The sequence below is a fragment of the Rhinoderma darwinii genome, chromosome 8, assembly GCF_050947455.1.
Source record: "Rhinoderma darwinii isolate aRhiDar2 chromosome 8, aRhiDar2.hap1, whole genome shotgun sequence".
Lineage (NCBI taxonomy): Eukaryota > Metazoa > Chordata > Amphibia > Anura > Rhinodermatidae > Rhinoderma > Rhinoderma darwinii.
Genome location: NC_134694.1, coordinates 91,754,944 through 91,899,122, shown reverse-complemented (window position 1 = coordinate 91,899,122; position 144,179 = coordinate 91,754,944). Strand labels below are relative to the sequence as shown.

At 40.3% G+C, this 144,179-nt stretch overlaps 1 long non-coding RNA gene across 2 annotated transcripts; it reads left to right on the top strand.

The window, feature by feature from the left end:
- Nucleotides 1-42,430: 42,430 nt before the first annotated feature.
- On the top strand, nt 42,431-90,470 carry LOC142658761 (uncharacterized). 2 transcript variants are annotated; one of them, XR_012850175.1, is made up of 5 exons: nt 42,431-42,494; nt 42,821-42,900; nt 45,186-45,275; nt 88,703-88,910; nt 89,613-90,470. It is a non-coding gene; the product is annotated as an uncharacterized LOC142658761 (long non-coding RNA). The 2 variants fall into 2 exon arrangements; XR_012850174.1 differs by lacking the exons at nt 42,431-42,494; nt 42,821-42,900; nt 45,186-45,275 and adding an exon at nt 64,538-64,649.
- The last annotated feature ends 53,709 nt before the right edge of the window (nt 90,471-144,179 follow it).

Below are 144,179 nucleotides of genomic sequence, written 5' to 3'. Positions count from 1 at the left end.
TAGAGACATTCCTGAAATAGTTGTTGTTCATTTACTCGTAGGGATTTATTCTAAACTGGATAACTGTATTTGTTATTAAAGGGGTTTTCCCATGAAGGACATTTATAACACATCCACAGGATATCCTCAGAAAAAGCATGGTTGAACAGCAGCACACATCTCCCAAATTTCAATCAATATGTTCTTTTATTGGTCAAACATCCAGTAAAAAATGGCAACGTTTCGACCCGTGACAAGTGGAGGGTCTTTCTCAATTGTCACGGGTCGAAACGTTGCCATTTTTTACTGGATGTTTGACCAATAAAAAAACATATTGAATGAAATTTGGGAGACGTGTGCTGCTGTTCAACCATGCTTTTCCTGAGGATTACATTACGTCAGGCTGGGTTTGTCTGATTTTACAGAGTGACACCGCTCCTGATATTGGGATTTGTGCTTATTCAAATACCTTATTTTTTGGACATCCACAGGATATGTCATAAATGTCAAATAGATGTGGGTCCCACATCTGGGATGCGCACCCCTCAATCCCCGTTCTAACTTTCTGTGCTCTGACGCCCGCCACTTCCTGATTACATGGTCGGGTCATGGTCGGGAGTTATGGAAACAGTGTAACTTGCTGAGCTACGCTGTTTCCGTAACTACCATAGTAGTGAATGGCAGTAAAGGAAGCAGCGTAGCATGCGAGCTGCGCTGTTTCCGTAACTACTATTCAGTTCTATGGGAGTTACCTAAACAGCGTAGATAAAGGCAATTATGCTGTTTCCGTAACTTCTGACCATGTAATAAGTAAGTGGCCGGGAGGCAGCGTGAGCACAAAAAGCTAGGACAGGGTTTAGGGGGCACCATTGTAGCGATAGGTGCTGCTTCCAGAGGTGGGACCCACATATATCTGACATTTATGACATATCCAGTGGATATGGATTAAATGTCCTTCATGGGAAAATCCTTTAATGTAAAATATGTATTTGGAGACATATACATTTTTCGTCTCTTGTGTGCTAAGGAGGACTTTTCATAGCAACTGGCCAAAATTGTGTAGTCGTCTGATTCCTATGATACCCAGAGAAAGAACCAACTGGATGGCACCCTTTCCGTTATAGCACCCCATGACTTTGTTTAGGATGAAGCCCCAGAACTTAAGTGCCTTTAACCCCTTCAGGACACAGCCTGTTTTGGCCTTGTGGACGCAGGCGATTTTTTAAAATCTGACATGTGTCACTTTATGTGGTAATAACTCCGGATTGCTTTTACTTATCCAAGCAATTCTGAGATTGTTTTCTTGTGACATATTGTACTTTACGTCTGTAAAAAAATTTGGTCGATAAATTCAATATTTATTTGTGAAAAACACCAAAATTTATAGAAAATTTGCAAAAAATTGCATTTTTCTCAATTTGAATGTATCTGCTTGCAAAACAGATATTAATACCACACACAATATTTACGAGTTAACATTCCCCATATGTCTACTTTATGTTGGCATCGTTTTTTGAACATCCTTTTATGTTTATAGGACGTTACAAGGCTTAGAACTTTAGCAGCAATTTCTCACATTTTCAATAAATTTCCAAAACCTATTTTTTCAGGGACCAGTTCACTTCTGAAGTGGCTTTGAGGGCCTTATATATTAGAAACTCCCCATAATTCACCCCATTTTAAAAACTTCACCCCTCAAAGTATTCAAAACAGCATTCAGGAAGTTTCTTAACCCTTTAGACATTTCACAGGAACTAAAGCAAAGTAGAGGTGAAATTTACAAATGTAATTTTTTTGGCAGAAATTCATTTGTAATAGAAAAAATTCTGTAACACAGAAGGTTTTACCAGAGAAACGCAACTCAATACTTATTGCCCAGATTCTGCAGTTTTTAGAAATATCCCACATGTGGCCCTAGTGTCCCAATGGACTGAAACACCGGCCTCAGAAGCAAAGGAGCACCTAGAGGATTTTGAGGCCTCCTTTTTATTACAATATATTTTAGGCTCCATGTCTGGTTTGAAGAGGTCTTGTGGTGCCTAAACAGTGGAAACCCCCAAAAAGTGACCCCATTTTGGAAACTAGACCCCTCAAGGAATTTATCTAGTTGTATAGTGGGCATTTTAACCCCACAGGTTTTTTGCTGAATTTATTGGCGTTAGTCTGTGAAAATGAAAATCTACATTTCTTCTGAAGAAACATAGACATTTTTTAATTTTTTCAAGGAATAAAGGAGAAAAAGCACCCCAACATTTCTAAAGAAATTTATCCTGATTACGGCAATACCCCATATGTGGTCATAAACTTATATTTGAACACATTACAGCCCTCAGAAGGGAAGGAGCGCCATTTGGGTTTTGGAGCTCAAATTTTGCTATAATGGTTTTCGGTGCCATGTCCCATTTGCAATGCCCTCGAGGGACCAAAACAGCAGAAACCCCCCAAAAGTGACCCCATTCACTATCAGCATCCAAGAGAGCAAATGCCTCTTAAGTGGTATATAACTTGCGTGCCATTTTTTACGTATTTTTTTTTTAACTTATTTTTTGTAACGGTTTTAATAAAAGTAACAAAGAAAAAGTCCACTAATCCATTGATCAATAAATTTATGAACAACCCTAAGGCCCTGTTCACACAGAGTTTTTTTTACAAGTTTTTCGGCGCGGAAACCGCACCGCAAAACTCGTCAAAAACCGCACGAAAATGTCTCCCATTGATTTCAATGGGAGTTGGATGAGCTTTTTTACCGTGAGCAAAAAAAACGCATCGCGGTAAAAAGAAGCGTCATGACCTATCTTGAGGCGGTTTCCGCCTCCAAAACCCCATTTCAATCAGTCAGAAGGGTAAAAAAAACACCTCGACGAGTGTTTTGACGAGTTTTTGGCAAACCACTGTGCAAAAAACGTCCGGAGCAGTTTTTGCAGGAGGAATTTTCCTCCTGCAAAAAATTCCGTGTGAACACAGCCAAACAGTGAATCAATGTATTTAGAATTTACAGACGTGTAAAATATATGAAGAGATTTATATAAGTATATGTGTGTATACGTATATATTACATGTACGTATATATCTATATGATGTTATAGATATATAACATCCCTAATTATTAATTTTTAGTATTAACAAATTTCAAATATATGTCTATATATAATATATATTATGTGTGTGTCTGTATATATATATATATATATATATATAATATAGATGTGTATATATATATATATATATATATATATATACACACATACACACACAGTATATAAATATATATCTATATAATTTTATAGATGTAAATATATAGAGAGACAGATATATATCTGTCTCTCTCTCTCTCTCTATATAAAATCATATAGCTATATATATATATATATATATAATGTGTGTATATATACACACACACACACACACACACACACACACACACACACACACACACACACACACACACACACACACACACACACACACACACACACACACACACACACACACACACACACACACACACACACACACACACACACACACTATAAGCCCTAATTGATTAATTGTCCTAGTCTGAGTACTATCTACCTGAACTATAGTTAGCTGCCTACACTAAACTATGTGGAGGTGTTATTTGTGTGTGTTTTTCACAGTCGGTGTGTCTTTATATGAGACACACAGCAGCTGCTCGGCACAGCTTCTTCTCCCCCACTGTCTCAGAACGATCTGACAGGGAGGGAGGAGAAACAGTTTAACAAACAGCACGAAAGTTTGTTGCTGCAACAAACTTTGCTGCTGCAACAAACTTTGCTGTGAACACCATGATAGCTTTATCATGGTGATCACGTCATAAGGACCGACACCAATCCGGTCCTGATGTCTTCTCTCAGCACTTAGGCTGCTAGTAGCAGCGTGTGCTGAGAGATTCAGAGCACAGGGAGAGCGCTGTGCACTCTGTTCTAGCACCACGTGAATTAACGGGCTGCAGGAGAAAAGCCCAGCACGGCAGCCCGTTAATCTACGTGGGCTGGTCGTGAAGGGGTTAATTAGTCAGGTGGTTAATTCACTGGACGATAATATTAACTGGTGGGAAACTAGACCAATCTAGGAGTGATAGCAGCCAAAATTCCTATGGACAACAGCAAAGGAAGGCTATATAAACATACTGGAAAGGGTAGTGCAGAGAATGGAACAGAGAGTCAGGCAGTACAGGAGTTGGCAATAAAAAATATGTGTCCTTTTGCACACTACTCAAATGTCCAAACCGGAGCAGATAAAAAAAAGTTGAAATCCACAACTCCAAAATTAGTACAAAAAACACAGATATTATTTGCAATCACATTTGTGATGATGTGAGGCTTATTTTTTAAGTACTATAAAACATGTTCTGTATAAATTATTAAATGCATGGCATAAACTGGGCCTTTTTTTATTGTACATTCTTTGCATAATATTTGTTTTCATATATAATATTGTTTGAGCTCAACATCATTTTAACCCCTTCCCGCTGCGGCCAGTTTTGACCTTCCTGACAGAGCCTAATTTTTCAAATCTGCCATGTCACTTTATGTGGTAATAACTTTGGAATGCTGCTACCTATCCAAGCAATTCTGAGAATGTTTTCTCGTGACACATTGGACTTCATGTTAGTTGTAAAATATGGTTTTCACACTCCGTATTTAATTGTGAAAAACACCAAAATGTAGCAAAAAAATTGCAAATATTTTCATTTTTATCTTTTTTAATGCATCTGCTAGTAAAACAGTAATACCACACAAAGTAGTTACTATGTGTACTTTATGTTTGCATAATTTTTTTGAACATCCTTTTATTATTCTAGAATGTTACAAGGCTTATAACTTTAGCAGTAATTCTCACACTTCCAAGAACATTTCAAAAGGAGATTTTGTAGGGAACAGTTCAGTGGCTTTGAGGGGCTCATAGTTTACAAAACCCCATAAATCTCCCCATTTTAAAAACTGCACCCTTCAAAGTATTTAAAACAGCATTTGAAAAGTTTCTTAACCCTTTAAGCATTTCACAGGATTTAAAGAAAGTGGAGGTGAAATTTTGGCAGAAATTAATTTTTAATCCATTTTTTTCTGTAACACAGAAGGTTTTTACCAGAGAAATACAACTAAAAATGTATTACCCAGATTCTGACGTTTTTATAAATATCCCACATGTTGCCCTAGTGTGGTAATGGACTAAAGCACAGCACCTTTTTTTGGGGGCCTTTTTTTATTGGATTATATTTTAGGCACCATGTCAGGTTTCAGAAGGAAAAGGTACAACACTCCTTGTGGAATATGAAAAAATCTTCTTTATTGGTTAAAATAGATAGCCAGCGGAAGACTGAACAGCAAACAGTGGACAAGAAACATAAAACATACGTTCCCTCTGACGCGTTTCTAGCTCTCAAGAGCCATTACTCATAGATAGTAAAACCATGTCAGGTTTGAAGAGGGCTTTTGGTACCTAAACAAAGTAAACACTCCAAAACTACACCCCAAAAGGAATTTATCTAGCTGTGTAGTGAGCATTTTGACCCCACAGGTGTTTCATAGATTTTATTAGAATTGGGCTGTGAAAATGAAAAATATTTTTTCCCCAATAAAATGTATATATTTTTTTTCATTTCCACAAGAACTAAAGGAGAAAAAGCACCCCAACATTTGAACAACAATTTCTCCTGAGTAAAGTTTTTTTGCGAGACAAGAGACAACTGTAGATTTTATTGGTACCATTTTGGGACACATATTACTTTTTGATCACTTTTTATTTAATTTTTTTTCGAAGAGGAAATGACCAAAAACAGGCAATTCTGGAATTGTTTTTTATTGCTTTTTTTCGGCAGTCACCACGCTCCATAAATTACATGTTAACTTTATTCTTCGGGTCAATACAATTATGGCGATACCAAATTGATATCTTTTTTTAATGTATTGCAGCTTTTGCACAATAAAATAATTAAAAAAATATATATATATATTTGTTTTCTGTCACTATGTTCTAAGACCTATAACTTTTTTATTTGTCCGTAGACAAGGCTGTGTCAGGGATTTTTTTGTGAGACAGTTTGTCGTTTTTATTGGTATTATTTTGGGGTAAATGTGACTTTTTGATCACTTTTTATTAAATTTTTGGGAGGAGATGTGAGCTAAAAACAGCCATTCTGGCATTGTTTTTCATATTTTTCTTACGGTGTTCACCGCGTGGGATAAATTACGTAATAGTTCTAAAGTTTGGGACTTTACAGATGCGGTGATACCAGTTACGTATAGTTTGCAGTTTTTTTTTACGGTTTTCCCCATAATAAAAAAGTTATTATGGGAAAAAAGGCAATTTAGTTTTTTTTAAACTTGAAACTTTAATTTTTTTACTTTTTCCATTTTTATTATTTTTTTTACTTTTTTTTGTCCTACTAGGTGACTTGAAGACCTGAAGCCCCAATCGCTATTCTAATACACTGCATTACATATGTAGTGCAGTGTATTATAGCTGACAGTTGTTCACTGACAGCAAACCTATGACGACCCGCTGGAGGCCCACCATGTCTGCCTTCTGTACAAGGCAGACCCGGAGACCATTATTAGGCCTCTGGTTGCCATACCAACCATCGGCAGGTGGCGGTCGGGTAAAAACCCCTCAGATGCTGTGCTCTCTATTGGGCGCAGCATATGAGGGGTAAATTGGCCGGATCGGAGACTAGCTCTGGTCCTGGCTGTAACAGGAGGGTGTCAGCTGTAACATACAGTCGACACCTGGAGGTGATGGTTCAGGCTCCTCTTCGGAGCCCGCACCATCACCCCAACATAACTGTACTGTGGTTTGCGGAAACCCCTTCGAAGCATCCTAAGCCTTCTCAATACCCGCCCCGTTCTTTTTTAGATTACGTCTCAATGAGAGAACTATTTTATTTTCATTCATGTTATCCCTCTGTGCCCGCGTTCCCCGCAAAGATGGAATCTACAGTGATAATGGCACTGACGAATAACATGAACATTACTCATCAGTGCCATTATCACTGTATATAACATTGTTGCGGGGCGTGCGGGTACTGAGAGATAACATAAATGAAAATAAAATGGTGCTTGTATTTAGATATAATCTAAGAAAGAACAAGGCAGATATTGAGAAGGCTTACGATGCCTCAAACACAGGTGCAATGAACTTACAGTTAATGCGCATGCGTAATGAAATTGCTTTCAATTCGCATGCGCAAAATATTGTAGGTTACTGCGCATACGTCGGCTCAAGGGGAAGAAGACGTCATTAAGAATAGAAGAAGCAAGAAGATCGGAAGAGGAGCTCGTCCGGAAGTCAGGATTAAAGAAGACCGAACGAGACGTCAGCGGAAGAGAAAAGTTCCGATGGTGGCACTAGACGGAATTAGAAGGCATCTGCAACTTTGAGATGGTAAGTATATTTAAAAATACTTTAATAAATATTTAATAGGTGTTGCTGTATTGTTTTTCAAAAGTGGATAACCCCTTTAAACCTCTAATTGGCACTGAGGCCAGTCTTCACTTTGCCAAGCAACTGCACATGCGCCACAAACAGCCTTTTCAGCCCCACTCATTTTGGTGGCAAGACTCATTGTGGCAGCTAGAGGGAAGAAAAAACAGTGCTGGGGGGCAGAAGTACATGACAAATTCTGATTTAAAGTTATGCATTTTAAGGCATTGAAATAAATTAATAAACTGGAAGAAATCAATATACTGTATATTAATTACTGGAGCATGCAATGTATCTGAGCCTGTGTTATGTTGTGATTGGGCAGTCAGTAGGAATGTTATGTTATAGGATTGAACACCTGTAGGTTAAGCATAGAAGTGAGCAATTCGTTGGGCAGGGTTTAACATCTTAAGCTAGTCTGCAGGGTTAGTTTTTTCCTGGGACCTAATGGGACAAAACCCTTTAACTCAAGTGCTGAAAAACAGAGCAAGGCCTACTAAGGGTATGTGCACACACACTAATTACGTCCGGAATTGACGGACGTATTTCGGCCGCAAGTCCCGGACCGAACTCAGTGCAGGGAGCCGGGCTCCTAGCATCATACATATGTACGATGCTAGGAGCCCCTGCCTCTCCGTGGAACTACTGTCCCGTACTGAAAACATGATTACAGTACGGGACAGTTGTCCTGCAGAGAGGCAGGGACTCCTAGCATCGTATATAACTATGATGCTAGGAGCCCGGCTCCCTGCACTGTGTTCGGTCCGGTACTTGCGGCCGAAATACGTCCGTAAATTACGGACGTAATTAGTGTGTGTGCACATACCCTAAAAGTGGACATCTAAGAGTATGTTCCCATAGAAAATCTGTAGCGGAATCTCAAAACAGCGCAGATAAATCAGTCGCAGAAATCTGCAAATGTCTTTTTGCTGCCTATATGGCTGTAGAAACGCAATGTAGCTGTGGAAATCATTGCGGCTTTTCCACAGCGGTTTTACCTGCGGATTTAAAATAAAGCATTGACTGTTGCAAACTGTATACACACCTGTGGAGTTCCTGTGGTTTTTACAACATTTCCGCTGCGTAAATGCTGTACGAACCACAACAAAACTCAACTCGAATTTATGCTCCTCATTCAAGTTTAAGGCCTGAACACGCATCATGTCTGCTTAGAATACACAGCACAAATTGACATGCTGCAGATTTGATTGCTGCACCGCAGAACACTTTCCGCACAACTTTTCTGTGCTTTATTTTTCCGCCTCGCGTCGCTGAGCCATAGAATGAAATGATAAAATGTAAGAAAAATTGTAATCGTTTGCTGAAAGGGAATAATCAATGGTACTTTTGTATCCTCTACCCATTTGTATTCAGACCCAGTGATTCAAATCTAACCTGGTATCGTTTTTAACCTTCGCCACATTCATCATGGTTCTCCACTCAATGCTTTCTATTGCCAGACCGGAAAAAGAGTTGGTTGGATCATCTACTGCCAAAACATCTTAAAAGGTAACTAAATATTTAAAAAACTTTTGACGTCATAGTGACATGTCATTTGATCGGAGGTGGTCTGAGCACTGAGATCCCCTTGACGGCTACAACGAAGTGGCAGAAGTGCCCGGATGAGCAGGTTTCTGATCGGATTTCCTTGGAAAGCTGAACGAGTGAAGTATGGACTCAGAGACTTTATATTAAGCCCGTACATCGCTCGCTCGGCTTTCTGAGGAAAGTCAATGGTTATTTACTAAAGAGGACTTTTGAGCTAAGTTATATGATACCATTTATCTTATCTTAAAGGGTAACTAAATTTGAAATGTCTCCTGGATCCATTTTTGGTTTTGCCTGAAAAATGCATAAAAAATCTGTAGCAAATGTGTGCTGTTTGAACAAGGCCTTAATAATAATAATAATAATAATAATAATAATAATAATAATAACTATAATAATAAATCTTTATCTAGCACCAACATATTCTGCAGGACTTTACAATTCAGAGGGAAGATATACAGACAATACCAGACATTACATAGTGACAAAACAAATTAACAATTAAAACAAGAGGAGTGAGGACCCTGCTCACAAGAGCTTACAATCTATGAGGAAATAGCCGTGACAGCAAATGTAAAAAGTGCTTGTTCAGTGCAAAATTACAGCCATCTTTTATAAACATAGAGTACACATAAAGCTGCAAGAGCCGGTCACCAGCCAGTATCTGTATATGACAGACATGAAGTGTATTATGGTGCAAGGAGTGTGGGGGATACTGCTGAATAAAGTGGTCAGGTTCTAATGACTAATATAAAAGGAAAGGTGTCAGATTAGGGAATGTTATAGGCCTGTCTAAAAAGATGTTTTCAAGTCACGCTTAAAACTTTGATTAAAACGTAAAACTAATTTGATTGTCTGGGGCAGTGCATTCCAGAGGACTGGTGCAGCAGTCGGGAGTGGGAGGTTCAGATTATGAAGGATGTTAATCTAAGGTCGTAGAGCATGGGTAGGGTGGTAGACAGAGATGAGGGATGAGATGTAAGGAGTTGCAGCACTGTGGAGAGCCTTGTGGGTGAGAGTAAAAAGTACAAATTTTATTCAAAAGTGTATGGGTAACCAGTGCAGTGACTGGCACAGGGTAGGGGCATTGGTGTAGCGGTTGGTCAGAAAGATAAGCCTGGCTGCTGCATGCAAGATAGATTGGAGAGGGGAGAGTTCAGTGAAGGAAAGACCGATTAGCAATGAGTTACAGTAGTCAAGATGACAGTGAATTTAGAGCAGCAATAAACATTTTCGCTGTTTCCACAGTAAGAAAAGGGTGGATTCTGGAGATATTTTTGAGGTGGCAGGAGTGTTTGAATAGGAGTAAAAGAAACATCTGAGTTAAAAGTAACCCCAAGACAGCGGGTATGCTGCCTAGGAGTTATGATAGTAGATGGTGGAAAAACCTGAATCTCAGTTTTAGAAAGATTTAGTTTTAAAAAGATTCAGTTTCAAATAGAGAGAGGACATGATTTTAGAGACAGCGGACAGACAGAAGTATATAATTGGGAGTCATCAGCGTAGAGATGGTACTAGAAGCCAAATCTGCTTATAGATTTTCCAATAGGGGCTGTGTAGAGAGAAAAGAGGAGCGGACCTAGGACTGAACCCTGAGGGACTCCAACATCAAGGGGAAGAGGAAAATAAGAAGTAAGAACCAGCAAATGACACACTGAACAAACGGTCAGAGAAATAGAATGAAAACCAAGAGAGAGTAGTGTCCAGAGGCTCTGTCACCAGATTATAAGTGCTCTATCTCCTACATAATCTGATCGGCGCTGTAATGTAGATAACAGCAGTGGTTTTTATTTTTAAAAACGATCATTTTTGAGCAAGTTATGAGCAATTTTAGATTTCGTTTCTTAATGCCCAACTGGGCGTGTTTTTACTTTTGACCAAGTGGGTGTTGTAAAGAAGTGTATGAGGCTGACCAATCAGTGACCAATCAGTGTCATACACTTCTCATTGTTCCAGCCCAGCATGATCCACTGCACAGTGTGGTTATGCAGTGAAAGAAGCTGGGCTGGAACAAGTGTAGGACGCTGATTGGTCACTGGTGACAGAGCCTCTTTAAGGCCGATAGAGTGGAGCATATCAAGTAGGAGACAGTGGTCTAGAGTGTCAAACACTGCAGAGTGATCCAGAAGAATCTGTAGAGAGTAATTATCGTTAGATTTAGGCCCCATGCACACAACCGTGCCCGTAATTACGGTCCGTGATTATGAGCACAGCCGGCTGCGGACAGTCATCCGCATTTGCGGATTGTGCTCCCATTAAAAGGATGGGAGCATGGTCCGTAAAATACCAAAATAGGGCATGTCCTATTTTTTACGGAAGGTTTCTACGGACATTTTGTCCGTCAGCCATAGAAATGAATAAATGAATGAAAAATTTACAGTCCAGTGCATAGGGCCTTAGCCATCAGGAGATCATTTGAGACTTTAGTAAGGGAAGTTTATGTAGAGTGTTGAGTGTGGAAGCCAGATTGTCAGGGAGATAAAAAGGGCGATAGGCTGTAGGCCTCACATTGCAGTATTTTGGTCAGTATTTTGCTTTAGTATTTGTAAGTAAAAACCAGGAGTGGAACCTTCAAAGAAAAACTGTAATGGAGACATTTGCCCCTCTTGGATGTTTTGCTGCGTCATGGTTTTGGCTTACACTACTGATACAAAATACGGACTGAGCAATGTCGTGTAAAAGTGACCTTAGGATAAATTCACACACGGCAGATGTATTGCATACATTTCTGCCGCATACAAATATTGGAGATCTGTGTGTATATTATTTCCTTTCATTTAGAAGAAGCATCAAAGGTTAATACAGAGCTCATCATTTGTACACTAATGTAAAAGGTACAGAAAATGACAGAACGGATCAGTTTCCATAGATATTATTTGTTACTGGCTTGTTTAAGAAATGATTCATATGTATAATATAATACAGATTTTAATTATACTTACTAAAAGCATGTTTCAATAGATGATATTAAGCGAGTTGGAATGAGCTGTCCTCATTTTTCGTTTTTTCAATAGTTTTTTTTATGATGTACAATACACCAAATTATCTTCGAACAGTAGACATGATAATTTACTCTCTGTGTTGGAACACAATAAGGAATCGTCACAGGTTGTCATTTATGTTTTGCTTCACAAAAAAATATAAATTACTGCATTAAATCTACTTTACACTAGGGAACAATTTAATTTATTGTGCTCAAGATTAGATTTGGCAATGGCAATCTGAGTCAACATACTACACAAATAGGGAGACCACTGTGACCAAGGGCAGAGCCCCACCGTCCATGAGGCAAGATGAGCTTCTCGCCTCAGGCGGCGGCCTGCTGCCTCTCTGAGGGGGCGGTGGCACCATTGAAAGCAGCCACCACCCCCTCCTGCACTAATTGTATCTGTGTCTATAGGACACAGATACAATTACGTGCATAAGCGCTGAATGGCCGGGCATTCAGCTCCTTACAATGACGCTGATTGGGAGGGCAGAATGACTTGCCCTGCCAATCAGTGCCTTTCAACAAAGCTAGCAGCGCGATGACGTCATCACGCCGCTTCCATTGTTGAAAGGCGCTGATTGGCTGGGCAAGTCATTCTGCCCTGCCAATCAGCGCCTTTCAACGACGCAAGTGGCACGATGAAGTCATTGCCCTGTTTAGCCAAAGCAGACCTGCTCAGAAAAGAGCATCCCTGCATTGACACAGGACAGCGCGGGAACGGGATCAAGGTGAGTATGTAAAGTTTTGTTTTTTTCACTTTAAATTGTGAGTGGCATTATCTACGAGGGGACCTATATGTGGGCATAATCTACAGGGGAGGCTATATGTAGGGCACTATATACAGGGGGGCTATATGTGGTGCACTATTTACAGGGGGGTTATATTTTGGGTACTATATAAAGGGGAGGCTATATGTGGGTCACAATCTACAGGGGGGCTATATGTAGAGTGCTATCTATAGGCGAGCTATATGAAGAGTGCTATCTACAGGGGGCACTAGATACAGGGGCCCTATATGTGTGGCACTATCTACAGGGTTTGTATGTGGGCCACTATCTACAGGGGGATCTATGTAGGGCACTATCTACAGGGGGCTCTATGGTGGGCACTATATACAGGGGACTCTGTGGGGGCACTAGCTACAGGGAGCTCTGTGTGTGTGGGACACAGTGTATGGTGCTATTATAATCAGGGACAGTGTATACCGCTATTAGAATTAGAGGTGCAGTGCATGGTGCTATTATATTTAGGGGCGTAGTGTGTGGCACCATGAGAATTTTATCTTCGTTTATAGGTACAACAATGTTTAAAAAGTGAGAAGCTGAAGATATCTGAGCGGCAAACTGCAGAAAAGGGCTGTGGCCGGGAGAATTCATCATGGAGGTCTTGACCAGATGGAGAAGAAAAGAGAAAAAGAACAACGAGAATATGAAAATACGTCACCGGTGAGTAACTTAATGTAAATGTCTATTCTGCCTCTAATCAGTACTGTAGTCACTGTATGATCTGCAGCGAGATGATGGGTGGTATGATTTTTTTTTTTTTAAACATCAAATCTCAGCGTAGCCTTACCATTGTTCGGGCCATGCACTGAGCTTTGTTCTGGTGTTGTATATATGTACTGAGCTTTGTTCTGGTGTTGTATATATGTACTGAGCTTTGTTCTGATGCTGTATTTATGTTATGAGCTTTGTTCTGGTGCTGTATTTATGTACTGAGCTTGGTTCTGGTAATGTATTTATGTACTGAGCTTTGTTCTGGTGCTGTATTTATGTACTGAGCTTAGCTCTGTTGATGTACTGTATATATTTACTGAGCTTTGTTCTGGTGCTGTATAGATGTACGAGCTTGGTTCTGGTGCTGTAATTGTGTACTGAGCTTTGTTCTGGTGATATATTTATGTACTGAGCTTGGTTCTGGTGATGTTTTTATGTACTGAGCTTTGTTATGGTGCTGTATAAATGTACTGAGCTTGGTTCTGGTGCTGTATATATGTGTTGAGCTTTGAGCTGATGCTGTATATATGTATTGAGCTTGGTTCTGGAGCCGTATATGTCATAGCTAGGTTCTGATGCTGTAATTATATAGGATTTATTTGTAATAACAAAATGGGGCTGATGGAGTTGTTCTTTAATTCATTGTCTATTTAATGGGAACCTGTCTGGTAGTTTTAACCCCTTGAACCGCCACCATGCAGTAATACATGACCTGGCAATATTTCCAAACATTCCCCAGTATGTTTTTTTCACATGCAGTAAAATCTATCAAATCTACTTTTAAAACGGCGCACATTATATGCAAAATTACTTCATAAAGGTTCATGGGGAGGTGCCGCTATCCTGAAGAGTCACATAGTCCTGCCTCCAAACTCACCTTTCCATGTTTGATTGACATCCCCCTGGCTGATATACATCACTACCAGGCTCCTCCCACACTCTTGGATCTGCCATTGCCTTGTACTACTTGGGCACGCAACGTAGAGTGAGGTGTACTCTGCCCGGCTACATCGCGCATGCCAGTACAAGGCAACGGCGCATCCGCAAGAGTTGGAGGAGGCTGCCAGTGATGTAGAACAGCCAGGGGGATGTCAATCAAAATCTGGGGGGCGCCATTTCAATTTTTGCCTCGGACAGCAGAAAAGCTAGAATCGGCCCTGACCAAGGGGGCCCACTTACACCTGGCGCTAAGCCCTGATTGTACTACAAATTAAAGGTTTGTGCATTCTGTTGTCCATGGATGTAATTCCTTTTAAAGTACGATTGTCATATATATTATGAGAAATATTATCATTACTTGTAACAATAACGATCTAGACGGAACACAATGAGTCAATGCCTTATTGTTTAAGAACAAGTTCAAGCATGTTATAGAAGTCTACTTTATTTAGTATATAATTAAAGGGTTTTTCCAATAATCATTATTTATCACCTGTTCACAGGAATTGAGCGGTAAAGTGCATGCTCAGCCACCACTCCATTCATTTTTATAGGGCTGCTGGAGATAGTGCACGGCAGCCCCATAGAAATTAATGGAGCGGTGGTCGAGCATGCGCAATACTGTTCCATTCCTATGGTGCTCCCAGGAATGGCAAGGTAAGCTAGTTTTTGTGATCGGTGGGGGTCCCAGCAGTCGGACCCCCACTAATCTGATATTTATCACTTATCCTGTGGATAGGTGATAAATAATGATTATGGGAAACCCTCTTTAAGTCATTATATATTATGTGTTAGATAGGCATTATTACAGTAAAACAATCAAATTATTAACACAATAATGCTGGTTGGAAAGTAGCTACTTCTTTGCTGAGCCCTTGAATTTTTTTCAGTATTTATCTGGGTCTTCACAGGTGTTGGGTATAGATGTACATGTCACATTGCAAGAAATAGCATTGTCATATTGTTTGACTGCTCAGTCCTGATGAAGAGGTTCACAGCTATACGGTATTGTCATTTTGTAGCATTATGCATTTAAGGAGATACTTATTATCTTTGCTTCAGTGTTTCAAATGATATATTTGTATTTCTAGTTCCATATTAATTTTTATTTTTCAGAAGTAATCTATCCATGTCTTATCTGCTTCAATATGCTTTATGACATCGTTTCTAATATATGATTTCATTTTTCAAATATTATCTATTTAAAAAAAAAAATTACTATTAATATGGGACATTGGTCAACATAGGCAATATTAAATGCATCAATCAAGGTAATTCTGGGAAAGTCCGGTAATAATTGGCTTCATCTGTTTTAGCATTAATACCCAGGGTTCCTTAGCATATTTATGTATACGGTATTTCCCATCACACATGCAGTTTTTGGTTCAGTTTTTTTAACCAAACACAGGAATGGATAGCAAAGAAAGAAGTATCAGTCTTTGCTTTATATTTTTTTTTTAATCGGCTACAAAAACTGAACGTGTATATTCAGCCTAAAAGGCATGTAAAGACATTAACAGTTTGAAGCATTTTTTTAGAGCGTTTTTGCATGCATTTATAGTGCCATTTTTTAATTTGTGTCATTTTGTTCAAGTGTTTTTCCTGGCGTTTTTGAAGTTCTTAGAGAAAGGCCATGTAGCAAAAGGTCTAAAAAAAATGACATACCTAACGTACATATGCTGCATTTTGATAAAACCACTGACCTCAGAGAAAGGACAAACACACCAAATTATACACTATATTTGTAAACATTTTCATATTTTACTATAGACTTTTAACTAATATTTTGCTACAGCATATTCCCAATAAGAAAAAAATAAACAACACGGAAAGCACTGTGTGATAATTTGTCCTAAAGGTAAATTCAACCTTCTGGGAGATTTCTCTTATGGCAGCTTCAAAATCTCACTGTACCCATGAATGACCAGCAATAGAGAGCAATGACACCCAAATCTGCAGATTTAACAAAGTGCGTTCAAATACAATATGCACATAAACGTCAGTGTAAACCACAGTACCCAATTGGCATGGGGCTCACTGGGTCTTATATTTGGTTCCTGACAAGCAACGATAACTAAATTGCAGCAAAAAAAAAAAGTGTCCCTAAGGGCTCTTGCTCATGCATTGTCATGTACACGGAACCCATACAGCAGCATATGTATTACAGACCCATCAGAACTTTTTTGCATGCTGCTGTATGGGGCACTGTAATATCCCTTAGATGTCATGCTTCGATGGTAAAATATCTCCATAATACATAATGCAATGCTACATTACACTACTTCTTCTCAGGGATTTGTATGGAGTTTGCGAGAGAAAAAACTTAGTGTACCTTGGTAAAATATCAGAAGCACACAGAGGTTCAGCTTGAGTGCATCATTTTCTTTGAGCACCATATGTGAATAATGCTTAAAGGTGATTATTTTTTTTTTGTCATCTAGAATAATTTTTACAAAAAATAAATGATCAAATAACATGTTTCAAGGGGGATTTTACCTTTTAACTCTTATGCCCACGCTGCTGAATGTAAATTGCCTGGTCCTTCAAGGTCTTTATGCACTTGCAGTATGTCCGTACCTGCCTAATGTAAAAGTGTTTTAATCTACATCACTATATTCAGCTATGTGGTGGAGGCAGGTGGATGAACCCTTTAAGGCTGATCTCATATGGTGCAATTTTTGTTGCCTTTTTAGCATGCTTTTAGTTTGGGTAGATAAATTACCATGTCTCAATGGGATTTCATAAACCAAAACTAAAATAAAACTCATTCTAAAAATGTAACAAAAATGCACCATGTGAACCCGGCCTTAGACCCTGAAATGTTTATGTACTATTGCATCTCTACCTATGATATTTCTCTGACTTCAATACTCTACAATAGAAAGGAGAATTTATTTTTCACCTTTAAAACATGATATCTATTTAAGGCATTATCAAATGTAATTATCTGTTGGAGGTACACAGAACGTTTAATCTTAGAGCTTTCCACTTTTGACAAATATAACTTTTAAATATAGTTTTTGGAATAAAGTAAAATAAAAGGTAGCTCAATATATTTAAATTCAGCTCCTGTGTATCATTACTAATGTATTCCCTACTGTACGTAATAAGGATCTCTCAAGTCACTGTGGAGTACATTATTGAATTCCTAATATACAGCAGCTTTTAAAAAGAACTTCAAAATGTCACTTGAGTTCTATAAATATGCAGCAACTAAGCGAAGAGACATGGGAAGTATGTAATCATCATTAAAAATTTAGAAAAGCGTATTTACTTCACAGCTGTTCATCAAATATGATCATCCTCTTTTTCCTTATCACAAAGTTCAACATTTTTTCAGTTACCAGACTGTCCTGATACTGGAAAACCACAATAATAGTCTATAAAGATGCGCATCAAGGCTTCGGTTGTCCTTGCTTAAGGGCATGTTCAGACGTGGCACAATTTTTCCGCAGCAAATGTTGGTGCAGATTTGGGGCAATTACGCAACGAATCTGCACCAACATTTGCATATTTGACAGGTAATTCAGACGTTGCAGAACAAATAGCGGACTTGCCACAGATTTCAGTTTTGCCATTGCAAAGGCTGAAATCCGCAGTGAAATTCCGCTTCTTCTCCGCACCGCAGCCTATTGTCCGCAGCGGAGTTTTCCGCAACATCTGAATTAACTTGCCTAAAAATGTATAGAAACAAATGTAAAAAACGTCCCTGGAGAATTCCACTGCGGACTGTCTGCAGCAAAATTTCACTGCAATTCCGCCACGTGTGAATATGCCCTAACTCTCCCCGTTTCCATACACCTGTTTTGCTTGAATGGGAGTAGGCTGTAATAATGTGCTCCATCACACTCGACACTGCGGCCCCTTCAAACAACTGATTGGCGGTAGTGCAGAGAGTTTGACCACCACTGATCAGATATTGATGACCTAGCCTGAAGTTAGCATATCAATTTTATCTGACCAGAAACTCCTTTTTATGATAACATTTTGCCTACCATTAGTGTAAGAATATACTAGTCGTCAACACTACAAATTTTCCGCAACAAATTTCATTGCGGAAAATCTGCAGCGCAGTACAGTGAAAAAATCTCATCTACACACAGAGAAAAAAATCCCCCAAAAAAAGGTTCATAAATTTAACTGCGGTGCGTTTTTTTTTAAGCCGAAGCATGTCAACTTGTGCTGCGGAATTGCTGCTATTCTGTTGTGGGTTTCTCCGATTGAATTCAAAGGGGAGGTAAAACCCGCAACAAAGATGTGTTGCAGCTTTTTGAGATGGAAACGCTGCGATTCCACAGGAAAAATCGCAAATAAAAGGACAAAAATATCTTTTTTATTTTAATTTAGTTAAAAAAAGCTTATACTTACCCCAGCAATTAATAATTGATCCTCTATTCTGAGATCAGTGACACCTGCAGCCAATCAAACGCTGCAGTAGTCACATGGACTACAGTGTCATCCCAGGTAAGGCTACGCTCAGAAGAGAGGGACGCATCGCCATGACTACAGCCGGGGTAAGTATAAACTTTTACATTTTTTCCTGCAGGATTTTGGCAGCGAATATGCCACCCGAAAAACTTCACCACAATTTGGTGTGGTTTTTCAGATGGAATTCCCTGCAGGTTCCAGGACGGATATGCTGTGTACTATTAGGGTATGTTCACATGCAGAGTCGAAAACATCTCAAAATACGGACCTGTTTTCTAGAGAAAACAGCTCCTGATTTTCAGACGTTTTTTTGTGCCACTCACGATTTTCGCTGCGTTTTTCGTGGCGTTTTTTACGACCGTTTTTGGAGCTTTTTCCAATAGAGTCTGTGGAAAACGGCTCCAAAAACAACCCAAGAAGTGTCCTGCACTTTTTTTTCGCGGCCGTTTTTTTACGCGTCCGAAAATAGGCCGTGTGAACATACCCTTACTTATCCACCTAGTGTGTTCCTAATGGTATCACTTAGTGGTAGCTTCTACTACATACATTTCACATATTGACAAACAAATAATAATAATAATAATAATAAAAACAATAATAATAATATAAATTACCTTTCGTTTTTATACTGAAACATATTTGTTTTCACCTCTATAGCCAAGATAGAAAAAAATGCAACAATGGTCTTTTGGTTTTTATTTCTTTCTAGAAGTAAACATTTCCTGTATTTAATTATGCATTTGATTATTAAAGAAAAATGCTAGCGTGTTCATTGAATGGTTTTGCATCTGTTCATCCACTGTAAAGAGACACGGGATGGAAAAACACTGCACACATGATTGATCAACTAGCTGCAGAAGCTCACTTATTTTCAATGTGTTTTGTTCCTATGCTAATTCCGCAAGTTCTGCGCTGACTGCTGATTTGGTAATATGAACTTATCCTGCCTTTGCTAGAGGAGCAGTTGCATATTACTAGCTAGCAGTAATGTACACCACTTGGGCTGAATAGATTTAGCATAAACAATGGATTTAATTATTAGCACCTATAAATTATTTATTATTATGCACTTCTTCAAATAATTTTGCCATGAAATCATTTATTTATATTTGTTGTTACTCGTCCTATTGTCATTCCATATATTTAAGTTATTACAAGTATTCATTTAGGTGTTGACTGCTGTAAGTATGGTTTGGAAATGACTGATTATTATTTTTATATTATATCATTTAATTCATAGTTGTACTTTACGCAGCAAAATTAAAAGGAAGTCAAAGTCATCAGCGTAAGGGCGTAGCTTACTTTACCCATACCCTTCACACAGAGTTTTGTGAAGGCAGATTTTGCCCTGCCTGCACTGTATTTGCCGTGTTTTTGCTGTGTTTTTCAGCTGCGGCCATTGAGTGCAGCATGAAAAAAGCGCCGTTAAAAACGCTTTCTCTGCCTCCCATTGATTTCAATGGGAGGTTAGAAACAGAACCGGGGGAAGAAAGAGCATGTCGCAAAGAGAATGAAATCAATAGGAGGCAATTTCAATCGTTTTTTGGTACGGTTTCCGTGTCAAAAACCTCCTAAAAACTCTGTGTGAACTAGCCCTAAGCATTTTGCTATCCCTAATTTCAAAGTTATGTATGAGTTGATTATTTTAATTAAAAAAAATTGTTAATAATAATTGTTTATATTATTTAATCCGTTAGTGACCACCAATACGCCTTTTCACGGCGGCCAATAAAGGACTTTATTCCGATGCATACGCCTTTTCACGGCACTCCATCGGAATAAATAAATAGAGCAGGGAGCCGTTTAATTTCCCTGCTCTGGGAGCAGCCCTGCTCGAACGGGCGAGATCGATATCAATAGCGAGCGCCGCATTTCAGTGGTTTTGGAGAGAGGGAGGGAGCTCCTTCTCTCAACCCACCGGCATCCTGCGATAAGATCGCAGGATGCCGGTGGTTTCTATGGCAGCCGGGAGGCCTAATAAAATCTCCCAGGTCTGCCACTAGGTATGACTGCTAGGCCATGCCAGACACTAATACATGCAGGAAAGTATTGCAGTGTATTATAAATGCGATCGGAGGATTGCATAGTGAAGTCCCCTGGTGGGACTAGTAAAAAATTTTAAAAAAAGTTGAATGAAGTTAATTTAAAAAAAAAGTGAAAAAAAATAATTAAAAACACATTTTCCCCCCTACAAAATGCTTTATTATTATTAAAAAAAAAGTTAACGAGTTAAACTAGCGGGATCGCGCTCGAGCGTGATGCCACTAGTTACTCTGAGGTGTCGGCTGTAACAAACAGCTGACAACGGCATCGTATGAAGCGGGTTCCCTCATGTCGGGAATGGGCTAATTAAAGAGTCTCTGTCACCAGATTATAAGTGCCCTCTCTCCTACATAATCTAATCGGCGAAACGTAATTCGGCTGTAATGTAGATAACAACAGTGGTTTTTATTTTGAAAAAGATAAATTTTGAGCAAGTTATGAACAATTTTAGATTTATGCTACTTAGTTTCTTAATAGACAACTGGGCATATTTTACCTTTTTATCAACTGGGCATTGTAAAGAGAAGTGTATGACGCTGACCAATCAGCGTCATACACTTATCTTCATTAATTTTTACCAGTACTCGCAGCACAGCGTGATCTCGCGAGATCACGCTGTGCTGTCACATACACCCACATTACCTTTACTGAAGTGTCTTGAGAGTGAATAGACATCACCTCCAGCCAGGACGTGATGTCTATTCACACTCCCGACACTTTGATAAAGTTTCTGTGGGACTTAATCACAGTGGGAATAATGAATATTAATTGAGAGAGCTGGAACATTTTCACTGGCTTAACCCCTTAACAACCCGGCCTTTTTTGGCCTTAATGACCAAGGATTGTTTTTGTTTTTTTCACTGTTGCATTTTTAGGGTATGTGTACTCGTAGTGTTTTCAGGCGTTTACGCCTCGAAAAATGCCTGAAAAAACTGAAGCAGAACGCCTACATACATCTGCCCATTGATTTGAATGGGAAATACAGCGTTTTGTTCCGACGGGGCGTTTCTTTACACCTCATTTTCGGAGCTTAAAAAACGTCTGAAAATCAAGAGCTGTTTTCCCTTGAAAACAGCTCCGTATTTTCAGACGTTTTTGAGTTTGCGTGTGCACATACCCTAAGAGCATGACCAGACGTGGCGGAATTGCTCTGGAATTCCGCTGCGGACAGTCCGCTGCGGATATCCGCAGCATACACATTTCTCCATAGCTTTCCACACCTTTTCGTTAGGTTCGTTTACACGTTGCGGACAATTCCGCTGCGGAGCATAGGCTGCGGTGAGGAATATGGTGTCCGCAGCATACACTGGTTGTTGCTGACGTGTAGCGGACTTGTTGCGGACTCATTGCGGAATTTCTCCATTGACTTCAATGGAGAGTCAAAATTCCGCAATGAAGTCCGCAGATGTTATGTGTGCCGGGTAAGTATGAATTTTTTTTACTTTTACTAGGGAAAGGACTGTCCCTTCTCTCTATCCTGCACTGATAGAGAGAAGGGAAAGTACTTTCACCTCAATACTCAACGGCTAGTCCGCATCAATTTAATGCCCATTTTAGGCAGAGCCGCAACAGAATCTGCAACACAGATTATGTGCGGCATTGATGCGGACAGTGACGGAAAAAATACGCCACGTCTGGTCATGCCCTAAGAGTCGTAACTTTTTTTTGTTCCGTTTACATAGCCGTATAAGGGCCTCTTTTTTTTTTGCAGGACGAATTGTATTTTTTAACTGCATTTTTGAATGCATATAATATATTGATTAACTTTTATTAACTTTATTTTAGGAGTGAATTGAAAATAAACAGCTTTTCCAGCATTATTTTTTTTCGTTATAAATTTGCGGCGTTCACTATGTGGCATAAATAACATGTTAGCTTTATTCTATGGGTTGACTCTATTACGGGGATAGCAAATATGTGGAGGTTTTATATGTTTTCCTACATTTGCACAATGAAAGCCCTTTTAAAAAAAATTACTTGTTTTTGCATCAACGCATTTCAAGAGCCGTAATTGTTTTATTTTTCCCGTCCATGTAGCCATATGTGGGCTTGTTTTTTGCAGGACAAGACATCATTTTCATTGGTTCTATTTTGGGTTACATTGGACTTATTTGTTAACTTTTGTTTTATTTTTTATGGGGGAAATGGAAAAAAAAGGAATTTTGCTGTTGTTTTTTGTGCTTTTTTTTGGTTAACTTTATTGTTTAAGTTGTTACGATCGCAGAGATACCATATATGTGTATGTGTTATTATTTTTTTACACCGTTACAAAATAAAACCACATTTTTTTTTATATTAGTGGTTTTATTTTATTTTTACTGCAATCTTTTTTTTTCCTCATAAACTTTATTGAACTGTTTTACTTTAATTTTTTTTGTCTCACTAGGGGACTTCACTTTGCGATTTTCTAATCACGGATATAATGCTTTGTTATACTTAGTATACCAAAGAATTATTGCCTGTCAGTGTAAACCTGACAGGACAGGCAGAACTGGGGGCCTTTGATCTTGTCGCGGGTGTGCGGATGGGGTGACAGAGGGAGCTCCCTCCCTCTGTCAAAACATTAGATGCAGCGGTCGCTATTGACAGTGGTATCTAAGGGGGTAAACTGACAGGCTCCAGCTCTTCGATTACGGGAGTTGCGGCAGGAGCCTCGCTGTGTATAACAGCTGTGCTCCTGACGCTGATCTCGTGGGTACAAGGCAGTACCCACAAGATCAGAGTGATGGATATATCCGTCTCTATGCGGGAACTAGCACCCGCTTGTGACGTATATATCTGTCACTAGTCATTAATTTTTGGGAATTTTGCTTCAGCAATTAAATGTTGTTGTTTTTTTGCATAATGAAAACGAATACAATTTTCCAATATACTTTTTGCATCAATTTGTCACAGTTTTCAAGATCTCTGTTTGCGGTCATTCAATAGGAACATTCATTGCTTAATTCCAGTGAATAAAAATCCGTCCTGGTCATGTGATAGTCACACGGGTACACAACTTTTTAGAAGACAAAGCTCTGATATCCATACTGTAAGGCTATGTTCACATGGCATGTGTTACAAACTGAAAAATCGGAGGCTGATTTCAAGAGAATACAGACTGAAATCCAAATGTCTGAATTTCGTAACCATATTTTGAGATGTATTTTCACAGTATTTTTTTAAGCAAATGGGAAACAAATTTACAATTGAAATCAAAAGGAAGCTGCTTGCAGGCATATTTCAAGTATTTTTCGGCATGAATATGCCTGAAAATATGCCGTGTGAACATGGCCTAAGGCAGCGCTTGCTCGGCTGTTTAAGTAACTCCCATAGAATGGAGAGAGCTGCGCGCATGTGCGGCCCCTCTCCACTAGTCAGATCCTGTAATCGGCAGTCAGCGGCCGCCTCACCAGGCATAATCGAAGGTCGGATCACCTCCGACCTCTATATAGTTGCGGGTCCCAGAGCTGGGAGCCACATCTATCAGACATTTATGGCATATCCTGTAGATATGCCATAAATGTCTAAGTTTGAATACCTCTTTAAATTAAGTGTATTGTTCTTTGGGCCATAAAGTGCTTTAGACTAGTTACAATAAAATGTGATGCTCACCAAATGAAATATAGTCTTTATCTAGAGTACTGCATCTAGATTGTGATTGTTTTATAGGATACAGTGGAGTGACAAACTACATATTGGTCTATTTTTTACTAATATCTTCCTTCAATATTGTAAATTTAATTTTTTCAATTAAACTCGGCATCCATTAAGTATTGCAAGACATTCAGAGAAGGCAGATTATTTCTGCAGACTACAAATGCTCATATTGATCTGTGAACTATTTTATTAACTCAATATTTTTACAAAATACCTTTGCTTTTATCGTTTAAGAAATATTGAAAAATATTCTACGTATCCTGGGACAAGTATAAGTAACACTGCTACGTGGAAAAAAAAATACAAGACTTTATCAACACTATGTAAGAAAAATGACTGTATGTCATGTGCCGATAAATACTGCAGAATTAATATTGTCTTTACTCTGTATAAACTCACACTAAACATTTATCAAGCTGACACATATTCTGTAGGTGTAGATTCTGTTTTGGAAAATGTGGCATTGTTGGGTGCAGATACTTTATCTAAAGCTTTTGTGCCCCAGGGAAATATCTGTAACACCCCCCTACCATGTTCAGTTTTTTTAATGGTGACCTTCCGATGTTAAAGAGAGGCTTTTGCAGCGATTCAGGTTCCAGATTCTGGGTGCGACTTCTACATCTCAACCTCCTATAGCTATGCCACTGTGTGGAGCAAATTTTCTCCATGCGTATGGATATTTTGTGTACTGAATATATAGTGAAATATATTTATTGATATATTTGCTATATGGTGGTGTGTTTTACAGTAATAAAGTGAATACAGCTGACAGATAAAGAAAAGTATGTGGGCTCCTTAATTTGCTATGGACGAGGGGCACATCATAGAATTCCTCTCTCTTTGTTCTCTAGCAATTCCATCACCGGTGGGCTAATTTTTCTGGTGAATCACAGTCCACCACTAGTTAGTAGCCATGAGAATCCTTAACACCCATTTCATGCAGTCTACTAGAAAGTAGGAAGAGCTGTAAGTTTCCTCGTCAGGTGTAGCTGGCCGGGCATTCATGCTTATCGGACCCCTGTGTAGCAGCACATATGGTTTGTCCACCCCTGGAATAACATTTACAAAGCTGTCATTATAATGTGACCCTTGTTACAATCACAATTTCGGTGTATGTTTCTGGATGTCCCTTGTGACCACTTGTGTTCAAAGTATCCCCTTTATGTGACTGTAAAAAAGATGGGGTCCTCGTCAGTTATATGCCCTTATGACAACTAAACATTTGCATCTGTTCTACTAAAGCCAGTATAAACTGGCAGCCTAATGCCTCCAAAGTCATTCTTATCTACATTTGCTTATAAGTTTGCATTAGATAACAAAATCTCTAATACTGCTGTAATTGGGTGGCAATTAAAGGTTACTGCTGACTTGACCTTTAGGGGTTTACCATAAATGTCTAATAGATGCGGATCCCAGTTATAGTACCCACACCTATCTCTCGTACGCGGGTCCCCTGACCCCATTTCCCCCTGGTAAGGGGGCTGCTGGCCTCAGCATAGAGGCGCAGACTCTGTGGATAGGTGGCTGGCCTTACACAAATAGCGAAGATTGCTGTGCTATGCTGCTTTCATAACTCCCGTAGAAGTACAGTATTACACATTTATCGCATATCCTGTGTATATGCCTTGAATGTATAAGATGGGCATACCACTTTAAAATTCCATAAAATGTTGGTAGGCTGGAAGCTTGTGGGCATGATACAGTCACCTTCAATCGGCATTAGGTTCCCATACTACAGAGCCATAGGCACCTAATGAGTCTTGGTATGGCGTGTCTGTACAGCAATACTTTCAGAGGAGAGTACTCCTTAATACGACATCAGATAAAACATTATACCGCATTTTTTTTTCTGTTCGATTTTTGCAGAATCCAACAGAAAAAAATAACTGTATAAAATTGGAGGCATACTGTGATATAGTAAGGCCCCATATACTTCTATGGGTGCTGTATTACTACTCATAGGTTGTACTGAGCCATAACATGGCCATGTGCATGAGTCCTACATCTTGCGTATATTTATTATGCCATCTATAGGACAGCAACCCAACTCAAGTCACAGAAAAGTTGCACTGAGTAACCTGACACACATGACCCTCTTACTCCAGCTATCTAACTGCAGATGCAGGGGCATAATATTAGCTCCTGGGCCCAAATGTAAAATCTGTAACAGGGTCCCCTAACTACCCAGTGCCATTTATAACATCGGTGTCTTCTTATGTGGCAGACGGACCTTTGGATTCTACTGCTACCCATACACCACCTACAGAGATCCCCCTGTACAGATACCGAACCTTGAATTGTGCAATGTCCCTTAACCATAATTAATTTTTTCTTCTTTTTCTCAGGAAAACTGGCTTGCGTAAGTACATTTCTATAACTCATTGCTTCTCAGCATATGTTATTATTAATAAATAGCCGTTATTCAAGTTATGGAAAAGCCAATCATTTCATCTTTTGGCAATATATTGGAAGAACACAGAGCTGAAAATAAATTTGCTTTGTTTTATGAATTGTTTTACTTTTTTTTTTCTTATAGAAAGTATTGAAAACACTACAGACATTATACAAGGACATAAAGCATTTTTACTATTACTAGAGGGTAAAATAGATTGGCATTCACACAAGTTGCATGGAGAAATTAACTGGCACATTGCTTAATGCTATAAGAAAATATTTTTTTTCTCAATTAATCTAAAACACAATATGGAAATCCGGCACTGAATCGTTACTCACAACATAGCAGTTCTATTTTCCTGGCTCGAATATTCATGGTTGAAATAAATTAAGAAATTATTCATAGCATGTGGGATTGAAGGAAGAATGAACATCAGGTTTAACTTGCAGTTGTACATAACGTGTCTGCTTGACGCTTGCGGCCTGTTTTTTTTTTTTTTCAAAAAAGCATTTTTGATTATACAGTGGTATATTATGTTTGCATGACCTTCAAAGATATACTCGGCTTCTCCATAGAGCAATTATTAATTTATGTTTTTCTCAGAGGGATTAAGTGCAATTGAACATTTTTTTAAAGCTTCTCGGTTTTCATTTGCTTTCGTCCTACAAAGTGATGTTTAATAAATGATTCAGACTGCAGATGATATTATCTAAACAAGCTTATGTCTGTATATTACTAGTAAAAAAAATTGTTTTAATGCATACAGCGACATAGACATTGAACACAATCAAATATATGCATAGGCTAGTTGAAAAAAAACAGTGAAAATGATTATTCTTAAAGATTGCAAACTGAAGCCATCAAAAAGAATAATGTATTCATACTATTACGCTATCGGAACTAAGCAGTTCCTGAAAATTAACATAATAGTTGGTCATAGTGATAGAGTGGGCACGGAAGCTGTGCCTGTGTCACCAGATGCAGGTGTCGGCTATATTATATAACTGTCATCCCACTCTGACAGTCGGGACCGGAGAGAACTCTGATGCTGGTCACTAACTCCGGAATCTAACTGGTTAGACAGATGGAGGGGCTCCTTCCATCAACCCACAGGATTGTGTGTTGCTGGTGGGTTGCCATGGCCTAACAATGACTCAAAGGTTTGCCATTTTAGTACACTTATTAGAGCCTATCAGCAGGGATTTCAGGGCTCCATACAGCCAAATTGTCTGCCCCCCCGCGGCACCGAGTATTAATGGTTCCTTGTCCAGCACCATATCACGCTCTTTGTGTGATACATAACTAATAACTGATAAATTATTTGATTACACCCTCATGCACATGGCCGTGCCCGTAATCACGGCCCGCGCTTGAGGGCACGGCCGGCCGTGGACTGCCGCCTGCATTTTTGGCCTCTGCTCCCATACAAAGTAAAAGCAATACATAGGGACATGTCCTATCTTTTGCGGTACACTCGGACTATAGAAGTAAATGGATCCGTAATTGCAGAGCACAATTGCGGTACACAAATACGGATGATTTTTACGTTCGTGTGCATGGGGCCTGAAAGATTTTGACGTCGTGAGCATGAGATAAAGATCAGAAGTCTGCTATAGGTGAGTATAATTTTTTTAAATTTTTCATATTATTAACTTTTATTTTTTTTGTTTTTCAGGTTCCGCTGGACCATTTGGACTATGTTGTAGATTCGTTGGACAACCTCGATGATCTTCATTTTTTAAATAAAATGGATAACGAGGGTTGTGTGGGGGAGTTTTTATTTCAATAAAAAATATATTTTATTATGTGTTTATGACTTTATTAGCGCCTTAGTAATCACAATTGTCTGTATGACGACTTCCATTACTAAGGCGGAGCATAGTGTTAGCCAGTAAAAACGATAGCACTAACCCCCCCCCCCCCGTTATCACCCCAATACCCACCGCCACCAGGGGTATCGGGAAGAGCCAGTGTACGATCCAGTACCCGACCATCTGTAGTGACAGTTGGGCACTGGGGTGGCTAGTTCTGAAAATGGGGGGAACCCCACATCATATTTGTCATTTATTTATTCATTTTTATTTTTTTTAAAACGACGTGAGCCCCCCCCTCCCCATTTTCAGAGCCAGCCAGATACAACATAGCAGCAGCAGCCTAGCATTACCAGTGTGGGCAGGCCCACGGTTTTTAGCCCTTCCTAGCCTAATAATACCAACCTGCGGCCGCCCCAGTGCCCGACCATCACAATAGATGGTCGGGTACTTTATCGTACCCTTCTCTTCCCGATACCCCTGGTGGCGGTAAGTATCAGGGTAATAACGGGGGGTTACTGCTAGCCTTTTTACTGGCTAACACTAAGCTCCGCCTTAGTAATGGACGTGGACGTCGTCATACAGACAATTGACATTAATAAGGCTCTAATAAAGTATTAAAAAATGCATAAGAAAATATTTTTTTATTGAAATAATAACTCCCCCACACAACCCACTTTCACCATTTTATAAAAAAAACGAAAACATAGATCATCACAGTAGTACACCGAATCTACGGCGTAGTCCAAACAGTCCAGTAACCGCTGGTAACCTGGTCACATTGAACTCTCCATTCAAAAGAAATTGATGGCCTATGCTCAGGATAGGCCATCAATACCTGATTGGTGGGGTCCGACTCCCGGCACCCCCACCGATAAGCTGCTTTGAAGGATCAGCGGCGCCCATCAGCTGCTCCTTTATTCCTTGCTCCTACTGTGAATCACAGTTATGCTTGTAACAGGGGTTGACAGCATTACAGCCTTTTCCCATTCACTTGAATGTGAGAAGGCTGTAATACTGTCAACCCCTGTTACAAGCATAACGGTGAATCACAGGTAGAAGCGGGGAATGTAGGGGAAGCAGCGGCGTACGAGCGTTGCTGTTCCTTCAAAGCAGCTGATCGGCGGGGGTTCTGGGAGTCGGACCCCACCAATCAGGTATTGATGGCCTATCCTAGGTATAGGCCATCAATTTCTTATGAATGGAGTGTTTATTGTGACCGGGTTACCAGCGGTCACACTGAAAGTAGGTCACTGAAATCTCATTGACTCCGCTGCTACTGTATTGCGCTGCAAATATTTTACGAAATGAAATCCGTTGCGTAAAATCAGCAGTATTTATGCTACGTGTGAAGATATCCTAATAGTGACACTTAAGCTAAGTTCACATGGGGCTGATGCGCTGCATACAGTTACACAGTGGCCGCAGGGAATTCCGGGCGAAAAACTGCACCAAATTGTATTGCAGTTTTTCACCTGAAATGTCCACTGTGGAAAACGGTAGAATTGACTTTTCATCCCATGTGACCACCGCTACAGCCTGTGATTGGCTGCAGCGGTCACATGGGATGAAATGTTATCCCAGGGGGCCGGCCTGCAGAACATCAGAGATAAGTATAAGGTGTTTGCTTTTTCTCTAAGTTGTCATTTTGCGCTGTAATCGCTGCGATCCTGCTGCAAAAGTCGCAAAACTTGAATGTTTGTTGCGGGTCTTAGATTCCCATTGAATTCAATGGGGAAAACCTGCAACAAGATAGTGTTGATTGCCCAAACCCAATTGACATGCTGCGGCTTAAAAAAATGCAGGTCAATTTGTGTGTGAAAACTCTGCATATCACGTAAGCATCGTGTGGATGAGCACTCCTCTGCTACTGTATTATGCTGTGGATTTTCCGCAACAAAATACGTTGCGGAAAATCAGCAGTATTTATGCCACATGTGGACTAGCCCTTATTCAGCACTTTTGGACACATTACTTACTGTGTCAGAAGTGCTGCTGGCTCCCAATCTAATCCTTGTCCCGGCTCCCAGCGATGATGAAGACCTCCGGCTCCAGCACACAGGTCCAGGATCCAGAAAATAGCAGGGAGCTCAGAGAATGCTCGCCACCGCGTTATGAATAGGGAAGTTTACGAGCAGAGGGGGGTGGGGTGGGCATCGGCCAGGCCCCAATGACGGGGGCGGGTGACCAGCCACTGAACGCCGCCCCCCGCTCGGAAACTTCTGCTATCTGCAGACCAGAGGCAGAGAGACTGGCGGGCCTCCTCCTTAGTTTGATTTGGTCTGGGCTCCTGACAGCAGTACCCCTGGTACTGCCCTGATAGAGGCCCTGCCTGTCAGCATTCAAGAGATTGTAGAGTCTAGTCCCCTAGCGGGACCACACAAAAAGAGCCCTCATATGGCTACATTGACAAAAAAAATATAAAAGTTATGACTTTCTGAATGCAGAGATAAAAAAAAAAAATAATAATTGCCCTGCCCATAAGGCTTTGAGAGGTTTTCTGGTTTTATGTAAATAAAGCTTGATCACTGTATAAATTAAAAGTTCTGCTACTTTCTAATATACTTTGTGTTTCAATTCCTCACCATTTTCAAACTATGTGTTTGCTTTCAGTGAATGAGAACACTCTAGCTTATATTCACAGGCTGCACACCTATACATTGCTAGTCCCGTTCCCAGCTGAGAAGTGGATACAGTTGTATCCAGTCCAGGTGATGCTCCGTAAGTTTAATACATCCGTAGAAGCTGTACAAATCTCTCTGCTACGTTGCTACAATCTTACATTTTGCAGTCCAGAATATTTAGATTTATTTACATAAAAACGGAAAACCCTTTTACATGAAGGGTAAATGTTGATTATTAAAGGGAACCTGTCACCAGCATTTTAGCTATAAAGCCAGTAATACCTGGTGAAAGTGGGTGAAAAATCATTGTCATCTAAGCTATAAATATGTTCTAAGTAAGCTCTGTAGCTTTAGTATTCCGTTTTTCAGTGGTCCCACGTCGTATGCAAATGAGCAGAAAAGAGTCAAATCTTAATCTGAAAAGAGTCAGATTTTCATTCCTCCAGCATCTCAGAGTGGACTCCACCTCCTTCTTTTTGATTGATAGCTCCTTAGCCAGTCAGGGCCGGACAGGCGGTGGCAGTGGGCGTGGTTAAGAAGCTGCATCCCAGAGGGAAAAATAATTACCATAAAAGGCGGGAAAAGTTTAAACGACTATATTTACTGACAGAGGAGGACTTCAGGAAAGAAGAGAACAGGAACGAACTCTGGACAGCTGCGGCCATTAAGGGGTCAGGTGAGTTTAACAGGTAAGATGTTGATGACAGGATCCCTTTAAGGCAACTCCGTAAATTGATAAAATTGAAACCTTTGTCCAGGATTAGAAAAAAAGTCACCTTTGTTTTCTTCTTAAATAGTGCCACTCTTGCCCATTGGCTATGTCTGGTATTGCAACTCATCCCCCCTCAAGTAGATAATGTCAGACACAGCTCATGAACAAGAAGACATTACTAGATAATCCTTTTAATATAAAACTCTCCTTTCTGTGACAGGTGCATATTGTACAGAAAGAAGAGTGTGTCCCACAAAAAAAAACGAAATTTCATTCCCATACCCCCACATCCCAAGTTATAGGGTTCCAGCATTTATTCAACCCCCATATTCTCATCCCTTGAGGTATTGAATAAATAAGAAAAAAACAATGTCTCAAACTTTAACCTTGGCACCCTTTTATCTGTAAATCTTACTGACCTAATACCTGTTGATTTTGTTTTGACCAGATAAAGGACTTGGTTCAAATCGGAAACACGTTGTTTTTGATGAACACAAATAAAAAATGTTTTCAACTAAAAGGGCACGTTCAGACGTGGCGGAATTTTTCCGCTGCAAATGTTGGTGCAGATTTGGGGCAATTACGCAACGAATCTACACCAACATTTGCATATTTGACAGATAATTCAGATGTTGCAGATATCACAGCGGACTTGCCACAGATTTCAGATTTTGCATTAGGGCATGACCAGACGTGGTGGAATTGTTCTGGAATTCCGCTGCGGACTGTCCGCAGCGGAAATCCGCAGCGTACACGTTTCTCCATTGCCTTCCACAGCTTTGTGGTTGGGTTTGTTTACATGTTGCGGACAATTCCGTTGCGTGGCATAGGCTGCGGTGCGGAATTTGGTGTCCGCAGCATACACTGACTGTTGCGGACGTGTCGCGGACTTGTTGCGGACTCATTGCAGAATTTCTCCATTGACTTCAATGGAGAGTCAAAATTCCGCAATGAAGTCCGCAGATGTTATGTGTGCTGTGGAGCGTATTGGTTTTACTAACATGACATTTCTTCATTCTGGCTGGACCTATGTATTTCTAGGTCTACAGCCAGACTGAGGAAGTCAATGGGGCTCCCGTAATTACGGGTGACTACGTGTGTGCACCCATAATTACGGGTGACTACGTGTGTGCACCCGTAATTACGGGAGCGTTGCTAGGCGACGTCAGTAAATAGTCACTGTCCAGGGTGCTGAAAGAGTTAAGCGATCGGCAGTAACTGTTTCAGCACCCTGGACAGTGACTTCCGATCACAATATACATCAACCTGTAAAAAAAATAGAAGTTCATACTTACCGAGAACTCCCTGCTTCTTCCTCCAGTCCGGCCTCCCAGGATGACGTTTCAGTCCAAGTGACGGCTGCAGCCAATCACAGGCTGCAGCGGTCACATGGACTGTCACGTCCTCCAGGGAGGTCGGGCTGGATGGCGAAAGAGGGACGTGTCACCAAGACAACGGCCTGGTAAGTATGAATTTCTTTTTACTTTCACTAGGGAAAGGGCTGTCCCTTCTCTCTATCTCCTGCACTGATAGAGAGAAGGGAAGTACTTTCACCTCAATACGCAACGGCTAGTCCGCATCAATTTAATGCCCATTTTAGGCAAAGCCGCAACAGAATCTGCAACGCAGATTCTGTGCGGCATTGATGCGGACAGTGGCGGAAGTACACCGCCACGTCTGGGCATACACTTACAAAGGCTGAAATCTGCAGTGAAATTCCGCTTCTTCTCCGCAACGTCATGAGCATACTGCGGATGGAAAATTCTGCACCACAGCCTGATTTCTGCACAGTTATTTTCTGCAACGTCTGAACTAACTTTCGTAAAAATTTATAGAAATAAATGTAAAAAAAGGCTGATGCAGAATTCCACTGCGGACTGTCCGCAGTGGAATTCAACAGCAATTCCTCCACGTGTGAATGTGCCCTAAGAGGTCGTCCATAAAAACGTTTGCAGGACAGCGCCAAATAAAAGATCCTCTTTATTTATTTTCCTAAAGCTTATGATTGTACACCCACTCGCTGCCAAGATTATCAGAAAATATCAATGGTTGCAGTCTCCTAGGGTTCATCCAACAAAGCCTAAGGGCACGTTCAGATGTAACAGAAAATATCCGTTGTAATTTTTGCCGCAAATTTGCAGCAATTATGCAATGAATGAGCAGCAACATTTGCATATGTGACAGTTAGTTCAGAAGTGGCAGATTTCACAGCTGACTTGCTGCTGCCTTTCCGCAACAGACTGTGCATGCTGCGGAATGTAAATTCTGCACCGAAAGCCAGTTTCACACTGTGAATTTCCGCAATGTCTGCACTAAGTTACCTAAGAAGCTATATAAAACGAAAGGAAAAAAAAGTCTGCTACGGATTTCAGTAAATCCGTCACATCTGAACGTGCCCTAATAGGGCATTGTGTTTCACTGCATGACTCCACCAGGTAAGTGCATTGGCACAAAGACCATTGCGCATACTTTAATCATCGTGGCAATCCTTCCTATGGAGCTCTCTCTTTCCCTTCTCTCTTTACTTGGCATAGTACCATGTAGTATTAGGGTATGTGCACACACACTAATTACGTCCGTAAGTGACGGACGTATTTCGGCCGCAAGTCCCGGACCGAACACAGTGCAGGGAGCCGGGCTCCTAGCATCATACTTATGTACGATGCTAGAAGTCCCTGCCTCACTGCAGGACAACTGTCCCATACTGAAAACATTATTACAGTACGGGACAGTTGTCCTGCAGCGAGGCAGGGACTCCTAGCGTCGTACATAAGTATGATGCTAGGAGCCCGGCTCCCTGCACTGTGTTCGGTCCGGGACTTGCGGCCGAAATACGTCCGTCAATTACGGACGTAAATAGTGTGTGTGCACATACCCTTAAAGGGCAGAGTGACCTTAGGCCTTCTTCCTTGTTTTATAACATTGCAGTTTCTATGAAGAGGGTAAGCCCTATAAATGGACAGTTTAGCCAGGATTCACACATGCTTTTGATACAGTTTTTGTTGCAGTTTTTTAAGCCAAAATGGGAAAGGTAACAGAGGAGTGAAGTATCAGTTTTTCATTTATACTTTCCATTCTTTTGAAATCTACCCTTGGCTTTGGCTAAAAAAAACACAAAAACAAAACTGGTCCATGCTGCATTGGATGAGCCTGCTTCCATTGAGTTCTGTTCAAGCCAGATTTCATTTTTTAAACTGCTGTGGAAAAATTAAAGTCGCACTGTACGTTAAAACCTGGTGTACTGACACTTTGTATGATACATTTCCATAAGTATGGAACCCTTTTAATTATTGTTCATGATTGTAGGAGAACGCATATAATTATCACCGGGAGAAAAATATTATCTAGAGAAAACAAGATTCTGTTGTTTTTGTTGTTGTTATTATTACTATTATTAATAATATTGTTTATTTTATAATGTTTGTCTTAGTTTCCTGTGTTTATAGATTTGAAAGATTAAGTATTCCTTCTATCAAGAGTGGATGGATATGTAGGAAAATAGACAGTTAAGCCTGTTCATTTGCATATTTCATTTTTTTCAGTTCGCTCTTGATCCAATGAAATCTCCTCTATACTATAAATCAACTAAATTAATTTTGAATCTCTTTATCTTCAGCTTTCAAGATTTGAAATTCAGAGAATGACATGACTTGAAGGCCTCGTCTGACTGACAACTAACACCTGGCTCAGCCTTCTTTATTATAAAAAGTAGATGTACTAAATGGCTTTATGGAAGAAGTAAAGGTATTAGACATATTAGGCAAAGAACATGAAATTCTACAAAATATGCTCCTAGTAATATAATGATGTAATTAGGTTCAATCCCCTCAAAAAATAATAAAAATGAATGCAGAGCATGGAACATATCCTGTACATCAATGCATACAATTATAATGTAACTAAAGTCCTATCTTATAGCCATGTGGACCTCAGGTAGTACAGCCATATTAGATACACTCCACTTAAGGGCATGTTCAATATTTCAATTTATTCAGGTGACTCCTTGAATCACCTTGATAAGAACACAAACTCTTCTATCAGTGCCCTTTACAGGCTCAGAGCACACAGTTTTTCAATGGCCATGAGGCCCTAAACTGATAATGTCGAAGAACTCTAGCAGCTGTGTGAGCAGGACTAGTGTCACAAACCTGGCTGGACAAATTGGATTCCTTTTTGACACTTTAGGTTAGAGCCGGCAGTTTTGAGGCACATCTAACAGGGCTTGGGACTTCACCAGGTACCACCACAAGGCAATATGGACTTAGCGGCAAGGGACCTGCAGGTCGTGCACAACTAGCTCCTTTAACGTAGCTTATTAAACAGTGGCAAATAACTGTATGAGGATGCTGCGCCAGTTTAAGATCCAAGAGGTTTGTCAAATGAAACCGAGGTCAGGGTTACAAGGATTACAACAATCGTCTAGAAACAGAGTCACTAGCCAAAGTCAGGTACCCAAATAGTCAATCACAGGTAATGGAACAAGAACAAGGGGGCTGGAGTTAGAATGAGACTTAATACTCTGGAACCTGTTGGTGCTCAGAAAGAGGCTTATAAAGGAAGTCTAATTGGATCATGTGACACCACAGGGAGGTCTTCTTGTTTGAAAGTAGCTCCTCATGCTTTAGAGATGAGCGAACCGGGACAACCGAACCCGGTTTCGGTCCGAACTTCCGGTAAAGTTCGGTTCGCAGCGAATCCGAACTTCACCGGGTTCGGCCGAACCCGTTTTGACCGAACCCGGTCAAAAACATTATACAAATCGGGAGCCACTTATCTCTATCAATCACTGATAGAGAAAAGAGGCTGCTGATTAAAAATAAAATAAAAAGCATTTCATACGTACCCGGTCGTTGTCTTGTTGACGAGTCCCTCTTCTTCCTCCAGTCCGACCTTTTCTGACGCAGCAGCCTGTGATTGGCTGCAGAGGCCTCTGCAGCCTGTGATTGGCTGCAGAGGCCGCGGCAGCCTGTGATTGGCTGCAGCGCTCACAAGGCTGCATCGTCATCAAGGAATGTCGGGCCGGATGTCGAGAGGGACGCGTCACCAAGGCAACGGCCAGGAGACCGGACTGGAGGAAGCAGAAAGTTCTCGGTAAGTATGAACGTCTTTTTTTTTACAGGTACTGTGATCGGTAGTCACTGTCCAGGGTACTGAAACAGTTACTGCCGATCAGTTAACTCTTTCAGCACCCTGAACAGTGACTATTTAGTGTATGTGCACACACACTAATTACGTCCGTAAATGACGGACGTATTTCGGCCGCAAGTACCGGACCGAACACAGTGCAGGGAGCCGGGCTCCTAGCATCATACTTATGTACGATGCTAGGAGTCCCTGCCTCTCTGCAGGACAACTGTCCCGTACTGTAATCATGTTTTCAGTACGGGACAGTAGTTCCACGGAGAGGCAGGGACTCCTAGCATCGTACATAAATATGATGCTAGGAGCCCGGCTCCCTGCAGGGTGTTCGGTCCGGTACTTGCGGCCGAAATACGTCCGTCAATTACGGACGTAATTAGTGTGTGTGCACATACCCTTACTGACGTCGCCTAGCAACGCTGCCGTAATGACGGGTGCACACATGTAGCCACCCATCATTACGGGGCCTCATGCACACGACCATAAAAACACCCGTTATCACGGGTCGTAATTACGACCCGAAATAGCGGGCCCATAGACTTCTGTTAGCCACGGGTACCTTCCCGTTTTCTCACGGGAAGGTGCCCGTGCCGTTAAAAAGATAGAACATGTTCTATTTTTTTATTTTACGGGCCGTGCTCGTAATTACGACTCGTAAGTACGAGCACGGCCGGCCGGCCACGGGCAGCTGGCCGCTTTTGCGAACCGTGCTGTCATTATAATTATAGCAGCACGGCCCGTAAAATAGAAAAATAGAACATGTTCTATTTTTTTAACGGCACGGGCACCTTCCCGTGAGAATACGGAAAGGTACCCGTGGGTAACAGAAGTCTATGAGCCCGTTATTGCGGGTCGTAATTACGACCCGCAATAACGGGTGTTTTTACGGTCGTGTGCATGATGGGAGCACGGCTCGGAAAAACGAACGGCTGCCCGTGCTCATCTCCTGAAATAATCTGTGCTGCCTTAAACTCTGTGGACAGGTCAGGATCCTGTTTCTTTTAAATGCTGCTAGGGAACCCGCTCGATCCACTATATAAGGCTACGCTACAGTGCAGCATTTAAAAGAAACAGGATCCTGACCTGTCCACAGAGTTTAAGGCAGCACAGAGTATTTCAGGAGATGAGCGTGCAGATTCAGTGCTGTTGTGAACTCTGCTCTTACCATTACGTAGCTCTCAGTCTGTTATCTCTCCTCCACTCCTGTCCTCAAGAACACCTTCACATGATTGGCAAGTCACCACGTAATGGTAAGAGCAGAGTTCACAGCAGCACAGAGTATTTCAGGAGATGAGCGTGCGGATCTTGTGCGGGGTGGTGACTTGCCAATCACGTGAAGGTGTTATTGAGGACAGGAGTGGAGGAGATGTAACAGACTGAGCTACGTAATGGTAAGAACAGAGTTCACAGCAGCACAGAGTATTTCAGGAGAGGAGCGTGCAGATTCAGTGCTGCTGTGAACTCTGCTCTTACCATTACGTAGCTCAGTCTGTTACCTCTCCTCCACTCCTGTCCTCAATAACACCTTCACGTGATTGGCAAGTCACCACCCCGCACAAGATCCGCACGCTCATCTCCTGAAATACTCTGTGCTGCTGTGAACTCTGCTCTTACCATTACGTGGTGACTTGCCAATCATGTGAAGGTGTTCTGGAGGACAGGAGTGGAGGAGAGGTAACAGACTGAGAGCTACGTAATGGTAAGAGCAGAGTTCGCAGCAGCACTGAATCTGCACGCTCATCTCCTGAAATACTCTGTGCTGCCTTAAACTCTATGGACAGGTCAGGATCCTGTTTCTTTTAAATGCTGCACTGTAGCGCAGCCGTATATAGTGGATCGAGCGGGTTCCCCAGCAGCATTTAAAAGAAACCGTGTTTGTGTATGTGTGTGTTTGTGTATATATGTGTGTTTGGGTATGTGACTTTGTCTGTTTTTGTTTTTATATGTGTGTGTGTATATATGGGTGTGTTTGTGTATATGTGTTTTGTGTATATGTTTGTGTATATATGGGTGTATTTGTGTATATGTTTGTGTGTAGATGTTTGTGTGTGTTTTTGTATATGTGTATATGTGTGTATATGGGTGTGTGTTTGTGTGTATATATGGGTGTGTTTGTGTATATGTGTTTGTGTATATGTGTGTTTGGGTATGTGTGTTTTTGTTTGTATATGTGTTTGTGTATATGTGTTCGTGTATGTGTGTATAACTGTGTGTGTGTGTGTTTGGATATGTGTGTTTTTGTTTGTATATGTGTGAGTTCGTGTATATGTGTGTGTTTGTCTGTTTATGTGTGTGTGTATATCTTGTTGTGTTTGTGTATATATGTGTGTGTCTGTGTATGGTTGTTTGTTTGTGTGTGCGTGTATATATGTGTGTAGGTGAGTAGAAGTATTGGTATTGTTCACATTGATAACTGTTTTTTTATGTTGTTGCAGATTTTGATGTACCGATTGGACTACGTCTTCGATTCGTTGGACTACTGCGTAGATCTGCGTTTTTTCAAATTTTAATAAAATGGTTAACGAGGGTTTTGTTGGGGATTTCTTATTTCAATAAAAAAGAATTGTCTTTGTGTTTTTTTTTTCAAACTTTATTAGTGCCTAGATAATGGCAGTTGGCTGATTGACAGCGTCCATTATTAAGGCGGTACTTAGTGTTAGCCGGTGCAGAGGCTAGCACTAACCACCCATTATTACCCCGGTACCCACCACCACCAGGGGTGCCGGGAAGAGCTTGGTACGATCCAGTACCCGACCATCTGTTGTGATGGTCGGGTACTGGGGCGGCCGTAGGCTGGTATTATGAGGCTGGGAAGGGCCAAAATCAGTGGACCTTCCCACCCTTGTAATGCTAGGCTGCTGCTGCTGTGTTGTATCGGGCTGGTTATAAAAATGGGGGGGACCCCCACGTCGTTTTTTTTTTGGAATTTAACAAATTTAGCAATAGACGGGTCCCCCACATTTTTAATAACCAGCCATATACAAGGCCGCAGCAGTCTGGCATTACATGGGTGGGAAGGGCCACTGGTTTTGTCCATTCCCAGGCTAATAACACTGTGTTGTATGTGGCTGGTTATGATAAATTGGGTGGAACCCCATGTCTTTTTTAAAAAAAAAATGTAAATAAATAAATAATTTAAAAAAATGACGTGGGGTCCCCCCCACTTTTATAACCAGCCAGATACAACACAGCAGCAGCAGCCTAGCATTACAAGGGTGGGAAGGTCCACTGTTTTTGGCCCTTCCCAGCCTCGTAATACCAGCCTGCGGCCGCCCCAGGACCCGACCATCACAACAGATGGTCGGGTACTGGATCGTACCTGGCTCTTCCCGGCACCCCTGGTGGTTTTGGGTACCGGGGTAATAATGGTGGTTAGTGTTAGCCTCTGCACCGGCTAACACTAAGGGTATGTTCACACGGCCTATTTACGGACGTAATTCGGGCGTTTTTGCCCCGAATTACGTCTGAAAATAGCGCTGACAAACATCTGCCCATTGAAAGCAATGGGCAGACGTTTGTCTGTTCACACGAGGCGTATATTTACGCGCCGCTGTCAAATGACGGCGCGTAAATAGACGCCCGCGTAGAAGAAGTGACCTGTCACTTCTTTGGCCGTATTTGGAGCCGCTATTCATTGACTCCAATGAATAGCAGCGCTAATTACGGCCGTAATTGACGCGGCGTTCAAGCGCCTGCACATGCCGGTACGGCTGAATTTACGGGGATGTTTTCAGGCTGAAACATCCCCGTATTTCAGCCGTTACGGACCCCCGCCGTGTGAACATACCCTAAGCCTCGCATTAGTAATGGATGTTGTCACTCAGACAGCGGCCATTACTAAAGTGGTAATAATAAAATTTGAAAAGAAAAAGACAAAGATATAGATAAAATATTTTATTGAAATAAAGCACCCCCAACACAACCCTCATTAACCATTTTATTGTAGAAAAAAAACCGTCATCGAAGTAGTCCTCGAAACCGACGTAGTCCAAACACCAAACCTGTAAAAAAATAAAATAATGAAATAAAACATGTTGTAGGCTTAGATTCAGTTTAATGTGTGATACTGACTGTTATACCATGTATAGAAGCCTGCCGCGAAGTTGACTTAGATACAGGGCGCCAGCAGACAGTATCATACATGGCCATACATACATATATACAAATATACATACATATATACAAACATACATACATATATACAAGCATGCACATATATACATGCAAATATACATACATGCAAACATACACACATATATACATGCAAACTATCATACATACATGCATACACACACACATGAAAACATACATACATACAAACAAACATGCAAAGATACATACATACATATATACAAGCATGCACAAATATACATGCAAACATAAATACATGCAAACATAATTACATACATGCACATATATAAACATACATGCAAACATACATGCAAAAATAAAAACATGCAAACACATACATGCACATATATACATACATACATGACAACATACATACAAACATACATGACAACATACATACATGCAAACATACATACATGCAAACATACATACACACATGCAAACATATATACATGCAAATATACATACAAACATGCACATGTATACATACATGCCAACATACATGCAAACATACATGCACATATATACATACATACATGACAACATACATACATGCAAATATACATACATACACACATGCACATATATACATACATGCCAACATACATGCACATATATACATACATGACAACATACATACATACATGACAACATACATACATATATATATATATACACACATGCAAATATACATACATTCATGCAAACATACATGCAAACATACATACATACATACAAATATACATACACACATGCACATATATACATACATGACAACATACATACATACATACATGACAACATACATGCAAAAATACATACATGCAAACATACATACATGCAAATATATACATGCAAATATACATACAAACATGCACATATATACATACATGCCAACATACATGCAAACATACATGCACAGATATACATACATACATACATGCCAACATACATACATGCCAAAAAATAATAATAATACGTTCATACTTACTTTCCTCCTGTCCGGCCTCCAGCGATGACGTTTCATTCATGTCGCCGCTGCAGCCTGTGATTGGCTGCAGAGGCGGTCACGTGGGATGAAGCGTCATCCTGACGTGCGTGACCGCCACTACAGCCTGTGATTGGCTGCAGCGGCGAAAGGGATGAAACGTCATCGCTGGAGGCCGGACAGGAGGAAAGTAAGTACGAACGTATAATTTTTATTTTTTTATTACATTTAAATGGTATTTTCCGCGCGCCGAGCATGTACTGTGAAGGTTGCTGAAAGAGTTAGCGCAGCCCATTAACTCTATCAGCGCCCTGGACAGTAGCATGCTCGGCGCACGGAAGTGACAGGTTCGGTCAGAACTAGTTCGGTCCGAACCGAACTTTTTTGTGAAATTCGGCGAACTAGCCGAACCGAACTTTTGATAAGTTCGCTCATCTCTACGACTGTAGCATGTAGTACTGCACTTTGACTATTTAAAGAGTTCCAACGTGTATTATCACATTCCACCCACTTAAGGGAACCCCAGTGCTAAAAATGGCCAAAAGACGATGTTGGGGAGTGGAGAGTTTTCCCAGGAGCTGGGATAATTTGGCACGGTGAGTAGGCGCTTGGCACCATATTGTTAGAAGTATATAAGAACCAGTTTTGCAATCTGTGAATTTTAATAATATATGTTTCTATTCAGCAAGCAGAGGTCTTGATAATGGTTAGATATTGATATATAAAGTATAATAGAAAATTGCATATATTTTTATTTCAAAAGTTGTTCACAAGAACTGTTAGGAAGGAACTTTAATCCCTATGTGGCAGTCACAAAGAAATGTTAGGGGACATTGGTCACTGGCTAATGTAGCCTGCTTTATTTTTTTTTTAATTAAATGCTTTTATTGAACGTTTTTCATATATCAAAAGATATTTAACATACAAAAAACCCAACAACCCCACACCCATTTCTCACGCTCCTCCCAGCCCAATAACATTATGCACTATAATAATAAATTATCACAGTATAGCCATCCTATACAGACATATTGCCAGCAAAGGACAATATTGCCTAAGAAACAACACAGGAGTATATCGTACAGAACCTACCAATGTACCATAATAGAGCAAAGGTGTACAAGAATAAATCCCCACAGATATTTAGTAAGGACAAATGTCACACATAAACCAAGCCTGCTTTATTTGTATTTCAGGCTTATCTACGGAGGAACATTATCCCTTAACCTGGATTACAGCAAATATGGGACTTTTTTGTATTTAGCTTTACAATCCTTTTTTTTCTACTCGTTATTTAAAATTAAAATCAAAGTATTCATGAATTTTCATCTAGTGCTTGGTAGGTTCAACATACTTTATTATATGAAAAGTTAATAAGTAATTAATTCATTTTGTACTTTTAAAGCCTCCGGATAAAATAAAGAGAAGATGATTACCATGTACTGCATTAAAAATGTGAATTTATTTAATTGAAAATTTGAAAGTAGAGCAGTACATATATTTTCAGTGCAAAAATAATTAAAAAAATACCTTATTCTATCATATCCTGTAGATATGTACAACTTTATTCATAGTTATGAAGGTATATGTTTAAATCTAGGACTTTGCTCATTCACTTATTAATAAAACAGACAAAATACTATTTTTATCCATATAGGATTTATCAAATAAATTGTAAGCATAAATAATTTCAGATTAAGCTGTCTGCGCTATTACTAAATGTAATTGTAATTTATCATTACCAATTAATTGTCTCTATGGTCCTAATTTAGAAGGTCATTAATATATATAATTCCCCAGGAGCTTGAAATAATGTGCTGATAAACCCAGTATCATCTACATTAAGGTTATCTTTACTAATGTTTAGTGGTAAGTGACGTTAAAAAAAACTGTGGAGTTGTATTTAATTAGAAATTCTAAAATCAATAAATAAAGAAAATCATTTGTTACACATACAAAAGACATTTTATAAATAGACATGTCCAACAATAAGCAGATCAGAGAATTTTCCTGCTCCCAGCAATCTTCTGTGGTCTGTGGAGAAATCTGCCAACAAGTGTTAAATTTCACTCTAGTGCCCCCCACAGTGGAAAAAAAACCATTACAATTGAAATCAGTGGACCATTCCTGTAATACATGGACATAGTGGATTCTCCAAAGTATAAGCAGCTATTTATAGTCGCCATAGCTGTCCTTCGGGTGGGGCAAGAGCCCATGCATCCATAAGTTGGATTTGAATGCAACGACCTCTTAAACATCATGTTTTGTTTGCATTGTACTCAGACTTTGTCATCAGGCCACCAAATGCGATGTCCACTTAACTTTTGTAATAGTTTTGTGCTTACTGATTTTACCAAGTAAGACTTTTGTACTATTGTACTTTCCTTTATTTGTTCATTTAATAAAAAAAAGATTTGATAAAAAAAAATTAGGCACATTTAAGATTATTCCACTTTGATACATTTAAACAGTAAGATCTAATGCACATGGCCATATTACAGCTCTGCTATGTATGGAGCTGTAATAGAACACCCATAGAGGAGCATGTGGCTCTGTTGTACCTCTATATACCTCCAATTTCATACAGAGGCATATGGAGGTTTTTTTCTGTCAGATTTCGTATGAATCCAACAGAGATAAATTGTGACATGTTCCATTGTATGGAACTGTTCTCCCCTAGAAGCATTGGCTCTAGGACAAATTTGCTCTGTGCATATGGCACCAGATGGAGCATGGTATTTGGAAAAAAAATTGGCACTTGGAGACAGATTGAAGTATATCGGCACTGTATAAATGATTGACATGCAACAATGCAACAATTTTTTGTGGCAGTATTAGATAAAAACAATGAGTGAAGTCGCATTTGTGACGTCTGTTTCAGAAGGCAGCGTCACGCTATCAGCACCAGGATTAATATTATTGAAGAAGATTTGTGAATGATGTGATGGAGATTGGTGAATCACAAATTAATGTAAGAATTGTCTAGCTGCTGTAGCACTCACTAACAGCAATGCATAACTAACACACTGACTCCTATCTCTCTCTAAAATCTTTCTCTCTATCAAATTATTGTAAATCTTACTATCTATTCTCTTGTCCTCACTATGAAACATGCTCACTGACACTAATCTAATTATCTATCTGTGTTTTATTATCTCTCACTCTCTGTCACAAAGCACCAGCATTTCCCAGTAAGGCTGTTTATAGTGGTTATGACACAAATGACTGTCATCAACTATCAGTGACTCACACCCTATAACACTCATGATTGGCTGTGCTAGAGGGAGGAATGCCTTCAAGGTAAAATGGGGAAAGCTGTTGGACCGCCGCCTGAGGTCATGTGATACTTCCCTGTCTTCTTCTGATCTGTAAAATAGTGGCCTTCATTTTGAGCAATATGTGTGGGATGATGCCCAAAAGTTTCAGATTTGATAAAATCCAAAACTTTTGGGAAATTTATAATAAGTTATATTCATGTAGAATCGATTCACTCATCTCTTGCAGTAACAATACAGCTATGTTCATATTATTTAATAAATCTGGGTAAATATGGTTTGCTAAGTAGTTGCATTAGAAAAAAGAAAAACTAAACATCATTTTACTAGGTTTGGCAGTTAGCTCTGCATGGATCAGTGAAGGGCTTTGACCGCATATGAATTCAACTGTAGTACACAGTAATTTAGGCGTCTTGTTTCATAGTCATACAATATACAGTATACTCTTTATATGAGCAGTGAAATTGACAATTCTATGCCTTTTTAACTTTCAATCAAAATATGGGATCACACCAGCACCACTCAGTGTAATCCATGCTTTGATTGGATGCATGCTACACCATAATCCCCAGCAATAATTCCAGAAGAAAAGATACCAAGGCAATGTATTTTCCAAAATTCTCTTTATTTATTGCATACAACCTGAGCAGTGCAAATGCAATGGTGTGTAAGTGATATTTGACCACACTAGTTTGCATCAAGACTAGAGATGAGCGAATCGATTCTACACAAATCAAATTTGTTATGAAATTCCCCAAAATTTGGGATTTTAGCGAATCCGAAACTGGTGTAATTTGTCCAGCACTAATCGCTCAAAATGGTGGCTGTCATTTTACAGATCAGAAGAAGACAGAGAAAAATAATTACGTGACCTCAGGCGGGGGCCCACCCAGCTTCCCCATAATGCCTTCCAAGCAAACCTTCCGCTTGCTGAGCCAATCAGGAGGTGTATAGGTGTGTCACTGATCACTTATAATAATTTTGCACTTTATATGCTTTTTTAAACTCGCTGCTATTTTTATGTACACTACTGTATATACACAAGGTCAAATCACATTATTATGACCACTAGCTAATATCCAGAGTAACCACCGTGTGCAGCACGGACAGCAGCTAGATGGGCTGGGAGTGACTCAATAAGGTGCTGGCAGGGTTTTCAGGTATCTGGGGCCATGCTGACTGCAGTGCTTCCTACATTTGCTCGAGGCTACGTGGGGGAGGATCCATAGAGTAAACAAGATGATCGTTCTGGTCCCATAGATGTTCAATTGGGTTCAAGTCTGGTGAATTAGGGGGCCAGGAAAATACTTAGAAGTCTTCGTTGTGATCTTCCAACCACTGTTGGAAATTTCTAGCCGTGTGACAATCTACATTGTCTTGCTGTAAGATTCCATCTGCCCCAGGGAAGACAAACAGCATGTATGGGTGGACGTGATCTGCAACGATGGATTCATTCCCAAATCGGTTCAGAGTGCCTTGCACATTGATGAGTGGTCACAGAGAGTGCCATGAAAAACTTCCATCGACCATAACGCTGCCGCCAGCAGCTTGCATTCTTCCAGCATTGGTTACAGGGCGTTTGCTCTCTGTTGTTTCTCGCCTGACACGCCAACGTCCATCCGTACGATGAAGCAGAAAATGTGACTTATCGGAGAAGGAAACACTTTGTTAATCATCAGTGGTCCAATTCCGATACTGCCGTGCAAATTGAAGCCTTTTTTTTCTATGCACCTTTGTTAGCACAGGAGCTGTGACTATACATCTGCTTCGGAGTCTCCTACGCAGTAGGGTCAGCGGAACTGTTGTTTTAGACAAACGTCTGGTAGCCCCTGGTTTATTTTCACGGTGAGCTGCTCCACTGTAGAGTGTTGTTCGGCTCTCGTGCAGGTTCGTAGCCGGCGTTCACCTCTTAGATCAATAGCATATGGTGCTCTGCAGTTTCCACATTGCTTGTTCCCAATGGTGCCATTTGTACACTCATGATACACTTTCACCACAGCTGCACGCAAACAGTTCACAAATTGAGCTGTTTAAGAAATACTGCCACCCTTGGCCCAAAAGCCAATAATCATCCCATTTTGCAACCCTTTTACCCATTGCAACAACGAGTGATATGTGTTCAGACAGCCTATTGCGCAACTTATATATCCACCATGCCAGCAAACGACATATCGCTTCCTTCATGGCCTACGGGCTACCGACGTCGAAAGTAGGAGGTGGTCATAATAATGTGACACAACTGTCATAAAAGTATACACATGTACAGAGACATATATGCACACACAGAAACATATATAGACACACATACACATAGGCACACAAATACTGGAACAAATATACACACATAGACACACATGGGAACTGACCTCCTCCCTTGCTGCACAGGGTCATAGGCTTCTTGCAGAGGCGGTCTATGGGCGGAGCTTCCTTCTCTCCTCTTGATGCCTCTGCTCCTGTTATCTCCTTGTGTGTAACCAGGAGCAGATAATATAGAGCTCAAACCTACCCCGTGGTCCCCCTACCTGTATGAAGGCTGCAACACCCTGTGCACTTGCACACCACTAAGGCCGGCTCTGTTTGTGTTAGCGGCCTCTGTGGGGGCCTAATAAAGGTTCCCTGGTTTGTCATCTTTGTCCTCCTAATTAGCCCTTCCAGAGTCAGGGCTTAATAGGAGCAGGCGAAGAGCACAAAACGCTGCAATACATTAGTATATAAAAAAAAACCTTTTCCAATTTTTCCCTGAAGTAATGTAAACAATAAAAAAAGAAACTTAATTTATTTTCAGTGTCCGTTAAAGTCCAAACTATTACAATATAATGTTATCTATCTAAAATGCTATTTTTTCTGGTCACCTTGCCCCCCAAAATAAGTAAAAATAAAAAGTGATCAAAAAGTTGCACGTACTACAAAATGGCATTAATCAAAACTACAGCCCGTCTAGCAAAAATCAATCACTCGCAAAGATCCATTGATGGAAAAATAAAAATATTATAGGTCTCAGAATATGGACACACACAACAATTTTTTTTTAACAATATATTATATTATATATGCAGCAAAACATTTTAAAAAACTATATAAATTTATTATTACCGTAATTTTAATCAATTTAACTTGTAATTTTTTTTACCATAGAATGAACGATATGATTGATTTAAAAACGAAACCCAAAAAAGAGGAATTGCTAGGGTTTTTTTCATTACACCCCACAAAATTATTTTTTAAGTTCCCCACTACATTATATGATACATTAAATTGTGCCAATAAAAACTACAACTCGTCCCACAAAAATAAAAAATCCCTCATACGGCTTTGTCGACAGAAAAAAATAATTGTGACTTTTGAAAGGAAAATGGGACAGGAAGGGGTTAATGAATGGAGACCAAAGTAGAAGAAATTTTAATAGACAGTTGCACAATTTTTAATGTGCAGAAAAGAAAAACAAATAGAAACAAGGATTAGATTAATACACTGTTATTTTATCTTGCACCCCAAAGCAGGTACCAATGCTAAAATTTTTGAATAGCCAGTAACTGGCTAAATAACATATTTTAAGTGTGCAACCTAAGAACTAGAAGAACGCGAAGGGCTTATATGCATGAAGTGCACACTGCACACAGTATGCAGTAAATGATTTAGGGAAGAAGCGTAGTGTTTGTCTCATAGCTAGACAACAAGATGCTATAGTTCATTACTCGTCTCTAAGAATATATGATATATTACTGCTCATTGCTATTTCACAACTTGTAACTTGTAACTTGTTACTGCATACCAGAATCAAAAGATAAAATTACATAGATATTCTTGGTGCTATGGTTTTGGTTAATTTTACATCATAGTGTTTTGGTTTTAATATTGATTATTGAGTTGAGGATCTAATTGAATGTTTAGCTCTAATTTCATAAAAATATATTTAATAAAAAAGACAAAATTAATACATTGTGACGCGTGCTGTTCCTTATATCAACTGATATTGATTACAAATGAATCAATCAATTCCACATAAAATCCAAAACTTTTAGGGTCAGCGCACGAACAGCGGCCACCTGCAAGCGTTGCCTTCAATTTAACTAATTAGAAAAAGGATCACGGGCTACCCCATAATGCCTTGCAGAAAGCCTTCTCAAAATGTACTGCGAGTATTCCTCCCTCTAGCACAGCCAATCAAGAGGGGTATACGTGGGGCTCCCTCTGTCAGACCACCAGTGCGAGGTGATCCTGGGATGCCTATAGGTTACCATGACAGCTGGGTGCCTATCAAAGGCCCTAAGGTCTTCCATGAGAATCTGAGTATTAGACTGTGCCATGGCATGGCCTAACGCCTCATGAACACGACCGTTGTGCCACTCGGGCCGTTTTTTACTCGGTCGGAGTACACCATCGTGTGCATGAGGTGTAATGGTTGTGTAACTGTCGTGTGCATGAGGTGTGCTAAACTGACATGCAACAATGCTTTTGTGTACTACGTTTTCAAAAGTATAATGTAAGCGATCAAGTGAACACAAAAAAAGAAAAGGAAAAATGAGATGGCTCGGAAAGCGACGTTGAAAAAGCTAAATAATTGTTTGGTTCTTAACCCCTTCCCGACATCCGCCGTATATATACCGCGCATGTCGGGTGGGGGAGTATGGAGCGGGCTCACGGGCTGAGCCCGCTCCATAGAACGAGCGGGTCGGCTGTTTGTTACAGTCGACACTTCCAGGTAACGAGCGGAATAAAGTTACCATGTCATTTTTATCGCACAGTGAACGCCGTGGTACTATAAATGGTGCTGTGAAAATCTACAACTCGTCCCGCAAAAAACAAGCCCTCACGGTAATATTGATGGAAGAATAAAAAAGTTATGGCTTTCGGGAAGTGGGGAGGAAAAAACAAAAGTGAAAATCTGAAAAATGGCTGCGGTGGGAAGGGGTTAAGGCCCAAAATAGGTCAGTTCTTAATGGGTTAAAAAGCAAGACAGCACTACCTTTAGACCTCTTCTATATTGTCTGGTATTTAAACTGCATGAAAAAATGTGTGTTAAAACGCCAGAGTTTTGTAAAATGTAATAGCATATGTTTTTGGTGGCTTTTTTTAAATTTAGTGTCATTTTGTACATGCTTTTTTTATGACGTTAATGAGTCCTATAAAGAAGCCTTTGGGAAAAAATGCTAGAATAAATGACACACCCAGAAACAACATAATACACAAAGCAATAAATACAGTGCCTAAAGAATGCCATCATGAAGAGCCAAGCTAAGGCCACCAAAAGTTATAAAATAATACAGCCATACTATACCAAAATAATTTTGTCACAAAGAATATGTAAAATATCAAATTAAAGTTATATTATAAACCTATATTCACATGCACACACTATTATTATTTATTTCTTATTGCTTGTATTATTCTACAGAGATTGTCATAATTACCATCAGTCCCTGTCCACAATATATCTTAAAATCGAATTTCCCTTTCTCACACAAACACTAAAAGTCCTATTACTTGGCCTGATATGGGACGTGAAAATGAGCGCCGATCGTTGAGGAAGTTGGTCCTTCAAGACCCTATGCACAGCAGTAGCCGAGGGCAGTATTGTGTTCCGGCGTCTCAGAGGAGGGAGACCCTGGCAAGAGCTCACAAGACTGTGGTCGCGGCCGTTGGCGGGTACGTAATGCCGGTGTTCCACGACTCCGGCCATTACATGGTTATTTTATGTGACTATCAAATTAATCTAGTTATTCTGTTAAATTATTGTGCATATTCCATTATAATACAATTGAGGTGTCAAGTACCAATCTTTTCATTATTCCACCTCTCCATTCATCATCTCTTGCGCCCCCCTTATTTACAGCCCCCCTTTACCACTCTCTCTCCTTTCCTTTCCCCACTTCCACCTTTGCTTTGTTATCTAAACCAGAGAGCATTATGTGTGACCCTTGCTACCCGAGCATCCCTTTATGACCGCCATTTGTGACCTACTGATAAGTTCTCCTGCATTTTACTCCTACCATGGACAGCTGTTCGGCGATCCAGGAAACATATGTGTTCTTGATTCCTGCACTTTCCTCCACACGTTCGGCTCTCGTTGGACTCCTTTGGCTGTCTGGGCAACTAGTCGGTTTCTACACCTATTGGCCTTATCTCATCCACTGCACTCCGGCACAAGCTGTTACATGGTGTCCATGCTACTGCATCGACACATATTTACACAGACGTTCCCACTATGACAATATCGTCATAGGCAAAGTTTTATTCATTTATTTTGTGAATTTACCCATTGTTAACATTCTATTACCTGTGGACCCATTAACCTATTGGCAATTTTATTCATTTATTTTATATACAGCACGCTATTAGCACTCTCTACTAGTTTTTTACTATTGTAAACCTCTTTGTTGTTTTAGACTTTTGTGTTTACATAAATTTTTAACCCTGTCCGTAAGCCTCCTCCATTTGACCTTATGTGGGGTGAGGAGGGTGTGTTTGGCAGGTTTTTAACAGTTTTGTACTGCTATATAAGTTTGTTGCTCTATAAACCTGTATTACTGGCCTGAGGAAGATGTTAGTTCAGCATCATGGCGTAGCCACAAATAAAGTATTCTTGCTTTACTAAATATTACTACCACTGCCTGATTCTTAGTCAGCAGCGCTCCCTGAGAGGTTTCTGTTCTTTCTCCACTTCTTGATCATTTCTACAAGCGGGGATAGGCTATTGTCCACCGGTCGGAGCCCAGCTGCAGCTGACATATTATTTTCTATCATACTCACAGGGGTTGTGCCTGTTGTTTGCACAACCTGCCCAGGTGAGCACTATTTCACTGCAAAACTGCACCAGTTTGTGAATTAGGTGACCTGCACAATAAGGCGCTGTATCTTTTTTCTCTTTTAGGCCCTAATGGCTTAGATGCAGCAGTCACTATTGACCGCAGCATCTAAATGAGAATATGCAGCTGTCATCAGCTCCATACTTCCCCTCCCGACTTCCACTGTACGTGTTCGACGGATGTCACTAAAAGTTTAAAAACTGACTATTTTTATTCACAAGTATTGCAGTAGATGACCTTTATTGCTTTTATCTGGTTGCAAAACATTTTAATAGCTGTGGTAAACAAAGATTTACATATATTGATACATATCCAAAAAAGAAAAAAAGCATTGATTCGTGGTAATTGCCCTAAAAATGTAGAGTACACTTGCCCCTCTTAACTCACTATGAGTAAAACTAATAAAATATCTAGGACAAGCTCTCTAATAATATAATCATATCCATTGTGCTGCTTCTAAGCAAAATATTTCTGCATGTATTTACTCAACGCAGCATTTCCTTTCTGCTCATCTGCAGATTTCAGCTTCTCCCAGCCATAGGAAATTAAATCATCAGCATCTATGAATCACTAGTTCTGTTCCCACTGATTCACCGTGCAATGCCTGCTACCCCACAATGTGTTCACCCTTTATACTGCCACGTCACAAAGGCAAAATAGTGTGAACAAGAAAAGAAACTTACTGCTCTGATGTTTTCCCATTTTAGCAATTTTTTTTAAGTAATCTGACATTTTCCCTGATTAACTTTAATGACTCAAAATTGGAACAAAATAACAAAAACCTGCTGTTATATGAGCTCTCGGATGGGATATGACACTGAGATGTATAACTCTGCTCTTGTACATTGACAAAACAGCAGGATACACTAATGAATGCACCTATGAAAGATGATATTAGTTAATTTGTGACATACCAGTTTATGGCAAGTTTTTGGCAATTAATATGTGGTTAATATAAAATCAATATACCACCCTACCTTATCCTTAGTTACAGCGATAGTTCTGAAAACCCCAATCATAAATGCATAGTTACTGATTGTGATAATACCGATTTATCTTAAAAATACTTTCAACTGACAGAATCACTCCCATCAATAGTATTGTTACTTTGCCAGTAATTAATGGGGATCTTGTACACATATTTAATTTTGTATTTTCTTACCCAGTATTTATTCAAATACAGCCTCTGTTCGTGTCCCCCGTATGGTTACGTGATGTCCAGTTTGACTATGCGGTTCACACATCGTCTTGGGCGTGGACCAGAAGTCAGTTTCTTTATGAAAGTCTATGAGACTCTTATTCAATGTTGAATTCGCTGTGTGAACAGCTTAGTCAGACTGGCGATCACGTGATCGTACGGGTGACCGAAGGTAGGCTGTATTTGAATAAATACTCACTAGGTGAAAATTACACATATGTGTACACGATGCCTATTACTAACGGGCAAAGCAATAATTATTTTCATGGGTGTGCTTTTAGCGGGAATAAGATAGTATTAACTCTCAGCGGCCTCAAATGTGTATGTAATACAAAAGTTTACCACTGTGATAAAGACACATTTAAAATCTAACTTTTTCTCAGAATTGTACTAAAAACTTCTGTGCCTGAAAATTATTAAAAAAGAAACAACTAAACGTAGAAAGAGTTGTCTAATACTATCAATAAGGTAGTGGTTTCTTGCCCTATAGTTAAACTGGCTTTGATTAGGGTGATTGCCCTAACCATGTTTATTTTAGCGATAGTCTACAATTTCATGCTCCAAATAACTCCCCTGTCTGAGAAGGACATACTACACTAAATACAAAAAGGATTTGTTCAGCAGTTTGGACTATAGTTAATGGTGTTGCTTGACAAATGGGAAACTGGCAGTTAAATCTAATCATTGAAGTCACAAAAAGCACTTGGTAAGGGCTTTGACTTAATTTCTCAACTTACTGTATATAGGCAGGGCAATAGTATAAAGGGACCAGATGGGGATGTAATTCTATAAAAAAGGACTGATAAGCAAACAGGCTAGCTGTTATGCAGGAGTCTGAGGCATGAAAGCATAGAAACAAATGCTCTAAACCCCCCCCCCCCTAGTCTTATCCCTCACTAGCCTGGTTACATTCCAAAACCAACCATGGGTATAATCTAAAGACAATATTGCATTCTCTGAGTTCCAAGATGTAGAGACACCAATGACACCTCTCAAATATTCCAAACTTAGAGCAGACTAGCTCCTCATGGGGCCACATTGTACCTACACAGTGGTGCCACCTGGCAGATATTACACACTATAGAGCCATACAGTAATATAGGCCAAACATTAGTGCATGCACAGTAATAACATCTACACAATATCGCACATTGCATTATGACCATCACTCAGAGTTATCCAAAAATTGTGCCAGACACGTAAAAGTGACAATTGAATGATCAAGAGGCAGTGCTCACAGAGTAGTCAGCATGGATTCACAAGCGGCAGATTTGTTGCAGAAATCTCTGCGACTGAAAATGAGTTCCATTCTTCTGAATGGGATTGTTTCCAAAAAGTGGATCCCCACAGGGCCATTTAAGGCAGCTGTCAGGGGTCCAAGGCCACGGGAGGCCCATGGCTGCCCAAAGAATAAAATCACAATAGGACTCAATTGAATCTGTGCCATTATCCGCCATTCGGCACTTTATTGTAATGCAGATTGCGTGATGACATCATCACATCGTCTGCATCGCTCTGCTGGATGAGGCCTGGTCAGAAAAGACCAGGTCTGCATCGCTGGAGAAGAAGACAGCACGGGAAGGGGGACAGGTGAGTGTGGCGCTTCATACAGGGAGCAGTGTGGCATTTACTACAGGGGGCTGTGTGGCACTCTCTACAGAGGGCTGTTTGGAACTATCTACATGGTGCTGTGTGGCACTATCTACAGAGGGATGTGTGGCGCTATCTACAAGGGGGGTGGCACTATCTAAAGGGGGTTATGTGGCATTATCTACTTGCGGTATTTGTGGTGCTATCTACAGGTGGGTATGTAAACTATCTACAGGGGGCAGTATGGCGCCATCTACAGGGGGTGTGGCACTATCTACATGGGCACTGTGGCACTGCCTGCATGGGCCCTGTGTCACTACCTACATGGGCACTGTGTGTGGCACCATCTACATAGGCAATGTGTGGCACTATTTACATAGGCAGTATAGGGCAATGGTGTTACCATTCCCATTGTCAGAGGGATGTGTGATACTGTCAGCGATGATTGGGACACAGACCTTTGACAAGTGGAATCGTAACATACACATTTGTCAATGCTCAGGCAGGAAGTTGGGGTTGACTATATACACGGCACAGCAGGGCGGCAGTGTAGAGGGGGGCCAAAGTTTAGAAAACAGCCCAAGGCCCATGGTCCACATCTGGTTGTTTCTGTAGCATGGATTTCTGAAAGTTCCATTCAGATGAATAGAACAGATTTTTAGTTGAAAAAATTCCGGCAACAAAATCTGTTTCATGTGAATCCTCCCTAAGGTCTTGTTCACACAGTGAAGATTTGATGTAGATTTTGTATGCATTTAAGCCAAAATCAGAATTGGACTCAGAAGAGGAGACACTTTAAAGAGGCAATCCAGCCTCCAGCATTTTTAATCTATTCATTAAATAGGTAAAAATCCTAAATCGGTGGGAATCTGATCTTTTTTTTTTTTGCATTTGCCATAGTTACCTACATTCATTTCAATGGAGCTGAGCTGCAAGAAAGCAGCCATTTTTTTCTATTTCTGGACAACCACTTTAGGCCAGGGCTACACTGAGACTTTTTGTTGTGCTACTGATTGATTTTAACTCTTGAGTGACAGCTGCAGTCCACAAGATTGCATGCAACTCAATGTATACATTTGGACTGCAGCTGTAGCTCAATAGTTAAAATCAATCAGTAGAACTACAAAAAGTCTAGGTGTAGCCCTGATCTTAAAGGGGTTGTCCAGATTGAGGGCTTTTTTATATACTGATGACCTATCCACAGGATAGCTCTTCAGTATAGGATCGGTGAGGGTCCGACAAACATAAAAAACAGCCCCTAACCTGGACAACCCGTTTAAAGGCGGAATCTTGGTTGAATTGGTCTATGGTAGTAATAAAAGTCATAAAATTGTATTATTGAACCTTATTGCAAAATCAAGCAAACCTCTTGACTTGTCTATATGTATAAAATACTTTCATAAACAAACTATTCTTTTTTTCAGCATTTTGTTAACATGGAAAATATTGATGAACATTCTGAAAATGTACTGTATTGTATTGAATGTTCAGCTCAGTGCAGCTGAGTCTGTTCCAGATCATAATTTATATGCACAAAATCCAATTTGCATGTTAAAGCACTTTGCGTAATGTAAATGAATGAATGTCATTCTTTTCCGGGTATAATCCATAAATTTGCAATGCATTAAATTCTTTATATAAAAAGGCAGCCGTGAAGGTTTTCCTGTTGTTATCAGATTATTTGTAACGTTTCCAGCCTGTGTACCGCTGAAGGAGTGCTGAGTGCTAGATTTTAAATCTGTAACCTGGCACTATGTTATTAGTTTATTGATTGGAAGGTGGAGTTTCCGTCGCTCTGTCTTGTTTTGTATGCACCTGGTAAACGTAGGTGGATTTTTTAAAATCAAAGTGTCAGAGCTGCAGAACACCCAGAATTATTGTATTCATTCAGAATGTGCTGACTATGAGCGTTCAGCAAAGGATGTGGATTTTTTATACACAAACACATAATGCAGAAGCTGTTTTTCAATTACCAAGAGTTTATAAACATTGGTCCAAAATCAGTGATATATAGGTATACGTTTAAATTTATTGAAATACACTTGTTCTACCTGTATAAACGTTTAAAATAATTCTTTAATGATAATTTATTAAAATGTAGTAGGGCACAGAGTGCCAAAAGATCCAAATACAGGCGTTGGCAGCCAGATCAAGAGTGCACAGTAAGAGGAATGTGAAGTAGACAATCAACGTGCACTGATTAAACAGTGCCTGACAAGTCTGATGTAATTTTCAACACCTCTTTAGATGTGCTGGCAAATATTGGTAAGATCTGATTGCCACAGATTACAGGCACACTTCCCTACGCGTTTCTGCACCACATTAGGGGAGCGTCCTCAGGGGTATGAATTGCCTGATATTACTCGTATTTGTTCACGAGATGCCGGTCAGCTGATATTCAGCTGTTCAAGTAGTATAACGGCGCATACGAGACACTGATGTCGGTCTAGCGCGCGCCGGGGAAACAAGGAAGCTTTAAAGCCCTGGCCCCACCTCCCAGGCATTGCGTAGCAACGTGCCGATCCAATGGGAGAGTAAGACGTCGACCAGCGACGCCCACCCACAGGTCGGCTCCCTAGTAACCACGCAGCCAATGGAACAGATGCAAAACGCATCTATGGTAACAGGGGGGAGCTACAGGCGGCCGAGCATACAATGCCGATGGCAAAAATGAAAACAAACGCCATGTGAATGACAGGGCGATCGGGGAAGCACATAAGCAACCAAGCCACAGTGCAAGAATGTAGCAAAGATGGCCATCGCACATGAAGAGCAATGATTTAGTGAAGGAAACTGACAACTAAAGCACTAGACCATGCACGAAGAATAATACAGTGGAGACTCAGTGTCAGTGATTGAGAGGAGTTGTAGAAATAAATGACTAAATGTCAATGATTACCAGGAGTAGGAGGAGTGAGACAAACGGACTAGAAACAACTGAACTTCTTATAGGAAAGGAAGATATGAGATAGAATCATTAAGGCCCAGTGGTTTGATGGTTTGCATCCTAAAAATCCACTGGGCCTCCTTTTGTAAAATACGTTTGTCCCAATCTCCTCCCCTAATAGGTGGCTTGATGGATTCCATCCCTTGGAATTTAATGACGGAAGGATCTCCCAGATGGTGGTCCCACACATGCCTAGATACAGAGGTATCAGTTTGATTCTTAATATCGCACATGTGGTCTCGGATTCTCCGTCTAAACTCCCTTTTGGTTTTACCGACGTACTGTATTCCACAATGGCAAGTGATGAGGTACACTACCCCCTTTGTGAGGCAATTGATGAAAGACCTGTTATGAAAAACCGCTCCTGTAACAGTGCTATTAAAGAATTTACTTTTCAGCACAGAGGAACAGGCTTTACACCTCCCGCATTGGTACGAGCCAGTAACGTTGGTAGGGAGCCAAGTCTTGGCACCAGTTGCATCCAAGTGGCTATGCACCAGTCGATCCTTCAAGTTGCGGCCTCTTCGAAAGGTGATCTGAGGTCGGTCCCCCACCAGACCACCCACGTCGGGGTCAGCTTTAAGGATATCCCAGTAGGAGGTAAGTATTTGTCTAACCTCCCAGTGTGCAGCATCATAGGTGCCTATTATTCTCGTGACATTGTCCTCCTGTGTGGGTGTCTTTGGATTTAACAGAGACTCCCTATCCGCTGTAATGGCATGTTGGTAAGCCGATTTCAAAACACCACTGGGGTATCCTTTGTGTTCAAATCTCCTCCTCAGGTTATTGGCCGACATTTTAAAATCTGCTAAGGTAGTGCAGTTGCGTCTAGCTCGAATGTACTGACCCTTTGGTATACCCATTTTTAAGGGTGTGGGATGACAGCTATCCCATCTAAGAAGGCTATTAGTGGCCGTACTCTTCCTGTACATTTGTGTCTGGATGTGACCCTGGTCGGTCTTACCTATTTGAATATCAAGAAATGTAATCTGTTTGTCCCTGATTTCAGACGTAAAATAAAGACCCAGGTCATTGACGTTCAAGATTGAGACGAATTCGCCGAATTCTGCTGTTGTACCAGACCAGAGTATGAAAATATCGTCAATGAATCTTAGCCATAATAAAATGGACGGGATATACTTCTCCATCTTATCACAGAATACAAACTCTCTCTCCCACCAGCCCAGATAGAGATTGGCATAGGTGGGAGCACAAGGGCTACCCATAGCCACTCCTCTTAGCTGGTGAAAGAACCTGTGCTCAAAGACAAAAAAGTTATGCTCCAATACGAAGCGTAATAGGCTGAGTACAAATTGGTTGTGTACACTGAATTGGGCCCCTCTCTCATTGAGAAAATACTCAACAGCCCCACATCCCAAAGAATGGGGAATGGAGCTGTAGAGGGCCTCCACATCCAGGCTCGCCAAGAGGACATTGGATTCAACCTTAATCCCTTCAAGCTTCCTGAGTACCTCCATGGTGTCACGGACGTATGACGGAAGCGCTGTAACAAAGGGCCTCAGAATCCTATCCACATAGATACTCGCATTCTGTGTTACACTATCTATCCCAGAAACAATCGGTCTTCCCTTGAGTGGACTAAGACCCTTATGGATCTTAGGGAGGCTATAGAAGGTAGCTACCTGTGGACATTTGCCCACAATGAATGCTAATTCCCGCGCATCGATGATCTTCAAATACTTAGCTTCCCCCAGGATCACCTTGAGCTCAGCCAAATATCTCATTGTGGGATTGTCAGCCATGATCTGGTAGCACATTCTATCCTTCAGAATATTAGTACACATGGTTACATATTGTGCACGGTCCATTACAACGACATTGCCCCCCTTGTCTGAGGGTTTAATAATAATGTCATTGTCATTTTCAAGTGCCTTGAGTGCCATTATTTCCTCCCGGGACAGATTATAATGCAAGTATCTATCTACCTCCAATTTCTGAAGCTGGTTAGTCACGACCGTAAGGAAGACATCCAGCAGAGTATTATCATTGATTGGGGGATTAGTGGTTGAGGGAGCCCTCAAGTCGGTGAAGGGGCCCTCACCCACACCTCGCTGACCCTCATCAAATAACTCCTGCAATACCCTAACATTGGCAAGATCCTCTTCCTGAATACCAAGTTCAGCACACTGTCTCCTGTCATGTGTACAGAAAAATTTCTTCCATTTCAGTTTCCTGATGAATAAATTGAGATCCTTGACCCAGGAGAAAAGATCAAATCTATTGGTTGGAATAAAGGATAGACCCCTCTTGAGTACTGCGGTCTCAGAATGGGACAAAACCCTCCCAGACAGATTGACGATCTGCATTTCATCATCATGACAGGGAATGCCCAAGGTTAGATGTCCTTGGGGTCCCTGTGTAGATAATCGAGAATGGGGTGGCTCTTGCATAAAAAACCATCCCTGGTAGGTGCTCTCCCTCTCGTTCTCCCTCTTTGTGTGGACCGTACAGACACTTTCCCCTGAGCTCTATTAGTACGGGTAGTTCTCAAAGGATACCTCTGCATGTCTGTATCCGATACGTCTGGCTCAGAGGAGGATAACTCAGTATCAATCTCCTGGTGTCCCATCTGTTTAGAACCAAATTCAAAAATTCTACCTTCCTTGAAGTCGGTCGTATCACGAACGTATTGAAAATGCTTACGTTCCTTGATATGTGCAGGGATGGTTTTTTATGCAAGAGCCACCCCATTCTCGATTATCTACACAGGGACCCCAAGGACATCTAACCTTGGGCATTCCCTGTCATGATGATGAAATGCAGATCGTCAATCTGTCTGGGAGGGTTTTGTCCCATTCTGAGACCGCAGTACTCAAGAGGGGTCTATCCTTTATTCCAACCAATAGATTTGATCTTTTCTCCTGGGTCAAGGATCTCAATTTATTCATCAGGAAACTGAAATGGAAGAAATTTTTCTGTACACATGACAGGAGACAGTGTGCTGAACTTGGTATTCAGGAAGAGGATCTTGCCAATGTTAGGGTATTGCAGGAGTTATTTGATGAGGGTCAGCGAGGTGTGGGTGAGGGCCCCTTCACCGACTTGAGGGCTCCCTCAACCACTAATCCCCCAATCAATGATAATACTCTGCTGGATGTCTTCCTTACGGTCGTGACTAACCAGCTTCAGAAATTGGAGGTAGATAGATACTTGCATTATAATCTGTCCCGGGAGGAAATAATGGCACTCAAGGCACTTGAAAATGACAATGACATTATTATTAAACCCTCAGACAAGGGGGGCAATGTCGTTGTAATGGACCGTGCACAATATGTAACCATGTGTACTAATATTCTGAAGGATAGAATGTGCTACCAGATCATGGCTGACAATCCCACAATGAGATATTTGGCTGAGCTCAAGGTGATCCTGGGGGAAGCTAAGTATTTGAAGATCATCGATGCGCGGGAATTAGCATTCATTGTGGGCAAATGTCCACAGGTAGCTACCTTCTATAGCCTCCCTAAGATCCATAAGGGTCTTAGTCCACTCAAGGGAAGACCGATTGTTTCTGGGATAGATAGTGTAACACAGAATGCGAGTATCTATGTGGATAGGATTCTGAGGCCCTTTGTTACAGCGCTTCCGTCATACGTCCGTGACACCATGGAGGTACTCAGGAAGCTTGAAGGGATTAAGGTTGAATCCAATGTCCTCTTGGCGAGCCTGGATGTGGAGGCCCTCTACAGCTCCATTCCCCATTCTTTGGGATGTGGGGCTGTTGAGTATTTTCTCAATGAGAGAGGGGCCCAATTCAGTGTACACAACCAATTTGTACTCAGCCTATTACGCTTCGTATTGGAGCATAACTTTTTTGTCTTTGAGCACAGGTTCTTTCACCAGCTAAGAGGAGTGGCTATGGGTAGCCCTTGTGCTCCCACCTATGCCAATCTCTATCTGGGCTGGTGGGAGAGAGAGTTTGTATTCTGTGATAAGATGGAGAAGTATATCCCGTCCATTTTATTATGGCTAAGATTCATTGACGATATTTTCATACTCTGGTCTGGTACAACAGCAGAATTCGGCGAATTCGTCTCAATCTTGAACGTCAATGACCTGGGTCTTTATTTTACCTCTGAAATCAGGGACAAACAGATTACATTTCTTGATATTCAAATAGGTAAGACCGACCAGGGTCACATCCAGACACAAATGTACAGGAAGAGTACGGCCACTAATAGCCTTCTTAGATGGGATAGCTGTCATCCCACACCCTTAAAAATGGGTATACCAAAGGGTCAGTACATTCGAGCTAGACGCAACTGTACTACCTTAGCAGATTTTAAAATGTCGGCCAATAACCTGAGGAGGAGATTTGAACACAAAGGATACCCCAGTGGTGTTTTGAAATCGGCTTACCAACATGCCATTACAGCGGATAGGGAGTCTCTGTTAAATCCAAAGACACCCACACAGGAGGACAATGTCACGAGAATAATAGGCACCTATGATGCTGCACACTGGGAGGTTAGACAAATACTTACCTCCTACTGGGATATCCTTAAAGCTGACCCCGACGTGGGTGGTCTGGTGGGGGACCGACCTCAGATCACCTTTCGAAGAGGCCGCAACTTGAAGGATCGACTGGTGCATAGCCACTTGGATGCAACTGGTGCCAAGACTTGGCTCCCTACCAACGTTACTGGCTCGTACCAATGCGGGAGGTGTAAAGCCTGTTCCTCTGTGCTGAAAAGTAAATTCTTTAATAGCACTGTTACAGGAGCGGTTTTTCATAACAGGTCTTTCATCAATTGCCTCACAAAGGGGGTAGTGTACCTCATCACTTGCCATTGTGGAATACAGTACGTCGGTAAAACCAAAAGGGAGTTTAGACGGAGAATCCGAGACCACATGTGCGATATTAAGAATCAAACTGATACCTCTGTATCTAGGCATGTGTGGGACCACCATCTGGGAGATCCTTCCGTCATTAAATTCCAAGGGATGGAATCCATCAAGCCACCTATTAGGGGAGGAGATTGGGACAAACGTATTTTACAAAAGGAGGCCCAGTGGATTTTTAGGATGCAAACCATCAAACCACTGGGCCTTAATGATTCTATCTCATATCTTCCTTTCCTATAAGAAGTTCAGTTGTTTCTAGTCCGTTTGTCTCACTCCTCCTACTCCTGGTAATCATTGACATTTAGTCATTTATTTCTACAACTCCTCTCAATCACTGACACTGAGTCTCCACTGTATTATTCTTCGTGCATGGTCTAGTGCTTTAGTTGTCAGTTTCCTTCACTAAATCATTGCTCTTCATGTGCGATGGCCATCTTTGCTACATTCTTGCACTGTGGCTTGGTTGCTTATGTGCTTCCCCGATCGCCCTGTCATTCACATGGCGTTTGTTTTCATTTTTGCCATCGGCATTGTATGCTCGGCCGCCTGTAGCTCCCCCCTGTTACCATAGATGCGTTTTGCATCTGTTCCATTGGCTGCGTGGTTACTAGGGAGCCGACCTGTGGGTGGGCGTCGCTGGTCGACGTCTTACTCTCCCATTGGATCGGCACGTTGCTACGCAATGCCTGGGAGGTGGGGCCAGGGCTTTAAAGCTTCCTTGTTTCCCCGGCGCGCGCTAGACCGACATCAGTGTCTCGTATGCGCCGTTATACTACTTGAACAGCTGAATATCAGCTGACCGGCATCTCGTGAACAAATACGAGTAATATCAGGCAATTCATACCCCTGAGGACGCTCCCCTAATGTGGTGCAGAAACGCGTAGGGAAGTGTGCCTGTAATCTGTGGCAATCAGATCTTACCAATATTTGCCAGCACATCTAAAGAGGTGTTGAAAATTACATCAGACTTGTCAGGCACTGTTTAATCAGTGCACGTTGATTGTCTACTTCACATTCCTCTTACTGTGCACTCTTGATCTGGCTGCCAACGCCTGTATTTGGATCTTTTGGCACTCTGTGCCCTACTACATTTTAATAAATTATCATTAAAGAATTATTTTAAACGTTTATACAGGTAGAACAAGAGTTTATAAACATATAAAATATGTGGACATGCCAGAAAAAGCTGATAATTTGCTGTACATTTTCACATATCCAATTTGATTTGTGGCACAATTAAAGTGGAGTTTTATATTTGTCAAGCTCATCAGATTGCAAAATAAATAACATATGACAAAATATAGCTAAAGAAAAAAGTAAGCATGGAGCTTTTGTACAGAGATAGGGCATGTGCACACTGTTTGGATATGCTCTGTAAAAGTACACAACATATCGACCTAAAACCTATAGGAAATTCTGGCCTAAAAACGACACAGAGATAGGGAAAAAAAGCTATTACTTACCTTACTAACATTGCCATAGCAACGTGTCACTCTGTTCTCTGTGCAGCCCGGCCTCCTGTGATGATGCTGCTGCCCATGTGAGCGCTACAGCCTGTGATTGACTGCAGCAGTCACATGGGATGAAATGTCATCCCAGGAGGCCAGGCTGCATGGAGAACAGCCGGGAGAACAAGGAGCCGTCGCTGTGACAAAGCCAATGGGTAAGTATAGAATCTTTGATTACGTTTAAACAAGGGAAAAGTTCTTTTTTATTCAGATTTGCAATTTTTGTGGTTGGAATTGAAGCCTTTCCACCACAACAATTGCAACATTTGCTATTTGTTGCAGGCTTTACCTCTCCATTAAACTCAATGGGCAAAAACCGCAACATACACTACCGTTCAAAAGTTTTGTGTTTTCCATGAAAACTCACACTTATATTTATCAAATAAGGTGCAACATGACTAGAAAATATAGTCAAGACATTGACAAGGTTAGAAATAATGATTTTTATTTCAAATAATAATTTTCCCCTTCAAACTTTGCTTTCGTCAAAGAATGCTCCATTTGCAGCAATTACAGCATTGCAGACCTTTGGTATTCTAGCTGTTAATTTGCTGAGGTAATCGGGAGAAATTTCACCCCATGCTTCCAAAAGCCCCTCCCACAGGTTGGATTGGCTTGATGGGCACTTCTTGCGTACCATACGGTCAAGCTGCTCCCACAACAGCTCTATGGGGTTGAGATCTGGTGACTGCGCTGGCAACTCCATTACAGATAGAATACCAGCTGCCTGCTTCTTCTATAAATAGTTCTTGCATAATTTCGAGGTGTGCTTTGGGTCATTGTCCTGTTGAAATTGGCTCCAATAAAGCGCTGTCCACAGGGTATGGCATGGCGTTGCAAAATGGAGTGATAGCCTTCCTTATTCAAAATCCCTTTTACCTTGTACAAATCTCCCACTTTACCAGCACCAAAGCAACCCCAGACCATCACATTACCTACACCATGCTTGACAGGTGGCGTTAGGCACTCTTCCAGCATCTTTTCAGTTGTTCTGCGTCTCACAAATGTTCTTCTGTGTGATCCAAACACCTCAAACTTCGATTCGTCTGTCCATAACACTTTTTTCCAATCTTCCTCTGTCCAATGTCTGTGTGCTGTTGCCCATATTAATCTTTTCCTTTTATTAGCCAGTCTCAGATATGGCTTTTTCTTTGCCACTCTGCCCTGAAGGCCAGCATCCCGGAGTCGCCTCTTCACTGTAGACGTTGACACTGGCGTTTTGTGGGTACTATTTAATGAAGCTGCCAGTTGAAGACCTGTGAGGCGTCTATTTCTCAAACTAGGAACTCTAGTGTACTTGTCTTGTTGCTCAGTTGTGAAGCGGGACCTCCCACTTCTCTTTCTACTCTGGTTAGAGCCTGTTTGTGCTGTCCTCTGAAGGGAGTAGTACACACCGTTGTAGGAAATCTTCAGTTTCTTGGCAATTTCTTGCATGGAATAGCCTTAATTTCTAAGAACAAGAATAAAGAAAGAATAGATCCGGAGTACTAAAATATAACTTTTACTAATGTAGGTAAAAAATGAACAAACATGTAAAACAACATGAGGATCCTATCTGCCAATACTGCATGCAAATTTGTATTTGATTTCCATCAAAATATTGTCAAGATTTCCTATTGACAGCAATGAACAGCAATAATTCAGTCCACCTTTTGTATGGTTTCCCAGTGTGAATGGTGCTTGATTCTTGGATCACATGTGGAAAGAGTGTAAAAAACAACAATGGGGCAATTGCCCTCCTACCCCGTGTCTGGTTGGTAGTCTTCCACGTGAATGTGTCCAGAGTAAAATATTAAATCCTCTCTTTGGAAGGTGAAAAACGACAGGTAATTCTCCCAACGCGTTTCCTGCTGACCAGGCAATTCCTCAGGGGAGATAGGTCGTTGAAGCAGTGATGTCCAAAGTCAGGGCTTTCTGCTTAAAATGTAGCTGTCAATCTTGATAGAGAGGAATGCTCAATAACTTAGAGCATGTTAAATCAGAGCAGCAGTTATTTTCAATGTGCTGCTCAGCTGTCATTTCTTGCACAGGGAAAAGCTCGATTAGAGCAAGTTTGCAGTGGCAAAAGGAATCCTTTAGATCAATCTTGCAGTGGCAACGATTATATCCTTCCTGGTAGGAGGTAAACAAAGAACGCCTGTCCCTGGCGTGTGCCGTCAATGTACTGAGGCATTCCCTGCTTTTTATGCTCGATTATTTCCCCTAGCCCACCCACCTATCACACCCCCTTGTGACGTGTCGAGGGAGGTGTGTGTTAGAGGTGACAGATCTCTCCTCCCCGCGGCTGGAACGCACGCCGGGCATGAGAATCATGCCACGGCTGTGTGAGCAGTCGCGCCGGGAATGAGTGCCACTTAGAGCCCCCGGCAAACTTATCCAGATTAGTATACTGCAGATATAACTGCATATCCTGTCTGCGAATAAGTGCAGGCAGGGTATGCATTAAGGTGACGTCCCTTGTGGTGACGTAGCGGCCAATGATTGGCTGTGACGTACCCAATGTATTTCTCGTGCATCAGGTCCGTGTGCCGATACAGGCATCACGGGTCTGTGTTAGAGAAAGTAACATGGAAGATATCCATGCTTGGTGATAAGGAGCGTAGGTCAGGGAATAACTGGTGGGATGATGAATAGGGAAGTGTCAGAACGGAACAAATGCCGTGTACAAGGGACAGCAATGCCGACATAAACATGTCAGCACTCACTGAACCAGGGACACAGCATTATATCCGGACTTAATCAAAAAAGCTATGTTTAGTTTAGGGTCATCCATTTGTAAATAGTCATGTGACTAAAATTCTTTGGATATTTAAGTGGCAAACTGAGTTTGATATTTTTAAAGCCATTATCAGAGGTTGAAAAAATTCAAAATGTATTAAAGATACTTAGCAAAGATATTCTTAAATATTTGAATATTGAAAATAAAGTGTATTTAAATGAAACAACCAAAGTCCAGTTGTTCATTTAAACCATTTGGTACCATAGTTCCTAGTTTGAAAATCCACTTGGGGCACTGCAATGGGCAACTCATGTGCTCCTACATATGCCAACTTGTTCCTGGGTTGGTGGGAAGAAACCATTATATTCACTGACGAACGGTGTTTACAGAACCTTCCGATTTCAATGTGGGCGCGTTACATAGACGATATATTTGTCTTATGGACCGATCCACATGACATATTCAGAGAATTTGTTCAATCCATAAATCAGAACAACATAGGAATGAGATTTACTTTTGAAATTGGTCAGAATTCCCTACCCTTTTTGGATGTGCATATTTTTATAGATGGTGGGGGTAAAATAAAAACCTCAATCTATAGGAAACCCACAGCCACTAATAGTCTCCTGCGGTGGGAGAGTTACCATCCTCTACCACTTAAAAAAGGTATACCTAAGGGCCAATATCTTCGTCTTAGAAGAAATTGTTCTGACCCGCATGATTTTAAAGTAAAGGCCAGGGACCTTAAGGCTAGATTCATGGAGAGAGGTTACCCATCAAAAATTTTGAAAGAATCTTTTCAATATGCACACTCATCAAAAAGGGAGGAATTACTTATACCTAAAAAGAAAGTAACTATACAACAACCTATACGACTAATAGGCACATTTGATATGGCAAACCATACAATCAGGAGTATATTAGACAAGCATTGGAGAATTCTCCAGATGGACACAGATCTCAGGGGGATAGTTACACCTAAAGCACAAGTTACCTATCGAAAAGGTAGAAGTATCGGGGACCAACTAATGCACAGCCATCTAGAAACCACAAAAAGTGAAGGCTGTTGGCTGGATCGTAAAATAAATGGATCCTTCAAATGTGGGCACTGTAAAGCGTGTACATTCATACTAATCACTAAAATGTTCAACAGTGCACACACAGGAATTTATTACCCGATTAAAAGCTTCTCAAATTGTAGTTCCAACAACGTGGTATATAAAATCACCTGCTCATGCCCCTTGGACTACATTGGAAAAACAACAAGAGAATTCAGAAAGAGAATTTTAGAACATATAGGTGACGTGCGCCATAACAGAGATAAACCAGTTTCCCGTCATGTACACTTGAAACATAAAGGAGATCCAAATTGCCTTAAATTTATGGTAATTGAACAATTACGACCATCCATAAGGGGTGGAGATCTGGATAGAACTCTGTTACAAAGAGAATCCAAGTGGATTTTCAAACTAGGAACTATGGTACCAAATGGTTTAAATGAACAACTGGACTTTGGTTGTTTCATTTAAATACACTTTATTTTCAATATTCAAATATTTAAGAATATCTTTGCTAAGTATCTTTAATACATTTTGAATTTTTTCAACCTCTGATAATGGCTTTAAAAATATCAAACTCAGTTTGCCACTTAAATATCCAAAGAATTTTAGTCACATGACTATTTACAAATGGATGACCCTAAACTAAACATAGCTTTTTTGATTAAGTCCGGATATAATGCTGTGTCCCTGGTTCAGTGAGTGCTGACATGTTTATGTCGGCATTGCTGTCCCTTGTACACGGCATTTGTTCCGTTCTGACACTTCCCTATTCATCATCCCACCAGTTATTCCCTGACCTACGCTCCTTATCACCAAGCATGGATATCTTCCATGTTACTTTCTCTAACACAGACCCGTGATGCCTGTATCGGCACACGGACCTGATGCACGAGAAATACATTGGGTACGTCACAGCCAATCATTGGCCGCTACGTCACCACAAGGGACGTCACCTTAATGCATACCCTGCCTGCACTTATTCGCAGACAGGATATGCAGTTATATCTGCAGTATACTAATCTGGATAAGTTTGCCGGGGGCTCTAAGTGGCACTCATTCCCGGCGCGACTGCTCACACAGCCGTGGCATGATTCTCATGCCCGGCGTGCGTTCCAGCCGCGGGGAGGAGAGATCTGTCACCTCTAACACACACCTCCCTCGACACGTCACAAGGGGGTGTGATAGGTGGGATGGGCTAGGGGAAATAATCGAGCATAAAAAGCAGGGAATGCCTCAGTACATTGACGGCACACGCCAGGGACAGGCGTTCTTTGTTTACCTCCTACCAGGAAGGATATAATCGTTGCCACTGCAAGATTGATCTAAAGGATTCCTTTTGCCACCGCAAACTTGCTCTAATCGAGCTTTTCCCTGTGCAAGAAATGACAGCTGAGCAGCACATTGAAAATAACTGCTGCTCTGATTTAACATGCTCTAAGTTATTGAGCATTCCTCTCTATCAAGATTGACAGCTACATTTTAAGCAGCAAGCCCTGACTTTGGACATCACTGCTTCAACGACCTATCTCCCCTGAGGAATTGCCTGGTCAGCAGGAAACGCGTTGGGAGAATTACCTGTCGTTTTTCACCTTCCAAAGAGAGGATGTAATATTTTACTCTGGACACATTCACGTGGAAGACTACCAACCAGACACGGGGTAGGAGGGCAATTGCCCCATTGTTGTTTTTTACACTCTTTCCACATGTGATCCAAGAATCAAGCACCATTCACACTGGGAAACCATACAAAAGGTGGACTGAATTATTGCTGTTCATTGCTGTCAATAGGAAATCTTGACAATATTTTGATGGAAATCAAATACAAATTTGCATGCAGTATTGGCAGATAGGATCCTCATGTTGTTTTACATGTTTGTTCATTTTTTACCTACATTAGTAAAAGTTATATTTTAGTACTCCGGATCTATTCTTTCTTTATTTTCGATACTACGGAGAAGTGAATTCACAATAATCCAGGTGGGGGATACACTACACCACGAATTATCTACTCTAAGAACAAGAATAGACTGTCGAGTTTCACATGAAAGCTCTCTTTTTCTAGCCATTTTGAGATTTTAATCGAACCCACAAATGTAATGCTCCAGATTCTCAACTAGCTCAAAGGAAGGTCAGTTTTATAGCTCCTCTAAACAGCAAAACTGTTTACAGCAGTGCTAACATAATTGCACAAGGGTTTTCAAGTGTTTTCTAATCATCCATTAGCCTTCTAACACAGTTAGCAAACACAATGTACCATTAGAACACTGGAGTGATGGTTGCTGGAAATGGGCCTCTATACACCTATGTAGATATTGCATTAAAAACCAGACGTTTGCAGCTAGAATAGTCATTTAGCACATTAACAATGTATAGAGTGTATTTCTGATTAAATTAATGTTATCTTCATTGAAAAAAACTGTTCTTTTCTTGCAAAAATAATGAAATTTCTAAGTGACCCTAAACTTTTGAACGGTAGTGTAAGTGCAACAATTACGCAATATAAATTGACATGCTGCGGATTTCAAAACTGCACCACAGCTCAATTTATAAACGTTATCTCATCCACTTTGCTGCTACTGTAATAAGAATGCAGATTTTCTCCAATGAAATCAGTTGCGGAAAATCCATAGCTAATCAGGCCCGGTGTGAACATACTCTTATGATGAGATAGACAAAGCCAACCCCTTAAATAAAAAGAATCAAACTGCACTCCAGTTAAGGCCTTATTCACACGACTGTTTTTCTCTTCAGTGTGCCATTCAAGTCAATGGGGCTATTAACACATTAGATTTTTTTAACAGATCCGTGTGTCCGATCCGGGGGACTCAGTGCATGTCTTATTCTGGTCAGTTTTTTCATATCAGACTGGGCCAGTCAAGTCTATGGGAGTGAGGGAAAAATAAAAGATTGTATATGGAATCTATCCGTGTGCGAACTGATTTTAACGCATCCGTTTCCAAGCAGCATACAGTGAAACCAGGAAATATTTTCCACACTATTGTGGTACAGAGACCTGACTCACCAGGAGACACTGCTGGAGCCCCTGAACCCCGTACTGGAGTCACTTGGCACATAATGCCACATTTTACTGATGCTTAGAGTCTCATTACTCTGGTGCAAGATAGGCTAGATTTGTGGGATTCAAGGCCAGGCCAACCGAACACTTTCCACAGGCTCGGAAGAGATGATCAGCAGCCAAAAAAGCCCCAAACTCATACAACAAAGCAGTGGAATCAGCTGTGCGATCATTTCACCTTCCTTTGGTGTTTACAGGGAATTTGGACTAAAATTGTGATAAAGGTGACATAGTGGGCCTACTTATCTTTTTTTAATGGCCAAAAAAAGGCACCCAGATGAGAAAAACGGATACAAATCTAATGCAGCAAGGACATAAAATCAGTTTGTTGCATCTGTGTTTTTCAGGTGGAAAATCGAAAACGGTCGTGTCTAAGAGGCCTTAATAATCAGTTTGAATATTCTGCATGGCAACTGTCTGAGCACTGTTTGGCATCACTCTCTAGGACTTGCACTTTTTGGGCAATGTGTGCAATAGGTATCAAATCACGGTATTGTACTCTCATGGCATCATTAATCTGGATACTGTATGCACTACCAATATAATATTGAACAATACAATATATTGTGGTGTTTTGTAGGAACTATTTATCTGGACACGGTGGCATTAATTGGGCTGTATATGGCTCTACTAATTCTGCTCTTTATAGTTCTTTATGTGGTCAATGTATGACACCATAATTTTGAATTGGCAACATATTATTATTTTTAGGCCTCCCTTACACACACAATTTTTATTTATTTTTTGCATTTTTAACGGCTTGTTAAAAAAACCACCATGAATTTCAAGCATTTTCACTGCATTTTGTTAAATAGTTTTTGGCAGTGTTTTTTTATTTGTAAGATTTTAAATATTATTTTTTTCTGCCATTGTTGAAGTCCTGAAGAGAAGTCTATGGGGAGAAACTCCAGAAAAAAAACCAAAAAACATACTTCGAGCATGCTGCATTTAAAAAAAAAAAAAAAGGCACTGACCCCCCCCCCCCCCCAAAAAAAAAACCCAATAACATCTGGCTGCAGCTTTTTATACTTAAAAAAAAAAAAAAAAAGGAAAACTGTGAGCTATTATAGTATTTATGCATTAAATCTGGTAAAGCTGTGCTACAGAATACATTGCATTATTTTAAATACATTTGAGTTCATATTAGGGTTGTGCAATGGGGCTTGGCAATAGTAAATAGACAGGAAAATTTTCCACATTTCTGCCACTTTAAATTTATATCTTTAATTTGCACCTCTTTATGACTTATATGAGGGAAGCCAGAATAATGTTTGGAACACTCAGGGTATGTTCACACGAGGTCATTACGTCCGTAATTGACGGACGTATTTCGGCCGCAAGTACCGGACCGAACACAGTGCAGGGAGCCAGGCTCCTAGCATCATAGTTATGTACGACGCTAGGAGTCCCTGCCTCGCTGCCGGGCAACTGTCTCGTACTGAAAACAGCAGCGAGGCAGGGACTCCTAGCGTCGTACATAACTATGATGCTAGGAGCCCGGCTCCCTGCACTGTGTTCGGTCCGGTACTTGCGGCCGAAATACGTCCGTGAATTACGGACGTAATGGCCTCGTGTGAACATACCCTTATACCGGTTTCAGGTAAAATGTAATACAAGCAAATTTCAGCACTGATATTACATCTGCAAGACCAAGACACTCCATGGTTCTACTCAACTGAACATTCACTATAAGAACAAAAGTATTGGGACCCTCCTCTTAATCATTGATTCCAGGTGTTTCATTCAGTCCCATTTCCACAGGTGTATAAAATCAATCACCTAGCCATGTGGTCTGCCTTTACAAAACACTTGTGAAAGTACGGGTAATTTTAGAGAGCTCACTGACTTCCAGCGTGGTTCTATAATAGGAGGCCACCACAAGTCAGTTCCGAAAATTGTTTCCCTTCTAGATATTCTACGATCAACTGTGAGTGGTATCATTGCAAATTGGAAGCTTTTAGGAGCCACAGCTACTCAGCTACGAAGTGGCAGACCACGTAAAGTTACAGAGAAGGGTCACCGAGTGCTGAGGGGCATAATACATAAAAGTGCAACGTTCTGCTGACACAAAAACTGCAGAGTTCCAAACCTGCTCTGGCTTTAACATTTGCACAAAAACCGTGCACCTGGAACTTCATCTCATGGGTTTCCATGGCCCAGAATCTGCATGCAAGCCTTACATCATCAGCACAATGCCAAGCATCTGATGGAGTGGTGTAAAGCACGCCACCACTGGTCCCTGGATCAGTGGAAACGTGTTCTGTGAAGTGACCAATCATGCTTTTCTATCTGGCAGTCTCATAGATGAGTGCAATGAATCAGGGTAGGGAGACGACAGGTGAGCCCTAATCTACCCGCAACTCAGTCCCTGCCTACTTGCACGGCCCGTCTTAAGTGACGGCGTACAACTGGGCGACGGTCCCTACGCTCAGTAAGTGCAAGACAGACAACACAAGACAAGGGCACACAGAAGCAAAGGGAAAGTGGGGGCAGTTGCCCATGGAAAACCGTGAGCAACAGGCAGTGGTGAACGAGCCGAATCAAACCAGGACAGTACCTAGTAGCAAAACAGAGCAGGAGAATAGTCAGGCAATCCAGGGTCAAAAAGTTACAGCGGTCAATCAGGTAAATAGCAGGAATAGCAGAGCCAGGAAACCAGAGAATCACAGGCAAGGAACATGCTGCAAGTGAGGGTATAAATAGACCAAGGGCGGGAGCTAGAACCGTCAGGCCAGGCTGTGATAGGTTCTCCCTCTCCTCAGCCTGCAGGCCAGAGTGGTAACAGATTACGTCACTCTAGCAGACCTTGGAGCTGATGATTGCTGATTAACCCCAGGCGTCGACACAGAATCTGTGTCAGGCAAACCCTTTACAATGAGTCTGAGTTTGGCGAATGCCAGGAGAACATTACCTGCCTGACTGCATTGGGCCAACTGTAAAGTTTGATTGAGGAGGGATAATGCTATGAGGTTGTTTTTCAGGGGCTTGCATAGACCCCTTAGTTCCAGTGAAGGGAAATCTAAATGCTTCAGCATTCTAAGACATTTTGGACAATTCTATGCTTCCAACTTCGTTGGGACAGTTTGGGTAAGGCCCTTTTCTGTTCCAGCATGACTGTGTCCCAGTGCACAAAGCAAGGCCATAAAGGCATGGGTGGGTGAGTTTGATGTGGAAGTATTTGACTGTCCTGATGAAAGCAAGAAAAGATAGCACAATCAAAATAGCGCACACCCAATACAAATAGTATGAAAAATGAAGAAACTTTTATTGATCCAAAATATATATATATGACACACAAATAAAAACATTTAAAAACATGTATGAACAGAAGACCATGTGTAGATAAACAGGGCAAAACTACAGTCACTATACTTGTCTCAATAGGACAATAATATACCAATAGATGGATAGTACTGGGTAAATATAAAGCCTCTAATCAAAAACATATAATAATCACAAGAACCAGAAACCTGGGATTACCTGGTGCTCAGCATGCCAAGAATTGTAGCTACACAAAGGATAAAGCTGGAGAATAAATTACAAGCAGGCACCAGAAAACAGATAGAAAACAGAAAGAGTAGACGCCAGAAATTTGAAGCACACAGAATATCAGGCATGCATAACCCAGAAGTGCTGTAGTAAGGGAACTACCCCACGCGTATCGCCACTTTACAATGCAGCTTCCTCAGGGGAAATGGAATTCACATATTAGGCTATGTTCACACTGAGTTTTTTGCAGGCGGAATTTCTGCCTCAAAATTCCATTTGGAAGTTTGAGGCAGATTTTCCTCTCCCTGCACGCCTATTTTCGCTGCATTTTTCGCCCACGGCCATTGATCACCGTGGGCATAAAACACCGCAAAATATGCTTTCTCTGCCCGAAGATAGGGCATGTCCTTTCTTTCTCCCGAGAGACGGTTTTACCGCTCGCGGGAAAAAGACGCCTCCGCCTCCCATAGAAATCAATTGGAGGCATTTTCAGGCCGTTTTTGACGAGTTTTGCGGCGCATTTTCCGCGTCAAAAAACTCGTCAAAAAACTCAGTGTGAACATAACCTTAGAATGTATTTGACTGTCCTGCACAGAGCCCTGATCTCAATATCATCGAACACCTTTGAGATGAACTAGAGCGGAGATTGCGAGCCAGGCCCTGTCATTCATCATCAGTGTCTGACCTCACAAATGTTCTTCTGGATGAATGGCAAAAATTCCCATAGACACACTCAAAAATCTTGAAGAAGAGTGGAAGCTGTTTTAGCTGCAATGGGGGGACCAACTTCATATTAATGCTCATGGATTTAAAATGAGATGTCATAAAAGCTCCTGTAGCTGTAATGTGTCTCAATATTATGTCCATATAGTGTAGATCACCTTAGAACCCTACGATTACCTTAATTCTGTTCAGTAGAGCTGCACGGCATCTGGGCCTTCTGGCATAATATAGAAGCTAAAATACAGCCAAATTCGGCCTAAAACCCTACATAGTGCTCAGAAAAAAAAAGTAGGGTTCCAAAAGGTAAAAGTAAGGTTTCTACACATTTACACCATCACCACGCCGCATGGTGTCAAGGTGTGCAAGAGCAAAAAAAGAAGTTCAAGCAAGATTTTAATATGAGATAATAGGCGTGATTTCATATACAGTAGGGTTATTTGTGCTAATACTACAAACTGGAGCAACTGCAACACGAAAATATTCTCTATATCAATTAGTCTTTTAGCCAAATCCGTGCTTTATTGCTAATATTGTATTTAAATATAAACCCATAAACATATCAGTGTTTTTAAGTACTGGAGTAAACCCCTACAAACAAGAGGAGAACACGCAAAGTCCTTATGAATTTTAACCTAGGACCTGAATGTTGCAAGGTAACAATGCTTAACAATGAGCCACCATGCTGCCTGCTGGCTTTTTTTACTCTTTCCATTATTTCCATGATTGCAAAGAATCCTATCACATATATAGCTTTCTATTATACTCTTTATTCTTAGCCCATAGAAATAACCAGAAAGTCCTGATTTCTTTCTCACCAACGTTCATGACTTTGATCAATCTGTAAATAATTTCCTCTTACATGCTGATGGAGGGAGAAGTGTCTGTGGCAGGAGAATCTTTAACTCTATAATCTCTCAATCAAATTTAATAAGTCACAATAAATTACCGGGCGCTTGAAATCCGTGATTTACTGCAGTCACGCACTGCCTAAAAATAGAACATGGAAGGGCATTAAGAAATAAACATGACATTGACCTGTTCACAAAAAGCAATATTCTCGACCTGTCAGAGAAATTCTATTGACTGTGTATATATATCCATTGTTTGATGTAAAGCACCGTGATTGTGTTGAGAATAACAAATCGATCAGTCAGTATTAATCTAAGAATTGCTTTAAATATATCGTTATCTTTTCCTATTAATTCATAAACTATCCTTTATGGCCCTTACAACAAAATAATGGGTAATGTATAACCAGAAATAAAGCATATAACCATAGTGTGTCAAGCAGCATATGATTTTCTTACCAACCACGTTTAATTAATGAATGGTTAGAGCACTGTTAAGTCAATCAATGGATTACTCACACAGGCTGCCTGGGACCTTAATGAATTAACCCTGACAGGGTTTACATTATCTATCGCCTGTCAGCAAATACTAAGAGGAAAGTGACAAACTGATTGCGGTTGTTAAATGTATCGATTAGCCAACATACTCCATAGATGTGATATAAATAGACGTAGTGATTGAATCTATTGTCTGAAAAATTATTTTACTGTCAAATAGATACAATATGTGCAATGGATTATAATGAGTTGGGGTGATTGGCAGATTCACTTAAACTATGTAAAAAAATTGCTCAAAGTTCGTTCATAGTTTCATTTAACTGATAAGGGCTTTAAAAACCATCACAGCTAGGAGAAAGTCGAAAACATATCTAAGGCCCATTGCACACGAGCAAATTTTTTTCCTCCTGTAAATACTGGCATAAATACGCGTCTTTTGTCACGCGTATTCGACCTGTATTCCACCAGTATTTACGGACCCATGCCCATAAATACGGGTCCGTTGTCACCAGTATTCCACCCGTATTTACGGACCCATTTTCTCTGCACTAATCGGCAGCCTCTTCTCTCTATCAGTGCTGGATAGAGAGAAGGGGCAGCCATTTTGGGCAGAGTTTCCGCAGTGATTGAAAGTAAAAGAAGTTCATACGTAGCCCGGCCGTTGCCTTGGTGACGCGTCCCTCTTTTGACATCCAGTCCGACCTCCCTGGATGACGCGGCAGTCCATGTGACCGCTGCAGCCTGTGATTGGCCTGTGATTGGCTGCAGCGGTCACATGGGATGAAACATCATCCCGGGAGGCCGGACTGGAGGAAGAAGCAGGGAGTTCTGGGTAAGTTAACTCTTAATACTATTAACTCCAGCGGTAGTCACTGTCCCAGGTGCTGAAAGAGTTACTGTCGATCAGTTAACTCTTTCAGCACCCTGGACAGTGACTATCCCCTGACGTCACCTAGCAACGCTCCCGTAATTACGGGAGCCCCATATACTTCTATGGGCCTGCCCGTGGCGTAATTACGACCTGAAATAGTACATGTTCCATATTTTTCAACGGCCCGGGCACCTTCCCGTAAGCAAACGGGAAGGTACCTATGGCCGATAGAAGACTATAGGCCCGTAATTACGTGCGTTTTTACGTTCGTGTGCATGGGGCCTAACTCATATACTTACCAATACTGATATAAAGCTAAAACACAACAATTAAATGCAATATATATATATATATAGTACAACAATTTGGGCTAATTGTGAAACTTTAAAAAAAAATGTTTTACCTTCTTAAACCCTACACTGTTCATTAGTTAGCTGCGTTTTGTTGTCTTCTCCACCATTTTCTTAAATTCCTCATCCTAGTCTCTAAACGTGAATTTAGGAGACGCATAAGGGATCACTACAACGACATCCTTCATAAAAAAGACACACCAATTGCTAGACACATATGGGCAATGCATGGATGTAACCCTAAGGTCATCAAATTTCAGGGAATACAATACATCGGGCTTAAACTAAGAGGTGGTAATTGGGATAGGGATCTATTGCAAGTGGAGAGTCGTTGGATTCATAGAATGAGATCAGTGACCCCAGAAGGACTGAATGAAAATCTTAACTATGCCTGTTTCCTCTAACATTTGGTTATACCCAATATCTAAGGACACATAATGACATCTAAAAGTTACTAGATACACATGGAGGGAAGAAGGATTTAGGGAGTAATAAAAGGTGTCAGTATAAACAGAATATATGAGACACACCATACTGTACTATTTAGACTGGCGATCTTTGAATTTGAGTGACGCTCTAATATCTGCAATGTCAGAATTAAGCAGTAAGCTCAGAAGATACATGACTGTCTAAACAACTAAGACATCTACTCATCCCGCCACTAAATGAATTTTCAGACATTGTATTTAATACCATCTAATATACCTTATGAGGTTAATTAATTTGCTAATGTAACTATGATTTAGGAAAGCAAAAAGCCAATAGGGGTATGGCTGAATTAATCCCCTATACGATACCGATAATCCAGCCAACTGTGGAGGTAGCAAGGACACAACATCAATGGGAGGGTGATGATGTAGTAGCGCTCCTATCTGATTGGATGTCCGATGACCGAGCCCCCATAAGAGGCGGAGCTAAGTCATATACAAAAAGAGCGTGTTTCCAAGCTCTTGCTGCCATTGCCACACTATCTGTCAAGCCGTTATGCTCAATATCTCCCTGACGAGCCAGTATAAACTGGTGAAACACATAGGAGCAGGAGCTTTAGTTAGGAAAACTGACTGAATCATAGGGACAGGTTCCAGTGACAACAGGGTCGTTCTTTTTATAACGAGTGCCCGGTGTGTTGTCAACTGTCAGGGTTTAAGACTAGGCTTAAGGGACAGGCAGAATACCATTGTGTAACTCCAATGATCCTGAGCAACCCTGCTGTATATGTTAAGGAACGTAAATGAAGTATTCGCCAAGCTAAATACCGAGTGCTGTATATGCCATACACTATAAGAGTATAAGTCCTACTGATATTAAATGAAACACACATGTAAATACCTTTATTTTACGGGAATCACTTAGAAGATCAATATTTTTTAAATGTCAAAGGTTACAAAATGATGTTGTGAAATGAACCACTCCACTACTATTAAGTACTTGAGAATAGAATATGAAATTATGTTAGAATGGAGCATTTCTGGAGACAGATCGAATATAGCGCTTAATTGGTTGGATAAATGTTTCTGTTCTCTCTTAGATGATCACTTAGTTTATATAGGATATATGGTTCACCTTTATACACTAGTTATTCTACATCATATTGACAAGGAAATGGCGGCAGATGTGGCCGTTTACAAAGGAATGTTTTAATGATGTACAATATTAGAGTAATAGATTGTATTTACTCCCACTAGTGAAATGATCAGACATTTCTCAAAAAATGATGACAAAGATAATCATGCTAATTAGATTTATTAAAAATTCACTTCATTGGTTTATTTTCTGGAGAAAATTGTTGTATTTGTTTGATTTGTTAAATGCATTCTAGATATATACCAGCTCCATATTTTAAGCTGTACAGACTGATGCTCCAAAATTGTATGGAATGTGTATTTACATTTAATAGATGAGTTATTTATCTCTATCCTAAAAGACACATTTTGAGAGTCTGGTGTTCTTGATATGTATATGTACATCTTTTTCCTCTCAAGACATAGATACATAACCCATTGCAATCAATCTACTGTAGTTTGACTAACAACCAATAAGTCTTTGTCTTCCTGTCTTAATTAATTCAACAGGTACAATATATTTAACGATGAAATCCTTTTTTATTAGGAGCGTGCTATTGGCTGTTACTCACTAGCACAATGCCGACGGTAGTTATGACAATAGAAGTCACTGTGACTACTGCTTCCCTACACTGGCAATATGGAGAAAAGTTTTAAGGCCCTTTTACACAGGCCAATAATAAGGCAAACGATCGTTCATATGAACACTTGTTCCCGATCATTGCCCTGTGTCAACAGGGCAACAATCAGCCGGTGAACGCGAAAATGCTCGTTCATCTGCTGATTGTATCGTTTATGCTGCACAAAAAATTATCTTTCTCGGCAGCACGTCTCCCTGTTTAAACAGGGAGATGTGCTGCTGACATTATGGAAATGCACAGGGATGAGCGATCGTAGTAACGATGGCTGGTCCCCATACTTTACTGATCTTAGCTCCTTGTGACAGGAGCAAAAGAGCGCCGATTAACGAGCTGTCTCATTGATTGGCGTTCGTTTTTAAGCCCCATTTTGGCCGGTGTAAAAGGATCCTTAGTCTAAACAAAGGCCCATTTATATTGGCCACTAATCAGCCAAACAGTGGTCTTATGTACGCTCATTCCCGATAATTGGCCTGTGTAAACAGGGAAGTTATCCGCTGATGAACAAGCAAACGTTTATGTAGCCTATAATTGATAGATAGATAGATAGATAGATAGATAGATAGATAGATAGATAGATAGATAGATAGATAGATGGATGGATGGATGGATGGATGGATGGATGGATGGATGGATGGATGGATAGATAGATAGATAGATAGATAGATAGATAGATAGATAGATAGATAGATAGATAGATAGATAGATAGATAGATAGATAGATAGATAGATAGATAGATAGATAGATAGAACAAAGTGATACTAAATCTCACTTAATCCTTATTGCAATAAACATTAAACAGAAAACTCTGCACCCTCAGCATGCTAAATCCAAATTAATCTCACCATTTTCACTGAATCCATTGAACTTAAAGGTAAGCAAATGGCCTTTTGAAAAATGTGTTCTTATTCTACACTTAATTGAATGGTTTAAAGGTAAACGGGGCCAGAGGCAAGCTCTTATGAGAAATTGAATGTTATTGGCTACAGCAGAAGTTAAGAATGACTCTAGTTTGTCATGTCAAAGATGAAAAACGGCATCTTGTCTTAAACCGTCTCACAAAAGCAATCCAGGTAACGAATATTAAGTATTTAACAACTGAAATACCTCCTTTGAGGCAATGCAAAATAGCAAAATATTTTACGTTGACATATTTTTTTTCCGACATGAGCCTTTTACATATATTATATTTATAGGCATTTAGATTTATTAAAAATGTACCAAGAGAGATTTTTAAGCAAATGTAATGCTATGCAATAAATTAACAAACTGGATAAGATGGACCTTTTATACAATTCTAACCGATTACTCATGCATTGTGGCTTGTTGTTTAAAAAATTGTGGTACCTAATTTTAAGATTTTTGCAAACTGGTAATATCTTGTTATGAAAATTATTTTACAAAGAACTTTGAATTTTAATATCTCTGAAACTCCTTTGTAAACTCAGCTGTACTGACTATAGATAATTTTTAAATCCTTGGTCTATATTATAATAAAGGACTAGACAACCACATGTAATGATAAGGCTGGGTTCACACGACCTATTTTCAGGCGTAAACTAGGTGTATTATGCCTCGTTTTACGCCTGAAAATAGGGCTACAATACGTCGGCAAACATCTGCCCATTCATTTGAATGGGTTTGACGACGTACTGTGCAGACGACCTGTCATTTACGCGTCGTCGTTTGACAGCTGTCAAACGACGACGCGTAAATTGACTGCCTCGGCAAAGAAGTGCAGGGCACTTCTTTGCCACGTAATTTGAGCTGTTCTTCATTGAACTCAATGAAGCACAGCTCAAGATTTACGAGCGTCACAGACGCCTCGTAAATTACGAGGAGGAGCATTTACGTGTGAAACGAGGCAGCTGTTAACAGTCTATCTTTTCACACGTAAATGCCTCTCAGCGTGTGAACATACCCTAACAGAGGCATTTCGAGCAGTGATTGTCTAAAGGGAACAGTCAGCTGTCAATGTTATTCTGTCACAATAAAAAAAAACACATAATAACACATAAACCAACACATTGTCGTCACAAATATCTTTCTTATATAAAGAACTTTTGCAAATATTATTATTTTGATCTAACATATACCAAAAGTTATGCCTACACATGGACTGGTATAGGGATCCCTAGACATATACTGTTATATTATCTGCTTTTAATCAATCATTCAATAGGATCCTTCAATGTTTCATCTTTCAGTGGTTAAAAATCTGCCCATGTTTGTAGGTGCACAACTCATTACAATATAGCACTGTGATAACTTTATTGTAATTCTAATGAGTTGTGTATTCGTTATTCGAATTATAGAATTTTTCACTATAGTCTGAAGTCTGCACTTGCTCACACAAGTAGTCATTACCTACATGGGATCTGACAGTGGTGGCCTGCCAGAAGACATTTATGGGTTCCCTGATCCTGATTGCCGACCATGTCATACAGATCTTTCTTACCTTTCCTCATATCTCAACATAATCTGAGAAGTGTGGCGCGAGATGACCAGCTTTGAAAAAAAACATGATTTTGTGATACTCTGTCATAAAATGTGTATGCTTCATGTGTCTAACGTCTAGAATTGCAGCTTGTCAAGAGTTTTGCTAGCATGTCGCCACATAATATTGAGTTGGTTTCATGAGACATTGAGTCCTTAATCAAATTCAAGCAAAGGTAATGGTGGATACATCTGTACAATAGGTGAGGCTTTTGGACTGGGGTAGTCACCTCTACTCTATATATGTGCATTCCCAAAAGTAGAAAGACTTAGTTGATCTAATGTTCATCTCATTTGTTGAAGTAACAAGCTAATCCAACATTTCAATGAGTGAATAAATATTTTTCCAGAAATCCTATTTATTTATTTTTACCAGATACCAGCGAACTGTTACTAGCTTGTCAGATGTGAGGCGTGATGGGAACTAGGTCAAGATGTTAAATCATTACTGGGTTGACTGATGCATCAGTAACGAAACTTAGAATTATTCTCCATTACAATCTGCACTTACTGTAATATCTAGAAAAATGAAAAAATAAAAACCTTTTCTACAATATTTTTTTTTCTGACAGCATAAACACTTTCTGACTCTTTGCCACCTCTAGCTGAAAAATAAGTCCTCAATTCATCCCTTCCATATACATGATACTATCAAATGCTAATTTATTCACTTATAATTTTCCATATACAGCTAGATTATAGTGCAACGCTTATTTGTAATTTACCAATAAACAGACACCCTCAGTCTATTGTATACTTTTCTCCCCAACGTACTAACTCATCTTCTTATTCCCAAAATCCCATCACTCTCGTTTAGGCCCTTCACTAGCTTACTGTTTTACGGAGAATGCTTAAGATACAAATCCTTTACCAACCAGATGGCCCATTTTACGCTTTATGGCCATGTTCCGAAGGGGCAGAATTTTTCCGCTGAAAATGTTTGTGCAGATTCTGGGCAATTACGCAAAGAATCTGCACCAACATTTGCATATTTGACAGGTAATTTAGACTTTGCAGATATCACAGCGGACTTGCCACAGATTTCAGTTTTTGCATTGCAAAGGCTGAAATATGCAGTGAAATTCAGCTTCTTCTCCGCAACATAATGAGCATGCTGCGGAAGGGAAATTCTGCACTGCAGCCTAAATTCCACACAGTTATTTTCCGCGACATCTGAACTAAGTTTCCTAAAAATGTATAGAAACAAATGTAAAAAACGGCTGCAGCAGAATTTGACTGCGGACTGTCCGCATCAGAATTCAACAACAATTCCGCCACATCTGAATGTGCCCTATGACTGATAACACTATGTACCACCCTACAAGCAACTTTCCCTCAGCTCACAATGTATATCTCTATAGTGCTTCAATTAGCTCCTCGCAGTCTTAAGGTATGTTCACACGGCTTAGCAAAATACGTCTGAAAATACGGAGCTGTTTTCAGGCGAAAACAGCTCCTGATTTTCAGACGTTTTTGTGGCAACTCACGTTTTTCGCAGCGTATTTTACGGATGTTATTGGAGCTGTTTTTCAATGGAGTCAATGAAAAAAGGCTCCAAAAACATCCCAAGAAGTGACATGCACTTCTTTTTCTCGAGCGTCTTTTTACGCACTGTATTTTGACAGCAACACATAAAATAACACCTCGGGGGAACAGAACACCGTAAAAACCCATTGAAAGCAATGGGCAGATGTTTGTAGGCGTAATGGAGCCGTTTTTTCAGGCGTAATTTGAGGCATAAAACTCCTGAATTATGTCTGAAAACAGTGCGTGTGAACATACCCTAATATTCAGAACTTATTTTGTGCTTATAAAACCTGGCCTTAAGTCTCCCTCAACTTCAGTTTCAAAACAATTACCATCTACTTTAACTTTTTTTTTATCTGCAGATTTTTTTTTGTGGAATGCAAGAAAATATCAGCATGGCTCTCTGTGGCAATTTACATAAATTATACTGCTTACATTTGTCATAATGAGTCACATGCTGCATTATTATTACATGCCTGTTATATAAGTACACCTTTACATGCTTCATAAAGCAAAGCACTATAGATGATGTTTGCATTATACACTGATCAAAACAATTGAGAGAACACTTAAGCATCACAGTGTAATCCCAAGTCATTTAAACTTCAGGGACATCAATATGTCCGCTTAGGAAGCATAAACCACTGTAAATCAATTTCACATGCTTTGGTGCAAATTAAAGTGACAACAGGTGCACTGGAGAGGCATCAGCAAGAAAACCCCCAAAAGGAAATGATTTTGCAGATGCTGGCCACAAATAATTCCGCTCTCCTTTTGCTTCCTAATAGATTCTTCCCTAGTTTTGGTTTTGCTTATGCCTTTGTCACTACTGGTAGCATGAGGCGGCATCTGCAGCCCATTCAGTTTGCACATGATGTCCAGCTGTACCAAGATGGCACATCCATAACTTCCATCACAAGGTTTGCTATGTCTCCAAGGACAGTCCCTATAGCATGAAGCAGATACCAGGACATGTGCCATTACATGAAGAGTTACGCCTCTGGCATGGCCTAATAGGCAGTTACTGGTAGCAGACCTGGGGGCATTATTAGACCCCCCCGGCTAGAATCCCAGTACTAACCCATCGGCACCCCGCAGTGGTGTCGCGAGTGTGCCGATGGGGCAACAGAGAGTGCTTCCCCTATGTCAAACACCTTAGATGCTGCAGTCGTAAACTGGCGAAATCTGAGTTCTTTCCAATTTCTGCAGTTATGGCAGGAGTCTGGCTGCCTGCTGCCTTTGTACCCACATACAGTTCTGTTTTGCAAAAATGCACATGTTCATGTGCATGAGGCCTAAAAATGAATAGGTAATATTTTCATGAAGCTGTAGGATATGCCCCCCAGAATCAATTCCATAGGTGGACCATAGGCCCAAAAAATATTATTTTTTCTAACTGTAAATCAGTTTCTAGTAGTTTCCATTGGAGGACGGAGCTCCCTCCCATATTTAAGGTGTTTTTTCATGCCAACCTGGGGTTTTTGGTTTGTTCTTTGGTCTTCTGACACCTAGTTTGCTATTGGCTTCTCCTACTAGAGTATAAACTGATGATCTCAGTGCCTTTATGCTGGGTATTGCCTGCATAGTAGTAGCTACCTTTATTTCTTTAATGTCAGCCTCCTAGTGGCAGCAGTCTATACCCATGGTACCAGAGTCCCCAAAAAATAAAGAGATTTTACCTGGAGTACGAAAAAATCCTCTTATTTTGCAGATCAAACTTGTAGTATTATAAGATTAGAATGAGCTGAGAATATTTTGAAGACATTCGTATTTTGACAATAAAACCAAGCAATTGCATGCAATGTATGCAAAATAAAAATAATATAAAATGCAGTAATGGTGGGCATAGATAAATCTCATTATGTATCATTTTGGGGACCAGGATCAGGTAAATTTGTATATTCCATAATTTTATTTTTATAAACCAAGGGATGACATGTATGAATATGCCTGTAATTTCTTCATGTTTAAGTAGTGCCAAGTAATCATTTGCTTTAAGTGACAGAAAATATATTGTTAAAACAAGCACCATGTCCACTATTGTGCTTCATCATTTGTCAAAGTCTGGGCAGAGTGATGATGGAGTATGAACTGTTAAGACTGATGTGGTTGTATATCACTTATGTGTCACAAGTGAAATGTGATGAGTTAGTATTAAACATTGAGAGTACCAGTCACAAAACAATACAATTCAATTATTAAAAAATAATTAATAAAATTCAATATTATGAAATATAAATCAAGAATTAATGTAACAGGTTTTTTTATTAATTAGTTTTACATATTTGATTTAAATCAAATATTAACTACTTCTCTAATGACATTGGATCTTATAGTTAAAATTGGGAACCAATATTTTATTAACTTTATCAATGATAAAGTTAATAAAATATATCAGGTCTCAAGGGGAAAAATAATGAATGATTGTCAACAGGTGATGACAAATATGACAAATATGACTATTATGTTATTTATGGAAATTCTGCTCCTGGACTGATGGCAACCAGGACCCAAAATGGATATGATTGGTTTAAAAATGCTGTTATTATAGGTCAAGCAAAATGTGTCACTCCTCCTTTGTAGAAGTATCATTTAGATCAGTGTGGAGATCAGTTGAGATCAGTGTGACCTCAAGTACTCCTAACAGGTCATGAATAGAGATGTGCCAATTTCCCAAAATTTGCTTTGGGTTTAATTTTATTGGACCGGTCAGCAGATTCAATTTAGTGCAAATAAATTAGTCAAGAATCGAAGTGCCCCAATTGCCCTGAAAAGTTGTGTATGACACTACTAAGGTCTTCAGGATTAATAATATTGAAGAAGGTTTGTGAATAATGTGATGAAGGTGATTCACAAAATAATGAAGAATTGTATAGCTGCATCAGCACTAACTCACAGGAATGGCTGCCTGTCTAACTAACACACTGACACTGACTAACTCCTATTTCTCTTGAAAATCTATATCTTTATCAAATTATTGTAAATCAAACTATCTGTTCTTTTATTCTCACTATGAAGCACACTCACTGACACTAATCCACTATCTGTCTGTAGTCTGTATTTTTCTATCTCTCACTCTTTCTGACAGGCCTTTCCTAGTTGAACTTTTTATAGTGGCTATTACTCATATTACTGTCATTGGGGGGTACTTGAGGACTGGAATTTAGAAACACTGCTGCAGATCACCAAGTAATATATGTTAGGTCAAACTATTGTTATGATACATAATGAACAAGCTATTTTAATTCTTTAACTTTATTTGTAAAATACTGAATAATCATAATTTAAACTGTAGTGTCATTGTCCCTTTTATTTTTCTCTCTCCCTCTCTCCTTCTTGTTTGACGTGCGAATGCTAACGTGCGAGGCTCCCGAGTTTACTTCTCCTATGGTGGGGTGTGGAGAACGGGCAAATGCTACATATACTGTTTTTGTTTTGTAATTTGAAAATAAATAAAAAATGTAGTATCATTGTCCTTAACATTCAGTAATAGTGCATGCAGAGTTTGTATGTTAAAGAATAGTGGTACTCAAGGAATCAAAAATATATGCTTAAAATGATACTGAATATAGTAACGAAAACAAGGAAAAATAATGTGCAGCGCTTCTTAATTTCAGAAAACTAATAAAGAACATAGAGAATCACTCACCAGGTTAGAGGGTGTGCTCAGTAATAATCTACTGGTGAACACCTTGCACCAAGAAGCCACAAATACATGTCACTCCTCCATTAACCCGTTAGTGACCGCCAAAACGCCTTTTATTGGCGACCACTAACGGGCTTTATTCTGATGCATACGCCTTTTCACGTCTCCATCAGAATAAATCTGCGGCGCCGGGAGCAGTTAAAACTCCCTGTTCTCAGCTACCGGAGATCCGAGCAGACGGATCGAAATCCACCCGTTTATCCCCTTAGATGCGGTACTCAATAGCGAGCACCGCATCTAAGTGGTTTTGGAGAGAGGAAGCTCCCTCTCTCACCCCATTGGCACCCTGCTATGAGATCGCAGAGTGCCAGTGTCTTCTATGGCAGCCGAGGGCCTAATAAAGGCCCCCAGGTCTGCCTGCAGTGGATGCCTGCTAGGCCATGCCTGTCCGTTGTAAATGGACAGGCAGTAATACACTGCAATACAGAAACATTACTATATTTGCTGCTGTATTTAAAATGGTTTGTTTCCTTGGATTATTAATATTATTATTATTATTTTTATTATTAATTTTAAGGCATCAGTGATTTCCAGGGCACTGTAAATTTGAAATACAGGGGGGTATTAATACATAACATGCCTGCCTGCGAGGGCTTACAATCTGTGAGAAGAGGAATACATAAATATATTTACATTGTTTCAGATTATTGGCACAGTGTTGTATCCCTGAAACTCCCCTCCACCTTTCACCAGAAGATGACAGTCAGCATTACATAAAGAGAGCAGACAGAGAGATGTAGAAGGAGAGCTTCACAGATCCAGGGATTCCACATCACTGCTGGCTGTCTTATTCTGCTGTGTCCACTCCCTCTATTCTAGTAACCATCTCTACCTTTATGGCAAAAATCCAGGTAACTTTGTTGGAGGAGGATAATGGCTGTTTTTCAGGGTAATGTAAAGGTTACAGCATACAAAGACATTTTAGAGAACTGTATGCTTCCAACTTTGTGGCAACAGTTTGGGGAAGGCCCTTTCCTGTCTCGGCATGACTGGTCCACTGTGCACAAAGCGAGGTTCATAAAGACATGGTATGACACATGGTATGGAGTAACTTGACTAGCCTGCACAGATCACAGACCTCAATCTCATTCAACACATTTTCGATAAATTGTAATGCCAGTCAGACCTCAGTTCTTGGCCTCACAAATGCTCTTTTGACTGAATTCCCTCACAAATTCCCACCGACACACTCCATAATCTTGTATAAAGCTATCCCAGAAGAGTGGAGGCTGTTATGGCTAAAAAAAGGGGGCCAAATATTTACCCTATGGTTTTGGAATGGGATGTCCAACAAGCTCATGTAGGTGTGAGAGTCAGGAGTCCACATATATAATATAGAAAAATCATTTGTATTTGTGGGTAATGTGGTTGTGTGCACAAGCCTTTAGAGTCTTTCTTGGATTATATAATTTTTCACTTATAAAATACATTATGTTGTTGCAGTTCTAAAACTCTTTCATGCAATGCATTAAAACGGTAAAAGAGAAATGTCTACATTGTTACAAGAGCTATCTGTATCAACAATAGTAAACGTGTCTTATTTTTTGTTACAGTAAGATCAAAGTCAAGATGTGTTTCCCTTTTATCTGTGAAAAACAACTTTAATCCTGAAGTCTTTTGGGAATAAAGGCCAATATGTGCGGTAACCCTGATTAATCAGCTACACCCGGGGCACTGCCTGTTTTTATAGCATCCCACTGATAAAACTTCTTGTCTCATTTGGTATTTGGTTCAATGAAAAGTAGGTAATTGCCAAGATTAAATCCCACTGGAACAGATTATTTGACGTAGAAAACACCACTCAATAAAAAAAAAAAAAATCCTTATAGCAATATTCAATAATATTCCTAAAAATGACCTGAAAAAGATAAAGGTTATTTTCTTTTAGAGGTTTTTTTTTTGTAAAATAAGGTGTAGAGAGAAAAAAGATAAATCTTAAGACAAGTTATAGATATTGAAGATGCGAGGTATAAAATTGTCATTGCAGATGAGACACTACATCCTAGCTCAACATACATCATGCTCAGACGATACTCTAGTAAAACAAATATTGCAGTTTGCTGTACATTGTAATTTACCAAGATGGAAAGAAAGTGATGATATATTATGTATACCTTACATGTCTAATAAGAGAAAGATCAACAACACAGGAACTAATTATTCTCTACTGTTCGTATGTTTTGAGCCTTTTCTTTCTGACAGCTAATATGCTGTAAACAATAAGCCCTAACAGCAGTAATACAGAACGTTGGCGTGGCTTGCAGGATTTTCACTGTGTGAAATTGTTTATTGACAAAAGCAATGGACTAAACCTTTCGATCCTTTTATGTGAAGTTTGTAAATGTTTTTCAGTTTAGTGCTTCCTTTGTTGCTGATAAGACCGAACAAGAAATAAAAGACTGTTTCTAATGTGTTGTGTAAACGAAAAAAGAAATGCTTTTGATTTGCTATCCGCCTTGTTTAAAGGGGTTCTGTGCATTTAGCAGTTTGTAATTTGCAATTTGCATCATAAGTCTATGTATGGACAATATATGTTTATTTACACATGAGTGTCCAAATAGTGGAGTATATGCCAACCAAACGTACAATGATGTCAATACATGGGCAGATTTACACATGTATGTTCATTTATAGTAGCTTTTATGGGCAGAGAGGGAGTGTGACTATACATATGCTGTCCATACAGTGACCGTCCCAGAGATATCAGCTTCTTGTTAGTAATAAATTGCTTACCAATTCTGAAAATATTTTTAAACAGGTCGCTGAGTGTTGCGCGCACTTTCCCGCATTCCAAATGTTCCTGCAATAGCTGGCTTGACAGAGGATGAGGCTGCCGGTGATCAGGGAGAAAGGTTTTTAAGGGGTATACTCAGATGCTTTCTCTACAAATACTGGCATCCACATCCTCTTACCCGGCAAAGTCTGCTATACTGTAAACAGTTGGCCTTGTCTGGGAGGGAACACTTGCTGACTATGACTACTGTTAGTAAATGTTTTCTCCCGGCACAGCGGCACTCGGTCAGGCAGGGAAGGCTACAGTGCTGAAAAAAAGGGGCATTGCTAGGGTCTTAAAAGAAAAGGGCACAAGCTCCAAGGCAAATGATCCCCAAAAAAAAAAATACATATGTACTGTATATTGAAGACAACTTTTTCTAACACATGATAGGCTTATATACACTGGCCAAGCAGTACACTGTAAGGGCTTGTCCACACCTAACGGAATTGCTGCGGATTTTCCATCTGGAATTGCAGACGGAAAATATGCAGTGGAATACAGTAGCAGCATAGTGGGTGAGATTTAACATCCACACGCTGTGTTTAAATTAAAAATGCGGTGCGTATTTCTCGTTCTGGAGCATGTCAATTCCTGCTTCCGAAAGTGGACGGAATTGCTGAGTTTTTCAGAGGAGATATCATCATCTCACATACATGAAAAAGTGCAGCAATATCCACACCATTTTCTGCAGTAAAAAATGCGGAAATGGTGCGGTTTTTCCATAGCGATATGTCTGCTAGTTTTAGCGGAAATGCTGCAGAAATTTTCTGCAGCAATTCTGTTACTTGTGGACGAGCCTTAACTGGATATACTTTGTAATGAAAATCTGTTCTGTGGGACCTGGAAACTGTATCAATAAAAGCCCTACTCCCAAATAATTTGCCCTGTTGTAAAAACAAAATTTATGTATGATAGTATGCCTCAAAAAATTTGAATAATTAATACCACTACACAAGAGCAATATTACCTTCATACCATGACAACACATTACTACCATTTAGTGACTGAACATAATAACATACTTTCACTGAAATAAAAATTCTATTCAAGGACTAATATTACCACCATACAGTGACCATATAGTGGTAGATACCAGTTTTACACAAGTGATCTGCAGACCATATAAGTGAATAGTGTACAGTTAAATCCAGTGACCCACAGATGATGTCTTCTCTGATTGAAGATACTTCCCCTTTTCTTCTCTATCCAGACCAACATGATGACTTCTCCTGCCCATAACTTGTCTCTGTAGAGTTTGCTGCCCAGACATTTGTAGCTCCTTGCATTTCCAGCATCACCCCACCTATTCCTCCCCTTCTATACAAAATGTCCCTCCTGCTGCTTCCTCCAATGCTGTGCCTAATGCTGCCCAAGGTGCCCCTGTAACTGTAGGGCCCCCCCAAACAAATAGTGTTAAACAGATACACCCTTAGACGGTAATAGTACCCCACACAATAATAGTTCCCCCTTTGTTACTTACACAGTAATAGTGCCTCTCTTTATGCCCCACACAGTAATAGTGCCCCCCTATGTGCCTCAACAGACTGAAAGTTCCCTCACACAGTAGTAGTTCCCTGGAAAATAATACAATTAATGCTCACCTAACCCCGTTCCCACCATGAATCAACTAGTTTTGGCTACAGACCTCTTCCTTCCTGTGGCCTGTGCTGTAAGCATCATGTGGGTGCGATGACATTCCTGCACTATTGGGCCGCAGGCCAGAAGTGGCCTCCGGCCTTCAAGAGTGTATAGTGGGGGATGAGGACGCAGATACAGTTGAAAGTGACACATGCCTGGGTTCATTATACAAAGACAGGGACTGAGCAGATTTTTGTGCAAAACAGGCTTGAGCCAGATTTTTTACTAACCTGTTGACATATTCCCTCTATTGCAGAAAACCACCAGAGATATTTGTGCAGCTGCTGATGATGTAGCATTACTAGATTAGATACAATAGTTTCCACTTCCCAACTGACAGCAGGCCTGGGTATGTTCAGCTTTTCTGCCTCTGAATGTAAACAAGAGTTTTTATTCACTGACAGCACACAAATATTTTCAAAATGGTGAGAAATTGAAACATAAGTATACAAAAACAAAAAAAAGTAACAAAAGTATATTAGAAAGTTGTAGAACTTTCATTTATACAGTGATTAGGCTTTTTTAATCTAAAACCAAAAAACTTCTTTAACTACTAATTATACATCAAATATATATTTGATATCATATTTTTTATTACATTAGTAACAGGGTATTACAAAACCTAAATATGGTTGCTGAAGATGCACAAACAAGAAAGATGAAAGATGAAAAAACTTTCTATATAAACTGTCACTGCTCTAGTGACTAGAATGTAACGTATAATGGATGAATTTCCTACTGGGCTAGAGAAAACATAGCATATTTTTGCAATTTATGTATGAAATTATGTTTTCAGCGCAATTTTTCTTCATGAACTTCACCTGTATGCTTGTCACATGTAGTTTCTAATAACACTAATCTTCTGAGCTTACGGAGAATATCAATTAGGTATCGACAAATTATTTAGGCTTCTACTGTGATTAAAAATACATATATTTCAGAGAGCTTGCTGAAACTGTGTGCATCTTAAATATTTCATTGGAAATCAGGAAAAATATTTTCAATTCAATCCCAGGTTAGGATCAGACAACACGAAAAAAATCAGTCACCGGTGATGCTACAGTGCAGTGGGCTTGTTAGGCCTCATGCACACGACCGTGTTTTTGCGTCCGCAATTCAACCGCAAATCCACGGGTTAATTGCGGACCCATTCATTTCTATGTGGCTATACCCACTATCCGTGTTTTCACGGCTCTCCGCATGTCCGCACATCCGTGCCGCAGAAACTCCGGACATGTCTTATTATGGGCCGCAAATGCGGTGCGGACATGCCAATAGAAGTCAATGGGCCCGTGGAAATTGCGGATACACCGCCGTGTGTCATCCGCAGTTTGCGGATTTGCGGAAGTGTTGCTAGGCGACGACCGGGAATGACTTCTGTCGTCGTGAAGTCTGGAGACAGTGCATGAGAGCAGCAGAGAGCAGCAGAGAGCAGCATGGCTTCAATAAACGTTGAGAAACTAATTATCCTGGTCCAGCACAAGCCCTGTCTGTGGAATAAGCGGGTGGAAGAATATGCAGACAGGAATCTGAAAGATCTTGCCTGGCAGGAGGTCTGCAGTGAGGTGCATCTTACCGAGTGGGAGAAGGCAACTAAAGTGCAAAAGAAGCGCATGGGTAAGTTTCACACCTTGATGCGGTTTCTGAGTACTCCTGTCATGTCATAATGACATGCCTGACGTTTTGATTGTTGGCAGTTGGATCACTGAAACACCCACCAATCGCTGAAATGAAGCTGCAGAAGTGCACGTGAGATTGTGGGGGTCTCATGGCTCTGAACAGCACCGATCAAAACGTGACATGTCACTATGAGGGTATGTTCCCACACACTAATTACGGACGTAATTCGGGGGTGTTTGACCTCTATTACGCACGCTAAATACGCCGAAATAGCGTTGACAAACATCTGCCCAGTGAAAGCAATGGGCTGACGTTTGTGTGTTCAAGCGGCGTGTATATTTACGCGTCAATAGACGCCCGCGTCAAAGAAGTGACCTGTCACTTCTTGTGCCATAATTGGAGCCGTTATTCATGGGCTCCTATGAAAATCAATTACGTCCGTAAAGGACGCTGCGTTAAAGCGCCAGCACATGCCTTTACGGCTGAAATTACGGGTGATGTTTTCTCCTGAAACCAGCAACGTCATTTCAGCCGTTACGGACGCTGTCGTGTGGGCACATGGAAAACGTGGCAAGTCTGCTGTAGTTTCTGCAACGTCGGAATTACCTGTCAAATATGCAAATGTAGGTGCAGATTTGTTTGCAGCATCATTTTCATATAATAAACAACATTTCCTAATATCTAGTAATGTACTCTTCTAAAATGTTGATCTGTGATTGGTTTATTTTATATCATAGTCGAAAACGTCAAAACACGCTGGAACACGTGCCGAGACCAATTAAAGCGTGAGATAAATGACAAGGGGAAGAGCGGAGACGGACGTCTGAAAAAAAAGCCATACATGTACACCAAACAACTTTCGTTTCTTCTTGATGTAATGCAGGTTGGCCCGTAAGTATTGCTTATATACTTTGATCATTGTAGTCTGCCCATGTAGCCAGTTGTGTAAGTACCGCTGTAGCAGCCGTAGCGACTGCTACGGGGACCGTGGCATGAGGGGACTCCACCATGTCCGGAGGCTCCGCTAGCAGCCGCTATGACGGCTACAGCGGGACGCAACTGAACACTACGGCTGAGCAGGGAGGTATCTCCCCGCTCTGACATTAAACAACAGACATGTATCCCCTAACCACTGAATAGGGGATACATGTGTGATCGCTGGCATTGACAGGGAGAACGGGGGACAGAAAGTACCCTGAACTTCTCCATCCCAAACCTCGTACTTTCGCCAGCTCCGTCAAAATGAATGGAGCCAAAGTCGTGCTTGTGCGCATACATAACCAGCGCTCCTTTAAATTTTTGGGAGATGTGCAGACGGCAGAACTTAAGGGGACTTTCAGTCCCCCCTTCACCCTATCGCTGCCAGCGATAAGGCATGTATTTGTAGGACACACTATAGGTGGCATTTGTCCGGGGGGCGGGGAGGGGGGCCTGTATGGCGTTAGCGGCATACAGCCCCCTCACTAGATAACGCCGTACAGTCCCCCTATAGATAACGCCATATAGTCCCCCGGTAGATAATGCCATACAGTGTACAGTGTGGGGCTGTATGGCGTTATCTACAGGGGTGGGGGCAGCAAAAAAGGCACTATCTACAAGGGGGGGGGGGGTGACACCCAGTGGAGGGATGGCCTCAGTCAAAAGTTTGCTATGCGGCCCTGTCTTTCCTAGGGCTCTGCATGTAGTGATGCATACATAGTGTATTTGGCCAGCTGTAGACATGACGTTAAATTACTACAAAAATTCCCTAACATTATGTTTTCATTTTCAAACAGAACCAAGGATAATCTGGAGGAAGAAGAAGACTCTGATGAGACTCAAATTGAAGAGCCTGACGTAGCTTTGGGGACTGCTAGGTCCACTTCCACTCCTGTGACAGCGGAACCAACAACAGTGGATAATCCAGTCTGTGCCGCGGACGAAGAAATTATACCCCGAGGTAAACGTCGACGTTCTGCCAAAGGTCCAACACGTACAGAGCCAAGGCAGGAAGTCGACTTGCGTGTATTAGAGCACTTGGAGAAAAGAGCTACTGAAACTGAAGAGGGCACCTTCTGTCGCGCTCTCTCTAATATTCTTAAAAGAGTGCCAATTTCCAGACAGATAAGGTGCCAAACAGCACTAATGGAAGTCGTGGAAATATTTGCGACACATCCTGACCCACGTGCAATGCATCAGGCCATCGAGTTTCATAGACGGGGGTGTGATGCAAGCACCTTCAACTCTGTCCCTCCAGCACCTGCAGCAACCGCGCAAGGCATCCAGCATCCATCATATGTAGACTCAATGCCGCTATTCAGTGACGATCGTTCAGTTTATGGCATGCCAGGACCTTCTCAGCAACAGTATGGGCACATGCAGCAGGGGGAGTCAGTTCCACGACCACATCATGAACCTGCACCTTCGCAATCCTTTTACAATTTATAATTTAGTTATATAACATAGTTTTGTTTATGTTTGTTGACACTATTTTATGCAAGAAATAAAATAAGTTTATAGTTAATTATGTGTTTGTCTTTATTATTATTGCAAAACATAATGAGGTATTGGTCTGCATTTCTGCCAAATGCAAATAATCGCTTTTTTTTTTTTTTTTAATTAATAAAGAATTTAAAAAAAAAAAACAGAAATACATTAGCTCGCAACCCGCGTCAAGGGTCCTCATTCTCTTGCGAGTCCCTACTCTACTACTGCAACTTTAACTACTAACATTTGTAACATAAACCGGAAATACAACAGTCCCTCTCAAATTTTAATTTGGCAGACGAAGCACATCCCTTTGCCAAGGAACTGCTCCCTCAGGTGATACAAAATAGTCTGCATACAAATTACGGACTGCCAGTCCAGACACTCCAGGTCTTCCATGTGGTGTGTAGTCCAAAGGGATGTAATTAGTAGAGAAATGGTTCAGCTCTGCGTCCACTGCCGACTCATGAATCCTCAGAAAATTGTGGAGGACAACACACGCTTGTATAACCTTTGTCACATTTTCAGGATTCATCTGAATGGAGCTCTGGAACACACGCCACTTGCTGCTTAGAATTCCGAAGGCGCACTCCACATACCGTCTTGCACGTGTAAGGCGGTAGTTAAAAATGCGCCTCTGTTCATCTAAGCCACGCCTAGGGAATGGACGCATCAGGTGAGGGGACAGTCCGAAACCTTCATCACCCACAATGACAAAGGGTGCTGGTGGTCCTGTAGATCCTGGAAGCTGTCTAGGTTCCGGAAGGTCGAGCTGGTTAGATGCTAGACGTTCACCCATTCTGGAAGCCCTGAAGATACCAGCATCCGCAGAGCTTCCATAGGCCCCAATATCGACAATTATAAACCGATAGTCACTGTCAGCCAAGGCCAACAGCACCACCGAGAAAAACTGCTTATAATTGAAATACTGAGACCCTGAGTGAGCAGGCTTTTTTACGCGGATGTGCTTACCATCTAGCGCACCAACACAGTTGGGAAACTGTGCTGATTGGAAGAAGCCATCGGCAATCCGAATCCAGTCCTCTGGCTTGGGCTTTGGCATAACTGCTGCTCGAAGTTGCTGCCAGATGACTTCGCAGGTAAGCTTGACAATCTTCGAAATAGTGGAGCACCCCAGCAGAAACTGGAAATGTAGCGATGCAAAGGAGTTGCCGGTAGCAAGAAATCTGTAAAAAAAAAAAAAAAACATATATAACAAAATATGCACAGACAGGAAAAATATCTGCAACACGGTGGCAAGGCGGCAATATGAACAGGGGACAAGTATACTAATATTGTTTGCAGGGTAGAGACATGTCGTAGAAGGGGATTTAGGTTTTCTTACCTCAGAGTGACCATCAGGCGTTCCTCTGGAGAAATGCAACGTCTCATGGTGGTGTCCTGGAAGATCAGTCCAGGACGAAGGTCCGCCAGCAGACAGTCAAAAGTTTGCACGGACATACGGCAGTAGCTGAGGAACTTGTCCGGGTGCTGCCGCAGGTCTGAGTACAGCATGTTAAAATGCCCCTTCCTAAGCCGTTGTGAGATAATGGGGTGAACCCAATATCTCCTCCTCCTCGGTTCTTCGTCCAGCATTGGTGGTTGCTGTCCAAATCGCCTGGAGAGGAGCCAGTGCAGGAGTACATCATCCACATCATCAGAAGACATGTTCGCAGTGAGTAAAACTGACAAAAACCACAGCTATATCAGCAGCGCAATCTCACTGAACTCGCACAAAGCAAAGATCAGGAAAAATGCAGCAGGAAATGGCTCCAGAGCGATCATGTGACCTTCTAAAGGGGGTTTGACCAAGCTTTTGGCATCCTGTTTAAAAGTCCTTTTTTTTTTTTTTTTTTTTCATCCGCATTTTTGCGGATTACATACGGATGAACTGCGGATTACATACGGATGAACTGCGGATGACATTCCACGGAACACGGTCCTGGAATTTGCGGACCAGAAAAACACCACGGTCGTGTGCATGAGGCCTTAGGCTGTCATATTCGAATCTCATTACATTTACCTAATAATCATTTAAAAGCAGCAGAGACGTCCATTTTTTCCAAAAGCTTTATATACATGCTGTGTTCAAATTCCACTGTATTAATTTAATTACAGGTACATATCAAACAATCTTCATTCATATACAATAGCCCACATTTTAAAAATATTATTTACATATATTTTTTTATTGAAACATGAAACCAATAAGATACAAGTTCAAGTCTGACTGATTGATTGATAAAATTGTAAACCTTATTTTAGTGTTATTGCATGATCCCTGTTGTATACAAGACACAGCAACACAATGCACACACGTTGAGTAAAAAGTATTAGGTTATATGTCATAGGCTGATTACAAGCAATAGACAGAATACATATTTTAATGAATGTCATTGTGCATTTTATTCATGTGTTCCATTGTTGTTTATGTAAGACTATCAAAAAAGCCCGATGTGTGAAAAAAATAAATGGACTCTAGAAAAGTCTGCCCCTAATATGCCATCACTCTGCCATCTGTATACCACCACTTTGTCCCCTGTATGCCACCACTCTGTCCCCTAAGTATGCCATCACTATCCCCTGTAGGCCATCACTGTCCCCTGGGTATGACACCACTCTGTTGCCTGTATGCCATCATTATCCATTGTGTGTAACCACTCTACCCCCCTGTATGCCCACTGTGCAAAAAAATACAATGGGCTCTAGAAAAATTATTGTTAGTCAGTTCTTTAATTTTCAATCACACATTAAAATACAAAATGCGGAAGCATTTGCAGGAAGATAATCCTCATAGGAAAGGAGACGTGGACGCTTTCCACGTTGTGCTTAATATATATCTATATATATATCTATCTATATATAGATATATATATATATATCTATATATAGATATATATCTATATATATATATATATATATATATATATATATATACACTACCGTTCAAAGGTTTGGGGTCACCCAGACGATTTTGTGTTTTCGATGAAAACTCACACTTATATTTATCAAATGAGTTGCAAAATGACTAGAAAATATAATCAAGACATTGACAAGGTTACAAATAATGATTTTTATTTGAAATAATAATTTTCTCCTTCAAACTTTGCTTTCGTCAAAGAATGCTCAATTTGCAGCAATTACAGCATTGCAGACCTTTGGCATTCTAGCTGTTAATTTGCTGAGGTAATCGGGAGAAATTTCACCCCATGCTTCCAGAAGCGCCTCCCACAAGTTGGATTGCTTGATGGGAACTTCTTGCGTACCATACGGTCAAGCTGCTCCCACAACAGCTCTATGGGGTTGAGATCTGGTGACTGCGCTGGCCACTCCATTACAGAGAGAACACCAGCTGCCTGATCCTTCCCTAAATAGTTCTTGCATAATTTGGAGGTGTGCCTTGGGTCATTGTCCTGTTGTAGGATGAAATTGGCTCCAATCAAGCGCTGTCCACAGGGTATGGCATGGCGTTGCAAAATGGAGTGATAGCCTTCCTTATTCAAAATCCATTTTACCTTGTACAAATCTCCCACTTTACCAGCACCAAAACAACCCCAGACCATCACATTACCTCCACCATGCCTGACAGATGGCATCAGGCACTCTTCCAGCATCTTTTCAGTTGTTCTGCGTCTCACAAATGTTCTTCTGTGTGATCCAAACACCTCAAACTTCGATTTGTCTGTCCATAACACTTTTTTCCAATCTTCCTCTGTCCAATGTTTGTGTGCTTTTGCCCATATTAATCTTTTTCTTTTTTTTAACCAGTCTCAGATATGGCATTTTCTTTGCCACTCTGCCCTGAAGGCCAGCATCCCGGAGTCGCCTCTTCACTGTAGACGTTGACATTGGCATTTTGCGGGTATTATTTAATGAAGCTGCCAGTTGAGGACCTGTGAGGCGTCTATTTCTCAAACTAGAGACTCTAATGTACTTGTCTTGTTGCTCAGTTGTGCAGCGGGGCCTCCCACTTCTCTTTCTACTCTGGTTAGAGCCTGTTTGTGCTGTCCTCTGAAGGGAGTAGTACACACCATTGTAGGAAATCTTCAGTTTCTTGGCAATTTCTCCAATGGAATAGCCTTCATTTCTAAGAACAAGAATAGACTGTCGAGTTTCACATGAAAGCTCTCTTTTTCTAGCCATTTTGAGAGTTTAATCGAACCCACAAATGTAATGCTCCAGATTCTCAACTAGCTCAAAGGAAGGTCAGTTTTATAGCTCCTCTAAACAGCAAAACTGTTTACAGCGGTGCTAACATAATTGCACAAGGGTTTTCAAGTGTTTTCTAATCATCCATTAGCCTTCTAACACAGTTAGCAAACACAAAGTACCATTAGAACACTGGAGTGATGGTTGCTGGAAATGGACCTCTATACACCTATGTAGATATTGCATTAAAAACCAGACATTTGCAGCTAAAATAGTCATTTAGCACATTAACAATGTATAGAGTGTATTTCTGATTAATTTAATGTTATCTTCATTGAAAAAAACTGTGCTTTTCTTTCAAAAATAAGGAATTTTCTAAGTGACCCTAAACTTTTGAACGGTAGTGTATATATATATATATATATATATATATATATATAGAGAAAGATGTAGAGCGCAGTAACGGCACCAGGACTTCAAGGTAGATGAAAGCAAAAGTGGATTTATTTCACCTCAACACAGCAACGTTTCGGTTCAACAGGAACCTTTCTCAAGCCATATGGCTTGAGAAAGGTTCCTGTTGAACCGAAACGTTGCTGTGTTGAGGTGAAATAAATCCACTTTTGCTTTCATCTACCTTGAAGTCCTGGTGCCGTTACTGCGCTCTACATCTTTCTCTATTGGATTTTGGGGAATTGATTCACCCCCAGGTAACGAGCACATGGCCTGATTTGTTGTAGCATTGGAGTGCTGTGTTCATCTACCCTGGACTGTATATATATATATATATATATATATATATATATATATATATTATAGCTAGAAATAAGCAGCACTCTGAGACAGATTCCGACACGGTAATGGGTGCAAGCAGGTAATCCAGATCCGTGGATTATAAAACATAAACGAAAGAAATCCCATAGCACTCCGATGGATTCAAAAAAGTATGTGATTTATTCAGTCAACAGCTGCAACGTCTCCGTCCTGCTATAGGATCTTTTTCAAGCATGAAAATTGGATTGTATTGGGAAAATCCTACCCAATACACTCCAATCCTTTCTCAAAATGTTACTAATCTTTTGCCATTTTCCTGTTGAGCTGCCCTTGTGGTCTTCACTATGTCGGTGAGACCACAAGGGAAGTGACTCTCAGGATGAGAAATCACAGATCCAATATAAACACTAAGAGACGGGATTTGCCAGTATCAAGACATTTTCTGGAGAATGGACATGGGGTGTCACAACTAAAGTTTAGAATCATTGATTCGGTACCCCCAATGAGACGTGGCGGAGATAGAGAGCTGGCTCTTAAAAGAAAGGAGTTAGAATTGATATACAGGTTGGAGACTATGTCTCCTAAGGGATTAAATGTAGAGTATCGTTATGGTCCACACATCACACAGAACAGTGGGGGGCAACTTGCCTTGGTTAATGGGGGGTACTGTTGCTAGACTTCCTCAATGGTATAGTCAGTACATGTATATAAGTGACTTTAAGTCTGATTTGGAACTTGGTCTTTATACATTGTTTCTTAGTTTTTCATTCTCATCTTCACGGCTTTTACAGTATTTTCTGTTTATGAATACTGTATATTAACTTTGTCTTTTTTGTATTCTTTTAGATAAACACTTTTTCTGAGAAAACAATTGGGATGGCTGTTGGAGGGTAGCAGAGGCCCATCTTTCATAGGTCGTAAAGATTTATTGCAATAATGGATACCTATTGATTCTTTAAATTTTGCTTTGCAGTATTGAATTATGATATGAAGTGGTTATGAATTATACAATAGAATCTTTATTTCTATCTGAATCATTCCCCACATGTATGCTGAATGTTAATGCATACATGCTGAATGCTGAACGTTAATGCACCTGTGTTTCCCCATCAAAATCTATTATGTATACTGACAGTACTTATAGTACATCTGTCCCTTGTGGGTATGAGTATGGGTCTATCACGACGTCACAAGTGGTGATGAGAATAGACGCACTAAACTTGTAAGCCCCTTGTATGTAAATTTAGATTTGCTAGTGAAACTATACATATCATTGACTGCATCAATGAGACCATCAGGCATGTGGTGTAATCTATGATTATGGTGATTTATGTGCCAGCTCTTGTATTCCATGTCACCCTAAGGTCATCCATTTGATGCATTAGTGGACATGGTCTATTTGAGTTCCATTTCTATGTTTTTTCCTCTCCTTCGTAAAAAAATATTTGTGTTTATTCAAAATTCAATATCTACATCAGTTGCCTAGTCCGCACATGCGCACAGCGGCTGGAACGCAAGTTCTGCATTTGCGCATGCGCAATAGCGATTTCCCTGACATTTGCGTTCCATTTGACCGGACTTCCGGTTTGGATGCCATCTTGTATCATGCACAGTAGAGATGCGCAAATGCTGAACCCAGGATACGTGTGGGACTGGTATTGTACAAAATTTTCCTTTCCATAAGAATCATATTTATGTACTTAATTTGGTTGGCCTCTGCCCTGCTCCAATTTAGCAATAATTGCACATTAATTCACTTTGTGTCACTTTTAAAAGATATGTTCACGTTTATTATGAGATGAATATATGTATTTATTATGTAAACAGTGCACTTCAAATACTGGTCGTTTGATATGTGATGGAATCTATGTTTATATTATATTGCAACAGAAGTGCTAAACTACTTCTCTGTCCAGCATAGTCACATATAGTGCTTGCTATATACACAGACACACACACACACACACACTAAAAAAATATTAAAAAATGCTTCTATTAACTTCATAATGCCTACAGTGATTACAAACCTTTTATTTGCAACCCCAAAAAAAATCTGATGCTAAAACCAGGAAATCAAAATATAGAGCAAATTTACCCCAAAAAATTATCTCAATTTATTCTCCAAAATGCAAATCACTTGTTAGCAGTCTAAAAGTTGGTTGATCAATTCTACTATCTTGTTAAGCAATGTGAACTGATCTTTGTGCAGAATAAAAAGGAAGAAAGGAAGTCTGACTTTAGTTTCTCTGAAGATAGACAGGGAACCTCTGGCAAGCCCTTCTTTGAGGTGTTCCTCACGTGTGCCCCCTCTTGTGGGCCTTCCTCTCCAGGTCCAGTCGCACTTCCTGCCACTGAGTGTGCTCATGGATTTATACAGATTACTATAGAAAAACAGAGCTGTGCCTGTAAGCACGATCCCAAACATCAACCACATTGGAACTAACTCTAAGGCCTTAAAGGGGTTTTCCCACTAGGGACATTTATGACATATCCACAGGATATGTGGGACCCGCATCTATCTGACATTTATGACATATCCTGTAGATATGTCATAAACGTCCCTCGTGGGAAAACCCCTTTAAGCAAATGAGACATACAACAGCAGACAGAATTCCTATTGCTCTGTATTACGGAGCAGTAAGCACCATGGAGAATACATCCAGTTGAGAATACATCCATTATACTGTATGTAATGTATCCATCACACAATTTTTTTCATATTTAATCCATGATAAATAAAACTTTGTATGCTTTACGGAGGTACTGAATAGATTTTTATAGGTGCAGTGGCGTAGCTATAGGGGTCACAGCGGTCGCACTTGCTACCAGGCCCCAAAGCCAGGTGGGCTCGAGGGCCTGCCCGCACCACCTCTGTAAAACGATGATATGAGGCTGCTACACAAGCAGCATGAAGACTGGAGGCCACGGAACTTGAAAGAAGTCAGCTGCTTCCACCCAGTCATGACGTCTCCTGAGACCTTACCGGGTACATTACCTGCAGTTAGCAGTCTGATCATCAGCGATTCCCCTGCTCCTTAGAGACTGCAGAGGGCTGTAAATATCACTACATGGCTCCTACAGTAAGTGCTCCCCCAATTACTGATGTTTACATGACTTTACATTTGTTTCCCCATTTTGTTGCGTTTTGTGCCGCGATTTTCGCAATTGCGGCAATATCGTGCAATTTTACCCGCAATTTTCTTAATCACATTAAAAATGGAACGGTTTTGCTGCAATTGTGAAAATCACGGCAAAACTGCGCCATTTTTACCGCGATTACGAAAATAGCGGTAAAAGTGGCGCGGTATTGCCAAGATTTTGAAAATTGCGGCACAAAAACGCAATGACATCCCTATGCCACTGAGAGGCTTTAGCCCTGTTCACACTGAGTTTTTTTGCAGGCAGAAAAAACAGCTTCAAAATTCCCTAAGGAATTTTGAGGCAGACTTTGACCTGCCTACAAATTCTTGCCACAATTTTCATGACGCTATATGCCTGCGGCCATTGAGCACTGCGAGCAAAGAACGCCACGAAAAACGCTTTCTCTGCCTCCCATTGATTTTAATGGGCGGTCAGAGGCTGAACCACAGCAAGAAAAAGCATGCCACTTTTTTTACCATGAGCGGCATGGTGTGATCCTGTCTGCTAGGGCCTGTATCTAAGCCTACCACATGATAGGCTTAGATACGTAGCCCAAGAGTGATCCTGTCTGATGGATCCTGTATCCAAGCTACCCCATGGCAGGTTTAGATACAAGGCCCCAGCAGACAGTAATCTTATACTGTATAAGATTACTGTCTGCTGGGCCCTGTATCTAAGTCTACCTTGTGGTAGGCTGCTTAGGTACAGGGTCCAACAAACAGTACCACACATTGGCCCTGTATCTAAGCCTACCACCTGTGTTACTAATGGGGTTTTTTTCACCCAAAAAATGTGTGACACATAAAAAAGCACAGACATTCTTATGCTTACCTTTCCTGGGTCAAGCGCTGCAGGTGCAATGTCAGCGAGCTGGGCACTATATCTAATCCTATCACGTGTGATACTGTCTACTGAGCCACTGTATCTAATCCTATCCATTACTATATTGTCGTAGTGCTATAGATATGCTGTCTCCTATAAATATATATATATATATATACATATATACACGCACACACATTTTCTTTCGGGGGACATATGTATTGTGGCTACCGCCACTGACATTTTAGGACCTTAGCGACACCCCTGGCTGCTAGTGCTGCATTGTTGGGTCACCTAGGAGACCCAGCCATGCAGCTGAAAGCTGCGGGCCGTCGGCCATGAGAAGAAGTTTGGGGGGGCCCAAGATGGACTTTTGCACCGGGGCCCATGAGCCCATTGCAGATTCTGTTGCGGCTCTGCCCAAAATGGGCATTAAATTGATGCGGACTGGCCGTTGCTTATTGAGGTGAAAGTACTTCCCTTCTCTCTATCAGTGCAGCATAGAGAGAAGGGACAGCACTTTCGCTAGTGAAAGTAAAAGAATTTCATATTTACCCGGCCGTTGTCTTGGTGACACGTCCCTCTCTTGACATCCAGCCCGACCTCCCTGGATGACGCGGCAGTCCATGTGACCGCTGCAGCCTGTGATTGGCTGCAGCCGTCACTTGGACTGAAACGTCATCCTGGGAAGCAGAACTGGGGGAAGAAGCAGTGAGTTCTCGGTAAGTATGAACTTCTATTTTTTTACAGGTTGATGTATCTGGTGATCGGTAGTCACTGTCCAGGGTGCAGAAACAGTTACTGCCGATCGCTTAACTCTTTCAGCACCCTGGACAGTGACTATTTACTGATGTTGCCTAGCAACGCTCCCGTAATTACGGGTGCACACATGTAGTCACCCGTAATTATGGGTGCACACACGTAGTCACCCGTAATTACGGGAGCCCCATTGACTTCCTCAGTCTGGCTGTAGACCTAGAAATACATAGGTCCAGCCAGAATGAAGAAATGTCATGGTAGTAAAACCAATACGCTCACCAGCACACATAACATCTACATAACATCTGCGGACTTCATTGCGGAATTTTGACTCTCCATTGTATGCTGCGGACACCAAATTCCGCTCCGCAGCCTATGCTACGCAGCGGAATTCTCCGCAACGTGTAAACGAACCCAAACACAAAGCTGTGGAAGGAAATGGAAAAACGTGTACGCTGCAGATTTCTGCTGCGGACTGTCCGCAGCGGAATTCCAGAGCAATTCCGCTACGTGTGGTCATGCCCTTAGGGGTATCGTTTTTGGAAATTAGTTCCAATACACAGTCAAGTGTGTGTGCTTATTATTATTAAGTATTAATGAAAGTTATGCCCTATAAGATTTTGTGAGGTACCAGGGAAACAAGGGCTAATTCTTTTGCCTTTGACAAATTTGGTGTTTTTGTAAATAATAAACTGTATACCTATTTTATTATTTCACACACTTGTCATAAATTATCTTTGAATATCCTATCTATAATAAAATATCTATCTTTATTACATTCCTACTTGATATCAAGTACTTTTTTTTTTCTTTTGTCTAGTATGGCACATTATGTTCTTGTGGTTGAGAAATAAGGGGTTATTTTATAACAGTGCGGATAGCTGCAAGAATGTGTTCCTTTTTATCTCTCCTCAGCCCACACTCTATTATGAGTCATCATATTGTTACACCACTGAGAGAGGTCATGGATTTGCATCTTTTGATAAATTACTATTGTTTGAACGAACAAACATTTAATGATAAAATGACAATTAACTATGATAAATGAATTTTCCTAGGTAGAGTACACTCAGTATTATTTTTCTTATTGTTATATTTTCATTGCCTCCCATGGACACTGCACAATTGGAATATAAATAAGAGAAACTTACAGTAAAATAAATAATCCAAATTCAACATATCCTCATATTTAAAACATATTTGTTTGCGTGATTGTCTAAATGTGGGATGTAGCAGGAGTGGTTGATTCTAATGTTATTGAATTTATCATGGATAATTGCAGGCTTATTTACTGTAATAGGGCAATAACAAGCTAACTGCAGCCATATTTAAGTTAAAGGGTAACTAAACATTTAATAAACTTCTGACATGTCATAGTGGCATGTCAGAAGTTTTGATTGGTGGGGGTCCGAGCACTGAGACCCCCACAATCGCTAAAACAAAGCAGCTGAAGCGCTCGTGTGAGCGCTCAGTCACTTCGTTTCTGTTCGCCTTTTTCCGGAAATGAATGTATCGGAGTACAGACCCAAAAGAAAGTCTATGAGTTTGTACACCGATACATTTATTTCTGGAAAAAACAGATCAGACACGAAGCTGGTGAGCGCTCACACGATCGCTTCAGCAGCTTTATTTTAGCGATTGTTGGGGGTCTCAGTGGTCGGATCCCCACCAATCAAAATTTATGACATGTCACTATGACATGTAAGAAGTTTATTAAACGTTTAGTTACCCTTTAACTTAAATATGGCTGCAGTTAGCTTGTTATTGCCTTATTACAGTAAATAAGCCTGCACCAATCAAAACTTCTGACATGTCACTATGACATGTCAGAAGTTTGTTAAACGCTTAGTTACACTTTAATATTGCCCTCAGAAGCTTGGAAATTGTAACAAGTTTTGGAGCTACCTAAGCATGCTTCCACTTCCATTCTAAGGCCCTGTTCACACGGCAACATTTTTTGCGGCGGAACCCGCCGCGGATTCCACCGCATAATTCCACCTCTTATTTAATTCAATGGGATTCGGACGCTTCTTTTTCCCGCTAGCTGATTTTGTCCCATTGAAGTCAATGGGATGAGGAATCGTCCTGCTGGCGGCAGGAATAATTCCGCAACGGATTTAGCAGCAAGGACCTACCACGCAAAATCTGCAATGTGAACTGACCCTTAACATTTCTTTAGGCAAGATGTACACTGGTGTTTTTGGAGAATGGGTGTAAAATAGGTAAAGGTGTCAGGAGACTGTGGACATTGCATTAAAATGCAACTTGACTGAAAAAAAAAACCTTTCTGTAAGTTAATTTCTTCACGATAGAGTCTCCACTAGATTGATCTTTTTTTTTTTTTCTTGCAATGGACATGAAGGGATTCTAATATACAATAAGCAATCCCTCTCCCTTTCAGGGAAGGATAAAGTGGACAAGAAACAGGAACAGGAACATGATTGGATATCTAATTTTAGACATTATAATAATTAAAGAGGTTTTCCCATGAAGGACATTTATGACATATCCACAGGATATGTCATAAATGTGAGATAGATCCGTGTCCAACCTCTGGGACCCACACCTATCTCTAGAACGGGGTCTCCTAAACCCTGTTCTAGCTTTTTGTGCTCACGCTTCCTCCCGGCCTCTTACTGATTACATGGTCGGGAGTTACGGAAACAAAGTAACTCACTGAGCTACGCTGTTTCTTTAACTGGCTGCTGGCAGCTCCCTGTGCAATTGCCGACCAATGACGTCCCAGATGTGCTCGATGGGAGACGCTGCAGGCCATGGTAGTACGTTTAGGCCATTCAGGTTGCTCACAGTAGCATGATCCACATGCAGCCTGGCATTGTACTGTTGAAAAATTACTTCTGGGACACTTTGGAGAAATGTCCGTACCACTGGTTCCACAACCAAATAAATGTAAAGCCGAGCTGTTAGTGTACCTGAAATGAAGACTACAGGGGTCCGGCTACCGTACAATATGCCACCCCACACCATAATCCCGTGAGTAGCACTGGTGAGATATTCCCTTGTGAAGGCCCCTAATGGCATTGCCCACATGGTCTCCAGACCAATCTCCGGCTATCATTGCATCCACGACAAAAGCGGTACTCATCACTGAGGAGGATAGACCTCAATTCCAACCTCCATTGCCATCTTGCTGTGCACCATGATAGCCTTTGATTGCGGTGGTATGTGGTCAATGGAACACCTGTAACTGGACATCTTGCTTGTAGCCCAAAGTCGTGCAAATGCCTTCTGATAGTTTGTATCGACACTGGTTGCCACCCCAGGCTTGGGATATGACATCCAATTTCACTTGCAGTACAGAGAGGATCACTACGCGCCATTCTTCCCATGAGATGATCCGTCCATGTAGAAGTTTTCCTCCACACACCTCTTGCTGTCATTCCGATTTGTCGTTGTTCTCCAAACCTCTGGGACATGCAACGTTGAACAGTGCTGACATCTCAGCCTAGGCGAGAAGCGATCCTCCGGAGTGATAAACTAAGGAGATATGTAATAGATGTATGCCCTCTTACAGTTTATTATAAAATATTAGAGCAATGAAACCACACTAGTTGTACACCACCAAAATAATTATGTATATAGAAGCAGGGAAGGGATATCCCTTCCCTGCTGATAAACTAAGGACTCTCAGTTCAAGGATTCTGCGACAAGTGGTGATAACTGGCATGTCGACGAACAGGAGGCATCGCAAATCATCCCACAATCCTTGATCCGACTTTTGAGGTTTCATGTGGCTAAATAGCTTTGCTTTCAATCCGGCTTAAATGCTACTCCCACATGCCACAGATTGGAGCTAGGTGGTTGAAAATGTAAACAATTGCAGATCTTAGAGGCACCTGCTACTTCCTCGATTTGTATAACCTTACGGCTTGCCCTTCTTGGTGTAACAATTTCAATGTTGAGAAGTGTATGAACAATTAAAGATGCAGCCCATCTAGAAAAATTGTCATACTAAAATCTTCCCATATGGTTCTCAAACCTCACTACATACTATGGGTTGATAATGAAATCAGCTGCTCAAGACGCCTCCTGTTAAAGGCTATGTACATCTTTGAAAGATTCAGTCTGTTTTGTGCAACTTTACAATTATATTTTATTAAAAATATTTTAACTTTTTGAGATACAGCTGCTTTATAGTGTGTATTTGTCAGGCCAGCGGCACTGATGAGTTCTCTGACACGCAGGATCGAGCTGTTAACAATCACATCTAAGATCATCTAAGATCATAATTTAGATGTGATCTATTATAGGTGGATCCTTCGTGTCAGAGACACGCAGGACCTGCTGACACTGAACCCATCTGTCCCAAGGGGACCTAATGAATTCAAGTCTTTGCGCACAACGGCTGCTCTGTATACAGAATACAAAGCAGCTGTATCTCAAAAAGTAGAGATTATTTTTGATAAAAAGTATTTTGAAAGTTGCACCAATCACACTGAAAGACATATATATATATATATATATATATATATATATATATGTATGTATATATATATATATATATATATATATATATATACACTACCGTTCAAAAGTTTAGGGTCACTTAGAAATTTCCTTATTTTTGCAAGAAAAGCACAGTTTTTTTCAATGAAGATAACATTAAATTAATCAGAAATACACTCTATACATTGTTAATGTGCTAAATGACTATTCTAGCTGCAAACGTCTGGTTTTTAATGCAATATCTACATAGGTGTATAGAGGCCCATTTCCAGCAACCATCACTCCAGTGTTCTAATGGTACATTGTGTTTGCTAACTGTGTTAGAAGGCTAACGGATGATTAGAAAACACTTGAAAACCCTTGTGCAATTATGTTAGCACTGCTGCAAACAGTTTTGCTGTTTAGAGGAGCTATAAAACTGACCTTCCTTTGAGCTAGTTGATAATCTGGAGCATTACATTTGTGGGTTCAATTAAACTCTCAAAATGGCTAGAAAAAGAGAGCTTTCATGTGAAACTCGACAGTCTATTCTTGTTCTTAGAAATGAAGGCTATTCCATGCGAGAAATTGCCAAGAAACTGAAGATTTCCTACAACGGTGTGTACTACTCTCTTCAGAGAACAGCACAAACAGGCTCTAACCAGAGTAGAAAGAGAAGTGGGAGGCCCCGCTGCACAACTGAGCAACAAGACAAGTACATTAGAGTCTCTAGTTTGAGAAATAGACGCCTCACAGGTCCTCCACTGGCAGCTTCATTAAACAGTACCCGCAAAACTCCAGTGTCAACGTCTACAGTGAAGAGGCGACTACGGGATGCTGGTCTTCAGGGCAGAGTGGCAAAGAAAAAGCCATATCTGAGACTGGCTAATAAAAGGAAAAGATTAATATGGGCAAAAGCACACAGACATTGGACAGAGGAAGATTGGAAAAAAGTGTTATGGACAGACGAATCGAAGTTTGAGGTGTTTGGATCACACAGAAGAACATTTGTGAGACGCAGAACAACTAAAAAGATGCTGGAAGAGTGCCTGACACCATCTGTCAAGCATGGTGGAAGTAATGTGATGGTCTGGGGTTGCTTTGGTGCTGGTAAAGTGGGAGATTTGTACAAGGTAAAAGGGATTTTGAATAAGGAAGGCTATCACTCCATTTTGCAACGCCATGCCATACCCTGTGGACAGCGCTTGATTGGAGCCAATTTCATCCTACAACAGGACAATGACCCAAAGCACACCTCCAAATTATGCAAAAACTATTTAGGGAAGAAGCAGGCAGCTGGTATTCTATCTGTAATGGAGTGGCCAGCGCAGTCACCAGATCTCAACCCCATAGAGCTGTTGTGGGAGCAGCTTGATCGTATGGTACGCAAGAAGTGCTCATCAAGCCAATCCAACTTGTGGGAGGGCCTTCTGGAAGCATGGGGTGAAATTTCTCCTGATTACCTCAGCAAATTAACAGCTAGAATGCCAAAGGTCTGCAATACTGTAATTGCTGCAAATGGAGCATTCTTTGACAAAAGCAAAGTTTGAAGGAGAAAATTATTATTTCAAATAAAAATCATTATTTCTAACCTTGTCAATGTCTTGACTATATTTTCTAGTCATTTTGCAACTCATTTGATAAATATAAGTGTGAGTTTTCATGGAAAACACAAAATTGTCTGGGTGACCCCAAACTTTTTAACGGTAGTGTATGTATATATATATATGTACATGTATAACTATTTCAAAGGTGTACATGGCCTTTAAAGAAAAAAAAAGTTACATTTGGACTACTGAACCTGCTTGTGAAGGATCAGACTATTGATAAATGTGACATTTTGATGTTTTTGTTTATCTGTCTTTTCCAGGTCCAGTCCTGGTGAGAGATTTTAAATAAAAATATCATTTTACCTAGTGAATTTCAGAAAGAGAGGTAGAAATATAAGAGGGGATTGACCTTTTTGGAATGCTGGAACATATATCTTGCTATTTAGAAAAATACTTCCTATGGTTCTTAGGCAATCACAAGGCAAGCACTCTAGTTATGTTATGTTTAGTTAGATCAAGTGCTCGATAGTGCCAGAAACTCTTAGATCCATCTTCTGTGAGGTTTCATAATAGAGGAAAATAAGATCCAGACCCACTAAAATAGAACATTCCCAAAAGACCAAATCTTTAATAAATAGACGTTTATAGATATAGGAAAAGAATAGCTGCTTGTTATCCCCTTTAATGTCTGTGAGCAGGCAATTACTGAAATACTGATTATGTTAAGTCGAAAGCCTGAACAGAATTTCTAAACTGCCGACAAAGTCACATAAGTATATATTTTGGCTTGAGCTAATCTTGTTTGCAACTTCTTGAAGGGCATTGCCAGTGTTTTGCATTTCACACCTTGTTGGAGTAAAGATTTTCCAGTTTATAGACTTTCTGTTCACAATTTAAATTTTATTGCCAGTACTTTGTAAATAATAATGCTCATAATTAATAGACTTTTTGATAGCAGTAATAAATATATAGGGAAATGAAGCTAATTCCAGTGCATATCATTGTTTTTAAGTCTTTAAGAATTTTCTGTCCTGTGTGATCTGGAAACAACCAACTGTTTTTACTGTATCTCTGCATTTTCAAGTTAACCTGTCATTGCCCTTGGGAGTCATGAGAACAGTTCTATGCTTTCTGCCTTAGTCAATAAAATATATCAATTGCGAAGAAAGGTTTATGTATAAAAATCACACTAGCTTTAAATAAACAGTAGCCCCAAGAACTAAAGATCTCTCCTGGCAAGTGTTTTCTTAATAATTTAGTAGGACATCATAATCAAAGCAATATTCATCTGGTTACCATTTGAGAAATCGTAGAACATTAAAAATAGTGTATGAAAAGGTCATTGTACGGCAGAAAAGGACATTGCTTTCTGTTTGTGAAAAGGAAATCGATAACTTAATCAAAACTAAATTTAACCTTTTCTCACCAATCTATCATTCATTCTCTAAAAAGCACAGTCCTTTTGTGCTAGTTGCTCTTTATTTTATCTCAAATGATGTTACATCTTGGATAAATTGGAAAATAGCATCTTGATTTACATGAAAGCTTCAGCATTCAACAGATTTACATTAGGTTTTCAAATTTCTACAGCTAAATGAGTGAATAATGAAGGTACAAAAACTCAGTAATTGCGTCCTGTTTTATAATTATTATGTTCAGGAAAAATAAAGGATCAAATGACTTGCTAGTGTGAATTATATAATGGGCTGATGTCTAAAGTGCAAGAAAGCATGTTCTGTATATTTTGTATGAAGTCTTTATAATATCATGTTGAATGTAAGAGGAAATTTAATTTATATTACAAATTAGTGACTTGGCAAGAAATCTTAAAGGTTTCAATTCATATTCACGTATAAAACACAGGTAGTAGGGAAAGTAAAACCAAGTATGTGTGTATCTGTGCAATGCTGTTTTATGGTAGTTTACAGCTATCATTCCATAATATTAGTTAGAGGGATGTTATGTGGTCAGGCAATTAGCAAGTGTTCTAGAGCCTGGAAATGGGCCATGAGTCCCCCTACAACCCCTCTTAGCTAACAAGGACCAGTAGTAGTTTTCCAACCCAATAGAGTTGGATATTGCTCCCCCCACTGATGTTATATATATATATAAATAAGCAAATATTTTTCTAATGTATCAGTCATGTTTCAGACCAAATATGGGGTACATCTACACTGTCATAGACATAAAATCATAAAACATCCCTAACAGTAAGTAAGGCTCTGTTCACATCTAGCGTTGGGGTACCGTTCTGACGTTCCGTAGGAGCTTTCCATCAGAACAGGACCCTGAACAGATTAAAACTGACACAAACTTAGTCGACTACGCTATTGCTTCCGGCAAAACGACGGATTCGGTGCACAACAGAGACAAACAAAAACATGGGCACCGGATCCGTCACCATTGAAGTCAATGTTGATGGAAACGGAAACCTCTGGTTTCCGTTTGTGTCAGTTTGTGTCTGTTCAGTGTCTCGTTCTGACAGAAAGCTCCGACGGAATGTCAGAACGGCACCCCAATGCAGATGTGAACAGAGCCTAACACATTTACAGAACAGAAAATAAAATAAAGTGCTATTTTGCAATTGTTTAATTTTTGTTAAGAGGTTGTAAGAAAGTAGAAAAAAAGGTTTGGGTTTTGCCCAGAAACCATGCCACACCTGCCCATGAGATGGGTCTGGTATTGCGGTGTCTGTTATTAGCCCTATTCTCTTCAATGGGACTGAGCTGCGATACCAGGCAGAGCCTATGGACAAGAGTGGTACTGCTTCTGGAAAAAAAGAGGACCCTTTCTTAAATTGTATGAACCCCATTAACAAACTCTGTCCATATGTCTTCTCACTCTGCAGGACTCAAACCGTCAGAAATTTTCATCAGCGGGAGTCTGAGCACTGAGACCCCCAGCAATGAAATGAAGCGGTAGAAGCACTCGGGTGAGTGCTGTGCCACTTTGTTTCCGATCGGCTTTCATCAGAAAGCCAAGCTAGCGGTGTACGGGCTCAATATAAAGTCTACGAGATGTCTATGCTTCTGTAGTTTCGTTTTAGTGATCAGTGGTGTCTTAGTGCTTGGACCTCCACTGATCAAAACTTCTCACATGTCACTATGACATGTCAAAAGTTTTATAAAGTTTAGTTACACTTTAATGCTGCAGGGCAAAGGTGTTTGTTTGTTTTTTGTGTTTTTTTTTGTTGCATCAACTCCAATGCATCAGCTCACTATTATTGGAGCTGTGAAAAGAAAGCGGGTTGTTTTATATGCATAGCTGCTTTAAAGAGGCTCTGTCACCAGATTATCAAATCCCTATCTCCTATTGATAGTGATCGGCACTGCAATGTAGATAACAGTAACGTTTTTTTGTTTTTTTTAAATCAATAATTTTTGCCCAAGTTATGAGCAATTTTAGATTTATGCAAATGAGCTTTTCAATGGACAACTGGGCGTGTTTTCTCATTTTACCAACTGGGCGTGTATTGTGTTTTTACCAACTGGGCGTGTTTACTGGTTTTAGCAACTGGGCGTTGTGAATAGAAGTGTATGACGCTGACAAATCAGCGTCATACACTTCTCATCGTTCCCACCCAGCTTCTTTCACTGCAGACACACAGCGTGACGTCACCCACAGGTCCTTCAACCTTGGCATCGGACGAGAGAAGATACATCGGCTCCAGGCGTCCGAGAGGGTAATATGCTCGTCTCTAGGGAATTTACTATGCTTACCTGCACATGGTGATGCTGCTGCAGATTCAACTGTACCTTCTCGGACGCCTGGAGCCGATGTGTCTTCTCTCGTCCGACGGGGTGAAGGACCTGTGGGAGGAAGTGACGTCACAGCGTGATCTTGCGAGAACACGCTGTGTGTCTGTGCAGTGAAAGAAGCTGGGTGGGAACGATGAGAAGTGTATGACGCTGATTTGTCAGCGTCATACACTTCTATTCACAAAGCCTAGTTGCTAAAACCAGTAAACTTCCTCATTTGAGTCAAAGAAAACAGAATAATATTATATACAGTAATATAGCGAGGCATCAACGCTGAAATTAGTTATTTTTTTTGTGGGAATTCAGTAGGTTTACCAGCAATCCCTTGGGAAACCACAGATAATACATTGTGACGTTATAACGAGTTGCTACCAAGAGACAAATTAAGTCTGTGTCATTGGCAAATACAACTCTGTTACATTTAAACTGTCTCTATTTTATGTTTTTAATAATTATTTTTGTCAAGTCAATACCTGCTACTAACAAAAAAAAAAAAAAAAAACCTGTGTCTAGTTCTTTTCTAATAATAATCTGGAGGTTTGCTGGGAAAGTTGATCCGATGTGTTTGCCCTTCAGGCCCCAGATCATATAATGGACTCTTAAGAAATTCAAGCCAGAGTTGAACAATATGTTGAACATTTTCCATTTATTGCCCAATCTTCATCCAGTAATGAACTGTTCTAAATTAATTAAGTAGTTACAAAGAAGAAAGTAATATACTTTGCTTTGACCATGAAATTCACATAATTCATAATGAATTCATATTTTACTCAAATTAGAATTGGAACAGTATATTGATTATTAAGGTCTCCTGAGAACATCCGCAAAATAGAATGCAATCGAATGTATAGAAAACAAATTTATAACCTTCTCATTTATACCACGTGTTGACTATTGAATCTAAATACTGTGAAGGTTTTTTCAATGCTTGAGGTAAATTATTGTCTAGTGAGTTTAATTTGCCAGTAATGCAGCTTGTGTATTTGTACTGGAAAACAATGACTGTGAGGACCTTAGTTGTTCAGTGTAATGTGTGTTGCCAAAGTCCTTATTTTGTCAAAAGCCTAACCAGCTGATCCTCAGTTGAGATAGACTATAAATGGAAATGGCTGGCACGTAGCATTTTATATTCCAAGTCATGTGGGAATTAAACTGCCTACTTTCTAAATAAATTATTGCATGGTTCTACTATATATATTTACATTTAAATAATATTGAATGCTATTAAAATATCACTATGTTCTAATAATTGATATGAATGTTAATACTGTGGGTATGTCAAATGCAATTATACTTAACACTATGCTTAATAAAATATATGAATCGCAGTATGCTAATATTGCTAGCCTTTGAATAAAAAAATGAAATATGTAAATTAAAGGCAAATTGATAAGTAAGATGAAGCTTAATTTCACTTAACGTGTCTAGATATTTCAAACTCAACTAGAAAAATGTAGTAGCTTTTAGTGGGAAAACATCCCAAGCATTGGTAAGATTCTCATTGTTAAATTGCACTTGCAGTAACCATTACGTATAGGGCTCTGTTCCCACTAGTGTCAAGTCTTTCATTTATAGTGGACTCATGACTGACCCAATGATTCCTGATTGATCCCATTAGAGGTTCCATAAGGCTTTGTCAAGAATCTAGCATTTTTAACAGTAAAAATTACGTCAGACTACACTTCTTGCAATTAAAATATTGGAGCCTCTGGCAGAAAGATAATGCAAATGTGAACAGAGTCTTAAACTAAGTGATGTAATTATGATATATATATTTCTGTATTTCTTCTCTCTCTTATGCTGCAATTGACTGCAATTTGTTTGGTCGTTCCAGTCTTTTTGACTCATCCAGTAGATACTACCTTAAAACACAATCTAGGGTAAGTTTTGGAAGAAACCAATCTATCATATTTTTACTGGATGTGTTATGGGGAACAGGAGCAAAGCATCAAATTTCACGTTAGTAAATGGATTTTCAGATTTTTCTAACAAAAATGAATTGTCTAAAGTAGACAACCCCTTTAACAGTTACTGAACAATTTGTGAAATTCATCCACATATTTTATTTTTTTTTTCGCTACTGAAAACCTTAAAAAAAAAAAAAAGGTTATATAGTGTATAGATCTGAGACATGGGAAATTCACTCATCATTTGAAATATATGTCTTTTTTTCGTTAAATACTTTTATGACGACAATTTTCCAAAAGCTAACATTTTGTTAAGGTTATACATTTATGGGAATTTAAAATTTAGACCTTGCAAATTCTTACATCTTTGGTTTTATTGATTTTACTGCCTTCCGTCCCTCCTGCATTTAAACTTCTAGTACTATAGTCAGCTCTTTTATGTATATATGAAAAATCGCATTGTGTTTAAATTATTTTTAATATTCCTATGACAACTTTTAGTGGACCCAGAGGATAAAATCTTCTAGCATTGTTTAAAGAGATTTTTTTTTTTTTATCGCATTAGTCATAGGTGGCCGTGTTTCTACAAATAGATTATAGCGTACCTCCAACAATAAAAAAATATATATTTATAGTGCTCTTAGATACTCATGCACAGTACATTTGTAAAGCCTTTGCCTTCAAAGCTTCGCTATTTGTGCCACAGACCTCTTTTTTCCTGAATCCCCAACAGGAAGTTATTATCATTGTCGTATTACAGATACAGTGGAGCTTGCAGCCCAGTCCCAATCACTATGTCTACAGGTCTGCTAGATATTCAAGTTATAAATATTTCACCCAATATTCCCATAAAACTGTTATTTTTTCATTTTTACATGTCTTCCCCTGGGGGTGCGTCGACACAGAGTGAACTCTGTGGAGTTTCCGAACTGATTTTTGATGGGGAAATTCTACTGTGTTTTCCCAAGAAAAATGTATATACTGCAGATTGAGAATCTCCACAAGTATATTTTTGCTTTTCTTTTCTGCTTATTTTTTCTGCAGTGTGTGGAAGAGATTTGTTGAAATTTCATGTACTTTGCTGCTACTGTAATACACATACCCTTAGGATATGTCACCTAATCTTTGTATTTTAAGACTAAATTTCTTTTTTCTATGATATATTGAAAATTCAATAAAAAGAATGCTTAAAAAAAAGTCATTGATGTTTAAGATTCAAGTTATTGAAGCTGTATCTTTGTCAGCATGGAAGAAGTAATTGGTTGCAGTAAGCTTTTGTTCACATCAGATCTGAGCCTGCAGTCGGATGTATACGTCGGGACTATTTACCGACATTAACTGCAGACAGAAGGCTCTTATATTCGCCATACAGTAGCCATTCCTCTACAAAAATGTCAAAATTACACTCTTTTGGCATAAGTAGGATCAATGCGGACCTATGGATATAATTGAGGTATGTGCCTGACGCTTTCACAAAAACTGTGTAAACACTAATTCAAGTCTCATCATTCTCTGCCCAATATTGAAATAAATGGAATGTGTCTCCTGCAAATCAATGAAGCTAAAAAAACAGCATTGGTCACTCATTATATAAATTTAACATTAGAAACTTGAACTTACACAATGAGGTGCATATCCTAAGAAGTTTTAAAGTGCATCACTGGAAGTACACTTTATCTTTCTAAATTACCTGTATTGAAAATTACTTCTGTATGATCAGTAAGCTTCCCCTTTGCAAACACCATGCATAATCTTATTCAAAATTCCTAAGAATCTAATTGACATAAAAGGTAATCCTCTTCAGTTCAGTCCTATGAAATGTATAATTTCTGGGCATTAAAGGTGTTTTCCCATCAGAGACATTCATGACATATCCACAGGATATCCAAAAATAAAGTATTTGAAGCAGCACAAATCCAGATATCAGGAGCGGTGTCACACTGTAAAATCAAACAAACCCAGTCTGATGAAATGTAATCCTCAGAAAAAGCGTGGTTGAACAGCAGCACACGTCTCCCAAATTTCTATCAATAGATTATTTTATTAGTCAAACATCCAGTAAAAAATGGCTATGTTTCGACCCGTGACAAGTGGAGGGTCTTTCTCAAGCCTCGAAACGTTGCCATTTTTTACTGGATGTTTAACCAATAAAATAATCTAATGATTGAAATTTGGGAGACATGTGCTGCTGTTCAACCATGCATTTTCTGAGGATATCCACAGGATATATCATAAATGTCAGATAGATGCGGGTCCCACCTATCTCTAGAACGGGCCCCCCTAAACCCCGTTCTAACGCTCTGTGTTGTGGCTGAAGGGTGTGAATCCCGACCATGAATTACGTAAGCATGCAAACTATGCTGTTTCCGTAACTACCATTCAGTTCTATGGGACTTATGGAAATAGTGATGCTCAGATAGCTACGCTATTTACGTAAATCATGGTCGGAAATCACATGCTTCAGCCACAACACAGAGAAGTAGAACAGGATTTAGTGGGCCCCGTTATAGAGATATCCTGTGGATATGTCATAAATGTCTCTGATGGTAAAACCCCTTTAAAGTCAACAATATGTTATGGTGGAGTCATAAAATAATATCATAACACGTCAATATCTCTACTTTCTAAAGGAACATTAAACAATGTGGCATACAGAAAAATAACCCTTTACCTTCTACAGGTAAAAAATCCCAACTATTTGCATTACAGATTGGTATAAATGTCAGATACAACAAGATAAAGGTTCAACATTGTTTGTTAAAAGAGCACCAACATCCACTATTGCCTCACGATAGACATAATATGTTCATCAGGCATGGCTATAAATACAATGAGGCAGCTTTACGAATTCTGGCTATTCATGCGCCATTCTTAGCTTTCTGCTCCACTGGGGTAAGATGCAACAGATTTATTAAGAGGCATAACAATTGTGGCCACATGGCAGGGCCTCATCCCACATCAGTCCTCGAGAAATACAAGGTCCTGACGCCGAGCTGGGATTGCGGACCACCCATTACAGTGTATATGCATTCTATGGACCGATTAATCTGATTCTGTCTCAATCTGTTTTTACGGTGCAGGACGTTATATGCGACTCTGACACACGGCACACAACGTCCAGGATATTGTGTGCTGCGTCACATATAAGACTGGTGCTGCCTGGCATCAGGAATTTGTATGCACTGCTGTCTGATGGCGGAGCCTGAGAAGATCTGGGGGGAGCAGTGGAGTAGTGAAGTGAGTAACTTTCCTTATTTTCCATTTATTTTCGGAAGATTTCCGCTATAATTTACGCCAGTTTCCAGCAAAAATTATAATAAACTTATCGGGTTGTGGGTGGCCTTGCACCCCTTTTTAAAAAGGTCAAAAAAGTCTGAATTTTTTTAGAAGAAACGTTGATGTTTTCCACCCAATAGCTTATTCATCTTATATTTCTGGACATAACGTTGTTTTCATTTAAATGAGTATTTACCACTATCTCTAGATATCTTTTTTACAGGTTTCTATTTAGATAAAAGCCCTTATATTGTTGAACCTTAAGACCCTGAAAACCAAATAAAAGCCAGTTTCAAATTTCCTGAAATAAAATGAATATTCCTTTCTGACTTCAAAATGGAAATATGATTATAGCTTAGAGTAAATATATCTATTACATAACCGTAAATTTGAAGTTATTTTCTTTGCTTTGCGGTTCATGGTGGCTGCTGCTCTCACACAGCATGTAAGCAGACAGGCACCATTTCATTTGCTATGATTTTAAAGGTTCATTAAAGCTAAAGTAAATGTTTGCCTGTAAATAATAACATTCTGAACTAGATAAAACTTTCGATCTAACTATTCACTTTTTTGTAGACACATTCTAAGGTGAGGTCATAGACAAAGAGCTTCAGTGTGAATAGAATTCCGACATATGCAATTGTTGTATGTACTAATAATAAACGTATATAATATTAACATACTAATATATAAAAGGCAAGCAGGGTTGCCAACGACTCCCTTCTTCTCTGATTGGCTGGGGTAACAGCTTCAGCCAATCAGGGACAAGTTGAAGCAGACATACATAGTGCTAACTCTAACTGCTGAAGCGCGGCTTCTGAGCCTGCCCCTCATCTCGCTGCATGGACTATTCTAAGGGGAACCTGAAGGGAAATAAAGTGAACCTGAAGGGCACTAAAATGCTGGTGATAGATTCCCTTAATAAACATGTTGTTTTAGTAAGCAGGTTTATCCAAACTATCTAAAAGAGAAACTTTGTTGCCAATAACAACCAATAGCAGCACAGCTTTCATTTTATCAGAGCAGTTTAACCCGTTAGTGACCGTCAATGTACCTTTTCACAGCAGCCACTAACGGGCTTTATTCTGATGCATACGCCCTTTCACGGTGCTGCATCAGAATAAAACAATGCCGCCGGGAGCAGTAAAAGTGCCATGTTCTCAGCTACCGGGGAACAGTGGTAATCCGCCCGTTTAGCCCCCTAGATGCGGCGCTCAATTTTGAGCGACGCATCTGAGTGGTTTTGGAGGGAGAGGGCTCCCTCTTTCATCCCACCAGCATCACGCGATGCGATTCCACCATTATTCCTATTCAGTTAGCCCATGGATGTCATGTAACCCTGGTAACTGAATGCCAAAGGTCACATGGGGTGTGTATGTAGGGGATGGTGAATGCACTGCAGACAACAACATTACTTTATTTCTATAAACAATGCCATGTCCAGAAAGGCAGGTAATGGCAGATGAACAAAGTGATGCTAAAGGCCACTAAGCCAATTTTGAACTAGGTGACAACAACGAACTGCAGATAAAAGAAATGCTGTGCTTTAGCATTTGCGTGATCATCATAATGAAATGAAACCACAACAAATTGAAGCTGAATCAGGAGTACAAAACGTAACCCCCGAAAAAAGGGCAACAACTCACTTTTTAAAGAAGGATGTGCAAGGAAGCCCGCTCCACAACAATGCTGTGAGAGTCCACCACTCAATAGTCTTCTGCACCGTCTTCTCCTCTGCTACAGGAAGATGCGTATTGAGTGGTGGACTTTCGCAGCATGGGTGTAGAGCGGGTTATATTGCTCCAGCAGAAGGGTATTAAGTAGGAGGGTCTATTACTATCTGGAGGTAAGAGTGTGGAAATCTAAAACCATTAATATATATATACAGTTCAAAAGCAAATGAACACAGCACTCCAACATACATATATATTAGGCCATGTGCTTGTTACTAGAGGATGGATCAGTTCCCCAAATTGAATGTAGAAAAACCATAGAACAGAGAAACGGCACCAGGACTTCAGAGTAGATTAAATAGGGTGAATTTATTCACCTCAAGTGAGCCATGTTTCGGTTCGTCACAGAACCTTTCTCAAGCTGCTAATTGCTACACACAGTGTCAAGTATAAATAGGCAGTACATACAATAATTATTCAAAGCCTAATTAATATACAGGGTGGGCCATTTATATGGATACACCTAAATAAAATGGGAATGGTTGGTGATATTAACTTCCTGTTTGTGGCACATTAGTATATGGGAGGGGGGAAACTTTTCAAGCTGGGTGTTGACCATGGCGGCCATTTTGAAGTCGGCCATTTTGTATCCAACTTTAGTTTTTTCAATGGGAAGAGGGTCAAGAAAAACAATGGTGTGCTTGGTTTTAACGTTACTTTATTCTTTCATGAGTTATTTACAAGTTTCTGACCACTTATAAAATGTGTTCAAAGTGCTGCCCATTGTCTTGGATTGTCAATGCAACCCCCTTCTCCCACTCTTCACACACTGATAGCAACACTGCAGAAGAAATGCTAGCACAGGCTTCCAGTATCCGTAGTTTCAGATGCTGCACATCTCGTATCTTCACAGCATAGACAATTGCCTTCAGATGACCCCAAAGATAAAAGTCTAAGGGGGTCAGATCGGGAGGCATTTCTTCTGCGGTGTTGCTATCAGTGTGTGAAGAGTGGGAGAAGAGGGTTGCATTGACAATCCATCACAATGGGCAGCACATTGAACACATTTTATAAGTGGTCAGAAACTTGTAAATAACTCATGAAAGAATAAAGTAACGTTAAAACCAAGCATTCCATTGTTTTTCTTGTGAAATTCTCGATAAGTTTGATGTGTCACATGACCCTCTTCCCATTGAAAAAACTAAAGTTGGATACAAAATGGTCGACTTCAAAATGGCCGCCATGGTCAACACCCAGCTTGAAAAGTTTCCCCCCTCCGATATACTAATGTGCCACAAACAGGAAGATAATATCACCAACCATTCTCATTTTATTTAGGTGTATCCATATAAATGGCCCACCCTGTATATAGATATACACTACCGTTCATAAGTTTGGGGTCCAATTTTGGATTCCAGTGTACCAGTTTTGTAAAATTCATGGGCTCTTTAGAGTGCTGCGCTGGAAAATCCATATGCTAGATTTAAACTAGAATATTTACAGCGAGATAAACACTAGAGGCCTGGCCATTCCCATCTCGTGGCTATATTATGTGCCATCCCAATTACAGCAACTCATGAGCTGGTGACAAAAGGACAAGTTATGGGTAGCGGGGCAGATCATTTCAGAAACATCACCGTGGGACATGTTTTTGTACTTACTGGAGGTTGGGGGGAATTCAAATGTTCAACCTCCTTGTCTAACTCTTGCAATGTTGTACAAGTTTTGAGATAGGGGTAAAAACCATCCAGGGAATTACTGCCTGTACTTAATTTACCCCTACTTGTCATAATCCCAAATTTCTAGAGTTTGGTAAAGTGATAGACTTTGGTTAGTAAGAAGAGTATACTAAATTGTCATTCAAATTCTCAATGGGGTAAATTTAAAGAGCATTGCACAACTTCAAGCAGATTTGAACTTGCCCCATAGGTCTTTTCATAAGTATCTACAGTTTAGACATGCTGACACGGCGCAAAGTAGGATAACAAATATTCAGATATTGGCTGACTTTATAGCAACTCCACTGGCTGGCTCTAAAACAGCAAGGGTATTCATTTCTAATATTGATATGCACTTATTATTCTCTTATTTATCAAAATATCTAATGCAGGCAAAAAAAAGTAGGTGGGAGGAAGATGTAGGGTCGCTGATTGAGGCACAGTGGATTCCTGTGTTAAGATTTACTCCCCAGATATCATTTTGTAAATTTCAGAATCTCTCCCAGCTCTTTCAAATTCATAGAACATACAGAACTTGCAGGCAGCTGGTATTCTATCTGTAATGGAGTGGCCAGCGCAGTCACCAGATCTCAACCCCATAGACCTGTTGTGGGATCAGCTTGACTGTATGGTACGCAAGAAGTGCCCATCAAGCCAATCCAACTTGTGGGAGGGCCTTCTGGAAGAATGGGGTGAAATTTCTCCTGATTACCTTAGCAAATTAACAGCTAGAATGCCAAAGGTCTGCAATGCTGTAATTGCAGCAAATGGAGCATTCTTTGACGAAAGCAAAGTTTGAAGGAGAAAATTATTATTTGAAATAAAAATCATTCTTTCTAACCTTGTCAATGTCTTGACTATATTTTCTAGTCATTTTTCAACTCATTTGATAAATATAAGTGTGAGTTTTCATGGAAAACACAAAATTATATAAAACATATACGTGTTCACTTTTTATATTATTATAGTTCTTGTTCTTATTATTGTACACACAGGATATATCAACAAAAAATGTGTAATAGGTCATTTGTGAATTATCTCATAAAAAATGGGCAAGTGATTGGCTCCAAAGATTTCCAAATGGGGTTCTCTTCTGCTGGACCTGTAAGACCCATTATTGTGTTAGAACCTGGGCGCACCGGGGGACTCTCTGGTTCTTTGGTGGGACAGTCCGACACTGGGCATACACGTACCTCAGTGCAGCGACCCTTTTCACAGGTAGAAGAAGAAGGGTCACGCTCTGAAGAGCAGATGGGTGCCATGTTTCCAGCACTACTGCCGGTTCCATTCTCTTCCTGGAGATCTTCTCCGATCAGGAATCTCAGAGCACTTTTAAACCAGCATTAAAGACATAGACCCTGAGGAAAGAAAACTGGATTTACACATCGCAAATTTGTTGCAGATTTTCATTCAGATTTTGAGGCAGATTTTTGAAACAAAGTCAGACATGATTTCAGAAATATAAGGGAAAAACTTATACTTCTACTTCCTACTGGATCCACTTCTGAATTTGGTTTTAAAAAAAATGCATCAAAATCTGCACCAAAATGTGGAACAAATATCTAATGTGTGAATCTGTAACACACTAGATTGGGGGTCAAATAAATATTTTACAACTGAACTGAATTTGGCCTTTAGCACAACTCAGTGACATACTACAATAAGTCATCTATGATTTTTTATTTATTTATATAAGACTGCAGTTTACCCTACTTTATATTAATGCAATGAGTTAGCACAATGCAAAAATGTTTCAGTTAGACAAAATAGCACCGCTACAGCTTTTCTTATATATATATATATGATTTGTTCTTTCTTAGAAATTGGACATGAGACAAAGGTTTAACTTTTGTGGGGAGGTGGTTAGAATTTGATATTAATTTCTCAACCACACTAGAAGAAAACTTACCGTACGTTTATTGATAAGCCATATAAATGAATATACAGTATTCACTTTAATCACACATTTTCAGCTCTTCTGCATAATGATTTTAAAAATGGTCCATAAAAATGACTATAACTTTTGTGGTTAAGTTAAATAAAAAGACCCCTTCTTAAAATATACCCACCCAGACACACACCAGCAATCACCTGACTAACCTAGGTCTGGATGCTGAAACCTCAGGAAATCAGCTCTTATTGCTGGGGGAAGACCTGGGCAGCCACATCTTTCCACTACAGCAAAGTATTATTAGGCAACATCCTTTAAAATAAATATAGTACATGGTTATGTCACAGTCCTCTTTTATTGGCATTGACAATAGAGGAGGGTCGCGAGTGGGTGGACTCATTTTATGACATACATATACTCTAATTAAGCATGAAGAAAGGGATTGAAATATTAAAATAACTCCAGAAATTATTTGAGCATGTCATTAGAATATTCAGATTTATTGACATACTTTGGATTTATTAAATAGCCAAAAAGAAAATGAGAATTTCTGTACAATCACACGCTGGAAGTGCTGATACAAACAGGTCATTTGATTATGGTATGGCCAAAAGGCACTTTTACACTGGCCAAATATCGGGCAAACGAGCGTAGAACGCAAGCGCTCGTTCATCTGCTGATCGTATCGTTTTAAAAGAGTTAAATGTTATTGTTGTCGGCAGCACATCTCCCTAAACAGAGTAACGAGCGCTAGTCCCCATACTAGCTGCTTGTGACAGGAGCAAATGAGCGCCGATCAACGAGCTGGCCGGTTTAAGAGGACCTTTACTTTATAAAAGTCTTGAAGACATTACATTCACCCATACCAGATTCTTAGGAACAGATTTCATAAAAAGAGATATTCTCATGGTCTTATAAAGATAAGGGATATTCTCCTAGTCCTATAACTTGTCATAACACAGCAATCTTCAACTGAAACTGAAGTGAGAAAAAAAGATTATTCTTCATTTCAATGAGGTAATGCATTGGAAGTACTTTAGATAAGCATCAGGATTTATTTAAAAAAGGGATTTCCAACAATATTTTTACCCATTAGACCCAAAGGAACACTCCATAAGGCCAATACTTGAAAAAAAACCAAAACATCTGTTTTGACACCTAATCAATAAAAGGCAAAATCAAATATGTCAGAAGTAATTTATGAGATTCAAGTCATTATGAATTGCTCCTCAAGCATTGTAATCTATTTAATGGAGTGTACTTTCAGTCTTAAGTATGTGAGCCAAATCTCACAAGCTCTAATGCACGTGTAAATGAACATGAATCATGAGAGTCAATGTGTAATTATTTTCCTTGGCATTGGAAAAAAAAATCATATTAGATACATAAATCATGGACATTATCTTCATGTGGTCTACAATGTAAAAAGATAAATTTGATTTTGATGGCTTATAGACTAATCTTATGACATTAAAATGCCTTGGCCCCTGCTGATGGGCATTATGGCCCTCTTCAGATCATTTTTATGCCCTGGGTTTATGCCCTACGTGTACATTGGGCTCCATTAGCCTTACAGATTCCAAAAGAAAGTCACTTTTCAGTTGATGTCTTTCTTTTTGGCTTCCATATTTATTTTGTTTATCATTAGTGTGCCAGGTTACCATAATTATGCAGACACATCCATGCGTGTATTTAGAAGTAGTTGGAAATATTATATTACAATATTTTTGTGTTAGGACGTTCAAGTGTGTGCTGTTTGTATTTAGAGTTTACATTTCTTTCTGTAAGGTTAATTTATTAACATTGTTGGCTATGCCAGGTGATATTGTATAGTGATGTATAGTCGATATTTGCTACGATGACAAATTTATGATTTGCTCTCTAAATAATTGTAGTAATTCTCTGCGTCATCTTTATATTATTAAAGGCTATGTACACCTTTGAGGGCATTGTTTTTTAGTACATAGATTAGTCAATGTGTTTAGTGTAACGTAAATAGTTTTTTTTTTTAAATTCCTTTTACTTTTGGAGATAAATCTGTTCTGTATTCCTTATACAGAGCAGCTGTATCGTTCGTTTTACACTGAATGTGTCAGCCCCGCAGACCTGACGGGTTTAGTGAAAGCAGATCCTGCGTGTCTGTGACATGCAGGATCCACCTGTAAACGATCACATCTAAGATCATAACTTAGATGTGATAGATTACAGGTAGATCTTGCGCCACTGTCACTGAACCCGTCAGGTCCGCGGGACTGACGGATTCAGTGAAGAGCGCCAGATACAGCTGCTCTTTATAGAGAATACAGAGCAGCTGTATCTTAAGAAGTTAAAATAATTTTTAATAAAATGCATTTACAAAGTTTATTAACATACACTAATATACACACTTAGGGCATGTTCAGACGTGGCAGAATTTTTCCACTGCAAATGTTGGTGCAGATTTGGGGCAATTACACAACGAATCTGCACCAACATTTGCATATTTGACAGATAATTCAGACGTTGCAGATATCACAGCGGACTTGCCACAGATTTCAGTATTTGCATTGCAAAGGCTGAAATACGCAGTGAAATTCCGCTTCTTCTCCGCAACGTCATGAGCATGCTGCGGAGGGAAAATTCTGCACCGCAGCCTATGGTCCGCACAGTTATTTTCTGCAACGTTCTGGACTAACTTTCCTAAAAATGTATAGAAACAAATGTAAAAAACGGCTGTTGCAGAATTCCACTGCGGACTGTCCGCAGTGGAATTCAATAGCAATTCCGCCACGAGTGAATGTGCCCTAATATACACACACACACACACAGACGGATAGACAGATAGATAGATAGATAGATAGATAGATAGATAGATAGATAGATAGATAGATAGATTGATCTATATATCAATCTATATATATATATATATATATATATATATATGTATATATATATATATATATATATATATATATAGTTGAGAAAGGCTCCTGTGTTGAGCTGAAACGTCGTGTGTATATGGACCAATAAAGCACCTTTTTCTACTTTGCTTATACCTTGGAGTGCTGCCTGATTTTTGGATTCTACTACAGCAGGTCTGTTAGCCCTGACCTGGGCAGGTCGGCACTCATCCATGATTCACAAGGCTGTGCGGCTGACATTGTATTTGGACTTTACTATATGTGTATATATATATATATATATATATATATATATGACCGCTGCAGCCTGTGATTGACCTGTGATTGGCTGCAGCCGTCACATGGACTGAAACGTCATCCCGGGAGGCCGGACTGGAGGAAGAAGCAGGGAGTTCTCGGTAAGTATGAACTTCTATTTTTGTTACACGTTGATCTATATTGTGATTGGTAGTCACTGTCCAGGGAGCTGAAACAGTTACTGCCGATCGTTTACCTCTTTCAGCACCCTGGATAGTGACTATCTCCTGGCGTTGCCTAGCAACTGTCCCGTAATTACTGGTGCACACACGTAGTCACCCGTAAATATGGGAGCCCCATAGACTTCTATGGGCCTGCCCGTGCCGTAATTACGGGCGCTTTTACCTTCGTTTGCATGGGGTCTCAGTCTGGCTGTAGACCTAGAAATACATAGGTCAAGCCAGAATGAAGAAATATCCTGTTCGTAAAACCAATACGCAACGCAACACACATAACATCTGCAGATTTAATTGCGGAATTTTGAATCTCCATTGAAGTCAATGGAGAAATTCTGCAATAAGTCCGCAAAAAGTCCGCTACACGTCCGCAACAGCCAGTGTATGCTGTGGACACCAAATTCTGCACCGCAACCTATGGTCCGCAACAGAGTTTTCCGCAACGTGTGCACAAACCTAACTGAAAAGGTGTGGAAACCAATGGAGAAAATGCCCGCTGCGGATTTCCGCAGCGGACTGGCCGCAGCGGAATTCCGGAACAATTCCGCCACATCTGGCCATGCCCTTACACTGGCTTGCTACCAAATGCATTTGCAACAGAAAACGAATGCATTCATAAGAAGAAAAAAAGAGGGCGTAAAGTCATCAGATCGGTTTACAACACTTAATAAAATTTAAAGCAAAGCAGTTTGGTTATTTGACCTGTTATTCATCCTTTAGAACCTTTGGAGTGTGAAGTTAACAGATAAAGTTTGCAACAGTCACCTACAGAAAAAGTAATCGTCTATCACACTGCAGAGGATGCAAACTTTTGATTATGTATCCAACATTATTTGAAGGTGGTGATGAGGATAATAAAATATGAATTGCTATTTTAATTCTCTGCGTTATTCATACAGCATAAATTTATTGTGTGCACTTTACAATTACAGAAAGCTTTCTGCATACTAAAAATATCAAATACTATATTTTTTATTATTATTATTATTATTATTAGAGATGAGAGAAAAAAGGGTGAACATCCTGGTCATGAAATTGATTAGAATAATTTTTTTATTATTATTATTATTATTACAATTATTATTATTATTATTTTTAACAATAATAATATTTATTACTATTATTATTATTATTATTATTATTATTATTATTATTATTATTATTATTATTATTATCATCTTAGTAATGATAATAGTAATAGTTAGAAAATGTTCTATTACACAGCCATAGTTTCCCCATAAAAAGAGAACATATAAGAGAACAAATACTGAAATATGGATCTGTATTTTACTATTTCACCTGTCATTGTCTTATATGCTTGAAATATAGCTCCTTAAAGAGGCTCTGTCACCAGATTCTCAAATCCCTATCGCCTATTGCATGTGATCGGCGCTGTAATGTAGATAACAGTAACAGGTTTTTGTTTTTTTTAAACGTTAATTTTTGGCCAAGTTATGAGCTATTTTATATATATGCAAATGAGGTTTTAAATGGACAACTGGGCGTGTTTTGTCCAACTGGGCGTGTATTGTGTTTTTAACTGGGTGTGTTTACTTGTTTTACTAACTGGGCGTTGTTAATAGAAGTGTATGATGCTGACCAATCAGTGACCAGTCAGCATCATGCACTCCTCTCCATTCATTTACACAGCAGCATCACATTCTTACTAGAATGATGTGCAGCCACATACACAGACATTAACGTTAATCAGATGTCCTGATAATGAATATACATGACCTCCAGCCTGGACGTCATGTGTATTCAGAATCCTGACACTTCTGAATCTTTTCTGTGAGATTCCAGCAAGCCACACGTAATCTCGCGAGATTACGAGGTAAACAAGATTTTGTTTCCCTTGCTGGAAATCTCACAGAAAAGATTCAGAAGTGTCAGGATTCTGAATACACATGACGTCCAGGCTGGAGGTAATGTATATTCATTATCAGGACACTTGATTAACGTTAATGTCTGTGTATGTGGCTGCACATCGTTCTAGTAAGAACGTGATGCTGCTGTGTAAATGAATGGGGAGGAGTGCATGATGCTGACTGGTCACTGATTGGTCAGCATTAGAGATGAGCGAACTTATGAAAAGTTCGGTTCGGCTGGTTCGCCGAATTTCACGAAAAAGTTCGATTCGGACCGAACTAGTTCTGACCGAACCTGTAATTTCCGTGCGCCGAGCATGGTACTGTCCAGGGTGCTGAAAGAGTTAATGGGCTGCACTAACTCTTTCAGCAACCTTGACAGTACAATGCTTGGCGCGCGGAAAATACAATTTTAATGTAATAAAAAAAACAAATAAATACGTTCATACTTACATTCCTCCTGTCCGGCCTCCAGCGATGACGTTTCATTCATGTCGCCGCTGCAGCCAATCACAGGCTGTAGTGGCGGTCACGCACGTCACGTGACCGCCTCTGCAGCCAATCACAGGCTGCCGCGGCCTCTGCAGCAAATCACAGGCTGCTGCGGCCTCTGCAGCCAATCACAGGCTGCAGCAGCCTCTGCAGCCAATCACAGGGTTTGTTTGTAATCGGTTACCGTAGAGACACACATTGTGTTTTTAACTGGGCGTGTTTATGTGTATGACGCTGACCAATCAGTGACCAGTCAGCGTCATACACTCCTCAACATCTGCACGCTCCTCTCCTGAAATATTGTGTGCTGCTGTGAACTCTGCTCTTACCATTACGTAGCTCTTAGTCTGTTACCTCTCCTCCACTCCTGTCCTCAATAACACCTTCACATGATTGGCAAGTCACCACCCCGCACAAGATCCGCGCGCTCATCTCCTGAAATACTCTGTGCTGCCTTAAACTCTGTGGAGAGGTCAGGATCCTGATTCTTTTAAATGCTGCTGGGGAACCCGCTCGATCCACTGTATCCACTCCCTGGCCACCAATAGCCACTTAAATAGATATTATATACGGCAATTAAAACATGGAAGCACTGTCAAATAAATAGTTAATTTTGATTAATTTGAGTTTGCACCATCCAGGCATTTGTGGCAAAAGCAGAGTGTAACTTTAGTGCTTCCTCTGCTAATAAAAATAAATCCATACTTGGAGGATATCTGGTAAAACATGTATAAATGAATAGGCCTGTCTTCCATGGACTCCCAGATTAGACGGTCCCAGGACAACATTTTAAATATGATGGTGTTTATGGAGTAATATTACCTGGTGCCCTCCAGTTGTGCCCCTCTGCATTGGATTCACCGTCTTAGGGTCCACTTTGTGATGTGCTAAAATGGCTGCAGCACTTCTTAGACTACGAGTCTGAGACACTGCCACTGTTCTCGGATTCTGTCCAATCCGTGAGCAGATGGAGTCTCTTAGACTGAGTCTGAGAAGTGCTGCAGCCAATTTGGGACAGCACAGAGGGTTCCTTAAAATGGTGGATCTATGGCAGAGGGGCACAACTGGAGGGCACCAGGTAATATTATTTCATATACCACGTCATATTTATAATTTTGTCCTGAGACTGGAGGGTTGCTTTAAGGGTAGGCCTGAATTTAATGAGATCCCAATGTATTGGGAGGATGAACCAAGTAGACTCACCTTCCCCCATGTTTTTAAGACATTCTTAAACTTCCTCCTAATTGACATACCAAGAGTTGTTAGTGAAAACAATTCACGGTAATATAATAAATCATTATGGAATAGAAAACTATCAAAATCTATATTGTTTTTAACAAATAAACTCTTGACTGCAAATGAACTGAAACGTCAAAATTTCAAGCATCTCTAATTTTACTTCTGCTTACTTTTATTACTGACACCTGTATAAGAAATCACACATGAACTACTTTATAGAGAAAAATATACAATTCTTTATTAAGAGTCAAAATATTTTAAAACAAGTACATTGGCAGAAGGATCCCCACATAGGTCAGGTCCCAGAACCTCATGTAATGAAGTGCAAATAGTGCATATGGAGACTGGTACGTATATCCCAGAGTGAAATATGGACAAAAAGCATCCCAAAAATGTATATTATTAGATAAAAAACAAGTCAAAAAGTGTAACACAGGAACACAGACCAGAGCTATGAGGGTATCCAAACCCCAACACGTATTTCACACGTAGCTTCTCACAGTTCACTAAGTTTGCTATATGCATATATTGGCCCAATCGTCTTAGTAGGTGTTATATTACTTTTAATACTGTATGAGTGACTTCATATGATGTCAACGATACAGGATTCATATATACTAACATCTAAATGAATGTGTGGATTTCCTTTTCATACAGATAGGATGCTTTGGACATTGGGAGAATATAAATTGCCTTTTTTTTGCCGCATTGGTTGTGATAGGAATATATATCATTAATAGTGTATGTGATTTTGAGCAACACGCATAATGATGTAGCATACATTATCCTGTCAGTTTACACGTGCTGTCATCTAACTCATTGCATCTGCTTTGGGTTATTAGCAGAAACCAGTGGTCAGTATTTATACCATAAATATATAATAAGCAACATTAAGGTCACTTCCCCATATGTTCCTTGTGTCAGAATTGTTATACGGTACTCTTCAATGCTTGCAGTTTATCTTAATTTTTATTGAATGACCAATAAGATATAGCACTTTTTCCTGTGTCCTGTGGTATTTGATCTATTTCCTTCATACTAGTTGCGGGCACCTTTTAGCATAAGGGAGTTTTAATTGGACAAAGCCGTATCTTATTCTCCAAGACTCCGTAACAGGTGCACAACTATTACTATTGCTATGCATATGTTAAGCTGTAAATATATGGCACCCACCCATTACAAGTATAATATATGCTTATTTATTTTCTTATATTTTTTTCCATCATTCTCTGGGTTTAGAGTGCAGGTCTATATCTTTTTGTAAAATCCTGTCACATCATTTATCAATGATCACCTGTCCAAAGTATTCTCTAAGGATAAAGTGCCAGTTGGAGGCTTGAGTGATTCCATCTGCTACATTATTTTGTTTACACCCTGTACTGAAAGATTGAAAATACAGATAAAGATGTACTACCTTTCAGATACTTCCAATGCTACTTTTTACAATATATAATCCGGTAGAGGATAAGAAGTTAATATATTTTTTAGTGATGTGTCAATTCTTTAGTAGTGATTCTTTTTTTACTTTAATTTTTTTTAACAAAAATAAAGTGCAAATATTTTCATTCTAAGGTACCTTCCTGTATCCTCCCTTCCTATCCCCCCAAATGGGCTAGTAGATATTTTCACATTATATTCCATGTAGCTCTTTACTTTCAGGTAATCTTACTTATTTCATACCATCTGGTTCTCCATAAATATATATCTTTGTGTCTAAGTTATTTATTTCCACCTATTCATTGCCTATATAAAAGTGTTTTCCATATTTTCCTAAGTTGTATCAGCATATTGTTAATATCCAGCTAAGTTAAATTACTTTTTTTTGTTGCTATGAAAATCAAATATCTTATCTGCCTGTCCAATCTCTCTATACAGTAAGGAAACAGACCTAACCAGATGTCTACCTGATATTTGCTTCGTTCTAGATCATTAATGTACCTTTTAACTAGTCTTAAAATCTTTTTATAACCAGACATTTCCATGCACAATGCATAAAAATGGCCATATAAAACGCCCATTTAGGGAATTCTTAATTATAGTTTACAAATTATCCCTCTAAGGGTATGTGCACACACACTAATTACGTCCGTAATTGACGGACGTATTTCGGCCGCAAGTCCCGGACCGAACACAGTGCAGGGAGCCGGGCTCCTAGCATCATACTTATGTACGGTGCTAGGAGTCCCTGCCTCTCCGTGGAACTGCTGTCCCGTACTGAAAACATGATTACAGTACGGGACAGTTGTCCTGCAGCGAGGCAGAGACTCCTAGCATCGTACATAAGTATGATGCTAGGAGCCCGGCTCCCTGCACTGTGTTCGGTCCGGTACTTGCGGCCAAAATACGTCCGTCAATTACGGACGTAATTAGTGTGTGCACATACCCTTAGTGTAAATTGAACGCCTTATAGGTTCTAGACATGTTCTCCATCCCATTTCCTGGCTTACAATTTTTCCACTGCAAATGTTGATGCAGATTTGGGGCAATTACACAACGAATCTGAACCAACATTTACATATTTGATAGGTAATTCAGACGTTGTGGATATCACAGCGAACTTGCCACAGATTTCAGGCTGAAATACGCAGTGAAATTCCGCTTCTTCTCCGCAATGTAATGAGCATGCTGTGGAAGGAAAATTCCGCACCGCAGCCTGATTTCCGAACAGTTATTTTCTGCAATGTCTGAACTAAGTTTCCTAAAAATGTATAGAAACAAATGTAAAAAATGGCTGCTGAAGAATTCCACTGTGGACTGTCCGCAGCGGAATTCAACAGCAATTCCGCCACGTCTGAATGTGCCCTTAGACTGCGTCCTTTTTCAATATTTTCCATCAATGCGTAATACGATTTACAATCTCTCCCAAACATAGTATAGATGACACATCTCTTTTCCAATTCTCTACAGTCTTAGGCCTCATGCACACGGCCCGTGATTACGGCACGGACGGCCACGCAGTGTCATCCATGGGCCGTCTGCAATCACGGACTGTCCACACAGAAGATGTGCATTTATTTCAATGGGACCGGACCGCAATTGCGGACTGTAAAATGACTTGTCCTGAGTTTTTATGGTCCGCAAATGCAGCCCCCACAAGTCCGTGTAAATGACAGTTGTGTGCATTGGCCCATAGAAATGAATAGGTCCGCAATTCATCCGCATTTTTGCGGATGAATTGCAGGCGCAAAACATGTTCGTGTGCATCAGGCCTTAGTTCCCAAAATATTGACCTTATCAGTCAGCAATTTTTTTGCGTATATACTGGAAGAGATAGAGTAAGTTTCTAGCTCTGTTCAAAGATCCGATTGAAATGTACTTTTATCTTTATTTTACAGCCTCTAAATTGCCTTTTCTTTATTTCATTTTCCCTTTAATTTCAAATGCCATAAAATTGTTCTGGCTTTAATCCATATTCTGCAATTAAATAATGATTAAATGATTTAATTATTCTTCTCTTTGCATCTGTTCAATCTGTTAGTAGATTCCAATATTGCTGTCCTTCCTCAAAATGTCTGATAGTTAGAAAACCCCAAATAAGGTGGTAACTTATACATCTTTCTAATTGCTCTCCACGTTGCCCTCGTATCTCTTAATATTATAGAGTTTTACCCCGGAACCAAGACCATTTCCCATTTTATGATGTAAAAAAGCCAGATGTCAATTGTGGGAAAACCCCTTTAAAGCTGTTATGTGTGGAAAGCCCTGCCTGGACACAACTGCATTTAACATAAATTTCCCAGATATATTTCCTCATAGGCACATTTTAGTCTTTTTATTTGACCTATAATGTTTCTCCAATCTCTACAGATAGAATGCTTTAAAGAGGATCTGTCACTAGTTTATTAATTCCCTATCTCCTAACTAATCTAATAGGCGCTTTGATGCTGATAACTACAGTTTTTTTTTTTTTAAATGTTTATTATTTGCAAAAGTATGAACATTTTTCTAAATATGCTAATTTTGCTATAATAACCAAATAGGAGGTGACTCTTTTCATTCTGGGCGGTGTAATATTTTCTGTATGACGCTGTCCAATTGTCATACAGCTTCTCCCCCTTCCCTGCCCAGCAACACAGTGTGATCATATAGTATAAAGCTTCCATTCCTTACTATGTTTTCAACTGGTAAAACCTCCGTTTTTTTCACATCTAGAACTGAGATCCTGTTGTCATATGAAATGTCAAAGATTAGAATCTCGTCTTTAATGTGACACCAGAACCACTGTTCTAGGTGGTCCACAGCTCGAGATATGGCTGTTTTAAGTGATTCCCCCTTCCCTCCAGCCTCAGTCTCTCACACTGTGTGAAGCAGCTTCATGCTGATAGGACAGAGTCAGAGGCTGTGCAGTATCTCCACCTCAGGAGAATCGCTGGTGTTGACACCCACTTGTCTAGTATAGGCTAATTTGCATATTTAGAAATAGGCTCATAACTTTTAAAAGAATAAACGTTTTAGGACACAATTTTCACTAGCATTATCTGTGTGACAGTGGCTATTATATTAGTTAGGAGATAGGGCATTGCTAAACTAGTGACAGATCCTCTTTAAACTCCATAATTTTATTTTTTTAATCTCCTGCAGGCTAGATAAACTTGCTTATACTTAATTTGAATATCTTTGTGTTTATGCTCTTTCTTTATTCCCATAGCAGAGTGGGTTGATTATGATGGCATATGTTATCCACCCAATCATTTTTCCATTCTCATACGAAAATGACTTGCAAAATACATTAAAATGCCACTGATATTGCCGTCTAGATCTTGTCGGGTCTTTAATGGATACACCAATTGAAGCATAGGCAGAATATAATCATGAGGCGTATTTACCTTGTTTTCTGTTCTATTCAGAGTTTTGCCCACCACTCTGTAAAAGTTTATTCCTCTCCATGTTTATCCACTCAGCAATTTTTCGCCCTCCGACAAATCATGATATTACAATAAGGAAATTTAAGCAACATCCTCATTGCTTTTTTTTACCCATGAAATTCAGTGGAAATTATTTTGCATTTCAAATTTTTGTTCACCAGCATCATAACCCTTTTTTACTTGACCTTGTACTTTTTTTCCTTCTCCAACCCAACTATATTTTAACTTAGGAATTTCTTTATCTAAAATAAATGTTGTTTTTTTTAATAAGGCAATATCCGTTTTTAATATTTTTAGATGTATTAAACCTTTCTTCCTCTTTACATGCCCCACTAGATCTAACATTCCATGACACAATATTAATTGCTGTCATACTATGAATAGTCATGTGTAATTTTTCTACGTATGTGTATACTTGTGTACATGTGTGTTTTTTATGTGTGTGTGTGTATATATATACTGTATATATATATATATGTATATAAATATATATATAGATATATAGACAGATAGATAGATAGATAGATATACATATATATATATATATATATATATATATATACACACACTTATATGTCTTATATGTGTATAAGTATGTGTGTATCTGTTGCAATAGAGGGGGCCCCTTTTCAAAATTTTGCTATGGAACCCCATGATCACTAGTTACGCTCTGGCATGCTCCCTTTCTTTTTTTTCCTATTTCTTTAAATTTTTCTCCTTTTCTACTTTCCCATCCCTCCCTTTCTCCATTCACTGCCTTCTCTTCCTGCCATTCCTCCGCAAGTCCTATTCTACTGCAATTTTTATTTTATGTATATCAATTCTGCTAATACTGCAGACAATGGGGAAAATCTCTTTAAAGGCTTAAAATGCTGAAATATATTTATGTCCTTTAAAAAGTAGTCAATTAACATAGCAGTTTGAACAGCTGCCTATTGCTATGTTTCTAATAATTATATGGGACAGATATAGCCCAAGACCACTTTTACCTCAGCATACAACAACATCTAATCTAGCACTTAATTGCTCTATTTTCTATGGGGTCTTCTAGTTACTCTTCCACTTAGAAGCATGTAAGGGGTTTTACAACATAAAAAAATTCTCAAGTCCAACATAAAGAAAGCATTTTTAAAAGTAATATACAAATTGCTGCTTTGAAGAAAAGGGATAAGCTGCATTGCCTTGGATCTATCATTGCGGCTCATATAACCTCCAAACCACAGTTCATCTATGCACAGATACAAGCTTTAAAGCGGTTCTGTTTTAAGTGACTTTTTAGAAAAGCTTTCATATGTGTGTACATGAGGAATAACACTATTAATATAAATGTTGTTGTAAAGGATCTGCCAGGCACAGCTTCGGGGTTAACTCCCAGAACTAATCAGTCAGCACCTGAGAATACATCCCTGAGACTGACTCCTGCTTCCACCATTCAGGCTGGCAGGCTTAGGAGTGGGAGAGCCTATCGTAACTTGGCCAGACTCAGCTAGCTCCCGCCCTCGGTCTATTTAAGCCTGCACTTCCTGTCCCTCGGTGCTTGTGATTCTTTCCTTGTAGTTTCCTGGCCCAGCTACAGCTCCTGCTATTTTTGATCCTGCTCCATACAGACCCTGGCTTACCGACTACTCTTCTGCTTTTCGTTTTGTACCTCGCACACTCCTGGCTTGACTCGGCTCATTCACCACTCTGGTTGCTCACGGTGTTGCCGTGGGCAACGGCCACTTTTCCTTGCTTGTGTTCCTTTGTATGTTCGTCGTGTTTGTCGTGCACTTACTGAGCGCAGGGACCGCCACCCAGTTTTACCCCGTCGCCTAGGGCGGGTGGTTGCAAGTAGGCAGGGACAGAGTGGCGGGTAGATTAGGGCTCACTTGTCCGTCTCCCTACCCCCTGCCATTACATAATCACAAGCCCATACCTAGTCTACCCCTGGTCCCTGACACCACTATGGACCCCCGTGAGACCCTGGCTCAGCAAATGCAGGGTCTCTCCCTACAGGTCCAGGCCCTGGCTCAGAGGGTCAACCAGCCTGATGCTACCCTGGTAGTTTCCCTCACCGCACCTCTTGAACCCCACCTCAAGTTGCCCGACCGGTTCTCAGGGGACCGGAGGGCTTTTTTCTCCTTTCGGGAGAGTTGTAGGCTTTACTTTCGTTTAAAGCCTCATTCCTCAGGTTCTGAGAGCCAGCGGGTGGGTATAATTATGTCCCGGCTCCAGGAAGGGCCCCAAGAGTGGGCCTTCTCCTTGGCTCCTGACGCCCCTGAACTTTCCTCCTTTGATTGTTTCTTTTCTGCTCTCGGACTTATTTATGACGAGACTGACAGGACTGCCTTTGCCGAGAGTCAGCTGGTGACCTTAAGTCAGGGTAAGAGACCTGTTGAGGAGTATTGCTCTGACTTTCGGAAGTGGTGCGTAGCTTCTCGGTGGAATGACCCTGCCTTAAGGTGCCAGTTTAGGTTGGGTCTGTCGAATGCCCTGAAAGACCTGCTAGTTAGCTATCCCTCTTCTGACTCCCTAGACCAGGTTATGGCTTTAGCGGTACGACTTGACCGACGTCTCAGGGAACGACAACGTGAACGTTTATGTGTTTTCTCCTCCGACTCCCCCATGATTCCTCCCGAAGCTCCGTTGCTTCGTTCCTCCCCGAAAGATTCAGAGATACCTATGCAACTCGGGGCCTCCGTGTCCCCCCAACAACGTAGAGAATTCCGCAGGAAGAATGGTCTCTGCTTCTACTGTGGGGACGACAAGCATCAAGTGAACAACTGTCCTAAGCGTAAGATTGCAGCCAGAGAACTTCCGCGTCTAAGTGATCATCGGGGAGGTCACTTGGGCGCACATGTATTTCCCGTAAATATGAAACGTACTAAGATCTTGCTTCCCTTTCAGGTCTCTTTTGGTGGTAGGTCTGCTACCAGCAGTGCCTTCGTGGATTCAGGGTCCTCTACTAATATCATGTCTGTGGAATTTGCTATGTCCCTTTCTATGCCTCTGATTGATTTGCCTAAACCTGTCCCGGTAGTGGGTATCGACTCCACTCCTCTTGCTAATGGTTATTTTACACAGCATACCCCTGTTTTTGAACTCCTTGTTGGCTCCATGCATTTGGAGCAATGCTCTGTACTGTTGATGCAGGGATTATCGTACGATTTGGTTCTAGGTCTTCCCTGGTTGCAGTTGCATAATCCCACGTTTGACTGGAATACTGGGGAGCTAACCAAATGGGGTAATGAATGTTGTACGTCATGTTTTTCTGTTAATTCTATTTCTCCCCCTAAGGAGGCGAATACGCTACCCGAGTTTGTTCAGGACTTCGCTGATGTTTTCTCTAGGGAGGCCTCCGAAGTGTTACCTCCTCATAGAGAATACGATTGCGCTATTGAATTGGTACCAGGAGCTAAGCTTCCTAAGGGTAGGATATTTAATCTTTCTTGTCCCGAACGTGAAGCTATGAGAGTGTATATCCAGGAATCCCTGGCCAAGGGTTACATTCGTCCCTCTTCTTCTCCGGTAGGTGCTGGCTTCTTCTTCGTGGGGAAGAAGGATGGTGGTCTTAGGCCATGCATTGACTACCGTAGCCTGAATAAGGTCACGGTAAGGAACCAGTATCCCCTTCCTTTGATTCCTGATCTCTTTAATCAGGTTCAGGGGGCCCAATGGTTTTCTAAATTGGATCTACGGGGGGCGTATAACCTTATTCGCATCAAAGAGGGGGATGAGTGGAAGACTGCGTTTAACACGCCCGAAGGCCATTTCGAATACCTCGTCATGCCCTTTGGGTTGTGTAATGCCCCTGCGGTCTTCCAGAATTTCATAAATGAGATTTTGAGAAATTACCTGGGGATTTTTCTGGTAGTGTACCTTGATGACATACTGGTGTTTTCCAAGGACTGGTCCTCCCACATTGAGCATGTCAGGAAGGTGCTCCAGGTCCTTCGGGAAAACAAACTGTTTGCCAAAACCGAAAAATGTGTGTTTGGGGTACAGGAGATTCCATTTTTGGGTCAAATCCTCACTCCTCATGAATTCCGCATGGACCCCGCCAAGGTTCAGGCTGTGGCGGAATGGGTCCAACCTGCCTCCCTGAAGGCGTTACAGTGTTTTTTTGGGTTCGCTAATTATTACAGGAGATTTATTGCTAACTTCTCGGTCATCGCTAAGCCCCTTACGGACCTCACTCGCAAAGGTGCTGATCTCCTCCACTGGCCTCCTGAGGCTGTCCAGGCTTTTGAGGTCCTTAAGAAGTGCTTTGTCTCAGCCCCGGTGCTGGTTCAGCCGAACCAAATGGAGCCATTTATCGTGGAAGTTGACGCATCTGAGGTGGGAGTGGGGGCTGTCTTGTCCCAGGGTACCAGGTCCCTCACCCATCTCCGCCCCTGTGCCTACTTCTCCAGGAAGTTTTCGCCAACTGAAAGTAACTATGATATTGGCAACCGCAAACTCTTAGCCATTAAATGGGCATTTGAAGAGTGGTGCCACTTCCTGGAGGGGGCTAGGCACCAGGTAACGGTCCTTACCGACCACAAGAATCTGGTTTTCCTAGAATCTGCCCGGAGGCTAAACCCGAGACAAACTCGATGGGCGTTATTTTTTACCAGATTCAATTTTTTGGTTAACTATAGGGCTGGGTCTAAAAATATTAAGGCTGATGCACTGTCGCGTAGCTTCATGGCCAGCCCTCCTTCGGAGGAAGATCCTGCTTGTATTTTGCCTCCAGGTATAATCATTTCCTCGATTGATTCTGATTTAGTCTCTGATATTGCTGCTGATCAAGGTGAAGCTCCCGGGAACCTTCCTGAGAACAAGCTGTTTGTTCCCCTGTAATTCCGGCTAAGGGTACTTAGGGAAAATCATGACTCCGCACTATCTGGCCATCCAGGCATCCTGGGTACTAAACACCTCATTTCCAGAAATTATTGGTGGCCTGGGTTGCCTAAAGACGTTAAGGCCTACGTCGCCGCTTGTGAGGTTTGTGCTAGGTCCAAGACTCCCAAGTGCCGACCAGCGGGCTTACTGCGTTCGTTGCCCATTCCCCAGAGACCTTGGACACATATCTCCATGGATTTTATCACCGATTTGCCTCCATCCCAAGGCAAGTCGGTGGTGTGGGTGGTGGTGGACCGCTTCAGTAAGATGTGCCACTTTGTGCCCCTCAAGAAACTACCCAACGCCAAAACGTTGGCTACCTTGTTTGTCAAACACATCCTGCGTCTCCATGGGGTCCCTGTCAATATTGTTTCGGACAGAGGGGTACAATTTCTTTCATTGTTTTGGAGAGCCTTCTGTATGAAGTTGGGGATTGATCTGTCTTTCTCCTCTGCCTTCCATCCTGAAACCAATGGCCAAACGGAGAGGACTAATCAATCTCTAGAACAATACTTAAGGTGTTTTGTCTCGGACTGTCAATTTTATTGGGTCTCTTTCATTCCCCTCGCCGAATTTTCCCTTAATAACCGGGTCAGTAACTCGTCAGGGGTCTCTCCTTTTTTTTGTAATTTTGGGTTTAATCCACGGTTCTCCTCCGTTTCACCTGGTAGTTCCAACAATCCCGAGGTAGAGGTCGTTCATCGGGAACTGTGCACAGTCTGGGCCCAGGTTCAGAAAAACCTAGAGGTGTCCCAGAGCGTACAAAAAACTCAGGCTGATAATAAACGTTCTGATAACCCCATGTTTATGGTCGGGGATCTGGTGTGGTTGTCGTCTAGGAACTTGCGTCTCAAGGTTCCGTCCAAGAAGTTTGCTCCCCGGTTTATTGGGCCGTATAAGGTCATTGAGGTCCTCAATCCTGTCTCCTTCCGGCTGGAGTTACCCCCGTCTTTTCGGATACACGACGTGTTTCATGCCTCCCTCCTCAAACGCTGCTCCCCGTCCTTGGCTCCCTCGAGGAGACCTCCTGTTCCCATCCTCACCCCTGAGGGGGTG